This window comes from Triturus cristatus, chromosome 4_2 (genome assembly GCF_964204655.1).
Source record: "Triturus cristatus chromosome 4_2, aTriCri1.1, whole genome shotgun sequence".
Lineage (NCBI taxonomy): Eukaryota > Metazoa > Chordata > Amphibia > Caudata > Salamandridae > Triturus > Triturus cristatus.
In genome coordinates this window covers 393993791-394137969 of record NC_140586.1, presented here as the reverse complement: position 1 = coordinate 394137969, position 144179 = coordinate 393993791, and the positions used below count along the sequence as shown (strand labels likewise).

Here is a 144179-nt window from a genome sequence, read left to right as displayed (position 1 = left end):
AAAATCATTTTATAAGTGTCTGAAGTCCTGTACAAATAATGCAATGTTTAGGAGTAAACGTGTATAACATTTCCTTTTTCTTGAGGGTCTTTAGAAATGAACACAGACTTCCTTGACTGCTTGGCATTGGGTGACGTATTACTCTTGTCAGTTCACTAAAGAGTTCCTTTTATACTTGCCAATAGGTTCAGGCTGTTGTTTTATTTACTCTCACATATATGAAAGTGGTTCCAAGGTGCCTTGTTAATATATGGGGCGTCCCTAGACTAGGAAGTATTCTGAGACTATCCTATCTGTTGATAGATTATTTCTGTGCCTTGTCTAAAGACCTTTTGTTCTGTCCACCAATAGATATTTGCTGCTTTACAACCATTGCCAGAGGGGCGCGGATATCAGATCCACCTTGAGGAGTCAGCACCAGTCCAGCTTGAAGTCAAAGTGAAGGTAACCAGCACAGGCAATACTGGCAACCAGGACCTCAGTGAAGGTAGAAGGCCGGAAGCATTGTGATGAGAGTACCCCTGCTACTATCTTGGGCGAAAGACGGGGTCACAAATCAGAAAGGAGAAATCGTGGATCAAGCTTTTGATGCCCAGCCGAGAGTCACAGACCAACCAGGAAGGCGAGAAAGTTTTTGCTTGAGGTAACCATCTTTGAAACAAGGGTTGCTTCAGAGATCCTAGCATCAGGCCTCTGAATCCTGGTCCTAAAGTGGCTGTAAAGTTTTCACCTTTGTTGGCCAAGATCTATGGCCCCAACGAAAGAGCAGTGTGCCAGCAGAGCAATACAGGAGTTAGGGAAGGACTTGAGTTCAGGGTACAGGTGCTGTGTCTCTGGTGCCTGTTAGATTGAAATGAAGAAAACTGGTGCACTGCCTGAGACACTGGACAGGATCGCTGAGCGCATTTGCCCTGGTGGGTGATTGCTCTATCCTGAAAGAAGAAACTTTTCCCTTGAAACTAGGCCATGATTCCTGAGTTGCGAGTTGTGCAGCTCCACCGTGGGAACAACAAGAGCCTGCCTGTGAGGCTCAAATGGACACAGGGAGAAGACTCCCCTCTGGTTGGTTGTACAGCGGCTTTAATTTCCCAAGGACTTCTTTTTCTTTTTGTTGAAAATGTACCCCATTGATCGTCCCATTTTTAAGGAGGAGCAACCCTTTGCAGATCTTCGTCCTAATTCTCATGGTCCTGTGTAGTTCTCCTGGTCCTCTGGATCCAGGATCATTTTTGTAAATAATATGTCTGACTGCTTTAATGTTTGTATTGGGTATAATGATAGATACTCTAGCCCTCATAAAGGAAACACTGGAAAAGTCTAGCGAAAATGTTTTTGAAGTTGAAATTGATGGTAACTGAAATGCATAGGAGCCTTGAAAATGTTTTTACTGGATGGTTCTAGGATTTGCTTAGGACTAGAAAGCTAATAATTCTGTTTCTGATAATAGTAATTACTCTCTCCTGCTATCTGTATGACCCAATTCTCTGTTCCCTTTGTACTTCTGTTTATACCTCATACATACCCGCTTAACAATATTTAGAAAGAGAAATGCCCACCTAGCAATGAATTAGGATATTTATGAAAAATATATATATATAATTATTAAAAATTAATATGCATATTTTTCATTTTTCCTACTGGATTATGGGAGATGTCTTCAGCTAACGCTAAAAGGGTCGTCTGTCGTAAATTGTCTGCGATTAAATTAGTGTTAGCAGAATCCATCTGGTATTTAGAGGCTATCCTGTACATTTTGTGGAATCCATTTTGTATTTCTTGCAGCCATTTTGTCTTCCCTTGTGCTCTGTTTAAAGGACTGGCTATACTTAGACTGTGCTACCCTGCACATGCGCAGGAATATCTAACTGTCCATGCATCTGTTTTTAGTCTGTAACTATCAGGTTGTTTCCACCAGAGTCAGCAACTGCTAGCTCCTCCTTTACTGTTGACGTTGCATTTCTGTATGACCATCTATGTATGTAACTCTTCTCATGTATGCTTGCACCGCCCTTTTCCTGAGCCCCTGTGTGGGTATAAAAGACCCATGGTTCTTCTACTCTGTGTGCTACCTTCATTCAGCACCACAGGGTGCTGGGTGAATGTGGTTCCACCTCCTGAGGTTTAATAAACTATGTATTTTCTATTTCAGTTTCTGTGCCAACTTCTTTCTAATAGTCTGAGGACTCTGTGCAGAGAAGGGTGAACCCCTTGCACTGGTAGGCCTAGCTGAGGCCTATTTTCTACATGATCACTGATTATTAGCCTTTTTTATACTACTTTTAAAAGCTTTCTGCTGGGGACATTGAATTATGGCCATTTTTCCTGTGGCCAACAGAAATTTCTATTCATTTTGCCTTTTTTCATATATATACTTTTGAAAAGTCTTTGCAGCCAAAAAACTTTATCACATATATCACATTTATTAGGTGACAGTTAAGCGTGACTCACAGGACAAGCAGAAGACAGCAACTGTCATTTACAAATTCCCTCACATTTCAGGTTCCACCGTGACAACGGTGTCCAAGGTGATGCCTGTCCTCGGTATTGTGCTGCGGCAACAAATGATGACCGAAATGTTGAATGAATCAAACATTCACCTCTAGACAAGAGAGCTTGGTTAAATCCATCGTTGTTTTGCTCACTATGCCACCCCAGTTTGGACCCAGCCATATGCAAATCAGTTTTGTCCCTGTTACTGATGGGAACTATCCAGCCTGAACTGCCAAGGCGGGTCCTCCCTGGACTAGAACCAAGCATCCTGGAACCAGTTTCGCGGTAACACCCATCATCAGCCTGCAAGGCACCCACATTTGGGAATACCCATCCCACTTAGGTTGAAAAGTGCTGCAACAACAAATGATTGACGGAATACTGAATGAATCAAATGTTCACCCTCAGTCAAGAGATCTGGGGTTAATCCATTGTTCTTTTGCTTACCGTGCCACCCCAATTTAGACTTAGCCATATGCAAATCAGTCTTGACTCTGCTCCTCATGGGAGCAGTCCAGCACGTACTGCTAAGAGAGGTCATCCCTGGACCAGAAACAAGCATCATGGGACAGGTTTCGGAGTATCACCCTTCATCAGCCAGGATAGCTTATTTCCAGTGGCACAATGAGCCTAGGACCCACGTCTTGGCATATCCGGTACACTTAGGGCAAGAAAGTAAAAGTCACACAAATGATGGACGGAATGTGGAACAGATCAAACATTCACCCCTAGTCAAGAGATGTGGATTAAATCAGTTGCTCTTTTGCTCAATACGCCATCCCAGCTTGGACCCAGCCATATTCAAATCAGTCTTGACCCTGCTCCTCGTGGTAACAGTCCAGCCCGAACTGCCAAGCTGGGCAGTCCCTGGACTAGAAACAAGCATCCTGGGACCAGTTTAGGAGTATCACTACTACTAGCTTGAATCCAGTGGCACAGCGAGCAATCGGCCCACGTTGGGCATGCCCATCCCACTTAGGGCGAAAAGTGCTGCATCAACAAATGATGGACCGAATGTTGAATGAATCAAACATTCACTCCCAATCGAGAGATCTTGGTTAAATCCATTGTTCTTTTGCTCACTATGCCACTCCAGTTTGGAGCCAGCCATATGCACATAAGTCTTGACCCTCCTTTCACACAACTCTGCTTCTCCTGCTTCAACTTGTCAACAAGCAACTTTTAATCACACAACTAAGGCCTAACCAATGTGGTGGTAGCTAACCTTCCTTTTAACAAAGGAAATGGTGCCACATTGGGGGTGGCCCATAATAGATTCCTGAGCTCCTTTTTTCATTCCAACCTATTTGTCACTGACAATTGAATGTTCTCCTTTATATTTCTGTTACAATGCTCAACTAGACAGACCAGTTGCTACCAGGATGATATAAAGAGGATGTGACATGTTGTATGCCGCAATGTGCCAAAATATTCTGGAATTCTCTTGATATAAATGGCAACCCATTATTAGTGACTAGTTTAGGTGGGGCACCCTCACTCAAGAAAACCATCTATAAACACTCTGCCACTTCTTCGGTATTGGCCATTTTCACAAACTGTACCTCAGGCCATCTAGTAGCAGAGTCTACGAGCAAAAGGCCATACCTATTCTGCTTATCCAGAACATACATGGGTCCTGTGATATCCAAACATAATTTCAACCAAGGCTTCTCAAGCACTGGGGTGGCCTCCTCCTGGCTTGGAAAGGTGAGTTGTGTCTTGTCACTAACCGCACAAGTCAGACAATCCCTCACATAGTGTTTGACATTTTGGTCCATCATGGTGCCACCAAAATATCTTCCTGATCCTTCTTTTCATAGCTCCCATACCTACGTGCCCCTCATGGGCTAACGTCAACACTTCATTCTGCATGGCGCGTGGAACCACAAGTAGATCCATCCTTTTTATCACACCAACTTTCATACTTACTCAGGGAAAACATGTTCAAATGTATTAACATCTTCTCCCATGCCCTCATCTGACCATTTTTTGCTCAACATGCCTGCCACCTGTTGCATAGCTTTATTCTCCCACACAGCTGTCTTCCACTCCTCCTCTAACATACATTGATACAGTGACCCATGCAATGCAGAAACCACAAAAAAAATCTTTCTTCTAATGCTTCCTCTGTCTCATCACTTTTAAGTGGTAATCTGGGCAAACAGTTCGTAAATAAAAGATTTGCAACCAGAATATACTCCAAATGAAATTGAAACTCAAAAATTCTGCAATGCCACTTTGTGATGCGAAGAGCAGCCCTACTGGCACTCAAAGTGGTAAACACATCCATTAAAGGTCTGTGCTCCATGCAAATAACAAACTCTGTTCCCCATTAATATTTTCTGAAATGGTCTACACCTTACCAGCACGCCAGAGCTTCACGTTCACTGACTGAGTATCTAGATTCTGCACCCTGCAAAGCTAGAGAAGCAAAGGCTATGACTTCATCTCTACCCGATCTTATTAATAAAAGAACTGCCACAAACCCTTCTGGCTGGCATCTGTTACCACTACAGAAGAGTCAGGCATATTAAACGGCTGCAGCAAAATGGCATTTGCTAACTTATTCTTAATGGTATCAAACAAATAATTGGGAAGAAAACATGCATAAAGCTCTAGCATTCCAAAAAGAAAGAGCTCAACTAATCTTTGTTTCGCGGCTCAGGAAATTCTTTGATTGCTGTCACCAAGCTCTCCTTATGTTCTACCCCTTGGAATGACAACTTGAATCCAAAATAATCCATTGAATTGACTGCAAACCTACATTTTATAGACTTCAAATTGACCCCCTTTTCAGTCAAAATAGTTAACACTCGGCCTAACATTTTGTTGTGACATTTTAAATCCCTACCATACACCATAATATCATCCTAAAAACCCTTCACATCTGCCACCCCCTTGAACATGATTTCCACCACTCTCTAAAAACTGCAGAGGCTGATGCCAAACCAAAAAGCATCCTTTTGAACCTAAATGCACCAGAAGATGTGACAAATGATGTAAGATGCTGACTTTCCTTGTGCAAGGTAATCTGATGATATACAGATGACATATCAAGTCTAGTAAAAACCTTTGCCCCCTTGAGAGACCCAACATTTCTGTGATGTTCGACAGCGGATGACTATCCACCCATATTCTTTCATTCAGATCTCTCAAATCTATGCACATTCTCAAGCTTCCATTTCTCTTTCTGACTAGAACCATAGGTGACAACCACTCTGAACTCTCAATAGGTTCAACTTTGCCTTGATCACTTAATAATTTCAACTTCTGTTCCATATCTTCCCTCATGGCAAAAGAAACACTTCTGAGCTTGTGAACTACTGGCTTCACCCCTTCTTTCAAAATTATGCAATGGGAAAAACCCTTAATCTTACCCAGTTTCTCACTGAAAACTTAAATGAAAGACTTTTCACAAACATACCTCTCTGATGACTACACATCCTTGTACTTAACCTTAAACAAAACGTGTTCCTAATTATGATGGTCTAAAATGATCCCTAAACTCCTTTGTTCCAACCATCCCAATAAGTATGACACATCCTTTGCTATATAAACTGTGGCAGGGGTACCACGTCCTTAAAAGCTTAGCTTACAATCAAACTCACCTAACATCTCTACTGGTTTACCACCAAATCCTATAGGTTGGATTCAGGACGTTCTTAATTGCTTGGTATTCCACTCATCTTGACCAGTCAACCAGAATCTGTCATCAAAGTGACAGGAACACCATCAATGTCCACATGACAAACTGGTCTCTTGACGAAATTGGAGTCTATTTTCAGGACACTGTTATATTCTAAACCTTCGGCTAATTAATTTAAAATCATCATAACCAGATTCTCCCCTTCACTGTCTGAACTTGAATTAGTTTCAGTTACATTGTTAACTGATACCATTTTCCTAGGTTAGCCTTTCCCAAATATAGGTTTTGGTTGCAAACTTTCGCAAAGTTTACATTTGGCACCAATTTTATCGACTGCCAGACACGTGGTGGCATTTCCTAAATGATTTCTTCTGCCACACCTATAACACTCTAACACCTTTTGTTTGGTGTCCATTTTCCTATCCTTCTTCTTTGCCTTCATTCCAGACTTCAGAGCCATTGACCCTGCTTTCTAATGCCATTTGATCTATGAAGTTTGCCGTAGTTTCTACACTTTTGGCTATTTCAGGTGGTTTATCTAAATCCAAATTCTCTACAGTCAACAATTTCTCCTGAATGATAAACATTTGTCCCGCCAGTCACAGGGTTCTAGACCAATTGTCACCAGTAAAAAGTCTTCGCAGCCGGTACAGTTTATTACAAACATCATATTTATGAAGTGACAGTTAAGCGTGACTGAACAGGACAAGCAGCAGACAGTAACTGCCATATAGAAATTCCCTCACGTTCCAGGTTCCACCTTAATAACGGTGTCCAAAGTGGTGCCTTCTTTAGGTTCTGAGCACAGAACCTAACAACTTTCTGTTAAAAGTTTGCACCAATGGGAAGATATAGATGTCTGTAGACCAAGGATATCATCATATTTATTTATTTTAATCAATTTTTGCCAGCTTGCCCCCTGCCACCTGCAGGGTTCCAATGGATCCTAGAGAGACACCAGATATTCTGTTCCCATTTTGTAGATCATTTTCTATATGTTCAGTGAACATATTTGACCTCCTGCACCATGAGTGTTATTTTTTTAATTCAATAAGTCAATTATTTACAGACTTCCTGACTTCCTGTAGAAATGTCAAAGTCCCTAGAGAAACAACACTTGCTTATTTCCCATTTTGAAAAAAATTGTCTATGTTTTTTTCCACATTGATTGGACCCTCAAAGCAATGATTAATATTATATATAACTAATTTAATCATTAACTTTAAAATCTTTATTGGGTTTGTAAATATTACATAACATATAAGCACAGTAAAACATCAATAAAAACAACAATTATTACCAACTGTGTATAAGTAATTGATTCAGACCGTCAAAGTGCTAGAGGCATTTCCTTTCACAGATTGCATTTGAAACATAATACACTAATGAATGACAAATTTCAGTGGTTCAAAAGCAGAAAAGCCAGGTGGTGATAATTAAAATTCTTAAGTACAAGAATATGTTTTAAAAAGAAGTAACATGAAATATACACCACATGCAAAACGCATGGTTGACTGTCTGGATCTATGTCACAAGGGCAGTAGGGAAGCTCTTCACTCCAACAACCCATTATGGTAAAGGCTACCAAATAGTGAATCATTTTTAGCCTAAAACCTATCAATATAAAATGGTGGTGAACGTATGAAGGCAAGCAAAGGTACCCTTGAACCTCTTTCCAGGCATCAAGTCTCAAATAGTTCTTAACTGTAGTCTTTATGTCATTGCTATTGTTCATAATCATCTGTTTGAGTTCTTTCCTAGAATGGTATAAAATTGATCCAGAATTCTTAAAAGTAACAGAAGTGTTAAACATATAATTTGTATTTATGTAAACAAACCAAGTAATCTTTAAAATATGATCAATGGCAAGACAATCTTTAATGATGGCCTTGGAAAAGGTTGTTTCAGTTTGGAACTGGATAGAGTGCCATATGAGCAAGGGTTACAAGGGATTGTGTGAGTGTTACTGTGTTAGGCTGCATTGATATAGGCCAAGGCTTGGGCTAGGGTAAGGTTTGACTGTGAATTGGTTAGGTGATTAATGGATAGTTGAAGACACCCAAAGAAACTTATGAAGGAGGTGAGGGAGAAAACTGTGTATGGCGGGAACACGAGTTATAGTTATCTTAGGGCACAAGTTAAAGTTTCTTCAAATAAGTTTAACTATAACTGTTCAATTTTCTATGGCACTGTGCGAAAAGTGTTTACACTTGTCTAGGCATAGTACTTTGTACTGAAAGGATACCCTTCCCATACAAAACCTATGCTAGACTCAGGCACGCACCCTAGCACTAAGGCACTTTGGTGTGTGCCTGAACTGAAATCAATGCTGGCACTAGGGAGAGGGGTGGAGGGAGTAATGTATCTGTTGATAGCAACACAGCACAGCCTCTTTGGGTGGGTCTGTGAGTCAGTGAGTGAATCTCTGAGTAGGTCTGTGAATAGGTGTAAGAGAGTATGAGTATTTCTGTAAGTGGGTACATGAGTGTCTGAGAGGGTATATAAGTGGGTGTACAAGTCTGAGTGGGTCTGTGAGAGGGTGCACGAGTGTCTACTGGCTAATTACTAAGTGTTACCTCCTTGTACATATTCTACAATACAGCTGTGTAATGGAGCACAAGGAAATGTGGTTGTTCCTTATGCGTCTTTACCCAGAAATGTGTGATAAAATGAATCTTCCTATAGAGAAAACATCAAGAGGTCCATGAGGATGGCGGGCGGACTTCCGTCTGCCCAACACCCTAGCGGTGCTGGGACCGGCCACCAGTGGTGCGGGGGTCCCGCACCGGTGATTAGGATGCCACCGCCATTGTGGCATCCTCCATTCCCAGCATTGTGGCAGGTTGGGCTCACAGCACCACCCGCCACAATGCTGGGAATACACTGCGTGCACTGTCATGCACAAGGTGACAGGCACCGCGAGGTGCCTGCCACCATGTCCATGACAATGCAGGGGGGTACCATAGGTACCCCCCATGTACACCCTTCACCCCCCAATACCCTGGGGGCCTGCAAAGGGCCGCCAGAGGAGAATTCAAAATGCCTTTCCATGGCGGCAACGCCGCCACGGAAAGGCTGGTGTCCGCCCCATGCTAATATGGATGGCGGTGTTTAGCAGACACCGCCACCATATTAAACCCTTGTCGACCGGGCGGGAAAGCGGCGGACGGTCTTCCTGTTTGCCGTGGTACTCCCGCCATACTAATATGGCGGGGGGTAAATGGGTGGTGGGTGGGGAAGGATGTAGGGCAGATCTCCTCCGCCATGCGGGCAGTGGCGATCCACCCTACATCCTAATGGGCCCCTAAGAGTGCAAAGAAGTACATTTCAATCAAACAATTCAATTAACTATATGAAGTAAGTGCTTTTTTGTTTGGTGGAGATGTCCTCATATTCCTCAGCATCAAAAACGTGTTACCAAAACCGGCAGGAAAAGCGCAGGGGGCGGGGGGGATTTTGACAAGCTGCTCATCATCCTGACTAAAGACAGCAAGACCATTGCATACTACTAAAGTGGACAGGGCCAAACAGTTGAAGATTCCAGTGATTTTGCACATTTGTATACTCGTACTCATTCAAAGGGAGTACCATGGACTCTACTCTCACCAGGAAAGGACAGGAAAAAACCCACTCATCACCATCACAACTCATGTGCTCCAATAGATCAATGATGCATTCACCACCACAAAGCAATTCAGATCATCTTTCAATGTGGAACTGCTGAGAAACCACACTTGCTTTGCCTTTACTAAGCCCAGGAGGTCAGAATTAAAGAAGTGGAGCTTCAATTGGGGCAGATGCTATGTTTCTGCATGTAAGTGTTTCTCATTGAGGTTTAATTTCTGTATAAATTAGGCAGATCCTCATCCCAGCTCCCCTGCGACAGTTCTCCTGTCCAGCTTCCCTGCAGTCAGCTAGCCTCTGCTGCCTGTCCACCTTCTGCCCTCTGTTTGTGCCTCCTTTGCTTGTTTCTTGCTCTGTTTTTGCCTTTTCTGCCTGTATTTCTGCCCGTTTTACCTTGTACTGCTATTTTTCTGCCTTATCTTTTGACTTTCCTGCTCATTTTTCTGCCTTCTGTTTTGCCTCTTTAGCTCATTTTCATTCCCTCCATTTTGCCTTTACTGCTCGTTTTTCAGCCCTCTGTTTTGACTTCTGCTTCTCTGTTTTCACTTACTTGCTCATTTTCCTGCCCCCTCTGTTTTGCCCTCTTCTGCTATGTTTTGCCTTCTCTGCTAGTTTTTCTGCCCTCTGTTTTACCTTTTCTGCCCTGTTTTGTGTTTTTGTGCTAATTTGTCTGCCCTCTGTTTTGCCTTCACTGCCTATTTTTCTGCCCTCTGTTTTGCCTTTTCTGCTTATTTTTTTTGCCCTCTGTTTTGCCTTCACTGCTTATTTTTCTGTCCTATACTTTACCTTTTCTGCTCGTTTTTTTCTGGCATCCGTTTTGCCTTTACTGCAAATATTTTTTGCCCTCTGTTTCGCTTTTTCTGCTTGTTTTTGTCTGCCCTCTGTTTTGCATTTTCTGCTTTTTTTCTGACCTCTGTTTTCCTTTTCTGCTTGTTTTTCTGCCCTCGGTTTTGCCTTTTCTTCTCTATCCTCAGTTAACGGATCGCCCCGGACCTCTTCATACACAAGTAAATTCACCTACGTACTTTTATTGGAAAAGTTTGTGAAGATTTATCAACCAGCGAAAAAGATATAGGCAAGTCAAAAAATGCTTTTCCCATGGAAACTAGGCTCTAACTTTTACTACCTACTGGTATTCATTGCAATGCATTTCAATGAGGACCATGTCCATGAGTCCTGTAATGGCTGCTACAACATGATGTCCATGTTGTGGCCAGGCAAATAAGAGGGGATCCCTTTGAAACTAGGTGCTTCATAACAATGGCAAAAACCCATTTGGTAAAGTCCACTGTTCTCCTAAAGAAAAGAAGAAAGAAAGAAACGCAGAAATTAAGAAATTAAGACACAAGAATTATGGAGAAAGCTTTACTCATTCATTGTTAATAGTGCAGCTGCTCAACATATTTCAGCTCCGGCATAGAGCTTTTGTCAAGACAACGCGTTTAACTCCTCATGGATAGGGATATACGACAGACACAATGGAAAGAATTTGTATTCATATATTCTTTTTAAACCATGTATTAGTGTTCATGTCCTAAATAATGTATATCTTACTGCAGTTGTCCAATTTATCAGTTGGGATCAAGTAGGAATGTTGAGATTGTTGTCTTAAAAAAAACTTAATTTACAACCCTTTTTAATAGTAAAGTTGGATTTTAAGTCATAGTCACGAAGTTCACTGGCAAAATATTGCCTATAAAATATCACAAAACCAAATTATTGTTATTTAAAAGTAACATTAATTTAATAAAAATAAAAAAAATTGAATATATATTTCAACAAATAACAAATTAACTTTCAAAAAATGTAAGACACATATATTAATATATATTTACATATATCCAGTTGAAAAAATATTATGAAATCAATCATTTTAATTTATGCTATGCTGTCAAAATGTTTTAAATAATGTAATAATATGTAATAATACAACAAGTAGGTATTAGCAAATATATATATATATATATATATATATATATATATATATATATATATATATATATATATATATATATATTACCTACTGGCGGTCGCCAGTAGGTAGTTATAGTTAGGACCCTGTTTCCATAGGAAATCCGCAACATTCTATTTGGAATAACTTTGGCGCCGGTCGACGAATCCTCGCGAAATTTTCAAAACTAATGGGGCGCTACGCTCCGCTCCTACCCTGAAAGTCTCGGGGGGATTCGTCAAGTGGGGGCTGAGAAAAAAGGGGGGTCCCAAAACGCGTTTTCCCCATGCATTTTTTTCCATAGGACCTTTAGTCCAAGGTACAGCCCGAATATTATATATTGTATATTGGGTATTAATATCAGAGGACTCCATTAGTACCAAACCAAAGCTCCAATACAAACCGTGTGGGAACAACAACGAGGAGCATGCGGCAGAAATGGAACTAATGTGGTCCTCTGATATTAATACCCAGGATTTGGAAGTGATCAATCTTTCAAAGAAAATTCTCACTGTAGCGGAACTGCAACGAGGTCTCAACTTTTGCCCCACAAAAACAATCGATTTGGCAGAAACAAGAATAGACCTTTATAAATTCATTCAAAAAATTAAATTCGCAAAGCTATTTGCAGAAAATCCCAAGATGGCAACATACAGCAAAAAGAATACAACTCCAGATATGGATTTGATAGCAAAGGATGCGGAACACTTTATCACCCTAATGGAACTAGAATACAGTCAAGAACATGCAACTGAGGAACTGAGGGTACACTGCACACAATTGGGAGCCGGATGCAGCCAAAAGAAACCTCAATCCAAGTTTTATCCGCAACTTACACAGGGAAATAAAATCGACCTATTCCATGAATGTGTGATAAAGGACCTATACCAACTGAACCACCCGAAGAAAAGGGACAATCTCTCTTTTGAAGAGCGTAGATCTTTACAAAGTCTGAGAAACGACGACATAATTGAAATAAAAATGGCAGACAAGGGAGGGAACATCATCATCCTCGACAAAGATGCATATATGCGGGAAGCATACTCGCAACTGAGGAACAGAGAATACTATGAAAAACTAAAATCAAATCCCACAAAACAATGGAAAGAGGAGTTGGACATCAAACTGAACCATTGGAAAGAACTAAATCTACTAGACGAGGATGAAGTAAAATATCTTAAAATGGAACATCCTAAAATGGCGACGATATACTTCTTACCGAAGATCCATAAAAACCCCACCAAACCACCAGGGAGACCGATAATATCGGCAAAAGGGGCACTACTGGAACCCATGGCCAATTTTTGGGATGTATTTCTGTTACCCTATGTCAAAAACTTAACATCATACTTACAAGACACAGGGGATCTATTGAGACACCTGCAGGACACACCCTGGCAAACAACATACAATCTAATCACCATGGATGTGGTATCGTTGTATTCCAACATTCGTAACGATATCGGCATGAGAGCATGTAAACATTTCCTACAGGAGAGAAACATCCAGTTTGCAGATCATAATAAAACGTTGTTGGAAATGATCAAGATCTGTTTGGAACACAACACATTCATGTTTGGGGAAGAGATCTACCGCCAGGTGAAAGGCACGGCGATGGGTTTTTCATTTAGTCCTAGCTATGCCTGCCTCACCATGGGACTGTGGGAAGAAACATGGGCCTGGAGGAGTGAAAATGATCAATATGTCAACAAAACCATAACATGGTTGAGATACATTGACAACTTGCTCATAATATGGGACGGAACCAAGGAAGAATTCGCTGAGTATTTTGAAATACTAAATAAATCTGAGTTCAATCTAAACTTCACATATGACATCAGTGATGAGCGGGTTGTATTTCTAGATACTGAGATTTATATTGCCAATGATACAGTTCATACCACCTTGCATCGTAAAGACACAGCTACGAATGCGGTGTTACATGCTGAAAGCTTTCACCAAACCAGCTTGATTAAAAACATCCCATATGGGGAATTCCTCAGAATTAAAAGAATATGCTCTCAAGAGGAAGAATGGAAACAACATCGCGGTCAAGCAATACAAAGATTCACCAAAAGAAAATACAACTCTAAAACCATCCATGAGGCACTGCAAGGATCACAAAATGTACCAAGAATTGATTTAATAAAAGAGAAATCAAACCATGAAAAAGAACAAGATAACAAAATAAGGCTCATAACAACATACAGCACAGAAAACCAACAACTGATGAAAATATTGCGCAAAAACTGGCATGTTCTACACATGGACCCCACGGTATCAAAAATAGTGGGGGATCATCCAAACATTACCTACAGATGAGCGAAAAACATACGGGATCAATTAGTTCACAGTCATTTTCAAGAACAAAAAAAGCCAGAGACTTGGTTGAAACCGAAGGTTTTTTTTAAATGCACTAGCTGCAAGGTATGTTCAATCGCTCAAAACAAGAAGGAAGTAATGATGACAAACAACCGGATGTGGAAAATTCAACAGCTGATTAACTGCAAAAGCCAGTACGCAATATACATAATTGAATGCCCATGTGCAATGAAGTATATAGGCAGCACCAAGTGCGAATTAAAAAAACGCATTTTAGAACATGTGCGGGCCACAATCAATACGGACAGAAGCAATGCCGTAGCAAAACACATGGAGAAGGAACATGGTGGAGACTGGAAAAAACTAAAATTTTATGCGTTGGAAACAGTGCCAATACACCCAAGAGGTGGTGACAGAGAAAGAACTCTTAGACAGAAGGAATCGCGGCACATTCTGAACTTTCGAACATTAATGCCGAATGGTCTAAACCAGGATGAGGAGCTCCATTATCATCTATGAACTGTTTGGGATAAAGAATCATAACCAAATAAAATAAAAAAGAACAATCATGCAATACTACTGTAGAGCTGAAACTAATAATGCCTCGTATATAGTATAGATAATTGTATAACTAACTTGCTAACACACATTTCCGAACAATCCATGGTAGAAGTGCTTGAGTTTTTGTATGGTAGAAGTTGAAATAATGCATACAAAAATTTTAAACTGACCACAAACTTCACGGTGTATAAATCCAAGATGGTAGGAGTGTTATAAACATATATTAGGAATGAGACTAATATGTAACTAATTTACGGTGAGGGAGAGGCCCACTGGAGGGCTGAATTGTACAAAGACCCTAACGAACGACAAAATTAATTGCCCACCAGAGGGCTTTATGAGGTTGTTTGAAAAATGGGAATTACAGTACAGTGATTTGAATGATAGCAACTAATTGTAAAATTGATAGGTTTGATTACCATATATAGATACATGATCTTTGTTAAAAACTATGGAAATGGTCAGATATAGGTACGATGCATTATGAGATTAACACGATAAAAAACACACAAAGACTACCATAACCATGATGCTTAGCAGCGCTTACAGGAAATGATGTAATGAGTATTGGGTGTGCTTTATAATTTGAAAAAAATGGCAGTTCCTGTGATCAGTCTCGTGAACAAGGTCTCAGTGGAGACCGAAACGCGTAGAGTTAACTGAACTGGCATGCTGAATATTATTCGGAATAAAAATCAAATTGCATCACTGCATAACTGCTTCCTGACTTGTGAGTGCGAGGGGCAACCCGGTGTGGGAAGAAGGATGATTGACAACGGCTTGGCACTGCCGTACCCCTGACGCACCGTCAACAGAGCGCCCACGAGCCGAAAAGTGGGCCACTTTGAAAGGATATATATATATATATATTATCTACTGGCAGTCGCCAGTAGATAGTTATAGTTAGGACCTATTTTCCATAGGAAATCCGCAACATTCTATTCCCAATAAGTCTGGCGCCGGTTGACGAATCTTCGTGAAATTTTCCAAGTTTCGTGGTGATTCGTCAAGCGGGGGCCGAGAAAAAAGGGGGGTCCCAAAACACGTTTTCCCCATGCAATTTCCCATAGTATCTGTTGTCACAGCTACAGCCCGAACCGCTGAACGGAATGACACCAAATTTGGCACAGAGGTAGTCCTCAGTTCAGATTCGTGCCTTTTGCATAAATGGTGTGAATCTGTTCAGTAGTTCCTGAGAAAATTAGGTTAAAAAAGTTAGTGATATCTATGGCCGGGGAGGATCCGCGTACCCTCCCCGAACCGAGCGCGCACCCTCCCGATCGCGCGCTGAATGCTAATTGGCTGTCGAGTAGGGGTGGGCGGAAGTGCCTTTCGCCAAATATCGCGAAACGGCACAAAATCTCCGCGATCACGTGATATTTCGCGTGATCGCGGAGATTAGTGCTTCCGGTTGGGGTTTCATTTTTGTTACAGGAGCATCGTGCCAGAATGATTCCTGCCCTGCATATTTACCCAAGAAGATGCCACCGTTTTGTGCAATACCTCTACTCGAGTACTTTCTACTGGCTAATCAGTAAGTGCTAACTTTGCCATGGCGCCGGCGGCCCTGGGGTCCCTCGAGTCAGCTGTCAATCATAGTGGGGGAAAGGGCGGGAAGACGTTGCCCACCGCTGGTGTGTGGGGTGGGGCTTCCATGCAGTTCACATGCCTCTTGTTTATAAAGGGCCAGAGACCGATCAGGGCAGCAGATGAGGAGGCAGAACCTCCTGGTGTCAGGAACTACAAGGGGATTGCGCTTGGGAAAGTCATGGCTGCACAGAGCTCCACCAAAGATCACAGGTAATTTTTGACGGTAGATATGGGGAGAAAAGCACACCTGCCCAGCCTCGACCTAGCTCCCGAATGTTTTGTGCTGATTAATGCGTTACTGAATTTGAGCTTCAACTCGGGCCCCTGCTTTATTTATATCTGAAAGGGCTTCCTGTTGAGGTTTAATTTTTGTGACAGGAAAGGAAGGACTCAAGGCGACAATTTCCATTCCCTCGCGGAAATTGCGACAATGAGAAATATTCTCGTTCCGCGCGCAACGCGAAAATGACGAATTGTCGCAATTTCCGCGAGCGGAACGGAAATTGTCGCCCACCCCTACATTCGAAAGCAGGAACTGTTGCCGACCATTTTCTGCCTCTGTAGAAGCGAGACTGAAGAAGCAAGGGGAATAAGTGTGTAAAACATAGAAAGGGGGCAGAGTGGAAATACTCTGACCCTCTAGAGGTGCTTAGGGGTCCCAGAAGGACCCCCTGGGACCCCCTTTTTAAAAAAAAAACAGCAAAATGCGCGCAGGGTGCGCGCATCCTAACGCGTTGGGTGCACGGATTGTCTTGCGTTGGGAGCGCGGATCCAAGGGAAAAAAATAAAAAAATTTGGGAGATAAAGATCAAGCTTAAGTGTTTTGTTCTTGAGTGGCTCTAAAAAGAGCTGTTGTGTTCATTGAGAGTTTTTGGTACTTATAAGTAAGTACCTATACAGAGTCTAAAGTTGTTGAGGAAGACTCTGTTTCCTTCATCAGTAAAGTCTACTCCATCTCTCCTATACATCTCTTGCATATGAAAGCGCAGATTGTTATTGTAAATGGACCCCATTCTATAGTCTCGGAGAAAAGCAGAAACAGATTTATTCACATGTTTCCTTGCTTTCTCAATTTGTGGACAAAAATGATCAGACCAGTTCCATTTCTGCCTTTGGCATATATTAGAATACACAAAGGCAGTTTTGGGGAAAAGTGAAATCAGTTCTGCAAAGGTGTCCTTCATAAGGATTTCCAGACCCACCCCAGTCAAAGTGCCTAGGTCATTGCCACCACAGTGCACTATTATGAGGTGAGGGTGTTGGATATGCATGAAGGATTTCATCAATGTCTACATTTGGCAAACCTAGGTCTTTGTGAATGCCTTTGTTTTCTGCATACCTTTGGCTCCAGAACATATAGCTGTGTCCCACAATCCACACTCTAAGCATCTTGAAAGGAGGTCTGGATGCACTCAGATTGTCTCTGTAAATGAAATGGCAGTTTGGAAAGTAAGATGTTTCTAAAATGGTGGCTAAGATGCAGTTTTGAAAAAAGACAAGAAATCATTGGTTGTTTGACAACCGTCTACACTGAAAGGTAGGGTGTATATTTCTTTTTTTTAAATGTATGATTCTTATTGGTTAACAAAAACTGATTGTAAGGAACATTATATATGATAAGCTGATATGTTGAAAAGTCAAGCACACTTTCTGTCTTGATTAGCAACATTGTGTGCTGAACTTGTGACCTGTGTGCTCAGTACAGTGTTCCATGACCTGTTTCTATGGTAACGGGCAGAAGGCAGATTGGGGGAAGGGTTCAAATTCATGTCATTTGGAAAGGGTTGAAATGTTTAACCAATAGAAATGTGTGTTTGCTTTTGAATTTATGTGGGAAGGAATGTGATTTGATGTTTACATGTATATGTGTGGAAAATGAGAGGGAAACGTTGCCATTCTTTGGTTCTGCTGACAGGTGCACAGTGCAGAGATTCTGTATAAGAAAATCTGGTGTGTGACTGATATCTGGTGTGTGACTGATATACTTCTTAATCTACATAACAACTTGAAAGGTGAGTTATTTAATTGTGAGGGGATGTATGTAGACTATTTTGATTTTAATCAGCCTAATGTATTTCTCCTGCTAAAGTGTAGGGAGTACTTTTTTTCTCTACAATCTTATTGACAGTGTGTGTGCATGTAGAAACCATTCTGTGATAAGCATTTGTGTTTTTCATGTGTTTTCAGACAGATAACTGTGCTGTTTTTATATTTTGGTAGAATTAGAAACCAGTCATTGTTTATGAATTTGTGAAATGAGTTATGTTTCCACACTAAAATGTAGTACTCCTTCTAGATTAAGAAATGTGTTTTGGTATAGTGCAAGGGATAGTGTTGTTTGTCTAGAATCACACAGTGAGTCTGTGTGCATTTGGGAACCATTGTGAGAGAAGCAGTTGGTAACATCGTGTATTTGCTGACAGATAACTGTTTTAAAACCTGTCTTATTGTCAAGTTTTAGTAGCATTAGAAGGCAGTTTTTGCTTATGCTTTGATTAAATGAGTCATGCTTTGACTCTAAAGTGCAGTTCTGAAATATGTAGTTTGTGTGCATTCCCCTTACCTCTTCCACTGTAGTGAATGAGTTTTGGTAAACTCCTAGGGATAGTGGTGCTTGTCTAGAATTACACTGTGAGTGTGTGTGCTTTTGGGAACCACTGTGAGAGAAGCATTTAGTAACATCATGTATTTCTGACAGATAACTCTTTTAAAATCTGTCATGTTGTCAAGTTTTAGTAGCATTAGAAGCCAGTCTTTGCTTATGCATTGATAAAATGAGTCATGCTTTGACACTAATGTGCTGTACTTTAATATGTAGATTGTGTGTAGTCTCCTTACCCCTTGCACAGTAGTGAATGAGTTTTGGTAAGCTGCTAGGGATAGTGTAGTTTGTCTAGAATCACACTGTGAGTCTGTGTGCATTTGGGAACCACTGTGATAGAAGCATTTGGTAACATCGTGTATTTGCTGACAGGTAACTGTTTTAAATCTGTCTTGTTGTCAAGTTTTAGTAGCATTAGAAGGCAGTTTTTGCTTATGCGTTGATTAAATGAGTTAGGCTTTGACACAAAAGTGCAGTCCTGAAATATGTAGATTGTGTGCAGTTCCCTTACCACTTCCACAGAAGTGAATGAGTTTTTGTAAACTGCTAGGGATAGTGGTTGTTGTCTAGAATCATACTGTGAGTCTGTGTGCATTTGGGAACCACTGTGAGAGAAGCATTTGGTAACATCGTGTATTTGTAGACAGATAACTGTTTTAAAACCTGTCATGTTGTTAAGTTTTAGTAGCATTAGAAGCCAGTCTTCGCTTATGCATTGATAAAATGAGTCATGCTTTGACACTAATGTGCTGTACTTTAATATGTAGATTTTGTGTAATCTCCTTACCCCTTGCGCAGTAGTGAATGAGTTTTGGTAAGCTGCTAGGGATAGTGTTGCTTGTCTAGAATCACACTGTGAGTCTGTGTGCATTTGGGAACCACTGTGAGAGAAGCATTTGGTAACATCATGTATTTGCTGAGAGATAACTGTTTTAAAACCTGTCTTGTTGTCAAGTTTTAGTAGCATTAGAAGGCAGATGTTGCTTATGGTTTGATTAAATGAGTCAGGCTTTGACACAAAAGTGCAGTCCTGAAATATGTAGATTGTGTGCAGTTCCCTTACCACTTCCACTGTAGTGAATGAGTTTTGGTAAACTCCTAGGGATAGTGGTGCTTGTCTATAATCACACTGAGTCTGTGTGCATTTGGGAACCATTGTGAGAGAAGCATTTGGTAACATCGCGTATTTGCTGACAGATAACACTTTTAAAACCTGTCATGTTGTCAAGTTTTAGTAGCATTAGAAGCCAGTCTTTGCTTATGCATTGATAAAATGAGTCAGGGTTTGACACTAGAGTGCAGTACCATGTACTATTCTATTCACTGTGCCAGAACTGAAAATTTAAAATTTTTACCCAGGCATTGTCCTAGCAGCAGTCAGATGATTTAGTCAGTTTCCAAGTACTCATGTTGTGAACCATACATTACCACATAGACTGCTTCAAATGTCTATGCAGTATGCATGCAGTCTTCTAACATACTATACACTTGTCTTTCACACCTTCAGTTCCATAGTCAGTATCCATACAGTCCAGCAAACATCCTGTCACTCCCTTTGCACTCCTCTAGTGACCCATTCAGTACCAAGTACTAATCCAGTCACTGTGCCAAAAGCCAACCACTTATAAATTCACCCAGGCACTCTCCTTGCTGTACTCTAATCATTCAGTCAGTACCCAAGTACTCATGCAGTGAGCCAGGCCTTAGCACATAGACTGCTTCAAACGCCTATTCACTATGCATGCAGACATCTAACCACCTACACAGTTGTTTTTCACACCTTCAATTCCCCAGTCAGTATTCATTCACTTCCAGCAAACACCCTGTCACTCCTTTTGTACTCCTCTAGTGACCCATTCAGCACCATGTATTAATCCATTCACTGTGCCAAAACCCAAACACTTATAAATTCACCAAGGCACTCTCCTTGAAGTACTCTAATCATTCAGTCAGTGCCCAAGTATTCATGCACTTAGCCAGGCCTTAGCACATGGACTGCTTCAAACGCCTATCCACTATGCATGCAGTCCTCTAACCACTTACATACTTGTTTTTCATACCTTCAGTTCCCCAGTCAGTATATATACACTCCAGCAAACACCCTGTCAGTTCCCTTGCACTTCTCTAGTGACCCATTCAGTACCATGTACTAATCCATTCTCTGCGCCAAAACCCAAACACTTATAAATTCACCAGGCACTCTCCAAGCAGTACTCTAATCATTCAGTCAGTACCCAAGTACTCATCCAGCGACTCAGGTCTTAGCACATGGACTGCTTCAAACCCCTATCCACTATGCATGCAGTCTTCTAACCACCTACACACTTGTCTTTCACACCTTCAATTCCCTAGTCACTTTCCATACAGTCCAGCAAACATCCTGTCACTCCCTTTGCACTCCTCTAGTGACCCATTCAGTACCAAGTACTAATCCATTCAGTGCGCCAAAAGCCAACCACTTATAAATTCACCCAGGCACTCTCCTTGCTGTACTCTAATCATTCAGTCAGTACCCAAGTACTCATGTAGTGAGCCAGGCCTTAGCACATGGACTGGTTCAAATGCCTATCCAGTATGCATGCAGTCCTCTAACCACCTACACAGTTGTCTTTCACACATTCAATTCCCCAGTCAGTATTCATACACTTCTAGCAAACATCCTGTTACTCACCCAGTGTGTCTCCTTATAGTACTGTATTTATTCAGTCAGTTATCATGTAGTCTTTTAGTGAGGTAGGCTTTAGGGGATGAACTTCTTCAAAGTAGTATGCACTATGCATGTAGTGTTTTAACCATCATCACACTTGTGGTTCAGGGCTATAGTTTCTTAGTCAGTTTTTAGATAACATGTGTTTGTACAGTAATGGAATAGTATAAATTTGAAAGTTATTAATATACATTTATTTGTGATTCTTTTTTACAGATACTGTTTTTCAACGTTAAAATAGAGAAATCATGCCAGAAATAAAAAGAAATAGAAAAGAACAGAGACAGGAGGATTATTTGAAGAAACATCAACCACAAGTATTGAATGTACAAGATAATGTGGCTAAAAGGAAAAAATCTTCTGATTAGATCACAAAGCAATTTATTAAAAATGTTTGTAGGAGCAAACAGAATGTAGATAATGCTGGAACTACTGAGAATTCTTCAAGTAAGAAAAAATTTTAAAATAAGAGGAAAAGTAAAAAAGCAAATGGTCAGTCAAAGGAGATAAAGTATGGTAAAAGAAGGCAAAATCAGTATAAGGAATTACACACCAAAAATATTTTACAAGAGAGGAGTGCATAATTTGCTGAAAGATGTGAAGAAATATAAAAAGAGAGCTTTATTTTATAAAAAGAAAAGCATATTGAAAACATTGTGGAAAAGGCTTTTGAAGTAAAAACGAAAATGTTTATTTTAGTATTAAACAGAATTCGATCACTAGATAAACCAATCCATGTAATGAAGGCCAAAAGTAGGAGGAAAAGAGTTATTAATAAAAAAAGTTTTGTGATGTTATTTTGGGAGAATGGAAACACAGTTCCAGTTCAGATCCTTTTTTTAACGAAGAGAGTTATTCACTGAGCGAAAAATTATTGTATGCAGTTGACACCAGTGGTAGAGGTTATGAGGTTAGCGACAGTTGTCCAATTGAGAAAGAGAAAATGGTTGAAAGAAATGCAGAAGAAGTGATAGCTGATGAAGTTTTAGGGAGACGTGCTAAAAACCCTGTGTACACTTGGGATTGCAGTAGTATTTGCAGTGTACGACAATTATGTAGATTCTTACGAGCCTATACTAAAAAAAGTGTAAAACAAAAGATTAAGCTGTTGCAAGGACTAGACCCTTGCAGAGTGAGAAAACATACTGGTTTGCAAGGTCATTCTCTGGCTTGTCTTTCTAGGAAAGTTTGTCAAAGTGTTTTTCACCATTTCAGAATGCTGGCAGTACATCATACTCAAATGCGGAAGTTAGTGAGAAGGTTGTATTATGCAAAAAGTCCAGCACTAAAGATAAGTGAGTTGAACAGTGCTCTTTTGCGTGGGTCAGTATCAGATGTGAAGCAGGTCTGTGATGATATTGAGTTTTGTTACTTTGGCCCTCAGCAAGAGAGTGAAGAAACTGACACATTAGTAGAACAAAATGTTGAAGACAATGTACAACCCGTAATTACAGAAGAATTTGAGGATGAAATCACAAAGTTTAAGGTAATTTCAGGTGAAAGACCAAGGTGCCGATTCCGATCCGTTAAAAAATATTTCCGTACGACTCCTATCCGTATTTTTTTCCGTACGAATCGTACAAGTCACGTCCGACCCGTGAAGTACGATTCGTACGGGAAAAAGTACATACGGATCAGCCCGCTCCATACGAATCGTAGCGGGAAAAGTTGTACGAGACGTACCCGGACACTTTTCTATACGATTCGTAAAAAGACAGTCCGAGCGTAAAAGTACGATCCGGACAGGCTATCCGATTTACGAATCGTACGGAAAATGACCCGTACACGGAGAATGACTCTACCCGCTACGAAGTGAAGTTTGTACGACTCGTAGCCCGGGAAAAGTTGTTCCCGGGGTAATTGTCGTACAGGCCCCCCCATATGTATGCACCATACCCCCACCCCCGTATGTACGCACCGTACCACCAGCGCGTACGCGCTGGAGGTACGGTGCATACATACGGGGGTGGGGGTACGGTGCGTACATACGGGGGATGCTGGGGGTACGGTGTGTACATACGGGGGTGGTGGGGGTACGGTGCGTACATACGGGGGTGGTGGGGGTACAGTGCATACATACGGTGGTGGGGGGGCCTGTATGACTCGTACTCCTGGGGAATCATCTGTTACGGCTGTTTTTGGCTCCTGCAAAAAAAGAGCCGCACGGAGTGCCGTACGGACGGATCGTGCTTGCTGGGCCGTAAAACGCTGCTTACATACGTACGGACGGCGTGTACAGGCTGTTCCGGATCTGATTCGTAGTTTTTTTTTACCTGTACAGTCTTTTGTACGATTCATACGGAAATAGGCTTTCTGTACGAATCGTACTTCCTAGGTTGTACGGACAGTTTACCTGGTACGAGTCGTACGGAGAAAATGCTCCGTACGACGATTCGTAGGGCCTTTTTACCAGATCGGAATCGGCACCCAAATGTTTCTTGTATTTGTTGTCGGCGAAGTCACTATAAAAATCAGAGTAGGGGTGTCAATCTGTATTTAAAAAGTGAAATAGAAGATAATGATAAGTGGATAGAATTTGCAACTTATTTGGTGGTACAGGATTGTTTTGATTTGGGATGTGAGCAGCGTATTTGCAAATATTGTTATAACAAATTAGATGAGAATAAAATGCCTGCTAGAGCTGTTCATAATAATCTAGAGTTGGTTGCTATTCCTCCAGAGCTGATAGATTTAAATACGTATGAGTCTATTCTCATACAATGTGTTCACCCGTTTCAGGCTATGGTTCGTATGGAGCCAAAAACAGGTAAATTACCTCCAACAAAGTTGCAAAGAGGATTGAAAAGAAGAGTTGTGTATTTACCGTTAGATTTAAGGAAAAATATTGAAACTATTGGTGTAGACCATGCAGAAAATGAGCCACTAGTCATTCTAGTTAATGGTGTTCCTACTAAGAATAAGAAAATTTGGCAAGAGTTAGTGGATGTTAGAAAAGTGCAAAAGGCATCATTGTATCTGTTAAAAAATAATGAGTACTATAGAAATGTGTTTGTAGGAGAAGAAGAAATAGATTTAGCAGAAGATACTGAAACATTAAGTGGACAAATAGAAAAAGTGGACATGTCCAGATGTGAAGAAATCTATGAACATTACAGTGTACATCCACTTCATTCCAAAGAGGTGATGGGGAATACAATTGAGTTGTTTCAAATGAAAAAAGCAACAGGAAGTCCCATGAGTGTATGGGAAGAGAGCTTGGAAGCTCGTTGTTTCCCGCAGTTGTTTCCAACAGGAAAAGGTGGACGATATGATGAACGTCCTGTGCAGATTCCTAAAACTGGAATGCATCTTCAAAATGTAACTGCAAAGGATTTTATGGATAAAGTGCATCAGAGAGATGATCATTTAGAATCTCAGTTGATTAATCTGATGGCATGTCAGCGTGTGACTAATGAATATTGGTACCGTCGACATGGAGAGCTGAAATGTATGCTGCGGAACTTGGGAACTCCTACATGGTTTGTTACACTAAACTGTGCTGAGTATGCTTGGGATGATTTACTTGAATTTCTTCGAGAGGCAAATTCCAATATAAAAAATATTGAATACCAGGCACCTGGAGAATTGTGCTCGTTGGATCCTGTCAATGTATGCAGATATTTCAATCATAGATTTGAAGCTATGATGTCTTTCATCTGCAATAAAAAGAATCCTCCTCTTGGAGAAGTTGTGGATTTCTTTTGGAGAAAAGAGTATCAAGCAAGAGGTGCTCCTCACATACATATGTTGTTATGGATCAAGGACGCCCCCATATTTGGAACAGATTCAGATGCTAGTGTTTTGTCTTTCATTGAAGATTATGCTACATGTGCTCTTCCCAATAGCAGAGAAGATAAAAACTTACAACAACAAGTCTTACGATTTCAAAGCCACAGGTGTGGAAAATACTGTCGACGAAAGTACAAGTCAAAGGATAAGTTCTATACCAAATGTCATTTTGGATTTCCACGTCCTGTATTATCCAAAGAAAGAGTGAACAGTTTTATGTCAGCTATGCGACATACCATCACAAGAAAGTCTCCGAAAAACACCTACAACTTAAGAAGAAACGAAGAATCGAAATACATAAATGACTACAATCCAGTTATTTTATCCATGTGGAACGCTAACATGGATATTCAGTATGTTGCGGACAATTCCATTGCTGTTGCTCGATATGTAACGTCTTACATTACTAAATCAGAAAAGACTGAATTAAAAGAAATATGGGAAGAGATTTCTCATGAGAAGACTCTAAGTAAGAAATTATACAGTTTCAGTTTGAAGATGTTATCGCATCGTGAAATTGGAGCATATAAATGTTCAGATCGGTTATCATCTGCAAGTCTATATTCCAAAAGTAGAAGAATCATTTGGGTGAGTCTAGGTCTTGCAGGAATGCGAAGTCGGGTACTGAAATCTGTTCAAGAAATTGAATATTTAGCAGAAAATGAACCAGAAAGTACAGATATTTTGAAAACGAATATGTTGGACACATACTACCCAAATAGAAGTCATCATCTTGAGAACATGTGTCTCTATGAAGTGCTGCAAAACTACACTTTTAAACGGAATACTACAGAGAACATCAACGATGGAAAATATGGAGTGATTGGTTCCGAAGGATGTCTGGTGAAACAAAGGAAAGGAAATTTAATTAATCACAGGAAACTGAGTTGCGACACTGCAGACAAAAGGGAATTTTACTATTTAGCCCTTTTGCAAATGTTCAAACCATGGCGTTCAGAACTGGAATTACTTGGAGATTTTCCCAGCTATGAAGATTCATTTAATGCTCATAAAGATAGCATACAATGCAGTGCTTTCGCAAATTATGTCAAAATGTTGATTGATGAAATTGATCAAGAAGCTACAATTGCAGCTGAGATTGCTAGAGACAGTTCTCAAGACAGTCAAAGTTCTGCTGCACTGAGTCAAGATCCACTAGGACAACCAATAGTTGAAAATGAAGCAGTGATTGCAATGAATGAGGTGGAAACAGCAATGTATCAAGCTCAAGAAGATGCAATACAGTTAGGAAACTTGGAAGAACAACTAAATGTTGAACAGAAACAAATATATCAGCAAGTGAAAGAGCAGATTGACCATGGATTACTTCATGAAAAGAGAGGGTGCTCATGTACATCATTTCAACCTATCCAAATGTATGTGAGTGGTCTAGCTGGAACAGGAAAAAGTTTCTTAATTAAAGTAATTACAAGTTATCTGCAGAAAACAACTGATTCACATTTGTCTTGTGTTGTCACTGCTCCAACTGGGTTGCCAGCACATAACATTAAAGGAATTACTTTACATCGTTTACTAATGCTGCCAGTAGAGCATGAGAACAAATTGGAATACCACAAGCTATCTGGAGAAGCTTGTTGTGAAGTTTCAAGAGTTCTGAAGAAAATGAAACTTCTCATTATTGATGAGGTGAGCATGGTCTCAAACTTGATGCTTGCCTTTGTGCATTTAAGAATGCAGCAAATTCTTAAAACAGAGTATGACGTGTTATTTGGAGGAAAACATGTCATAGTTTTGGGAGATCTACTGCAACTGACTCCGGTAAAAGGACAACCGGTATTTAAAACACTTGCCCATGAAGATACCAGAAAGTCTCTTGGCAGTGTTGGTAATGTGAACATTTGGAGTAATTTTGAATACAAAGAACTGACAACAAATATGCGACAGGCAAATGATGCTGAATATGGAAGTATTCTTCAAGATATAAGAATTGGAATTCTTTCAAAACAAGGCAAACAAGCTTTGGAGAGTCGATTACTTTGCAATGTCTTTCCAAATGAAAATGCAGTTCCTGCAAAAATGTACGTGGATATTGCTAAAAATAAGTCAGTATTTTGCTTAATGCTAACACTGCGCGAGTGTTCCATATTCAACGAAGAATTATTGAAACTGGAAAATGAAGAAATTGTAAAAATGGAAGCCATCGATAAAATACTGCATGAAGGAATCACTATTATTTTGACGGGAAAGTTGAGATCAAAACTGGATTGTTTAGAAGAAAAAAATATCTGAAACTGCTGGTTTAGAAAAGACACTATATGCGTGTGTAAACTGTTGGGTAATTTTAAGGCGTAATTTGGATGTAGAGAAAGGTTTAGTTAATGGTGCAATGGGTAAAGAGGTGGATTTTGTGAATTATCAGAAAATAGTTAAAGAAATTGGTCGTTGTTCAGTTCGTTTTTTGCTTGTTAAAGATTTATATGTCCGTAGGAAGCAATTTCCATTTTCTCTGGCATATGCAGTGACTATTCATAAATCTCAAGGATTAAGTGTAGACAGTGCATTGGTGAACATTGGATCTACTGTATTTAAAGAGGGTATGGCATATGTTGCTTTGTCGTGAGTCAGAACATTATCTGGTTTGTTTTTGATTGATTTTGATTAGACAAAGGTTACTGCAGATGCAAACTGTGCAAAAGAGTATAATAGGTTAAGAAGGGTGTATGCTCCAAATTTAGGTCAATATCCTGTATTTGAAAAGCTTGTGGTTGGTCGAAAAAGAAGGTTAGAGAATATCTGTTCTGAAGGTGTCAAGAAGGGAAAAGAACAAGATAATGTTGTGATTGCAGGTAAAAAGAAATTGGAGACTGTTGAAGAGATTGTTGGTTATCAGTTTGAAAATAGTTCTGGTGTCAACTGCTATGCTAATGTAGTGGTCAATGTTGTTTTTTATCTGGAAGGTTTGCAAGAACAAATTATGCAGAATCGGGAAAAAAGATTTTGTTCTCTGTTGCATTCTGTTCATGAAAAATTGACAACAGATAGAAGTAAAATACAATCTGTTTCAGATGTTCGTAGTCTTTTGGATGTGTGTTCTGGTTCTGCACAATTTACACAAAATATCCAACAAGATGCTCAGGAATTTTTAATGTATATGCTTACCATTTTTGAAAATGAAGGTGTAGAAATAGAAAATATTTTTGGCCTTTTTTACAAATGGGAACATTATTGTGAAAATTGCATGTATACATGTAGCACCAATGTAGACACTGAGAGATTTCTGTATTTAACATTACCAGACTGTAAATCAGTGTCTTTCAATAAATTAGTTAAAGGTGCAATTCAAAACATGGAGTGTAGACAATGTAAATCAGAAATGTTATCCACATTATTCTTAACAAAATATGGAAAATACATAATTTTAATGATGCAACGTTGTACAGCTGACGGAAGAAAATTGGATACTTTAATAAAGCAATTTGTAGCAGCACAACTATCAATATCAGGAAGGACTTTTGTAGCAATTGCAATAATTTTCCATGATGGTCCTTCCACCACATCTGGACATTACACTGCCTATCTAAAATGTGAGAAAGGCTGGACACTTTGTAATGATTCCCAGTTGGTTTTTAAACAACGTTTGCCTAGGGAATTACAAAATTCCTACCTAATATTTTTAAAGTCAAAGTTTTAGGAAGATAATTCACTCACTGAGGAATTTATTAATATAATTTAATAGGACTACCATTGGACAATTTACATGAAGAAGGAGTGCAAAAATACCATTTGGCCTCAAGGAAAGGTATATTTTTGAATTATGGACTTTTTGGTGGTCATTGATTCAGTGAATATTTTAATGCGGCAATATTTACAGTTTTTATAAGTTAAAGTTATAAAATTTAATTTTGTAAGCTGTAAGCATTTCATATATGTGTGATTTGTATTTTCTGGTATTTTACTGAGAATAGCATGTTGGTTTTTTTTTAACAATCTTTCTGATTGTTTTTTTTGCCCGCTGTTAATTGATGAGTACGATTGAAATCACTATTTCTAGTGAAATTCAATATATTCTCAGAAAAGCAAAAAAGGCAAACAAATTACTTTGTGGAAATTATGCTGTGTTGTAAAAAATGTATTATTACATGTTATAATTTTTTTTTCTTTCACAGACCCAAATTTTAAAATAAGCAATTTATATGAATTTAGATTGCAATGAAAATCTGAAAAAAATGTATACCATTTTTTATTCCTATTACTGTGAAGGTAAGTTTAACTAAGTCTCAATATGCAGAATGAGGAGGTCTGCTAGAAGCTACAAAGTTGAAACATGTTTCTAAAAACAATCTGTTTATACCTATGTAGTTTTGAAATCTGACCATAATCAGATATCATGTGACCTGCAAAGAAAGAGATTTGAGGGGTTCATAATATTTCCCATTGTATCTATTGAAGGACCGCAATCATTTCAATCATTCTTCTTTGAACATCTTTGCAGACAAAACTCTGTGCTTACCTTCTATCATTCGCGAGGAATTTCAAAACCGGAAATATGTCACTTTTTGTAACATAGTTATTGCGCAAGACACTCTTTCATATTTACAAAGAGAGGAAAAGGCACTCTGTGAACTTTTTATACTCCATGTAAATACAACCTCATTATGCACACCACTTTGCGTTGAAAGGGTGTTCTATAAGTGTTGTTGTGCATGATTGCACTGAATACTCATAGAACAAGACACATGTCTAGATTTATCAGAAATCATAAATCTCGATATGTGTGTGAATGCTGCACCTTTCTAAAATTGGTGTAGGAAAGCACAACAAGGAGAATTGTTTTCATTTCTCCACATTTTTATATCTTCAATGCATGCTGAAATGTTCAGCATACATTGAAGGAGAAAAATGCATTTTCTCATTGTTTTTGTGCAGGAAGGTGTGTCTTCCTGCAGAAAAACAAACAACACATGCACAGATATCCTTGCACTATGGTGCAAGGGTGCCTGTGTCACCACATGGCTGCAGTTTAAGCAGCCATGCAGAGAGAAGCATAGATTTGCAACATATTTATGTACATATGTTGCATCCCTGTGCTTCGGAAGTACTACAGCACACTGCAGTTAAAGAGGTTACTGTGTGATGCTGCAGCACTTCCTCATAGTTCTGCACTTATACATTCACCATACTTTACTAATGCATTCATTCAGTCAATTACATACTACACATACATTCATCTAAACTTTCACACACTAACAAAGAAATTTAGCTCCTTTTTTAAACCAGGAAACTTAGTTCTTAGAAGAACTTTTTTTTTTCTTCCTTCTTCTTTTATATTTTTTGGAGGGTTTTCTGAACAATTTTTAAATTTTGGGGTTTTTCTGCAAAAAAAACAAAAAAAAAAACAGGAGGAACCAAACAATGAACTACAGGGAACAAACACAAAAAAAAAATAGCAATTGTGACTTTCTTGGCGGTGGCAGATCAGATTAATCGACTGCTCACCGTAACACAAAGTCGCATTGCACTTAGTGCAGAGCACTTTTAAAAATTGAAATTGAGGACGGATGTCCAAATTTTGGGCTGATGGATGCACTCTTGAAGTGCTCAGCTGCGATGAGGTGGAAGGCGCAGGAGCAGGAGTGTCTCTCATCCATCGGCATTCTTCTCATGCAAGATTGTTCGGATGAAGGGTCCTCAGGTGCTTCATCATACTTGCCGTGCCGCGCGAGTATTTCTTGTTAGGATCCCCTCGCGACAACACTCTTTTGCAAATCTTGCACGTGACCAAGGCAGCATTGGTCTTCGTTTGCACCTCGGGAAAAGTAAAACATTTCCTCACCACAGATGAAAAACGTGGTGTGCGTGGTGTCTCCTCCAAAAATTCATCCTCAGATGTATGAGGAGATGCAGGTGATGCCTGCTGCCCTGAAGCCATTTTTGGTTGAAAAAAAATAGAGCTAAGTGAAATCTTAGTCCCAAAAATCTTCTTCTCTGCAAAGAGATGCTCCTCCAAAGAAGGTCAAAGAAGAATGATTGAATTGGGTGGGGTCTTTCAATAGTTAGAACAGGAAGTGTAATTAACCAATCAAATCTCTTTTTGTGCAGGTCACATGGGATCCATGCACCCTGCGCTTATGCATCATGCACCTAGCGCGCATCCGCGAAATTGAATAAAAAAAAAAAATAGGATTAGATGTAAAAATATATTACTTTTAAGACTAGTTTAGAGTTTGTCTTCAATTAATATTCACATGAAATACATATATATGTTTTTTTAAATGTTAACTATTTCGCAGGATCCGTGCACCTACCGCGTCATAGACGCAGATGACGCATCGCGGAAGTGCGTAAACATCGCGTTACGTACATCGAACGTGTCGCGTATAGGCTGGGAGTCGCGTACTGGTCGCATTGCGATCGCACACTAAACACGTACCCAACGCATACCATGCGCGGATGCTATCGCGTAGGGTTCAAGAACGGTGCGCATAGGGTGCGCGGATCCAAAAAACATGGAAAAAAAATATAAAATAAAGTTTTGAACATATAGTTAAAAAAATATTTTTAAAAATATAAAAAAATATGTTTGAAAAACCCAATAAAAACAAATAATATTTTTTAATTGTTAAAAGAATTAATTGAAAAAATAAGTTTAAAAAATGGTGATAAAAAAGAATTGAAAAAAAACATAATTAATGAAATTGACACACTGAATTTGAAAAATATAGAAATCCAATGAAAATCATTAAACATGAGATCTTTAGAGATAAGTTATAGATAGGAATTAGCATTTAAAAAACCTTTGAAATTCACTGAAAAAAACAGAGGTTTCAGGGGCGTTATAGTTAGGAATTGGCATTTAAAAAACCTTAGAAATTCCCTGAAAAAACCATAGGTTTCAGGGGCGTTATAGTTAGCTGGACATTTCCCTCGTATAAAACCCTAGAAATTTCCCTGTTATAGTTAGTTCAGCTAACAATAACTCGCGCCCCCACAATGCACTGCTGATGACGTCACATATTACATCACTCATGACATGGTCAGTGACATCACTCATGACATCACTGATGACATCTCAAATGACATCACTGATGACATCACTGATGACGTCATCCACGTGATAAATTAGTGCATCTTCTCACACCCTAATATAACCTTTGATACACCGGCTCAAAATTTCAGACGGCCATTTTGAAAACCATAGATACTCCAATACCAATAACTACATACCCACTCATTGACTCTTAGGTCTACATACATCTCCACTCACTCACCTGTACAGTCACTCATACTTACAGTCACTCCGTACAAGACTATCATATGCATTTATACACTTATATAGACACTCACACACCGCCAATCATCCATTGAGGTACTGACACACCTAGACAGTCATACAAATAATTAAACACAGTCCAATTTACTCACCTATACAGTTAAACACACTCAAGTTCACTTACTCATAAAAATACTAACAAATTCTGACGCTCTTATACAATTACTAATACAAGCACACACTCATCCATAGAGCCACTCCCGCAATCACACACTCTCACATATAGATAGTTATATACTCTTACACACAGCTACACTGCATTTCACATATGTAGTTACTGACACATGTGCAACTGAGAAATCCATTCAATCACTAACACACATACATACACTCACCCGACCATACAGTCCATCACAGTTGCACTCTTAAAACCATGCACCCATAGAATCACCCACTCACACATCTATGCACAGAGTTACACACACCCTACCCACACAAACACTCAGGCACCCATACAGATACTCAGACAACCAATCAATAACCCATATAGATACTCATATAGCTATTCACAAAACCATGCAGCCACTTATACACCAACACACAGACACATACATACATTCACACAGTTTAGTCACTAGTCTGCAGTAAGATACATTTAATGACTCACTTATAGAGTCAGTTAGGCACCTAGAAAATCATCCATTCACACACTTGTACACCCACTCATTCTTCAACAGGCCTTTCCCTATATATATTAAACATATTAAAACTGCACAGAAACACACACTCACTGGATGACGTCATCAGTGATGTCATCAGTGATGTCATTTGAGATGTCATCAGTGATGATATCAGTGATGTCACTGACCATGTCATGAGTAATGTAATATGTGACGTCATCAGCAGTGCATTGCGGGGGCGTGAGTTATAGTTAGCTGAACTAACTATAACAGGGGAATTTCTAAGGTTTTTTACGAGGGAAATGTCCAGCTAACTATAACGCCCCTGAAACCTATGGTTTTTTCAGTGAATATATATATATATATATATATGTGTATATATATATATATTCACTGAAAAAAACATAGGTTTCAGGGCTGTTATAGTTAGCTGGACATTTCACTCGTACAAAACCAGTGAAATTCCTCCGTCATAGTTAGTTCTGCTAACTATAACTCGCGCTCCCGCAATCCACTGCTGATGATGTCACATATTACATCATTTATGACATGGTAAGTGACATCACTGACGACATCTCAAACGACATCACTGATGACATCATCCACGTGACAATCAGATACACCTCATCATACACTAGTATAACCTTTCATCACTCACTGTAAAATAGAGAGTACCATATTTGAATCCATTGTTGCTTTTAAAATTAAATGTTTTAAGAGTTACCACTTTATTCCAATCAAGATGGCTTCAGGTGTGCCATACGTTTGTCATAAGTAGGACTGTTAGCGCTCTAGTTGTTCTTTAGAACACTCTGGGAATCTGCAGTAGAACACAAAGGAATCAACTGACAGTCTCTGCCCTTGTTGGATGTACATGTTTTCCTGAGAAAGATAATGTAAATTTACAGAAAATATGCTCTCAGTTTAGCTTATACATCACCTCCAAACCTCTGTGGGAAAAGCATGAGAAAATAGTTTTCTCTGAAACATGATTCATGATATCCCAGCAGAAGGCTTTTTCACATGGTAAAATCACCTTAGAACACACCACAATTCCTAAAATGAGTATGGTACCATCAACAAATGATTTATAATGTAACTAAAGTCTTGAAACCTTCTATTAACTGCAATTCTTTTTAATGAGGTGCTATTATGTATATTGGTCTCAAGATGACTGCCAACACTTATTGGATGACGTGCTGACAGCCAATCAGATCTCATGATGAGATGTGTGGTTAGGCTCCGCCTTGATACATATATATTTTTTCCTTTAATATCTAAAAAACTACTGAACAGATTTACACCATTTAACAAAAAGGCACGAGTCTGAAACAAGGGCTACCTCTTTGCCAAATCTGGTGTAATTCCATTTAGCAGTTAGGGCTGTAGCTGCGACTAAAGATTGCTATGTAAAATTGCATGGGGAAAACACGTTTTGGGACCCCCCTTTTTTCTCGGCCTCCGCTTGACGAATCACCCCCAAACTTTCAGGATAGGACCGGACAGTCCAGTGACTGTGTATTTCTGTAAAGTTTAAATATGTTTAATATATATAGGGAAAGGCGTATTGAAGAATGAGTGGGTGTATAAGTGTCTGAATGGATGATTTGGTAGGTTCGTGAGTGACTCTATAAGTGAGTGATTAAACATATCTTACTGAATGCATGGGTTAGTGACTAAACTGTGTGAATGTCTGCATCCGTCTGTCTGTTGGTGTGTAAGCGGAAGCATCGGTTTGTGAATAACTACATGAGTGTATATATGAGTTATTGATTTGTTGTCTGAGTATGTGTATGGGTGCCTGAGTGTTTGTGTGGGTGGGGTGTGTGTGACTCTGTGCATAGATGTGTGAGTGGATGATTCACTGGGTGCATGGTTTCAAGACTGCATCTGTGATGGACTGTATGGGTGGGTGAGTGTGTGTATGGGTGTGTTAGTGAGTGAGTGAATGTATATCTCAGTGGTACATGTGCGAGTAATTACATATGTGAAAGGTAGTATATATGTGTGTTAGAGTATTTAAATGGCTATAAGTGAGAGCGTGTGATTGTGAAAGTGGCTGTATGGATGAGTGTGTGCTTTTATCAGTGATTGTATAAGAGCATTAGAATGTGCTAGTATTTGTATGAGTAAGTGATCTGGTGTGTGTATAACTGTATAGGTGAGTAAATGGGAGTGTGATTAATTATTTGCATGAGTGACTAGGTGTGTGAGTACCTCTATCGATGAGTGGCAGTGTGTGAGTGTCTATATAGGTGTATGAGTGCATATGATAGTCCTGTACTGAGAGACCGTAAGTATGAGTGACTGTACGGGCAAGTGAGTGGATGTGTGTGTAGACCTAAGAATCAGTGAGCGGGTATGTAGTTATTGATGTTGGAGTGTCTATGGTTTTGAGAATGGCAGTGTGTAATTTAGAGTGGGTGTAACAAATGTTATATTAGGGTGTGATAAGATGCATGAAATTATCACATGGGTGATGTCATCAGTAATGTCATCAGTGATGTCATTTGAGATGTCATCAGTGATGTCATCAGTGATGTCACTGACCATGTCATGAGTGATGTAATATGTGACGTCATCAGCAGTGCATTGCAGGGGTGTGCGTTATAGTTAGCTGAACTAACTATAACGGGGGAGTTTCACTGGTTTTGTACGAGTGAAATGTCCAACTAACTATAACTCCACTGAAACCTATGTTTTTTTCTGTGAATTTCTAAGGTTTTTTAAATGCTAATTTCTAACTACAACGTGCCTGAAACCTATGGTTTTTTCAGTGAATTTCTAAGGTTTTTTAAATGCTAGTTTCTAACAATGCCTACAGAAGTATGACATGTGAAGAAAGAAGAAAAAACGCAAAGAAATAAGCAAAAGAAATGTAGAAAGAAACAACAGAAGTCCACAAAGACGAAGAAAAATGCAGGAAGAAGCTAGACATGTGCAGAAAGAACAAACAGAGGAGCAGAAAGAGGCCTTGTTGCAAAATAATCCTGTGCCCACAACTTTTTCAGACGGGTACTGGTGGTAACTGACTCTGACTAACCAGGCCTAGAGCCAGTGCTATGCTATAAGACACTTAGAATACAGTGAAAACACCTACATACACTAGGGAACACTATGTGTTGGGGTACCCCTGTGATTAGCATGACCTCCTCTGTAAGTCCCTAGTACATAATAGGGCAGGGGGATTAAAACTACCTCTTAAAACGCACCACGGGGTGCGTTTGCACAGTGTTGAAGGAAGGGGGGCCTGAGGTGACATGTGTGCAAACACGCCCTGTGGCCATTTTAAGTTGGGAGATTAAGTCCCCTTGAATCCTGAGGGTCCCTGGGGTGCAAATAGCCCACTAAGTACCTCCAGTAGGTGCCACAGAGCTGCGTTGCACAGAGGTGTAAAAAGGGCGTGGCCTGGACCACCTCTCTGCAACGCAGGACTGTGGCGCTTACTGGAGGTACCTGGTGGCCTAGCTGGCCCCCAGGAGCCCTCAAAGTTAAAGGGGACTTAATTCCCCAACTTAAAATGCACCACAGTGCGTGTTTGCACACGTCACCTCTGGCCCCACCCCCTCCCATTACCACTGTGCAAAGGCGCCCTGTGGAACGTTTTAAGTTGGGGGATTAAGTCCACTTGAATCCTGAGAGTTCCTGGGTCCAACTAGCCCACCAGGTACCTCCAGTAAGCACCACAAAGCTGCGTTGCAGAGAGGTAGTCCAAGGCCATGCCCCATTTTGCACCTCTCTGCAATGCAACTCTGTGGCACTTACTGGGCGTACCTGGTGGGTTAGTTGGCCCCCAGGGACCCTCAGGATTCAAGGGGACTTAATTCCCCAACTTAAAACGCACCACAGGGTGCGTTTGCACACTTGTGACATCAGGCCACACCGCCTCCCTGCACCACTGCGCAAACGCACCCCCTGATGCATTGTAAATTGGGGGATTAAGTCCCCTTGACTCCTGAGGGTCCCTGGGGGCCAACTAGCCCACCACTTACCTCCAGTAAGCGCCACAGAGCTATGTTGCAGAGTGGTGTAAAAAGGGGCAAGGCATGGGCCACCTCTCTGCAACGCAGCGCAGTGGTGCTTACTGGAGGTAAGTGGTGGATTAGTTGGCCCCCAGGGACCCTCAGGATTGAAGAGGAATTAATTCCCCAACTTAAAACATGCCACAGGGTGTGTTTGCACACATGTCACCTCAGGCCCTGCCCCCTTCCTTCACCACTGAACAAAAACACACCCGTGGCGCGTTTTGAGTTGGGGGATAAAGTCCCCTTGAATCCTGTCGGTCCCTGGGATCCAACTAGCTCACCAGGTACCTCCAGTAAGCGCCACAGAGCTGTGTTGCAGAGAGGTGTAAAAAGGGGCGTGGCCTCTGAACAACTCGCTGTAACACAGCTCCCTGGCGCATACTGGAGGTACCTGGTAGGCTAGTTGGCCTCCAGGGATCCTCAGTATTCAAGGGGAATTAATTCTCCAACTTACAACTCAACAGGGGGTGCATTTGCACATCTGCATGTTAGCAGCTCCCCATGTGCGAAAGCAATGCCGGCTCCTGCAGGACACGGGGAGCCAGCAGGGAGCATTGGGGCTTCCCCCACGGTCCCCAAAGGAGAGGGCCAGCCCCTGGGGATGGGGTCCCCGGGCCTAGGAGTGGCCCGGGAGAGGGGGCCACGCGGCTCCCCTCTCCTGTGCATTTTTAAAATAAAAAAGCAAAGGACAGGCCCGGGGCAATATTTAGCCTGAGGAGGGTGGCCTCGTGGCCCCCCTCCAAAAAGAAACAAACAAAAAAAGCAATAGCCAGGCCCCGGGACCAGATGTGGCCCAGGAGGGGGGCCACGTGGCCCCCCTCCCAAAGAAAAATATTAATAAATAAATAAAGCCCGGCCCCGGGGATGGGGTCCCCGGGGCCAATAGAGGCCTTAGGAGGGGGCCATGCAGTCCCCCTCTATAATAATAAAAAAAATTAGCCATGCCGCGGGGGATGGGGTCCCCGGGGCCGGAATTGGCTGAGGCACAAGATGGCTGCCAACACCTCGTGGTGGCACGAGTTATAGTTAGCTGAACTAACTATAACAGGGGAATTTCTATGGTTTTGTACAAGTGAAATATCCAACTAACTATAACGTCCCTGAAACCTATGGTTTTTTCAGTGAATTTCTAAGGTTTTTTAAATGCTAATTTCTAACTATAACGTGCCTGAAACCTGTGTTTTTTTCAGTGAATTTCAAAGGTTTTTTAAATGCTAATTTCTAAATATGCCTACAAAGTTAGGACATGTGAAGAAAGAGGAAGAAAAGCGCAGCAAAAAGCAAGACAAATGAGGAAAGAGGCAAAAGAAGTCCAGAAAGATTAAGAAAATTGCAGGAAGAAGCAAGAGATGTGCAGAAAGAACCAACAGAGGAGCAGAAAGTCCTCCTGTGCCCCCAACTTTTTAGTGACGGGTACTGGTGGTAACCGACTCTGACTAACCAGGACCGGAGCCAGTGCTATGCTAAAAGACACTTAGAATACAGTGAAAACACCTACATAGACTAGGGAATGCTATGCATTTGGATACCCCTGTAATGAGCATGACCTCCTCTGTATTTGCCATGAGTAAGTGACTGGATCATTGCATGAGTACATGGGTAGTGACTGGATGATTAGAGTGCTGCAAGGACAGTGCATGGTGATTTTATGACTGCTTCGGTTTTGGCGGTGTGATTGGATAAATACATGATGCTGGATGGGTGATTGGAGGAGTGCATGGGTAATGACAGAGGGATTTCTGGAGTGCATGAGTACAACCTGGGTAATTGGAGGAGTGAATCAGTACTGTGCAGGTGGTTAGAGGTCTGCATGGGTAGTGCACAGAGGATTGTAAAAGTGCATGTGGAAGTGCCTGAGTCACTCCATGAATACATGGGTACTGACTGGAAGATTAGAGTACTGCAAGGAGAGTGCATGATGAATTTATAAGTGCCTGGGTTTTGGCGGAGTGATTGGATAAGTACATGGTGCTCGCTGAATGATTGGAGGAGTGCATGGGTAATGACAGGGCAATGGCTGGACTGCATAGGTACTGCTCAGTGTATTGTAGCAATGCATGAGTTAGTGCATGGGTCATTGCAAGAGTGCATGGGTAGTGACTGAATGATTAGAGTGCTGCAAGGAGAGTGCATGGTGAATTAATAAGTGCTTGGGTTTTGGTGGAATGATTGCATAAGTACACACATGTCACATCAGGCCCGCCCCCTCCCTTCATCACTGTGCAAACGCGCCCCCTGGCGGGTTTTAATTTGGGGAATGAATTCCCTTTGAATCCTGAGGGTCCCTGGGGGCCAACTAGCCCACCATGTACCTCCAGTAAGCGCCACAGAGCTGCATTACAGAGAGGTGGTCTGAGGCCATGCCCCTTTTTACACCTCTCTGCAATGCAACTCTGTGGCACTTACTGGACATACCTGGTGGGCTAGTTGGCCCCCAGGGACCCTCAGGATTGAAGGGGACTTAATTCCCCAACTTAAAACGCACCACAGGGCGCATTTGCACACTTGTCACATCAGTCCATGCCCCCTACCTGCACCACTGTGCATACGACACAGAGCTGCGTTGCAGAGTGGTGTAAAAAGGGGGAGGGGCCTTGGACCACCTCTTTGCAAGGCAGCTCCCTGGTGCTTACTAGAGGTACCTGGTGGGCTGGTGAGCGTTGTAAATTGGGGGATTAATTCCCCTTGAGTCCTGACTCCTGAGGGTCCCTGGGGGCCAACTAGCCCACCAGGTGCCTCCAGTATGCGCCAGGGAGCTTCGTTGCAGAGAGGTCTTCAGAGGCCACACCCTTTTTTACACCTCTCTGCAATGCAGGTCCCCACTGCCCCCATGGTCCCGCCGGCTCCCCGCCTCCTGCGGGAGCCGGCATTGCTTTTCCACATGGGGAGCTGCTAATATGCAGCTCCCCATGTGAAAAATCAATGTGGTTTGGATTTTTGAAACCTGCTTTCGCTTACAAAATCCAAAACGGCTCCCGCCCTGTCATAGCAAACAGCAGTGTCCAGGGAGTGGGCACCCCGGGACACTGCAGGAGCCCGGCCCTGGGGGGTGGCGGTCCCCAGGGCCATGGAGGGCCTCAGGGGCTGGCTGCGCGGCCCTCCTCCCAACGTGTTTAAAGCCCCAGGGAGGTGGTGGTCCCCGGGGCTCGGGGGCCTGTAATGGTCCCCCGAATTTACATGCTTAGTGCCCCAGGGAGGTGGCGGTCCCCAAGGTGTGTGGGGGGGCTTGAGCCCCCCCACATGTCTATTTATTTATTTTTTTAGACCCGGGATTGCAGGGGGGATTGGGGCCCCCCACACATATTTTTCAGTGCCCCCCACAAATAATTAATCAAAGCCCTGGGGAGGTGGCAGTCTCTGGGGCAGTGTGGGGGGATTGGGGCCCCCCACAAATTTTTTTCAGTGCCCCCGGGTCCTGACCCACCCCTGGGCTTCAATACAACGAAGCGCGGGAGCCCGCGCTTTGTTTTTTTATTTTCTCGGCCGGATTCGTGCACCCAGTGCAAATTTGGCTGATTTGTTGTAAAAAAATGCTTTTTTGGCCCTGAGGGTCCTTGTGGTACCCCCTGAGCAGGCCTAGGGGGTCAGGGTGTTTCTACCCTGCCCTTTTTTCTTTTTTTTCACCTTAGTTTTACTGTTTTCTTGTGATTCGGTTCTACCGAGTCACAAGATGGCTGCCAACACTTCCTGTTTAGGAGTGTTGACTGCCAATTAGAATAAAGTTCGTGGTCGGGAGGGTTCGCAGATCCACCGCGGCCATAGATTTTACAAAGGTCGCTTACTGAGCCAAGAAGTATATTTATGCTAAATTTGGGGTAATTCCGTTCAGTAGTTTTGGCTGTAGCCTTGCCCAAAGTTTCCTATGGGAAATTGATTTTTGACTCTTATTTTTTGAATTTCTCAGCAACTACTGACCGGATTTACACCATTTAAAAAATGGTCACTTTCTGAACCAAGCTCTACCTTTTTGCCAAATTTGGTGTAATTCCGTTCAGCAATTCAGGCTGTAGCGCGTCCTAAAGTTTCCAATGAAAATTAACATGGTGAAAAAACGTTTTGGGAACCCCCTTTTTTCTCAGCCCCTGCTTGACAAATCACCCCCAAACTTTCAGGATAGGAGCTGACCTGGATAGACTTTTTTGGGGGAGAATTTCGCAAAGATTTGTCAAACGATTCCAAAGTTATTAGCAAATCAATAAATGATTTTCCTATGGAAACTAGGTTCTAACTATAACTACCTAACTACCACCAGTAGGTAATATATATATATATATATATATTCACTGAAAAAACCATAGGTTTCACACATGTTATAGTTAGCTGGAAATTTTACTGATAAAAAACCAATGAAATTCCCCCGTTATAGTTACTGTAGGCAACTATAACTCACGCGACCGTAATCCTCTGCTGATGCTAATACTGTATTTAGACACTTATTTGCCCATGTCTTCTTCCATTAAATTTTAGCTATACATATATTACAATTTTTTTTTTTTCATAAAGACACATATGTCATCAGCAGAGGATTACGGTCGCGTGAGTTATAGTTGCCTACAGTAACTATAACGGGGGAATTTCATTGTTTTTTTATCAGTAAAATTTCCAGCTAACTATAACATGTGTGAAACCTATGGTTTTTTCAGTGAATTAGCAAGGTTTTTTAAATGCTAATTCCTAACTATAACGTGTGTGAAACCTATGGTTTTTTCAGTGAATTTGTACGGTTTTTTAAATGCTAAGTTACTTTACGCCATTCGTGGCGTGCGCACCCACTTAACGCAGTTCGTTCCGTGCGCGCACGGTGCGCGCACAGTGAGCACGTGGTGCGCTTCGCGCACCGCGCGCCCACTTTACGCAGTTAGTGCCGTACACGCAAGGTGGGCACGTTACGCACCGTGCGCACATGGAGGACATATTATGCGCTTCCTTGTGATAGGTAATCTGTTAAATTTAATTTGTAAGTGATGACAATATTATGCCATGCACAGAGAGTGTGTTTTTTTTTTTTTTTTTTTAATATTTTTTAGCGTAAGCGCACGGTACGCGTACGGTAAGCGTAATCGGCGAAATTTTCAAAAAATAAAAATTTACCGTTTTTGGCCTTGGGGGATCTTTGAGGACTCAACTAACATGGCTATGTGCATGGGCGCTGTCTAAACAGCCCCTTTATATGTTTTTTGCCTTTGTTTACAGCCCCTCCCTCACAGTGCGAGAGAGAAAATGGCGGCCGCCGCTTCCTGGTTTCGACCGATTCGAATGTTTACTTAGATGTAACAGCCAATCAGAATCGCGCTCGCGCACGTCACCGTACGCGTACGGTAAGCTTACGGTAAGCGTACCGTAAGCTGGCTCAGATATATATATTGATTTAAAGGCTATTTTCTCAGAATCTACTGAACAGATTTACACCAAACCTACAAAAGGCACTTCCTTGACCTGAGGACTACCTCTCTGCCAAATTTCTAGTAATTCTGTTCAGCCGTTCGGGCTGTAGCCCTGTCTAAAGGTCCTATGGAAAAATGCATGGGAAAAACGCGTTTTGGGACCCCCCTTTTATCTCAGCCCCCACTTGACGAATCCCCCCGAGACTTTCAGGGTAGGAGCGTAGCGTAGCTCCCCACCTATTTTGAGAAATTTGCGAGGATTCGTCGACCGGCGCCAAAGTTATTCAAAATAGAATGTTGCGGATTTCCTATGGAAACAGGGTCCTAACTATAACTAGGTAGGTAATAAATATAAATATATATATATATATATATATATATATATATATATATATATATATATATATATCAACACAGTTCTCTCCTCACGGAAAGAAGGTGAGCTGCACTCGTAATTTGCCGGATTTCCAATTTAATTCAATACTAGTAAAAACAGCATGGCAGTCCTAACGCGTTTCAGTCTAACATAGACCTTTATCAAAGGTAAGCCTGCACCTCACATGCCGCTTGTCCCCACATCCAAATGTCCGCTTTTATAAGTACAACCTCCGGTGGCTCATTTTTCTATTGCATTCTGGGGCATGTGGTTCCAACCGGCAGTTTCTTTATGATTCCCTCCAGTGGGCGGTGCTTATTTTGCTGGTTACATGGATCACTCTGCTTGATTAGTTATTCCCAGTTATCCACATTCATTACCCCGCATCCGAGCCCAATTTTCAAGGCTGGAACAGGTCCAATACCGAAGCCGGTCTTCGGCGGCACCTCATTGCCCTGATATGTTTTCACGGGCAACAAAACCGGTCCAGGGTGGGCAATGGTGGCGCTCTTGTTGGTGGTGCGTCGCTCCTCGGCAGGACCAAGCCGAAAACACATCAACACAGTTCTCCCCTCACGGAAAGAAGGTGAGCCGCACTCGTAATTTGCCGGATATCTAATTTAATTCAATACTAGTAAAAACAGCATGGCAGTCCTAACGTGTTTCAGTCTAACATAGACCTTTATCAAAGGTAAGCCTGCACCTCACATGCCGCTTGTCCCCACATCCAAATGTCCGCTTTTATAATTACAAACTCCGGTGGCTCATTTTTCTATTGCATTCTGGGGCATGTGGTTCCAACCGGCAGTCTCTTTATGATTCCCTCCAGTGGGCGGTGCTTATTATATATATATATATATATATATATATATATATATATATATATATTATCTTCTGGCGGTCGCCAGTAGATAGTTATAGTTAGGACCGTGTTTCCATAGGGAATCTCAAAATTCTATTTTGAATAACTTTGACACAGGTTGACGAATCCTCGCAAAATTTTGAAAGACTAATGGGGTGCTCCGCTCAGCTCCTACCCGGAAAGTCTCGGGGGGATTCGTCAAGCGGGTGCCGAGAAAAAAGGGGGGTCCCAAAACGCGTTTTCCCCATGCATTTTCCCATAGGACCTTTAGTCAAAGGTACAGCCCGAACGGCTGAACAGAATTACTTGAAATTTGGCAAAGAGGTAGTCCTCAGGTCAGGGATGTGCCTTTTGCATATATGGAGTCAATCTGTTCAGTAGTTCCTGAGAAAATTGCAGTTAAAGTACATAAATATCTATAGCCGCGCACCCTAACGTGCGCAAGCGTAATTCTGATTGGTGGTTACATGTCAGTCAACGTTCGAATCGGTCGAAATCAGGAAGTGTCGGCCGCCATTTTGTTTGTTTTGAGTGCGAGCGTGAAAAAGGAAGGTGGCGAACGTGAAAAGGGGGCAGGGTAGAGAGTTCCTGACCCCCTAGCCTTTGTCAGGAGGTCCCTGAAGGACCCCGAAGGCAGAAATAAACATTTTAATTTTTGTTTTTTAAATCGCGAAGTGCGCGCACCGTGCGCGCACCGTGCACGCACGGTGAAAAACCATACAAAAAAAATAATAATTTTAATAAGTAGTTTATTGTAAAATAAATATATAAAAAATATAATAATAAATACATAACTTTGCATTTAAAAAAACGTACAAATTCACTGAAAAAACCATAGGTTTCACACACGTTATAGTTAGGAATTAGCATTTAAAAAACCTTGCAAATTCACTTAAAAAACCATAGGTTTCACACATGTTATAGTTAGGTGGACATTTCACTCGTAAAAAACCAATGAAATTCCCCCGTTATAGTTAGTTCAGATAACTATAACTCGCACGACCGCCACTCTATCAAAAGGATGATGTCATCAGTGATGTCATGAGTGATGCCACTGACCATGTCATGAGTGATGTAATATGTGACGTCATGAGCAGTGGATTGCGGGCGCGCAAGTTATAGTTATCTGAACTAACTATAACGGGGGAATTTCATTGGTTTTTTACGAGTGAAATGTCCACCTAACTATAACATGTGTGAAACTTATGGTTTTTTAAGTGAATATGTATATATATATATACACCAAGGTGTATTGAAGAATGAGTGGCTTTCTGAGTGTCTGAATGGATGATTTAGTGGGTGTTTGACTGACTGTATAAGTGAGTGATTAAACATGTCTTAGTGAATGCATGGGTGCATGACTAATCTGTGTGAATTTCTGTATCAGTCTGTCACTTGGTGTGTAAGTGGCTACATCGGTTGGTGAGTAGTTGCTGAGTGTCTATATGGGTTAATGATTGGTTGTCTGAGTTCCTGTATGGGCACCTGAGTGTCTGTATGGGTGGGTGTGTGGATGTGTGAGTAGATGATTCACTGGGTGTATGGGTTAATGAAGACATCTGCTAGGGGCTGTATGGATGAGTGAGTGTGCGTATGAATTTGAAGTTGAAAGGGTTTTGTAAAGCGCTCTATTACCAAGCGGTTTCTTGGCATATGGCTGTGTTGGTGAGTAAATGGATGACTCAGTGGTATATGTGTGAGTAACTAGGTAAAGCAATAAATGTGAGTGTTGGAGTATAAAAGTGACTATATGTGAGAGTGAGTGATTGTGAGAATGGCTGTATGGATGAGTGTGTGCTTGTGTCAGTGATTGTAAAAGAGAGTAAGTATGTGTTACTATCTGTATGAATAAGTGAGGTGGTTTGTGAATAACTGTATAAGTGAGTAAATGGCAGTGTGATCGAATCTTTTGGTGACTGACTAGGTGTGTGAGTAACTCTGTGGGTGAGTGATGGTGTGTGAGTGTCTGTATGGGTGTATGAGTGCATATATCAGTGGCTGCATTTGTGAGTGACTGCATGTATAAGCAACTGTATGAGTGATGGGTGTGTGTGTAGACCTATGAATCAGTGAGTGGGTATGTACAAAAAAGAATTGGTGTGTGTATGGTTTAAAACATGGTAGTGTGTATTTCAGAGTGGGTGTATGAAAGGTTATATTAGGGTGTGAGAAGGTGCATCAGATATTAAGTGGATGATGTCATTAGTGATGTCGTTTGAGATGTCATCAGTGATGTCATCAGTGATGTCACTGACCATGTCATGAGTGATGTAATAGGTGACATTGTCAGCAGTGCATTTTGGCAGGCGTGAGTTATAGTCAGCTCAGCTAACTATAATGCCTGAATTTCTCTGGATTTGTATGAGTAAAATGTCAGCCTAACTATAACGTTCCTGAAACCTATGTTTTTTTTGTGTGAAAATCATAGGGTCCGATTCACAAACGTAATCTGGGACAAAATCCTAACTTTATAACTTTCGATATTCACAAAGGGCTTTTAGGAGTAGTAAAGTTAGGATTTTGTATTAGTTAAACTTTAGTTTTGGTCTTAAGTTTAACTTAAGTAAAACTTGAGTTTAACTGAGACAAAATCCTAACTTTGCTACTCCTAAATGCCCTTTGTGAATATCAAAAGTCGTAAAGTTAGGATTTTGTCTCAGATTACTTTTGTGAATCGGGCTCATAGATTTTTTAAATGCTAATTCCTAACTATGACCTGCTTTTTTCAGTGAATTTCTAAGGTTTTTTAAATGCTAATTCCTAACTATAACGTCCTTGAAACCTTAGTTTTTTTCTGCAAATATATATATGTATATATATAAATTATATATATATATTCTATACATACATATACATATGTAATAAATATTTTTTAAATGTATTCCATTTTTTTCAATTACAATTTTATAAACATTTGACAAATATACTTAAATATATATATATATACTAAAAACTTGGGGTCACTCATGAAATAGTAAGTACCAAATCGGACAAAGGGGACAACATTGTTATCTGGCCTCAGAAAGATTACAAAGTAGAAGCTCAAAGGCATCTCGAGGACCTTGTTATGAAAAAGTAGATATGAAAAAATATAACACAGCCAAAAACAATTTAAAAAGCGAATTTGTTACAATGGAAGAGAGATGGATGTATATCGGCGGAGGAATATACTTTCCTACATGTTGAACATCATATATTTCCCAGGCTGTACTTCCCTAAAGTCCACAAACAAGCTACCCCAGTCCCTGGCAGACCAATTATTGCAGCCATTGGAAGCATAGGGGAACATGTTACGCAATATGTGGACTTTTTTCTACAAGCCTTGGTAAAACAACTACCTACTTTTATAAAGGACATCGGGGATCTATTGAATAAACTAACGGATATACAATGGGCGGAGGATTTGCTGTTTATTACGTTAGACATCGAATCCCTTTATACGAGCATTGAGCACGAAAACAGGCCTGAATGCCTTAACTCATTTTCTGGGTAAAAGACCATCGGACTTTTATATCCACAATAAGATGCTTTTAAATTTAACAACATGGTGTCTTTTTAACAACTACTTTCTGTTTGGTAACAAAGTGTACCTTTAAAAGAGGGGCGTGGTGATGGGGGCCTGCTTCTCCCCCAGCTATGCATGTTTGCATGTTGGCTGGTGGGAGGAACAGGTCCTGAGGCACACATTTCATTCTGATTACTGTAAACATGTAGTGCAATGGTGGCGCTATTTTGACGATGTTTTTATCATATGGAGGGGAAATGAGAATATATATATATATATATATATATATATATATATATATATATATATATATATTCACTGAAAAAACCATAGGTTTCACACACGTTATAGTTAGCGGACATTTCACTCATAAAAAACCAATGAAATTCCCCCAATATAGTTAGTGCAGGCAACTATAACTCACGCGACCGCAATCCTCTGCTGATGACATATGTGTCTTTATGAAAAAAAAATATTTGCGATATATGTATAGCTAAAATTTAATGGAAGAAGACATGGGCAAATAAGTGTCTAAATACAGTATTAGCATCAGCAGAGGATTGCGGTCGCGTGAGTTATAGTTGCCTGCACTAACTATAACGGGGGAATTTCATTGGATTTTTATGAGTGAAATGTCCGCTAACTATAACGTGTGTGAAACCTATGGTTTTTTCAGTGAATTTGCAAGGTTTTTTAGATGCTAATTCCTAACTATAACGTGTGTGAAACCTATGGTTTTTTCAGTGAATTTGTACGGTTTTTTAAATGCTAAGTTACTTTACGCTGTTCGTGGCATGCGCGCCCACTTCACGCAGTTTGTTCCGTGCGCACACGGTGCGCTTCGCGCACCGCGCGCCCACTTTACGCAGTTAGTGCCGTGCACGCACGGTGGGCACGCGGTGCGCTATGCGCACCGCGTGCCCACGTTACGCTGGATGGGCCATGTACGCACGATGGGCTTCGCGCGCCGTCCGCACACGGAGGACATATTATGCGCTTCGTTGGGAAAGGTTATCTATTAAATGTTCAATACCTAAATAAGCCATGCTCAATAGGTGCCCTGCGGGCACCTTTTGCACACGGGGGGGGGGGAAATTGAGGATATATATTTTTTTTTAATTATTTTTTACCGTACCGTACGGTAAGCGCAATCGGCGTTTAAAAAAAAAAAAAAAATGAATTTTTGCCCTTGGGGGTTCTTTTGGGACACCCTAACCAAGGCTAGGTGGTTAGGAGCTGTCTAGCCTGCCCCTTTTCCTGATATCCAACTTTGTTTTTCCTCCCCCCCTCAGAGTGCGAGAGAGAAAATGGCGGCCGCCATTTCCTGGTTTCGACCGATTCGAATGTTTACTAAGATCTAACAGCCAATCAGAATCACGCTCGCGCACGGCACCGTACGCGTACGGTAAGCTTACCGTAAGCGCACGGTAAGCGCACGGTAAGCTGCCACATATATATATATTGATTTAAATGCTATTTTCTCAGAAACTACTGAACAGATTTACACCAGACCTACAAAAGGCACTTCCTTGACCTGTAGACTACCTCTCTGCCAAATTTCAAGTAACTCTGTTCAGCCGTTCGGGCTGTAGCTGTGTCTAAAGGTCCTATGGAAAAATGCATGGGGAAAACGCGTTTTGGGACCCCCCTTTTTTCTCAGCCCCCGCTTGACGAATCCCCCCGAGACTTTCAGGGTAGGAGCGGAGCGTAGCGCCCCATTAGTTTTGAAAATTTCGCGAGGATTCGTCGACCGGCGCCAAAGTTATTCCAAATAGAATGTTGCGGTTTTCCTATGGAAACAGGGTCCTAACTATAACTATCTACTGGCGACCGCCAGTAGATAATATACATATATATATATATATATATATATATATATATATATATATATATATATATATATATATATGTATATATATATATATATATATATATATATATATATATATATATATATATATTACCTACTGGCGATAGCCAGTAGGTAGTTATAGTTAGGACCTATTATCCATAGGAAACCTGCAACATTCTATTTGGAATAACTTTGGCACCGGTTAACATATCCTCACAAAATTTTCAAAACTCGTGTCCCGCTCCAGTCGGCTCCTTTCCTGGACGTCTTGGGGTGATTCGTCAAGTGGGGGCCAAGAAAAAAGGGGGGTCCCAAAACGTGTTTTCCCAATGCAATTTTCCATAGGGACTTTTAGTCGCAGTTACAGCCCGAACTGCTGAACGGAATTACACCAAATTTGGCAAAAAGGTAGCCCTTGGTTCAGAGTCATGCCAGGCTTTTTTGTTAAATGGTGTAAATCCGTTCAGTAGGTCCTGAGAAAATCAAAAGTAAAATCACATATTTATCTGGGCGGAGCCTAACCACACATCTCATCGTGAGATCTGATTGGCTGTCAGCACTTCATCCAAGAAGTGTTGGCAGCCATCTTGGGACCAATATACATGATAGCACCTCATTAAAAAGCATTGCAGTTAATAGAAGATTTTAGGACTTTAGTTACATTATAAATCATTTTTTGATGGTACCATACTCATTTGAGGAATTGTGGTGTGTTCTAAGGTAATTTTACCATGTGAAAAATCCTTCTGCTGGGATATCATGAATCATGTTTGAGAGATAATTATTTTCTCATGCTTTTCCCACAGAGGTTTGGAAGGTGATCTATAAGCTAAACTGAGAGCATATTTTCTGTAAATTCACATTATCTTTCTCAGTCATGTGAGAATGAAGTCTGACATTCTCAGTAAAACATGTACATCCAACAAGGGCAGAGACTGTAAGTTGATTCCTTTGTGTTCTACTTCAGCTTCCCAGAGTGTTCTAAAGAACAACTAGAGCGCTAACAGTCCTACTTATGACAAACGTATGGCACACCTGAAGCCATCTTGATTGGAATAAAGTGGTAACTCTTAAAACATTTAATTTAAAAAGGAACAAAATAAGGGGGTTCATTTTGCCATAGGAAGTTTGATTAGTGCTGTAGAAAGAAAAATTAGGGCACATTTTGACTTCTCAAATCCTCTTCTATTTTATTAAAAAATTCTGAGATGCAGACTGAAACATGCACGTTGATTACCAGCAGCAGATTCCCTGGTGAGCAGTAGCTTTACTACAGTGATCTAATGAGCAACTAGGGTGCTAACATTCAGAATTTATGGCAAATGTGTGACACATCTGAATGCCTTCTTGATGGAACCAAAGTAAACAAGCATTGGAAATGGAATAGGTCTCGCCCTCGTTTAAGTTAAAGCAATTCTTTTTGTAATTAGGTAGCTTTTTAGCTTTGCTTTTATTAGTGTTTTTCAAACTTTCATGTACATAACATGCATATGTATGCATATATGTATATGTATATGGATGCATGCATTTATATTTGTATTTATATAGATATGCAGATTATATATATGTTTACATATGTATGTATTTATATACACATACATATATATAAATGCATATGCATATATATGCATATATATATATGTGCATATGTGTGCGTGTAGAGAGAGGTAGAGAGAGGTAGAGAGGTAGAGGTGTAGAGGTAGAGCGGTAGAGGTAGAGCGGTAGAGGTAGAGAGGTAGAGGTAGAGAGGTAGAGAGTAGTAGAGAGAGAGGTAGAGAGAAGAGAGTGAGTAATAGAGAGTAGAGAGTGAGTAGTAGAGAGTAGTAGAGAATAGTAGAGAGAGTAACGGAGAGTGAGTAGTAGAGAGTAGTAGAGTGAGTAGTAGAGAGTGAGTGGTAGAGAGTTGTGGAGAGTGAGTAGTAGAGAGTGAGTAGTAGAGAGTAGTAGAGAGTAGTAGAGAGTGAGTAGTAGAGTGAGTAGTAGAGAGTAGTAGAGAGTGAGTAGTAGAGAGTAGTAGAGAGTGAGTAGTAGAGGGTGAGTAGTAGAGAGTAGTAGAGAGTGAGTAGTAGAGAGTGAGTAGCAGAGAGAGAGAGTAGTGGAGAGTGAGTAGTAGAATGAGTAGTAGAGAGTAGTAGAGAGAGAGTAGTAGAGAGTGAGTAGTAGAGTGAGTAGTAGAGTGAGTAGTAGAGAGTGAGTAGTAGAGAGTAGTAGGGAGCAGTAGAGAGTAGTAGAAAGAGAGTAGTATAGAGTGAGTAGTAGAGAGTGGTAGAGAGGGAGTAGTAGAGAAAGAGTAGTAGAGAGTGAGTAGTAGAGAGTGAGTAGTAGAGAGTTAGTAGAGAGTGAGTAGTAGAGACTAGTGGAGTAGTAGAGAGTGAGTAGTAGAGAGTAGTAGAGAGTGAGTAGTAAAGTGAGTAGTAGAGAGTAGTAGAGAGTGAGTAGTAGAGTGAGTAGTAGAGAGTAGTAGAGAGCAAGTAGTAGAGAGTGTGTAGTAGAGAGTGAGTAGTAGAGAGAAGTAGAGAGTGAGTAGTAGAGAGAGTAGTAGAGAGTGAGAAGTAGAGAGAGTAGTAGAGAGTAGTAGAGCAGTAGAGAGTGAGTAGTAGAGTGAGGAGTAAAGAGTAGCTGAGAGCGAGTAGTAGAGAGTGAGTTGAAGAGAATAGTAGAGAGTGAGTGGTAGAGAGTGAGTAATAGAGAGTGAGTAGTAGAGAGAGAGTAGTAGAGAGTAGTAGAGTAGTAGAGAGTGAGTAGTAGAGCATGAGTTGTAGAGAGTAGTGGAGTAGTAGAGAGTGAGTAGTAGAGAGTAGTAGAGAGTGAGTAGTAGAGAGTAGTAGAGAGTGAGTAGTAGAGAGCAAGTAGTAGAGAGTGTGTAGTAGAGAGTGAGTAGTAGAGAGTAGTAGAGAGTGAGTAGTAGAGCATGAGTAGTAGAGAGTAGTGGAGTAGTAGAGAGTGAGTAGTAGAGAGTAGTAGAGAGTGAGTAGTAGAGAGTGAGTAGTAGAGAGCAAGTAGTAGAGAGTGTGCAGTAGAGATTGAGTAGTAGAGAGTGAGTAGTAGAGAGAGTAGTAGAGAGTGAAAAGTAGAGAGAATAGTAGAGAGTAGTAAAGCAGTAGAGAGTGAGTAGTAGAGTGAGTAATAAAGAGTAGTTCAGAGCGAGTAGTAGAGAGTGAGTAGTGGAGAGTGAGAAGTAGAGAGTAGTAGAGAGCGAGTAGTAGAGAGTGAGTAGTAGAGTGAAGAGTAGAGAGTGAGTAGTAGAGAATGAGTAGTAGAGAGAGAGTAGTAGAGAGTGAGTAGTAGAGAGTAGTAAAGTGAGTAGTCTAGAGTGAGTAGGAGAGATAGAGTAGTAGAGAGTGAGCAGTAGAGTAGTAGAGAGTGAGTGGTAGAGAGTAGTAGTGAATAGTAGAGTGCGTAGTAGAGAGTAGTAGAGAGTAGTAGAGAGCGAGTAGTAGAGAGCGAGTAGTAGAGAGCGAGTAGTAGAGAGTGATTAGTAGAGAGTGAATAGTAGAGAGTGAGTAGTAGAGAGAGAGTAGTAGAGAGTGAGTAGTAGAGAGTAGTAGAGAGTGAGTAGTAGAGAGTAGTAGAGAGTGAGGTGTAGAGAGCAGTAGAGAGTGAGTAGTAGAGAGAGTAGTAGAGAGTAATAAAGTAGTAGAGAGTGAGTAGTAGAGAGTGAGTAGTAGAGAGAGTAGTAGAGAGTGAGTAGTAGAGAGTAGTAGAGAGCGAGTAGTAGAGAGCGAGTAGAAGAGAGTGATTAGTAGAGAGTGAATAGTAGAGAGTGAGTAGTAGAGAGAGAGTAGTAGAGAGTGAGTAGTAGAGAGTAGTAGAGAGTGAGTAGTAGAGAGTAGTAGAGAGTGAGGAGTAGAGAGCAGTAGAGAGTGAGTAGTAGAGAGAGTAGTAGAGAGTGAGAAGTAGAGAGAGTAGTAGAGAGTAGTAAAGTAGTAGAGAGTGAGTAGTAGAGTGAGTAATAAAGAGTAGTTCAGAGCGAGTAGTAGAGAGTGTGTAGTGGAGAGTGAGCAGTAGAGAGTAGTAGAGAGCGAGTAGTAGAGAGTGAGTAGTAGAGTGAAGAGTAGAGAGTGAGTGGTAGAGAATGAGTAGTAGAGAGAGAGTAGTAGAGAGTGAGTAGTAGAGAGTAGTAAAGTGAGTAGTCTAGAGTGAGTAGGAGAGAGAGAGTAGTAGAGAGTGAGCAGTAGAGTAGTAGAGAGTGAGTGGTAGAGAGTAGTAGTGAGTAGTAGAGTGAGTAGTAGAGAGTAGTAGAGAGTGAGTAGTAGAAAGAGTAGTAGAGAGTAATAAAGTAGTAGAGAGTGAGTAGTAAAGAGCGAGTAGTAGAGAGCGAGTAGTAGAGAGTGAGTAGTAGAGAGTGAATAGTAGAGAGTGAGTAGTAGAGAGAGAGTAGCAGAGAGTGAGTAGTAGAGAGTAGTAGAGAGTGAGTAGTAGAGAGTAGTGGAAAATGAGGAGTAGAGAGTAGTAGAGTGAGTAGTAGAGAGTGAGTAGTAGAGAGAGAGTAGTAGAAAGTAGTAGAGAGTGAGTAGTAGAGTAGTAGAGAGTGAGTGGTAAAGAGTAGTAGAGAGTAGTTGAGTGAGTAGTAAAGAGTAGTAGAGAGTGAGTAGTAGAGAGTGAGTAGTAGAGAGAGTAGTAGAGAGTAGTAGACAGTAAGTAGTAGAGAGTGAGTAGTAGAGAGTAGTAGAGAGTGAGTAGTAGAGACTAGTAGAAAGTGAGTAGTAGAGAGTGAGTAGTCGAGAGTAGTAGAGAAGTGGAGAGTGAGTAGTAGAGAGAGAGTAGTAGAGAGTGAGTAGTAGGGAAGCAGAGAGTAGTCAGTCAGTGTCAGTCAGTGTCAGTCAGTGTCAGTCAGTCAGTGTCAGTCAGCAAGTGTCAGTGTCAGTCAGTCAGTGCCAGTCAGTCAGTGTCAGTCAATCAGTGCCAGTCAGTGTCAGTCAATCAGTGTCAGTCAGTGTCAGTCAGTCAGTGTCAGTCAATCAGTGTCAGTCATTGTCAGTCAGTCAGTGTCAGTCAATCTGTGTCAGTCAGTGTCAGTGTCAGTCAGTGTCAGTGTCAGTTAATCAGTGTCAGTTAGTGTCAGTCAGTGTCAGTCAGTCAATTCTCTGGCTTTAAAGCAGTTCTGTTGACCTGGTTCTCTCCCTCTAAAGCAGCTCTGCTGACCTGGTTTCTCTAGCTCTACAGCATCTCTGCTGACCTGGTTCTCGGCCTCTAGAGCGGCTCTCCTGACCTGGGTCTCTGGCTCCAGAGCAGCTCTGCTGACCTGGGTCTCTGGTTCTAGAGCAGCTCTGCTGACCTGCTTCTTAGGCTCTAGAGCAGCTCTGCTGACCTGGTTCTTTGGCTCTACAACAGCTCTTCTGACCTGGTTTCTCTGGCTCTACAGCAGCTTTGCTGACCTGGTTCTCTGCACTCACAATGCACGCACCCGACTTCGTGAAAGTTTATTATAAGTACAAATATATTATTTTTATGGATATCTTAGATAATCTCTTGCCCTAATATAAATATTAAAGACACATACATATCATTTTGGAACATCATTTTTTTGCGGGAGTCGCGCGCCCCAGCACGTATATGACGTCACGCGGGACCCACCACTGCGCAAGTATCTCGTACCGTAATGCGCATGTGTTGCAAATGGGTGGGAGCAGGAGTCGCGGACTGGTCGCATACCAATCGCGCACATCACGTAATATTAAATGTATATGATGTAATTGAAAAACACAGAGCCGTCACACACCGTACGCGGATCCTTCATGACTTTTCTAAAATGGTGGCTAGAATCCGCGCACCCACCGTGATGTGTACATTTTAAGTACGCAACTTTGAAAAAAAGTTGGAATTTTTTTTAAAGAAAATAATATAAATATATTTTAAAAAATTTGAAAACAAGTTTTTATATTTTTTGTAATTTTTTTTGCAATTTTCAAAAAAATATATAATGTTATTTAATGAATAAAATATTTATAAATAAACAGTTAAAAAACTGTAGAAAATCAGCACAAGAAATAGGGATAACTGCTATCATACTTAAAAATTAGCATTTAAAAAACCTTTGAAATTCACTGAAAAAAACCATAGGTTTCAGAGATGTTATAGTTAGAAATTAGCATTTAAAAAACCTTAGAAATTCACAGAAAAAAACCATAGGTTTCATGGGTGTTATAGTTAGCTGGCCATTTAACTCATACAAAACCATAGAAATTCCTCCATTATAGTTAGTTCTGCTAACTATAACTCGCGCGCCCGCAATGCACTGCTGACGATGTCACAAATTGCATCACTCATGACATGGTCAGTGACATCTCTGATGACATCACTGATGACATCACTGATGACATCATCCACTTGACAATCTGACACACCTCATCATACACTAGTATAACCTTTCATCACTCACTGTAAAATACAGAGTACCATATTTGAAACCATTGACACACCAATACCAGTTACTACATACCCACTCACTGATTCCTAAGTCTACACACAGAACTACCCATTCAACAACAGAATCATTTATACATGCAGTCACTAATTAATAGAACACTATCAAATGCACTTATACACATATATAGACATTAACACATCAGCAGTCATCTTAGTCGGTTATGCAGTCATACTACTCACTCATGAAAAAAATTAATCACACTTACATTTACTCACTTACACAATTATCAAACAACACCTCATTTATTCAAACACATAGTAACTCATAGTTAATATGTTAAAAAATCACGATTACAATTATACACTCATTCATATAGTTACTCTCACAATCACTGACTCTTACACATACTTATTTATATACACCAACTCTCACATACAATGCCTTTTTTTTTTTTCTTTGTTGAAGATGTACAACTAAAATATATATTCGCTCACCAACACACAAATAAATACTCAGTCACCCTAACAACTGTTTCCACATGCACTCTTAAACCTATACACCTAGTCAATCAACCATTCACACATCTATGCATAGAGTTACATACACCCCATCCAACCACACACACACTCAGTGTCCCATACAAATACTCACCCAACTAATCAATAACTAATATACACACTCATGTAGTTAGTGACCAACTGATGCAGCATGTTATACAACAACAGAGACAGTGATGCACACATTCACATAGTTTAGTTACTAATCCATGTATTAAGTGAGACACTTTTAATTGCTCACTTAAACAGACAGTCAGACAGCTACTAAATCCTCCATCCAGACAGTTATATATCCACTCAATCTTCAATACAGATTGGTATATATGTAATACATATTTAAATTTCAAACTAAACCACATTCACTGGATGATGTCATCAGTGATGTCATCAGTGATGTCATTTGAGATGGGTTTTTTCTGTGAATATATATATATATATATATATATATATATACATATATATATATATATATATATATATATATATATATATATATATATATATATATATATATATATATATAAACTGTCAGTTTCCGGCATGCATCCTGAACATCAGTGGTGCTGCTGTAATGGTCTTACCGCCGTCAGTGCCTCTAAATCTTCAACTCCGTCACCAAGTAGTGAGTATACTAATGGGTTTCGACTGTTACAGCAGCCTTCACCAATATATATATGTGTATATATATATATAACTCGCGTGCCTGCAATCCACTGCTGATGTCACATATTACATCATTCATGACATGGTCAGTGACATCACTGATATCATCTCAAATAACATCTCAAATGTCATCACTGATGACATCACTGATGACATCATTCAGTAGATGTAATATGTGACGTCCTCAGCAGTGGATTGCGGGCGTGCGAGTTATAGTTAGTAATATTTTAATATATAAAAGAAACATAGAAATATATGTATAACTGTGTTTTATATGTCTAGCAGCTTCAGACAGACTGCATTTCAAGCAGACACTTAAAATTATGTGGCATATTTCAACTGTACCTTTTCACAGACTCATACAAAGTACCATAGTCACTAATTCATCTACCAATGTACACATATTAGTATGCACAAACTATTTCAATCATCATTTCACCACAATAATACAAACTACAATACAGATCTGTACGTTTTGTAACATATTTCAAACATCACACTTCATCAAATCTAAAAATATCACTACAAACAGTAAAGCACTACTACATAATACATAACACACCTTACAAATTTGTAACTCACCTTTCAAATAATATTGCAGAATATGAAATATCAGAAACTCATTAAAGATTTTCTTTAGCACACAATAAATGTAATGCGCTGCTCTCAACAACGTAAAACCAGTAATGGCAAACATTCCCTCTCTTTCTGCACACAAATAAATGTAAGTAACAAATCACATTGCTTCCTTCTATTGGTTAGACATGTTAACCCTTTTTAACTGTCTTCTAAAAGTACCCAAACAGGTTCTGTAATTTTCTGGATTTGCGACTCCATCGAGGTGCCGCAGTGTAGCGTCGCGATGGAACCGTGAACCCTTAGAGGAGTTCAAAAACCTATTTCTAATAATACTAGTATTTCTATTTAACAACACACTACTTCTACACATATTATTGTCTTAGAAAAACTTAATTTTGTAACATGTCTAGGCCTGGGCTAAAATTCCGTTCCGCTCGCGGAAATTGCGATAATTTGACATTTTCGCGTTCCTCGGAGAGCGCGACAATGTCAAACTTTCCGCAATCCGCATTTTACCGGAAATTAATTGCTTGCTCGCGCTGTAAAATAATACATTCTTGCGTGCGCGCGATCGCCTTACCTGAATCCCCGCGTTCGCCGACAAGTTTTCCCGATCCGGTCGCGTTCTCCACGAGATGTTGGATTGTTGCCATTTGCGCTGTCTCGCGTCAGTTTGCGCCCGCAGTAATGTCATTCGTCACGCGATCACGTCTTTCTTCTCGCGATCATGCACCGCGAGACAAGTGAAAACAAGATGGCCGCGTCTGCGATCAACCGCATGGGTAAGTTGGCGAGCGGCGACCACGCAGAAAATACCGCGAACGGGCGGGAAAAAAATTCCGCATCTTCGCGATATTTCTGCGTGTTTGCGGAGATTTTTAACATTTTCGCGATAATTTGCAAAAGTGAATTTCGCAAATTCCGCCCACCCCTAAACATGTCACTTATATATAAGTTACCATTTCACAATTATATCCACAGTTAGGTTTCAACCACTCCCCATTCTGCTTAAACCCAGATTCCATAGTAACAGTTTCTGCAACATTCAACTGTACTAGCAGGTCACAAGTTCACCATATCTTCAAGTTCAGCACAGTAGCTTACAAATGCAAACAGCAGGTGTGGATGACTTTTGCAAAATATTATCTTGTCCTATCTACTGTACCTTTCAAACATTTTTTAATAACCAATAAACACACGCTTCTTTAGGAAAGTAACATGCATCCTATTTTTGAGTGCACAATGTTAATGAACAGCCAATCACTTATCGGCTTTTTCAAAAAACAGTATCTACTCCACCATTTAAGATACCTCTCATTCTACCAACCGACTACCTCAGCTATAGACATCTCTTCATTCCTTCCAGACATCCCTTCAAGATGCTTAAAGTAGGGATTGTCAGGCACAGCTATGTTTTGTGGTGCATAAAGTATGCAAAACACAGTCATATTGAAAAAGACCTAGGTTTGCAAAATTTGGATATTAAATGGATTGCACAGAGAGGATTAATGTGGGACCAATTGATGCCTTTGGTTAAAACCTTTCTGCATCTCCAACCCCCTAAACTCATGATTGTGCACTGTGGTGGCAATTACCTTGTCACATTGACCAGGGTAGGTCTGGAAATCCAAATGAAGGATACCTTTGCACAATTGATGTTGCTTTTGCCTCAAACTGTCTTCGTATACTCTAATATATGCCAATGACAGAAATGGAAGTGGTCAAATCAATTCAGTCCACAGAATGCGAAAGCTAGGAAGAATGTCAATAAAGCTGATTACGCTTACCTCAGAGAACATAGGATGGACTCCATCTATAACAACAATGTATTTTTTGATATGGATGACATCTACAGAAGTGATGGAGTTCATTTCACAGATGAAGGGAACAGAGTGTTTCTCAACAATCCTAAGTTGTGCTTCCGCACTTACATGTTGCTTGAACAAAGTCATAATGAAAACAAGGGCTCTTTTTAGAGCCACCCTATAACCCAACAGTGAATCTTATTTTTTTTTTAACATACATACTCTTTTGAATTATTTGTGGATTCGCGAACCCATTGCGAATCCACAAAACAATGACACAAATTCAATGTACTACAACACAATACACTTTTCAAGTTTAACTTTCCTTTTTTCTTTTTTTATGTTATTACTAACTCTTTCAAATGTAATGTGATTATTAACTTCCACCTCACTAATTCTCTAATTCTCTATAAAAAAAAGTTCACAAATACAACACTACCTTCTGAATTATTTACTATTAAATTATTTATTTAAGGTAGAGCCACAAATCCACTGCAATGTTATACTGGGGGGGAGGCGCGCTGAGAGCCGCGATGGGGTCACCACTCCTGTCACAAGAGAAAAAAAAATGAATGCCCCCTGGTGCCATTACCCGTTGTCGACCCGTTGTCGGCCCCGGGGACCCCATCACCCGGGGCATGGGCAATATTGTTTTTTACAATTTAAAACAGAGTTGGATCCCATTCCCCAGGACATGGCCTCACTTTGGGGACTGAAGAGGTAGCCCCAATGCCCTCAATTTCCCTGCTGCCTCCACGCCTCCTGCTAGAGCTTGCATTGATTTTGTGCAAAGGGAACTGATGACACGCAGCTCCCTTTGTCCAAAAGCAAATCTGCTTCGGTTCATGGATGCAAGAGCAGTTTTCCTGCTCTCGCTTCCATCAAGAGAAGCAGAAGTTTGCTGTGGCATGGTGGGAGCAGTGCTACCACCATGCAATAGCAAACGGCAATGTCCCGGGGTGGACACCCTGCTTTTACATAATTAGTGCCCTGGGGAGGTGGTGGTCCCGAGGGCAGTGTGAGGGACAGTAGCCTCCCCACACTCAAATTTAAAAAATGAAGCCCCGGGATGGTGGCAGCGGGGGTCACGAAGGTCCCCTCCATTTAAATTCTAAATCCCCATGGAGGTGGCAGTCCTCGAGGATTGAGGGGGCCGCCAGGCCCCCCACCCATAAATATTCAATGCCCCGGGGAGGTGGTGGTCCCTGGGACAGCATGGGGGCAGGACCCCCCACACTTTTTCCTACAAATAAGCCCCATGGAGGTGGCGGTCCCCGCATCACATTTTTGAAACGCCCCCAGGACCTGGCCCACCCAGGGGCTTAATTAAACAAAGCGCGGAAGACCGCGCTTCAGTTTTAAAAACATTTTCTGCAGGATTTGCATACCCTACGTGACTCCCGCCAAAAATTACACCCAATTGTTTTTTGGGCCCCCTTGAGCAGGCCTAGTAGGTCAGGGTGTTTCTACCCTGCCCCCTTTTCTTAAACCTTTTTTCTTGTGACTCGGTTCAACCGACAGGGACCCCGAGGGCTAAAAAAGCATTTTTTGTTATTTACATAGGGACTGCGAATCCCACTGACATTTAAAAAAAAAAAAGTGTGGTGTCCTGCACTTCGTTTTCTAGAAGCCCCGGCACCTCCCTGGGGCATGATATTTTGTGGGGGGCTCTTCTCCTGTGCTGCCCTGGGGACTGCCACCTTCCTGGGCATTTGTATAATATGGGTGGGGGCCTTGAGGGCCCCCCAAGCCCCAGGGACCGCCACCTCCCGGGGCTGTATAACATTAAAAGTAGTGTGGGGGAGGGTTGCCCCTTCCCCACAGTGCACTGGGGACCACCACCTCCCCGGAGGCTTTGAGAAAATAAAATACGGGAGTCTGTAGCAGGCCCCAGGGACCACCAACTCCCTTGGGCTTTTTATCAGTTGAGAGGGGGTCACACGTCCCCCTCCTGGAGCCCTCCTTGGCCCTGGGGACCACCACCCCCCGGGGCCGGCTGCAGCAATGTCCCGGGGTGCCCACCCCGGGACATTGCAGTTTGCTACGGCAGAGTAGGAGCAATGCTTCCACCCTGTCATAGCAAACACTGCTTTGCTTTGTGGAAGCAAGAGCAGGAAACCTGATTTTGCTTCCACGAAGCAAAGCAGAATTGCTTTTGGGCAAAGGGAGCTGCATATCAGCAGTTCCCTTTGTCCAAAAGCAATGCCGGCTCCCGCAGGAGGCGGGGAGCTGGCAGGGACCGTGGGGGCATTGGGGCTCCCCGCGCGGTCCCCAAAAAAAAGGCCATGCCGTGGGGGATGGGGTCCTCGGGGCAGAAAATGGCCAATGAGGGGGGCCACACGGCCCCCTACCACAATATAAAAAAGAGGCAAAGACCCGGAGGATGGGGTCCCCCAAGCCAAAATGGGCCCCTCATATAAATGTATTTTATTAAAAAATTAATAAAAGTAGTTATGGCTGGGGTATGTGGGCCTCGGGCCAAAATTAGTCATGGGAGAGGGGCAGCACAGCCCCCTCCCTCTTTTAAAAAAAAAAAAAAAAAATTAAAAATGTCTCAGGCTCTGGGGGATGGGGTCCCCAGGGCCCAATAAATAATTAAGGGGAGGGGGGCCACACAGCAAACCTTCCAAAAAGAAAAGAAAAAGAGAAGCGAGGACCTGCCCCCTCCCTGCACCACCTCCTGGCACTTTCTGGGTTGGGGTGATGTTATCAGTGATGTCACTGACCATGTCATGAGTGATGTAATATGTGATGTCATCAGCAGTACATTGCGGGGGCGCAAGTTATAGTTAGCTCAACTAACTATAACGCCCACATTTCTCTAGTTTTGTATGAGTGAAATGTCCAACTAACTATAACGTCCCTGAAACCGGTGTTTTTTTCAGTGAATTTCAAACGTTTTTTAATGGTAATTCCTAACTATAACGTCCCTGAACCTTTGTTTTTTTCAGTGAATATATATATTCATTGAAAAAACCACAGGTTTCAGGAAAGTTATAGTTAGTTGGACATTTCACTTATACAAAGCCAGAGAAATGTGGCCGTTATAGTTAGTAAAGCTGTAATGTTGAAGTATTTCATACAAACAAAGCTCTTCCAAATGTGGACTCCTTTTAGGATAGTATGCATCCAACATATTAGTTTTAAGAATTTCTTTACTGTCCGGATCATTCTCTGTTAAGTATTGAATTTCTTCTAATGTTTTCAACACTCTATTTCGTGTGCAGTCAAGACCTAAACTTACCAAATAATGATTGCACGTGACTTTCAATATAAAATAGAAGAGCACAAACGATCCAAACATTCGAAGGATCCAATTTCTCTGTGGGAAAGCATTTTCAAGCTTAAGCTGTACAATTTTTTCCTAAGGCCCTTCTCTTGTGAAATTTCTTCCCACATTTCTTTCATCTCTGTTTTTTCTGATTTCGGTATATATGACGTAACATAGCGTGCAACTGCGATTGAGTTATCTGCAACATATTGAATGTCCATGTTTGCATTCCACACTTTCAAAGTAACTGGATTGTAGTCATTAATATACTTCGACTGTTCTATTCTTTAGTAAGTTGTACGTATTCTTTGGCGATTTCCGAGTTATTGTGTGTCTCACAGCAGACATAAAAGAATTTACTCTTCTTTTAGAAATTACTGGACGTGGGAATCCAATCCAATAAATGGTATAACATTTTCCTTTAGACTTGTATTTTTATTGACAATACTTTCCACAACGGTTACTCTGGAAACTAAAAAATGTGTTGTCTCAAGCTTTTTTCTCCTCCTTCTCTTGGAATCTCACACGTAATATACTGTTCAATGAAAGACAATACTTTTTCATCAGTATCCGTTCCAGATTTCGGAGCATTCTTAATCCATAATAGCATTTGTATATGTGGAGCACCTCTTCACCCAAAAAAAATCAATATCTTCTCCAAGAGGACAATTTTTTTCATTGCAGATAAAAGACATTATAGCTTGAAACCTTGATTAAAATACCTGCAGACATTTACAGGATCCAATAAACACAGGTGTCTTGATTTCAATATTCTTGATATTGGAATTTGCTTCTCATAGAAATTCAAGTAAATCTTGCCATGCATACTCCGCACAGCTAAGTGTTACAAACCATGTTGGTGTACCTAAGTTTCTAAACATACACTTAAGTTCACATGACAACAAAACCAATACTCATTTGTTCCATGTTGACATGCCATCAAATTAATTAACTGTGCTTCTAAATTTTGAACTTTGTCCATTAATTCTTTAGCTGAAACAAGTGATTGATGAACTCCTGTTTTAAGTATGTGGTCCACTGCATATGAAAGAGAAGACAAATCACTTTCAAACAAAAGGTGAAATATATATGGAATGCACAGTCGAAATCTAGGATCTTTAGAGTATAATCTCGTTGAGCAATATTCTGAAGCTGTAATCAAGGCAGGTCGCTTATCAAATCGTCCACCTTGTCCAGTATGGAACAGCTGTGGAAAGCAACAAGCTTCTAATTTTTTCTCCCATACACTCATTGGAGTTCCCTTTTCTTTTTTCATTTGAAATAACTCAATGCTGTTTCCTATTACTTCTTTTGAATGTAGAGGACACATTGTATAATGTTCATAAATCTCTTCACTCCTTGACATGTCCACTTTCTCTATTTGACCACTTAAAATTTCTGATTCATCTTCAAAACGTATTACCTCGTCATCAACATTTACATTTTTATAAAAAATATTGATCTGTACAAGATTTAAGATCTTAGCTCAAGAAGTGTCCTTCCTTACTAACAATGACCCTCGTACCCTTTATTTCTACACGCTTCCGAAGATCCATAAGGGGACGACACCACCACCGGGATGTCCCATTGTATCCAGCATCTACTCCCGGCTGGAACCACTCAGCAAGTATTGGTATTTCTATCTAAGTCCTTTTGTGAAAAAAACACCCACATACCTCAGAGACACTATGGAGGTCTTGAACTTGATTGAAAACTTTGCAGAGCCAGCATCCATCAACTATCTCGTGACTCTAAACATAGAGGCACTTTATACGAACATCCCTCAGGACTCGACACTTGAAGTCCTAGAGAACGCCCTACAGAATTTTGACCCATGGCCATATGAAACTCCCATCACGTTCATTTGTGATTGTGCCTCCCTAGCTCTCAAAGATACTTTTTTTTCCTTCCAGAGACAACAAACCATCAAATTCAAGGCACCAGTATGGGAAGCACCGTCGCGCTGTGTCTGGCATGTTTATACATGGCTGCATTTGAGGCGAAATTCATATTGACAGAGAATAATCCACACAAGAGTAATATCCTTATGTGGTGTTGTTACATAAACAATATCATCATGTTCTGGCAAGGGAATGATGAACAGTGTGGTACTTTCTTTGAATGGATCAATACCGTTGATCCCTTTCTGAAATTCACTGGCACAAGGTCACAGGAAATCATTCCGTTCCTAGACCTCCTTATATCACTACCGGATGGCGTGCTCAAAACCACCAATTACAGACTCACTGAGTTTGAGTCACAGGCGGAGATACTATCAGACAACTATCAGAACAACACTACCCTAAGAAGATCATTTGAGAGGCCATTAGAGAGCAAGGAACAACCATGGGGAGGCCCTCTTAGAGGTCAGAGAGAAATCTGAATCAGAAACATTTGTCACTACTTTTACACCACGTGCGAATAAGATCAAAAAAATTATCAAAAGACACTGGAAGATCCTTGAGACAGGCAGTTTCAGCCCTGGCCAGCCCCCACTGTTTGCATTTAAACGCACACAAAATCTCAGAGACATCCTGGTCCATACCCGACCAAAACCCACAACACAAAGACAAACCACATTGTGGTCCCTACCTCCAGTAGAGGGACACTTCCCATGTGGGACATGCGCAGTATGACCTCAATCCTCAGTATCCTAACAGATTGACCTTGGACTAGATAGACCGTGGCTTCAGAAACGCCATACTAACTGTAACACAAAACATTGTATATACCTCATCACATGCCCTTGTTCAATGAGGTATGTGGGTAATGACTACCCGCCCTGTCAAGACTCGCATTGGGGAACACAAAAGCACAATTTGATGAAGAAAAACTAACACTAGACTTCAGAACCATTGCCTAGAGCAAAATCACTCCCCTGACAGTCTTTGTTGGACCATAATTGAATCCAACCCCAACTGGGCCACACAAACATTATTTAGACAAAAACAACAGTGGGTTTTCCATTTAAAAAACAATAGGGATGGTTTGAATGATGATATACCATGGGTAGAACTAGACTGACAACACTAATTCTATCTAGAGTTAACATGGTCACCTGCCTATAGATCTTTTTATACAGAATGTGGGTTAGGTCCAGGTTTTTGTCACACCTTCCTGATATTATTTCCTACCAGCAGAAGAATCTATTATATGTTCTGCTATAACCATCCATAACTTGACTTCTGCTAATATCAGGTATAGTACATGTACCTGCAACCTGCGCAGAATTAGATATCTCCTTTGCCAATAGTTATTAATACGAGGGTCCGAACTTTATTTTTTAAGCAGTGCCATCAACATTAAGAACAATTGTCTATTTCCGTTTTCTAACATGGCGCATCAAAGTAAGACAAATTGATACATCCTGTTTTCAAGAAGAAACGCACGAATAGGCTTACTATGTATATAGTCCATGTATTACTCTACGGTAATACTATAACCAGTTGGTTATGCCTTGCCCGCTTACTAATTTAGGAACACATTGAATTTTGCCACTTATATATGGCGTAACTTAAAAACCCTGCATACATATAGCTTTACTCAGGTGTATTAACACCATTCCATCATGGCCGCTTCAGTCACCTGGATTCTCTCCCAGCGCTAATTATGTCAGGGGACACGCCCACTTCACCACGACCTGGTCCCGGAAACTAGCTGACTATAACTAGGAAACGGCTTCCCTCAACAGTTACCGGCAATCCTGATCGGAAGGGCAGGTTCAGAGACGGTCACAAGAAAGGGATACAGTAAGTAGGCTCCAGCTGCTCCAGCCCAGGTATATTTACCATGCTTGACGACTATGGGCTAATGGAGTAATTTTCTCTCCCCGCCTGTTTAGCTCTGGTCTCCTTTCTCACCAGCAGCACTCGTCAGCGTGGCCAACCCTTACTGACAGAAGGGTAGGCATTTCTCTTTCTTACTACCACACAGCGTCTCTGCATTCTGTACCATATGCATAACTATTACCAATTTCTCATGTCTCCGCGAATTGTTTTGATTACTCTATAATCAATCTGATTTATCCGCCATAAGTATGTGCATAACACTGACTGTCTGTGTAGTCGTTATGGGGCTAGTGAGACAATACCACACTGAGTTTGAGGCTTAATCATCATCGTCTAAATGCTGCCTATAATTGCCATTGTTTCTATTTTCACGTTTTTACCTTTGCCATGTTGCCCACATGTCCATGAATTATACTTGCTTATCTACCATTGCAATAAGCAGAGTAACAAACATTACCAAGTCTGGGCTAGCTCTACGGCGGGAAAACAGTTTATGTGATTCTGCCTTAATACTAGACATTGGAGCTAGTCGCATTGTACTTGCAGAAACGTTTCTTGTGGTAGAGATGAATAACCACAAAACTTGAATCCATATTTGGTTGATGATACTGTACCCTTTTTTTGTTTTGTACTGTGTCCTTTCTCTGTTTTCTTCTTTTGTATGTCTCCAGCAGGTTGGGATCACGAGAATATGAATAACACATATCTCCTAGCGCTAAGACGCATGTTGACCTTTATATAGGTATGGTGGTAGTACAGGGTGTCTTTTCCTGACTGCCACGGTTTTACATCACCTTTCTCACGGTCCTGACGAAGCGCACAGAGGATCCATTAGGGACCAGCCATATGCGTGAAACATGTTGACCCCACTTCACTTTCACGGACTGAGAGCAGCGGGAGCATACTTATCCCCCCTACATATTTGTTCGACGAACGCCTTATAAAATTCGCAGGTGAAGCCGTCTGGCCCTGGAGCTTAACCATTCGGGAATGATTTGATCATTTCAGTAACTTCTTCTACTGTTACCGGCTGTGAAAGATATTCTCTCTGCATGTCGAATAGCCATGCTTTCGCCACATCTTCCAGATAAGCCAAAATTTCAGTGGGTGTGGCAGTAGCACGTGAGGCATATAGGTCACCATACATTTCCATGAATGCATGTAATATATTCTGTGTGTCGTATTGAGGCGTACCGTTATCATCCTTTATGTAAAGGACCGTTTGTGGTGTAAAGCCAGAACAGATTTTAGTCGCTAAAACACAACCTGGTCTGCCCTCTTCGCCGTACGATCGTGCAGTTTAGCGTTTCGTTAGATATTAAAGTTCATCATCTGCAAATGTCTGATATTCCGTCATGACTTTTCTAATATCACCTAATATAGTCGCGCTGTGCGTGCGTTTGTATTCACGCTACAGTGCACTTAATGTGGCCTCCTGTTTGGTGAGTTGGTTACGTATATCTTTTAATATTCCCGCGTTAGTGCTGATACAGATACCCCATATGGTGGCTTTAAAAGCTTCCCACAGTAAGCTGGGGTCGTCAGTAGATGGCTGATTTAACGTAAAATAGTCAGTGATGGCCTTGCTAATGGTGTCAATGTACACCAAGTCTAGTAGTGCTTTTGCATTGAATCTCCACACTTACGGTGGAGGTGTGTAGTTGGGGAGGTCTATAGTCAATAGCACTGGATTATGATCAGAGAGGGTGTTGGGCAAGTGGCGTATATTTCGTGTCCAAGATGCTATTTCCTTCGTCCCTAGCCAGTTGTCAATACGGGACCAACTGTTATGGATCACATGTATGTGTGGCCTCCATGAGCTGAGGATAACGCATCCTTCAAATATCAACCAGGTTAGTTTCGGACATAATATCCCACATCACTCCCACTGCCCACTTGTGAGGCTCCTTGGAGACACCCGATCTGTCCAAGCTGTCATTTAAAGAGAGGTTCAAATCACCACCCCACAGCAGATCCATTTCAGGTAATTCGTTAATTTTACGCCAGATTAATTTATAAAAGTCAGGATCATCCACATTCGGGCCGTAAGTATTTATAAAAGCCACTTGCTGCCCTCTAATATGCCCTGTTATAATAACATATTGACCTAAGTCATCCGTAATAGTGCTATCTAAATGGAATTGCTTCCCTTTCTTTACTAAAATTAACACGCCTCTAGAGTATGAAGAGTATGAGGAACTCAGCACTGTTTCCGCCCATCTGTTCCCAATATTACTCTTATGTGTAGGGGCGTGGTGAGATTCCTGGAGGAGGGCAATTCTGTCTAAATAAGCAAATCCCTGGCGTATCTTTTTCGGGTTATTAAGCTCTCTGACGTTCCATGTCAACAAGTTAAGTTGCGCTGGTTGTAATCTATCTATATTTGTTGGTGTAAGCTATACCTATGATATATTTCTTTCCTCTGCCTTCATTGTGTGCATCTGTTGTAGTTATTAGATACATGGTGATAATAAACATACTAGTATTGATCTGGATGTCCGCAATGCAGTTCAAATACAGCAATCTGCAAAACAATCCCCAATTACATCCACCCCTCCCCCTCACACTTTGGCATCCCAACCACGCCAAAGACATACCCATAACAGAAATGTCAACATAACTAAACCTGTAGTGGGGAGCACCTGCCTGGGGGGATCTGCCAAGTATGCGCAACTCCATCCATCTAGGTGGATGTAGTCGGGTATTACGTTAAGAGTGCAGGTGCATAGCCCAAACTAGGGATTGAGCCCGATGCATCATGTACATCTCCCATTCAGTCTTATCTGTTATATAGGGTAACTTACAGTTCTGTGCCCACAAACATCACGAATCGACCTAATTAGTTACTTCCATCAGGGAACAGGGGAATTCGCCATATCAATCCGTAGGACAAATGACCATCTAGGTCAACTTTGCTACATATATGAAGCCGCAACATTGCTATTCCTACACAAAGCCACCTGTTATTAGTACCTCAAAATAGACAACATTATATCCCAGCATATGATTACCAAACACATCTGAAGGACAGCAGCCACAGTGATCAGTCAAGGCTGTCAGTATACCCAGCATCTATGTCTTCTTCCTGAAATATGTTAATATATGCACAGTCTATACATGACCGCCAGTGGAGATCAGCGCACTCTCTGCCTCAACATCTAGGCCGAGATGCATATGCCTCCAACTACAGGGTGTGGTACAGAGATGTTCACCTACATCCCAGAGTCAACAGCGGCAGCATTCAATCTTCAGAGTATTGTACCAATATTGTTATAAAACATGAGACATGCTGCCACATGGTAGATGTCAGAGTCTTTGATCTACTCCACTGTCTCCATCCACCGGCGGTGGACTTAGTCCAAGAAGAGCAATAGAATTGGTCGTGTTTTATTCAGAATCTTGGTCCTGCTCAGTGCGTTTCTGCTCTTTTCGTTTAGTGATTATCTTTTATGAAGTCCTGTGCTGCTTTTGGTGTCCGAAGTACCGTTGCTTGCCCATCATATGTTACCCGCAGTCTAGCTGGGTACAACATTGCATATTCGATACCCAGTTCTCGAAGTTTCGTTTTTGCAGGGTTAAAGTCTTTGCGTGCAGTCTGCACCATCATTGTAAAATCTGTGTAAAAGGCCAGGTTGTTGCCTTGGTAGGTTATGTGTTGCTTTTCCCTAGCCATCCTCTGGATTGTGCCACGGGGGAACGCCCGGTAGAGGTCTGGGGGCAAATGATCTATGTGCACATTCTATAATTAGTACCATAGAAAAGTTGTTGGCACCGAATATATCACGCAGCATGACCTCCACATACGTTTCCTTCCTTCCCGTCTTCTTACTCTTGGGAACTGCAATTCTAACATTGTTGCGGCGCGATATTGCCTCCAAATCCTCGGCCTTGTTCTTTATGACCACTAGGATCTTCTCCATATCTGTGCATTTGCGGGTCATAGTATGTGATTCATCTACCACTGCTGTTATGCGATCTTCAGTCGCATCCAGGCGTTCACCTTGTTTATCCAATTTCGCAGACATGATATCTACTCTTTGGGTGAGCGAGTCTAGTTTTCCATTTATATCCTGTAGACTTTGCTGTATAGCTTGGAGGACGTTCTTCATGGCCTTACCCGTCGTGCGCTCCGCCTCCAATTCTGTATCTGAATGTGCAGTTGCACCTTTAGGGTTGCGCTTGGTCTCAAAAGTTGGCTTCGGCTGCTGCCTATCTGGTTTGCCGAGTGAGGCTGTGAAGTGGGGGAATAGACGGTATCAGCTGGCGGCGTATAGGTAGTTTTTAGGGCGGGATCCTGGCACACTGCAGATCAGCCCCACCACAGCGTTGCTGGATTATATCCGAATCCAATTACATATGCAGCAGTTGGGCTCTTTAACAGTGGCTGGTCGTTAAGAGGTAGTGTAGTAGATTAATCCACGAATACCCACAGCTGTTACAAGTAAGGGCCCCTCAGCAGGTTTGCATCACCAGCTAGCGACGCTTCCAGAGATATGGCAGGGAGAGTGTGTCTCGCATCAGTGTGCTGGAGAAACCCCGGTTCTGACCGTGATCTATTCCCCCTTTCCGGTACTGCAGGCTCTGTTTTTGGGGGATCCACAACAATATCTGCAATGAGCCCGGTCAATGCGCCACCTAGGGCTCCAGGTGAAGGGACTTACGAGGTACGATGTCCGTTAGTCTCCAGTGTCGCCATCTACCGGAGGGGATGTCTACTGCAAATAGCACACTTCTTCTAGATATACTACTTATTTTGAAAAATAAACTTTAATAGCTTACCAGTTGTAAACAATTTACCAGAATCACTAAATCATTTCCTATCATGTCTTTAACCTCATCGGCATCTTGCATCTCACTACTCAGCAACTATTAACAATGTTCGGCCTCCCAAACGCAAACCAGAAACCCTTTCCATATCACAGTTCAAAGTCTCACCATATTACTCAAAGGATTCAAACATCTCCTATGCCTTTTCCTAGTGGCATCATACTTAAAAGAAACATACAACTAGATCTATACCTGTGTTTTATAGGTATCAGATATTCGAACACATAACTCGTGTAAAAATAGATGTTGAAGCATAGACATACCTCAGCAACGTTAAACTGTTAAGACACTTCATCGAGAATGTAAATTGGAGTGATATGTAAGTTGCAACTGTGTGCAGTTTTTTTCTATACCATAGAACTACATTACGACTGTATCTCTGCTCCTCACATGTCCCCAGAAGACCAATGAGGATCATCGCAGATAGGCCTCTGTTATCTTTCTTTTGCAAACAAGGGAACAGGAACAATTACATACCGGGAGGAAACAGGAAAGGAAAGAAGGGCTCAAGGGATATGTCATTCCAGTCTCTCAATCTGCTGCCCCCTGTGATGTACGCAGGTTCAGCACAAGCAAGAAGCTTGACAATACCTTAACTTATATTCATGTGTGCTTCACAAGTATGCACAAACCAATATTCGAAGTGTGCAAACAACATTTCATTTTTTGCATCTCACTGAAGTTAATAAACCATGTCCATGTTAAAGCCCCACCCACACAGTATTTTCCCACAAGCTTTAATCTGCAGAAGGCCATTTCTTGTATATTACCCCGGTGCATTTTAGACTTCCATTCATCCCTGTACTTAAGACACAAGACCACGTAACATTTGCAACATCACACACTGCAATCATTTACCACTGAAACCAATTGCAACTTTCTGTGCACTGCACAGATACCACCAACAAGCCAGTGAAAGTCTAACTGCTATTTTTTCATGGTACACAGGCCTCTGTTACCTTCCTTTTAGAAACAACAGGAGACAAACCATTAGACAGCGGGAGGAAGGAAGGGGAGGCAATCAAGGGATGTGTCATTCCCAGTCTCTCGATCTGCCGCCCCTGTGATGTACACAGGTTCAGCACGAGCAGGAAACTTGACAATACCTTAACTTATATTCACGTGTGCTTTACAAATGTCCACAAACCAATGCACGAAGTGTGCAAACAACATTTCATTTTTTGCATCTCACTGAAGTTACTAAAGCATGCCCATGTTAAAGCCCCCCCACAGTATTTTACCACAAGCTTCCATCTGCAGAACGCCATTTCTTGTACATTACCCTGGCGCATTTTAGCCCTCAATTCATCCATGTACCTTAGACACAAGACCATGTAACCTTTGCAAAATCACACACTGCACTCATTTATCACTGAAACAAATTGCAACTTTCTCTGTGCGCTACAGATGCCACCAACAAGCCAGTGAAAGTCTAAGTGCTATTTTTCGGGGTACACAGGCCTCTGTTAGCTTCCTCTAACAAACGATGGGACAAGAACCATCAGAGAGCAGGAGGAAGGAGGCAGAGGGGTCAAGGGACGTGTCATTCCCAGCCTGTTGATCTGCCGCTCCTGTGATGTACACAGGCTCAGCACGAGGAGGAAGCTTGACAATATCTTAACTTATATTCACATGCTTTACAAGAGTGCATTAACAAATGCACTAAGTGTACAAAGAACATTTCATTTTTTTCATCCCACTGAAGTTACTAAAGCATGTCCATCTTAAAGCCCCCCCCCTATTTTCCTACAAGCTTCAATCTGCAGAAGGCTATTTCTTCTACATTATTCCAACCAATTTTGGACCCCAATTCATCTCTGTACCAGTAGCGGATCGCGGAGGGAGTACTGCGGGTGATGGGGCAGGGCAGAGGAAGGGCAATGAGGGGGGTAGTAGAGTCTGACATACCACGAACAGGAATAAGGTAAGTAATTAAATAAATAAAACAATTTACCTTGCCGCACTGCAGCGCCTAGTTGGTGATGCACAACACGCAAGGTAAGTTGTTTTATTTATTTAATTACTTACGTTACTCCTGTCCATTGTATGCCGCAGGCTACTACCCCCCCTCCTTGCACCTCTGCCACCCCGCAGCAGTCCCTCAGCGAGCTGCTACTCCCCTGTACCTTAGACAAAAGACCATGTAACCTTTGCAACATCACACACTGCACTCGTATACCACTCAAACTGATTGCAACTTTCTGTGCGCTGCACAGATGCCACCATCAAGCCAATCAACATCTAAGTGCTATTTCTCAGGTTACATGGGCCTCTCTTATGTTCCTTTTACAAACGACGGGACACAAACCATTAAAAAATGGGAGAAAAGATAGCGGCAGAGGGGGTCAACAGACGTATCATTACCAAACTCTTGATCTGCCGGACCTTTAATATAAACAGATTCATCAGCACAGGCAGAGACCCTGACAATTCCCTCCATTTCTCTTCACGTGTACTTCACCAGTGTGAACAAATTCGTACATAAAATATGCTCTGAACATTTCCATTTCTTTTTTATCACTCACACATTCATAAAACATATCTCTAGTAAAGAAACGCCCCCACTTCCCCCACCACCTGTATTTTCCGACAAGGCACACTGAGCAAACATTTATATTTCTCTTACATTCACCGGGCCCATTTTCAATGTTAATTCAACCCTGTACCTAACTTGCAACACCATGCACATCTTTCAACATAAGAGACCGCATTCCTCATTTCACAAAAATACTTAAATATATACGGTGCTCTTCAACAATACCTTCCCAAACACTCATATGAAGTACCATAATCACTAATCCCTTTACCACCATGTATTTCACCTCATCTGTCTTTTGATTCTTCACTACTCACCAACTACTAACAGTCTTCACTCTATCCAAATGCAAAGCAAAACACTTTTCATATCACAGTTGACAGTGTCACCATATCAATGAAAGCATGCATACATGGAGCTGTATCTTTTCCTAGTAGCACATACTTAAAAGAAACATACAAATAGATCTATACCACTGTTATATAGTTATCTAATCTTCCGATGCATAACACGTGTAAAAATACATATAGAAAGGAACGTATCATTCTTAATCTCTCGATCTACCGGGCTTCTAATATCTGCACAATCTGCACGGCCAGCGACTGTCACAGTTGCTTACACTTTTATACAAATATAGCTCACCAGTGTGAAAAGTCAGAGCCCAACTTCTGCATGCAACATTTTTTATTTTTTATTTCACTCACGTTAATAAAACATCCCTCTTTTAACCCCCTCTCCACTTTTTTCCACAAGAAACAACTTGCAAACGTACTACAATTTCTTTATAGTGCCGAAATTCATTTTCCAATGCAAATGAACCCTTTACCTCACTTTCAAAACCATATACTCCTTTAAACATGACAAACTACACTTCATCCTGTAAAACTCCTAAATATATAAGGGTACTTGTTCAGCAACTACTCACACTCTATGCACATTCTGTAAAATATGTGAAACAGCACACTTCACTAATGCTATGTTATTTACCCCAAAAGACTTTTTCAGACTTACAAATATCGTCTCAAACAGTCAGCCACTACTACACAATATATAACACACCTTATTAATTTGTAACTCACCTCTGTAGTTGGTATGCCGATTTCCAATTTCACAAACGAATGCAATATTTTCTTTCTCAGACAATAAATGTAATTCTAGACTCTCTTCAAGAATAGAACCAATAATGGCACATTTTTCTTCTCTTTTCACACATAAATATATGTACGTAACAAATCAAAATCCTTCCATAATTATTTCAAATTGCAAAACACATTTCTATTGGTTACTCATATTAACACTCTCTAACTTTCTTCTAAAACGCCCCCAACTGGTTCTCTTCTTTTGTGGATTGGACACTCCCCCACACTGCCGCATCGCCATACACCCCCAAACCCTTACAACAATTTAGAAGCCTATTTCTAATAATACTACTGCAAATTTAAAAGACCACACTTCTTCTAGACATACTACTTATTTTGAAAAATAAACTTTAATAGCTTACCAGTTGTAATTAATTTAGCATTTCATATTTTAATACCACAGTCATTTCTACTGCTCCACCAATCACCTTTTCGCCAATTTCCATACCAACTGTTTCTGTAACATCCAACGGAAGACTGCAGGTCACGAGTTCACCAACTTTCATCCCAACAGTTTCTGCAACATTCCATACCCCGTGCTGGTCATAAGTTCACCAAACTTCATCCTAACAGTTTCTGGAACATTCAAAGCCACATGCAGGTCATAAGCTCACCATACTTCATCCTAACAGTTTCTGGAAACATTCAACAGCACCTGCAGGTCACAAGTTCACCATTTTATTAAGTTCAGAACAGTACCTTCCAAATGCAAGTAGCAGGTGTGGTTGTGCTCCAGACATATGTTTGTATCCTATATAGTGTAAGTTTCAAACATTCTGAAACATACTTTCTCATGAAACTAACAAGCACCCTACTTTCACTACACAATGTTCTTCACCACCCAATCAGTTGTCGTTTTCTACCCAAAAAAAGCTTCTTCTCCACCTTTCAACGTATCTCTCTTTCTACCAACGGACTACAAGAGCTACAGACATCTTTTGATACCTTCCAGCCATACCTTCAAAACGCTAGTATGGATCATAGGACACAGCTATGTTTTCTGGTGCAAAAGGTATGCTGAATACAGATGTATTGACAAAGACCTAGTTTTACAAAATGTGGACATTAAGGGGTCGATTCCGATTCGTACGGGAAAAATACATACGGATCGACCCGATCCGTACGAATCAGATCGGGAAAAGTTGTACGAGACGGACCCGGACACTTTTCCATACGAATCGTAAAAATACAGTCCGACCGTACAAGTACGATCCGGACCGGCTTTCCGATTTACGAATCGTATGGAAAACGTCCCGTACACGGGGAATGACATTACCCGCTATGAAGCAAACTTTGTACGACTCGTATCGTATCGTAAAGTTGTTCCCGGGGTACGAGTCATACAGGGGTACGAGTCGTACAGTCGTACAGGGGTACGAGTCGTACAGGGGTAAGAGTCGTACAGGGGTATAAGTCATACATACTAGTCGTACAAGGGTACGAGTCGTACATACGAGTTGTACAGGGGTAAGAGTCGTACATACGAGTCATACATACTAGTCGTACAGGGGTACAAGTGTACAGGGGTACAAGTCGTACAGGGGTACAAGTCGTACAAACGAGTCGTACAGGGGTACGAGCCGTACAGGGGTACCAGTCGTACATACGAGTCGTACAGGGGTATGAGTCGTATAGGGGTACGAGTCGTACAGTCGTATAGGGGTACTAGTCGTACATACGAGTCGTACAGGGGTATGATTCGTATAGGGGTACGAGTCGTACAGTCGTATAGGGGTACTAGTCGTACATACGAGTCGTACAGGGGTATGAGTCGTACAGGGGTACAAGTCGTACATACTAGTCGTACAGGGGTACGAGTCGTACACACGATTCGTACAGGTGTAAGAGTCGTACATACGAGTCGTACATACTAGTCGTACAGGGGTACGAGTGTACAGGGGTACGAGTCGTACATACTAGTCGTACAGGGGTACGAGTTGTACAGGCCCCCATGCATATGTACGCACCTTACAACAACATGTATGTACGCACCGTACATATGCAATGTTGGGATACGCACCTACATACACAACACATGGGGGTGTATGCCTGTACGACTCGTACCCCTGTACGGCTCATACCCCTGTACGACTCGTACCCCTGTACGACTCATATGTACGACTCGTACCCCTGTACGACTCGTACCCCTGTACGCCCTGAACGACTCGGACTCATACCCCTTTTACAACTCTTATGTATGGCTCATACCCCTGTATGACTCCTACCCCTGGGAACGTGTCGGAGTAGGACTGGTACCATGGAGAACATCGCGTATGACCTTTTACGGCTGTTTTTGGCACCTGTAAGAAAAGAGCCGTACGGAGTGCTGTAGGGACGAATCGTACTTGCTGGGACATCGCGTACAGGCTTTTCCGGATCCGAATCGGTTTTTTTTACCCGTACGGTCTTTTGTACGATTCGTACGGAAAGAGGCTTTCTGTACGAATCGTACTTCCTAGGTTGTAAGGAAAGTTTACCGGGTACGAGTCGTACGGAGAAAATGCTCCGTACAAGGATTCGTACAGTCTTTTTCCAGGATTGGAATCGGCCCCTAAATGGTTTGCCCGGAGAGGATTAAAGTGGCACCAATTGTTGCCTTTGGTTAAAACCTATTTGAATCAACCCCCAGACGTCATGATTGTGCACTGTGGTGGCAATGACCTAGGCACATTGACTGGGGTAGGTCTAGAAATGCTCATAAAGGATACATTTGGACAATTAATGTTGCTTTTACCTCAAACGGTCTTTGTATACTCCAATATATGCCAAAGACAGAAGTGGAAATGGTCAAATAAATTCTGTCCTCAGATTGAGAAAGCTAGGAAGAATGTAAATAAAGCTGTGTTTGCATACCTTAGAGATCATAGAATGGGGTCCATCTACAACAACAACATACATTTTGATATGGATGACATCTACAGGAGTGATGGAAAACAATTCACAGATTAGGGAAACAGAGTTTTTCTCAATAACCTGAAGCTGTGCATCCGCACTTACATGTAGCTCCAACAAACTCACAATTAACACAAGGGCTCTTTTTAGAGCGACCCTATAACTCAGTAACACAGGCTGCCGTGCTGCGGGGGGCCCCCAGTCTCCAGGGGGCACCCTCAGGACAGTGCTCTGGCCAGAGAGCTCCTGATTTAATCAGGAGAGAGCCCCTCCACCTACCTTGCAGGAGGGCCCCCTCAAGTTTTGTTACATCACCTCACTCGGACTTTAAACCAAAATCAAATTTCCTCCTTTCGCTTCCATCAAGCAAAGCAGAAGTTTGCTATCACAGAGCCGGAACTCTGTGTAGATTCCTGCCTTGCCATTGCAAACAACAATGTCCATGAGTTACGCACCACGGGTCATTGTCGAAACCGGCCCTCGAGATTGTGATACCCAGGGCCACGGAAAGCTCCTCAAGGGAAATTGGACGATGCTCCTCCATCCAATTTACAGCCCACGATATCCTACTCCCCGGGGCCAGCAGTTTGCAACAGACCACGCATTTTAATTCACAAATGCCCAAAGAAGTAGTGCCCCCCAGGACAAGGTGGGGAAGCTTCACCCCTCCACACATAAATTTTACATATACTTCCATACATGTGCTGCTCCTCAGAGCGGAGGGGGAGGGAAGACTTGTACCCCCTTCCCCCATATCGTTATATTTGCTCCAAGGAAGTGTTGCTCCCCGTGACAGATGTAAACCCTGCATCATAACTAAACATTGCTCCTGGGAACTATGCACCCGGTGGCTTAATTAAACGAAGCACTCAACACTTCCTTTTTCAATTTTCTGCTGCCATTTCCAGTCCCTACGCAAATCTCACTGAAAGCATATAAACATGTTTTTTTACGTTCCGACTCCCTGTGACACCCTCTCAGCACCCTAGAAAGTTCACAGTGTTACTACCCTACCCTCTTCTACTTTTTTTTTCCTTTTCCCCCTAATCGTTTCAACCGAGTCACAAAATGGCTGCCAAGACTTCCTGCTTTGAAGTGTTCACAGCCAATGAGAGGTAACCTAATATCGATATCTTTACATTTTTAAATATCTCAAAAACTACTAAACGGATTTACACCATTTAAACAAAAGCATGCTTTCTGGACCAAGAGCTATCTCTCTGCCAAATTTGGTGTAATACCTTTCACCAGTTCGGGCTGTAGCCGTGTCTAAAGTTTCCTATGGAAATTAACATGTAGAAAATGCGTTTTGGGACCCCCCTTTTTTCTCGCCCCCCCTCCATGAATCACCCCAAGCTTTCAGGACAGGAGTTGACCTGAATGAACAATTAGTTTTGAAAAGTTTGTGAAGATTAGTCAAATGGCGCCAAATTTTTGAGCAAAACAATAAATGTTTTTTCCTATGGAAACTAGGTTCTAACTATAATTACCTAGTGGCTACTGGCGACCGCCAGTAGGTAATATATATATATATAAAAACATATATACATAACATACCACTGAAATAGGAATGTCACCATAACACACTGAGCACAGCCTACACTAATGACCATTCTGAGAGAACTACCATTCCATAGGCACTACACCTTAAAGCGCAGTTTATCACAGAATAGTCACCACATTATTTACACTGTATCACATCCAGATACACACTACTGGAGCGATGTAACCATTATTGACACAATTCATCACATCGGAAACACACTAGAAACTGATTTTACTGCATTAAATTTATAATATGTGATAATTACATTTAATTATGTCGCAATGAATTAATTGTACATCATTGTTGTGTTTACATGTAACATTTGACGAATTTTGTGAACCATCTAAACCTCAGTCTTTTCCCTCTGTTAACTGTGCATGCTGGTTCATGCAGATTCTGACCACTTCCTGGATTCAGGAACTGTTCATGTGACCAAGACCCCAAGAGAGGTCGAAACGCGTCTTTTTTACCATCTAAACGATTACAAATCAGCTTTTCCCCGCCGAAGCGTTGTTGTGGGGAATTTTCTGTTGGATATATATATATATATATATATATATATATATATATATATATATATATATAAAAACTAAGACGCACCAATCCTGCGTCTATGAAGGAAAGAACTCACAAGGGGGCCGATTCCAATCCTGATAAAAGGCCATACAAATCGTCGTACGGAGCGTTTTCTCCGTAAGACTCGTACCCGGTAAACTTTCCGTACAACCTAGGAAGTACGATTCGTACAAAAAGCCTATTTCCGTACGAATCATACAAAAGACCGTACGGGTCAAAAAAACCTATGAATCTGATCCGGAACAGCCTGTATGCGAAGTCCGTACGTATTTAAGCAGCGTTTTACTGGCCAGCAAGTACGATTCGTCCCTACGTCAGTCCGTACGGCTCTTTTTTTACGGGAGCCAATAACAGCCGTAAAAGCTGAGTCCCCAGGGGTACGAGTCGTACAGGCATACACCCCCGTGCGTTGTGTATGTACGCACCGTACCCCCAGCGCATATGTACGCAACGTATCCCCAGCGCGTATGTACGGTGCGTACCCCCAGTGCGAATGTACGGTGCGTACCCCCAGTGCGAATGTACGGTGCGTACCCCCAGTGCGAATGTACGTGCATACATATGCGCTGGGGGTATGCACTGTACATACACAATGCACGGGGGTGTATGCCTGTACGACTCGCATCCCGGGAACAGCTTTTCCCGGGATACGAGTCGTACAAACTTCGCTTTGTAGCCTGTAAAGTAATTTCCCGTGTACGGGACGTTTTCCGTACAAATCGTACATAGGAAAGCCGGTCCGGATCATACTTGTACGCTCGAACTGTATTTTTACGATTCATACGGAAAAGTGTCCTGGTCCGTCTCGTACCACTTTTCCCGATATGATTCGTACAGATCGGCCTGATCCGTATGTATTTTTCCCGTACAAATCATACTTCACGGGTCGGACGTGACTTGTACGATTCGTACTGATAAAAATACGGATACGAGTCGTACGGGTGAAAAAAAATACAGGATGGGAATCGACCCCAAGGTATCCGGTGTACAAAGTGCTTTATTCTGCAGACCCCCTCCCCTGAAAAAAATAAAAATAAATAAACATAAAAATAACAAAACAAAATATATATATATACCAATAACATAAAATATTTGAAAATAAACCAGTTTAAATACAAATAATATGTATACAAAATAAATTTCTTAACAATTTTATAACTATATTTCACACATTAAAAACATTAATAATGATAAATATTATAATTTCAAACAAACAAAAAAAACATAATATAAAGTGCAGCAGTATAAAAGAAATTATATAACTTTAAATTTAATATATATATTATTCCCACTACAATTTATACAAGAATAAGCAAATTCTTCTACTAATGATATATAAACTTCACTACTCCCACTTCCTGCAACGCAATGGTAGGACAACTGTTACATCAAACAGGGGTAACATTTATTATTCCCACACCTGTCAACAGTAGGGAAAGTGTTGGATTGCGGAGGGGTAAAATTTACAAATCTCACTCCACTCTGTGCACAAGTTTTTGATTGCAGAGGTGTAAAATGTACTATTCCCACTACAATGAGTGCAACACTAGGGAAAGTTTTGGATCGGAGGGGTAAAATGTACTATTGCCACTCTAGTCAGTGCATTACAAACATACAGATTCTTTTCAACATGATAAACTAATTGCAGAAACATAGTCAACAAATAAAAGTATAAATATGTAAATAAAATATATTTTATATGAAAAATGTAGCAAAATAAATACATATGACAATGTTGAATAAATATCATAAATAACTACAAATATCCTTATAATTAAAATAAAAAAATGCAAATAAATGATTTTATTTAAAAATTATTTAACAAAATGTTTTGATGAAATAAATTTATTTTAGTTACTTCGCACCCTATACCCCGAAATAACTCACAAACCACACCTAAATCTTACCTTTAAAAAACAAATTATTTACACTATTAGCATAAATATTAATCAATACATTAATTATCATTAGGTAATAATTAATTATAACTTAATTATTATTAACTTATTTCCCACAATATACCCCTACAAAACACAGAACACACTTCTACAATTTAAATAAAAATGTAGTTGCATAATTAGCATAATTATTTAGCTATCAAATAATTATCGTTATTAATTACAATTTAAAAATGAATGATCCATTAAATAATTAACAGTAATTAACAGTAATTATGAACTGTTCAGAATTAATTTACTTTCCACTCTGTATGCCTATAAACCCCACAACCTACAATTAAAAACAAAGGATTTACACAGTAACATAATTATCACTTAAATAAATAAGATTAATTAACAACTAATTATTAAATAACTAAATTTCAATTACTTCCCAACCCGTTCCCCTATAAACACCACAACCCACGCCTAAAATTTTAATTAATAAATATATTAATTCCACTATTAACATAATTAATTACCAATTAAATGAATAATAATAATTGAAAATGAATTGATAATTTATTATAAATCAATTACTTCCCACCCTGTACCCTATAACCCCACAACCTGCTAAGGTACTAAAAATCACTAAAATAACTATATTAAATTTCATAACTGCTAAAAATTTGACAACTATAATGCAAACATAAACAATAATTCAACACATAATTCACATCATATACATTTAAAATAAATACTAAAATACATAATAATAATTACAAAATGATATAAACAACTATATTTTTGTAAACGATTTTAAAGACTTTGATATTTTAAAAATCAAAATATTACTTATTGTTAGAACCGGGATTTCCTAGTTGAGGTAGGTACCTTAGGCCAAGTACGGACCCTCATTTCCACGTCAGGGAAAGGAAGGACACCTTCTCAGATAGTCCCCGCTCACTGCCTCGGTAGCTTGGCGTGAGCAGCAAGGCTTATCTTCAAGGCAAATGTGTAAAGTATTTGCATCCACGCTCTCAGTGACCTAATGATGACACCACAAAAGAACTCCACACGAGTTCCATAGAAAAACAAGTATATGTTTATATAAAAAGATATACGATGAGATCACACGATAAAAAAACATAATATGCGTATTTGTGATATTCCTTCTGAACAGTTATTAGGCCAGCCAGACCTTATAGGTTCTGGTGATATTAATGAGCAATTCTAGATGATCAAATGCAGTCCTAATGCAATGCTATGCAGTTCGTAATGCAAGAATAAAGCACTTCGCAATGTAAAAATAATGCGGTTTGTTATACAACAATCAATCAGTTTGTAATGCCAAAATAATACTATGCGTAACGCAACAATCAGGCAGTTCGTTATGCAAACTAATGCAAGGCGTAATGCAACAATCAGGTAGTTCACTATGCAAAAATAATGCAATGCTTAATGCAACAATCAAGCAGAAACTGATTTTACTGCATTAAATTTATAATATGTGATAATTACATTTAATTATGTCGCAATGAATTGATTGTACATCATTGTTGTGTTTACATGTAACATTTGACGAATTTTGTGAACCATCTTAACCTCAGTCTTTTCCCTCTGTTAACTGTGCATGCTGGTTCATGCAGATTCTGACCACTTCCTGGATTCAGGAACTGTTCATGTGACCAAGACCCCAAGAGAGGTCGAAACGCGTCTTTTTTACCATCTAAACGATTACAAATCAGCTTTTCCCCGCCGAAGCGTTGTTGTGGGGAATTTTCTGTTGGATATATATATATATATATATATATATATATAAAAAACTAAGACGCACCAATCCTGCGTCTATGAAGGAAAGAACTCACAAGGGGGCCGATTCCAATCCTGATAAAAGGCCATACAAATCGTCGTACGGAGCGTTTTCTCCGTAAGACTCGTACCCGGTAAACTTTCCGTACAACCTAGGAAGTACGATTCGTACAAAAAGCCTATTTCTGTACGAATCATACAAAAGACCGTACGGGTCAAAAAAACCTATGAATCTGATCCGGAACAGCCTGTATGCGAAGTCCGTACGTATTTAAGCAGCGTTTTACTGGCCAGCAAGTACGATTCGTCCCTACGTCAGTCCGTACGGCTCTTTTTTTACGGGAGCCAATAACAGCCGTAAAAGCTGAGTCCCCAGGGGTACGAGTCGTACAGGCATACACCCCCGTGCGTTGTGTATGTACGCACCGTACCCCCAGCACATATGTACGCAACGTATCCCCAGCGCGTATGTACGGTGCGTACCCCCAGTGCGAATGTACGGTGCGTACCCCCAGTGCGAATGTACGGTGCGTACCCCCAGTGCGAATGTACGTGCATACATATGCGCTGGGGGTATGCACTGTACATACACAACGCACGGGGGTGTATGCCTGTACGACTCGCATCCCGGGAACAGCTTTTCCCGGGATACGAGTCGTACAAACTTCGCTTTGTAGCCTGTAAAGTAATTTCCCGTGTACGGGACGTTTTCCGTACAAATCGTACATAGGAAAGCCGGTCCGGATCATACTTGTACGCTCGAACTGTATTTTTACGATTCATACGGAAAAGTGTCCTGGTCCGTCTCGTACCACTTTTCCCGATATGATTCGTACAGATCGGCCTGATCCGTATGTATTTTTCCCGTACAAATCATACTTCACGGGTCGGACGTGACTTGTACGATTCGTACTGATAAAAATACGGATACGAGTCGTACGGGTGAAAAAAAATACAGGATGGGAATCGACCCCAAGGTATCCGGTGTACAAAGTGCTTTATTCTGCAGACCCCCTCCCCTGAAAAAAATAAAAATAAATAAACATAAAAATAACAAAACAAAATATATATATATACCAATAACATAAAATATTTGAAAATAAACCAGTTTAAATACAAATAATATGTATACAAAATAAATTTCTTAACAATTTTATAACTATATTTCACACATTAAAAACATTAATAATGATAAATATTATAATTTCAAACAAACAAAAAAAACATAATATAAAGTGCAGCAGTATAAAAGAAATTATATAACTTTAAATTTAATATATATATTATTCCCACTACAATTTATACAAGAATAAGCAAATTCTTCTACTAATGATATATAAACTTCACTACTCCCACTTCCTGCAACGCAATGGTAGGACAACTGTTACATCAAACAGGGGTAACATTTATTATTCCCACACCTGTCAACAGTAGGGAAAGTGTTGGATTGCGGAGGGGTAAAATTTACAAATCTCACTCCACTCTGTGCACAAGTTTTTGATTGTAGAGGTGTAAAATGTACTATTCCCACTACAATGAGTGCAACACTAGGGAAAGTTTTGGATCGGAGGGGTAAAATGTACTATTGCCACTCTAGTCAGTGCATTACAAACATACAGATTCTTTTCAACATGATAAACTAAGTGCAGAAACATAGTCAACAAATAAAAGTATAAATATGTAAATAAAATATATTTTATATGAAAAATGTAGCAAAATAAATACATATGACAATGTTGAATAAATATCATAAATAACTACAAATATCCTTATAATTAAAATAAAAAAATGCAAATAAATGATTTTATTTAAAAATTATTTAACAAAATGTTTTGATGAAATAAATTTATTTTAGTTACTTCGCACCCTATACCCCGAAATAACTCACAAACCACACCTAAATCTTACCTTTAAAAAACAAATTATTTACACTATTAGCATAAATATTAATCAATACATTAATTATCATTAGTTAATAATTAATTATAACTTAATTATTATTAACTTATTTCCCACAATATACCCCTACAAAACACAGAACACACTTCTACAATTTAAATAAAAATGTAGTTGCATAATTAGCATAATTATTTAGCTATCAAATAATTATCGTTATTAATTACAATTTAAAAATGAATGATCCATTAAATAATTAACAGTAATTAACAGTAATTATGAACTGTTCAGAATTAATTTACTTTCCACTCTGTATGCCTATAAACCCCACAACCTACAATTAAAAACAAAGGATTTACACAGTAACATAATTATCACTTAAATAAATAAGATTAATTAACAACTAATTATTAAATAACTAAATTTCAATTACTTCCCAACCCGTTCCCCTATAAACACCACAACCCACGCCTAAAATTTTAATTAATAAATATATTAATTCCACTATTAACATAATTAATTACCAATTAAATGAATAATAATAATTGAAAATGAATTGATAATTTATTATAAATCAATTACTTCCCACCCTGTACCCTATAACCCCACAACCTGCTAAGGTACTAAAAATCACTAAAATAACTATATTAAATTTCATAACTGCTAAAAATTTGACAACTATAATGCAAACATAAACAATAATTCAACACATAATTCACATCATATACATTTAAAATAAATACTAAAATACATAATAATAATTACAAAATGATATAAACAACTATATTTTTGTAAACGATTTTAAAGACTTTGATATTTTAAAAATCAAAATATTACTTATTGTTAGAACCGGGATTTCCTAGTTGAGGTAGGTACCTTAGGCCAAGTACGGACCCTCATTTCCACGTCAGGGAAAGGAAGGACACCTTCTCAGATAGTCCCCGCTCACTGCCTCGGTAGCTTGGCGTGAGCAGCAAGGCTTATCTTCAAGGCAAATGTGTAAAGTATTTGCATCCACGCTCTCAGTGACCTAATGATGACACCACAAAAGAACTCCACACGAGTTCCATAGAAAAACAAGTATATGTTTATATAAAAAGATATACGATGAGATCACACGATAAAAAAACATAATATGCGTATTTGTGATATTCCTTCTGGACAGTTATTAGGCCAGCCAGACCTTATAGGTTCTGGTGATATTAATGAGCAATTCTAGATGATCAAATGCAGTCCTAATGCAATGCTATGCAGTTCGTAATGCAAGAATAAAGCACTTCGCAATGTAAAAATAATGCGGTTTGTTATACAACAATCAATCAGTTTGTAATGCCAAAATAATACTATGCGTAACGCAACAATCAGGCAGTTCGTTATGCAAACTAATGCAAGGCGTAATGCAACAATCAGGTAGTTCGCTATGCAAAAATAATGCAATGCTTAATGCAACAATCAAGCAGAAACTGATTTTACTGCATTAAATTTATAATATGTGATAATTACATTTAATTATGTCGCAATGAATTAATTGTACATCATTGTTGTGTTTACATGTAACATTTGACGAATTTTGTGAACCATCTAAACCTCAGTCTTTTCCCTCTGTTAACTGTGCATGCTGGTTCATGCAGATTCTGACCACTTCCTGGATTCAGGAACTGTTCATGTGACCAAGACCCCAAGAGAGGTCGAAACGCGTCTTTTTTACCATCTAAACGATTACAAATCAGCTTTTCCCCGCCGAAGCGTTGTTGTGGGGAATTTTCTGTTGGATATATATATATATATATATATATATAAAAAACTAAGACGCACCAATCCTGCGTCTATGAAGGAAAGAACTCACAAGGGGGCCGATTCCAATCCTGATAAAAGGCCATACAAATCGTCGTACGGAGCGTTTTCTCCGTAAGACTCGTACCCGGTAAACTTTCCGTACAACCTAGGAAGTACGATTCGTACAAAAAGCCAATTTCCGTACGAATCATACAAAAGACCGTACGGGTCAAAAAAACCTATGAATCTGATCCGGAACAGCCTGTATGCGAAGTCCGTACGTATTTAAGCAGCGTTTTACTGGCCAGCAAGTACGATTCGTCCCTACGTCAGTCCGTACGGCTCTTTTTTTACGGGAGCCAATAACAGCCGTAAAAGCTGAGTCCCCAGGGGTACGAGTCGTACAGGCATACACCCCCGTGCGTTGTGTATGTACGCACCGTACCCCCAGCGCATATGTACGCAACGTATCCCCAGCGCGTATGTACGGTGCGTACCCCCAGTGCGAATGTACGGTGCGTACCCCCAGTGCGAATGTACGGTGCGTACCCCCAGTGCGAATGTACGTGCATACATATGCGCTGGGGGTATACACTGTACATACACAACGCACGGGGGTGTATGCCTGTACGACTCGCATCCCGGGAACAGCTTTTCCCGGGATACGAGTCGTACAAACTTCGCTTTGTAGCCTGTAAAGTAATTTCCCGTGTACGGGACGTTTTCCGTACAAATCGTACATAGGAAAGCCGGTCCGGATCATACTTGTACGCTCGAACTGTATTTTTACGATTCATACGGAAAAGTGTCCTGGTCCGTCTCGTACCACTTTTCCCGATATGATTCGTACAGATCGGCCTGATCCGTATGTATTTTTCCCGTACAAATCATACTTCACGGGTCGGACGTGACTTGTACGATTCGTACTGATAAAAATACGGATACGAGTCGTACGGGTGAAAAAAAATACAGGATGGGAATCGACCCCAAGGTATCCGGTGTACAAAGTGCTTTATTCTGCAGACCCCCTCCCCTGAAAAAAATAAAAATAAATAAACATAAAAATAACAAAACAAAATATATATATATACCAATGACATAAAATATTTGAAAATAAACCAGTTTAAATACAAATAATATGTATACAAAATAAATTTCTTAACAATTTTATAACTATATTTCACACATTAAAAACATTAATAATGATAAATATTATAATTTCAAACAAACAAAAAAAACATAATATAAAGTGCAGCAGTATAAAAGAAATTATATAACTTTAAATTAAATATATATTATTCCCACTACAATTTATACAAGAATAAGCAAATTCTTCTACTAATGATATATAAACTTCACTACTCCCACTTCCTGCAACGCAATGGTAGGACAACTGTTACATCAAACAGGGGTAACATTTATTATTCCCACACCTGTCAACAGTAGGGAAAGTGTTGGATTGCGGAGGGGTAAAATTTACAAATCTCACTCCACTCTGTGCACAAGTTTTTGATTGCAGAGGTGTAAAATGTACTATTCCCACTACAATGAGTGCAACACTAGGGAAAGTTTTGGATCGGAGGGGTAAAATGTACTATTGCCACTCTAGTCAGTGCATTACAAACATACAGATTCTTTTCAACATGATAAACTAATTGCAGAAACATAGTCAACAAATAAAAGTATAAATATGTAAATAAAATATATTTTATATGAAAAATGTAGCAAAATAAATACATATGACAATGTTGAATAAATATCATAAATAACTACAAATATCCTTATAATTAAAATAAAAAAATGCAAATAAATGATTTTATTTAAAAATTATTTAACAAAATGTTTTGATGAAATAAATTTATTTTAGTTACTTCGCACCCTATACCCCGAAATAACTCACAAACCACACCTAAATCTTACCTTTAAAAAACTAATTATTTACACTATTAGCATAAATATTAATCAATACATTAATTATCATTAGTTAATAATTAATTATAACTTAATTATTATTAACTTATTTCCCACAATATACCCCTACAAAACACAGAACACACTTCTACAATTTAAATAAAAATGTAGTTGCATAATTAGCATAATTATTTAGCTATCAAATAATTATCGTTATTAATTACAATTTAAAAATGAATGATCCATTAAATAATTAACAGTAATTAACAGTAATTATGAACTGTTCAGAATTAATTTACTTTCCACTCTGTATGCCTATAAACCCCACAACCTACAATTAAAAACAAAGGATTTACACAGTAACATAATTATCACTTAAATAAATAAGATTAATTAACAACTAATTATTAAATAACTAAATTTCAATTACTTCCCAACCCGTTCCCCTATAAACACCACAACCCACGCCTAAAATTTTAATTAATAAATATATTAATTCCACTATTAACATAATTAATTACCAATTAAATGAATAATAATAATTGAAAATGAATTGATAATTTATTATAAATCAATTACTTCCCACCCTGTACCCTATAACCCCACAACCTGCTAAGGTACTAAAAATCACTAAAATAACTATATTAAATTTCATAACTGCTAAAAATTTGACAACTATAATGCAAACATAAACAATAATTCAACACATAATTCACATCATATACATTTAAAATAAATACTAAAATACATAATAATAATTACAAAATGATATAAACAACTATATTTTTGTAAACGATTTTAAAGACTTTGATATTTTAAAAATCAAAATATTACTTATTGTTAGAACCGGGATTTCCTAGTTGAGGTAGGTACCTTAGGCCAAGTACGGACCCTCATTTCCACGTCAGGGAAAGGAAGGACACCTTCTCAGATAGTCCCCGCTCACTGCCTCGGTAGCTTGGCGTGAGCAGCAAGGCTTATCTTCAAGGCAAATGTGTAAAGTATTTGCATCCACGCTCTCAGTGACCTAATGATGACACCACAAAAGAACTCCACACGAGTTCCATAGAAAAACAAGTATATGTTTATATAAAAAGATATACGATGAGATCACACGATAAAAAAACATAATATGCGTATTTGTGATATTCCTTCTGGACAGTTATTAGGCCAGCCAGACCTTATAGGTTCTGGTGATATTAATGATCAATTCTAGATGATCAAATGCAGTCCTAATGCAATGCTATGCAGTTCGTAATGCAAGAATAAAGCACTTCGCAATGTAAAAATAATGCGGTTTGTTATACAACAATCAATCAGTTTGTAATGCCAAAATAATACTATGCGTAACGCAACAATCAGGCAGTTCGTTATGCAAACTAATGCAAGGCGTAATGCAACAATCAGGTAGTTCGCTATGCAAAAATAATGCAATGCTTAATGCAACAATCAAGCAGTTCGTAATGCAGAAATAATGCAATGCGTAATACACTCCATCACTGATCACGGTGCTTTAGACGGTCTCTCCGCCACTCGTACTGACTCACGGTCAGCTTCCGCCAACATATGCCCCCAACACGGGTATGGTGTAAACCAAAGTGCAGCTCCGCACTCCGGCCCCCGTACTGCCACTCCTTGGCCAGTACGGTCCGCGTTACGAGCTGAAACAGAGGCTCACGCTGCAAGAATGCACCCCGCCCCAGGCAGCGACACACGTTACCTGGAGGGGTGTGACCTCGCTCTCCTCTCCCGTTCTCGCGACTTGGGCCTCCGATGCGACTTTGTGGATTCTGGGCAGTGGTGATAACAAAGATCTCAGGCCTCAACAGGGCACATGCACAAAGCGTCACTGAGGCTCACTTGCGCTTCGGGTGTGCATGGTCACAGGGCAATCCTCACGAAGGTCTCAGACTGCACGAAGCACGTGCACACAGGCGTCGCTGAGACTCACTTGAGTTCCAGGTGCACACGATCACAGGGCAATCCTCACGAAGGTCTCAGGCTGCACGAAACACACACACACAGCGTCGCTGACACTCACTTTGACTCCTGGTGCCCACAATCACAGGGCAATTTTTACGAAGGTCTCAGGCTGCAAAAAGCACAAGCACACAGCGTCGCTGAGATACACTTGAACTTCAGGTGTGCACGGTCACAGGGCAATCCTCACGAAGGTCTCAGGCTGCACAAAGCACATGCACACAGCGTAGCTGAGACTCACTTGGACTCCAGGTGCACATGATCACAGGACAATCCTCACGAAGGGCTCAGGCTGCACCAAGCACATGCACACAGCGTAGCTAAGACTCACTTGGACTCCAGGTGCACATGATCACAGGGGAATCCTCACGAACGGCTCAGGCTGCAAAAAGCACACGCACACAGTGTCACTGAGACTCGCTTGGACTCCAGGTGCCCACAATCACAGGGCAATTCTTACGAAGGTCTCAGGCTGAACAAAGCACACGCACACAGCATCGCTGAGACACTTCTGGAAACTTTTGTGTTCCTGAGTTTCCACAACAGGGAGCCATCCCTACTCGGTCCCTTGGGGTTAAGTTACTTCAGGACACAGCACAGCAAAGCCCTTTCAAGCAGAGGGACACAGCACACAGCAAAACCCCTTTAGTCTCTCCTTGGTTAAAGCAGCAAACTGCAGGCCAGCCCCAGAACACACAGCAAGGGTCAGTCCTTTCCTTCAGTCTCTTCAGCTGTTTCTTACTTGGCAGAGGTTTCTCTTGACCATGAAGTAGTTTTAATCCTTTACAGTCTTGAACAGTTCCATTCCAATTCCATTCCAATTCCATTCCAAATTCCAGGGGTTTCAGCTCTCACAGTTATACCCCTAAACGTCTTTGAAGTCTTTTGTGTTCAGGGGGGCACTGACCCCTGTCCAAACCCGTTCTGGGTGTCTCCCTGCCAGTGACACCTTCTTCCTTTGATAGTGGGGGTCTGGATCCCTCAGCAGGAGATGGAGCCACTGTTTTATGGTAGCAACCCAGGCCTCTTCACCTCCAGGGGCTACTCCTCCCCCTACACTCCAGATGCAGGTCAGCCTGTTGCTGTCTCACCTCCTCCCCTGGGTCAAGACATTCCCCAGAACCTATCACATTCAAATCCAGACAGTCAATCCACAACCAGGCAGAGACACAGGGACACTAAACTTCACCTCTCCATCTTAAGCCTTTGGGAAGATAGGCTAGAAACATATTACTCAGCCTTCCCCATTCTGTCCTATGGCAAGATGGCTTTTTAACAGTGAAAAACGAAATGGAGAGTATTTCACTGTTAGGACATGGTACACAACTCAGTACATGTCCTACCTTTCACATACACTGCACCCTGCCCAGAGGGGTACCCTGGATCTACCATAGGGGTGTCTGATGTACATAGAAAGAGTAAGGCCTGGCAAGTGGGGCACTTGTCAGGACAACATGGCAGTTTAACAAACTGCACGCAGGCACTGGCAGGCCTGAGTTCTCTCTTTAAGGCTACTTGGGTAGGTGGCACAATTAGTGCTGCAGGCCAACAAGTAACATTTGCATTACCAGCCCTGGCACACATAGTGCACTTTACTAGGAACTTTACTAGGAAGGCAAACATACCAATCAAGAACAACCAATTACCATTACACTTTAAACAGGGAGCACTTGCACTTTGACACTGATCAGCAGTGGAAAAGTGCAGACGATATTTCCATATCAGTATATTTTGTTGACAATATTTTGGTCTGACGATATTTTAACTTCAATATTTTGTCTGAATACCGTTGTCAAGATGCCACTTTTAGAAAAATGCTAAACCAAAGGGGATGGTGGACGGAGTGTTGAACATTGCAAGCACTCACCCCCAGTCAACTGATCTGGGTTTAATCCATCATCATTCTTTAGCTCACTCCACCACTCCAGTTCAGACATGGCCATATGCAAATCAGTCTGACCCTGTGCCTCATGGGAACAGTCCAGCCCGAACTGCCAATCCATGTCTTCCCTGGACTGGAAACAAGCATCCTGGGACCGGTTTCTGGCTAATCAGCCGTCATCAGCCAGGCTAGCTTGAATCCAGTGGCAAAGTGAGCAAGGGATCCACATCTGGGCATACCACTTAGGGCAAACAAAGCAAAACCAAAGTGGATGATGGACGGAGCACTCACCCCAGTCAACTGATCTGGGTTTAATCTGTCCATCAATTGTGTGTTTTTTACTTTTAGAAAAATGGAAAGTCCTTGTTCCAAACATTTGGTGCCTGCAGTCTGTATCCTTGGTCACATGACTAGGTGCAGCTGGCAGTTGATCTTTGTGTATTACTCCCACACAGTTAGACAAAGGGGGAATAGATTTTGGCAGTAGACGTAATCTCTGACTTCATAGGGGCTGCCGAGCTGTCCCTTACCACACTTGTACATTACAAAGACGCTGCCTGAGCACAGGCACACAGAGTTTCAAGTAAGTTTGATGTGCCCTCAGACAAGCTGGGGTCAGGGCAAGGAGGCAGGAAGCCTACTTCAAAGCTAACACCAGGATTAAATATTGGCTCTCAGATCCAAACGTTCAGTACACTCTGTGTATACTCCCGAGGAAGGGTGCCCCGCTGCACTGCTGCTTTGGGCCTACCCTGCTGGCTGAGAAGGAAGATTGTACCTGCACGCTTCATCCCAGGCTGAAGGGACGCCAAGGGTCAGGTGACAGACCTCCTGTTCTGAGTTCCAGGGGCATAGCAAGCTCCAGAGGCCTCTCTTCATCTGCCATGGTGCCCTACTTCCATAACCTGCAACTGGATCTGACAGAGCCCTGCTGGCATCTGCTTGAGTGATTTCCTGGGGCATCAGTTGTGTTCCCACTCCAAAGAAAGGAGAAACCCTGATGTTTTGGGCTCTTCTCAACCATGAAAGGGCCTGTTTATGCCAAGATCTTGCCACCTAGGCCGTCCTCCAATGCAAAACTCTGATGAACCTGACTCTACACGTTACAGTGGCTGCCAGCGCAAAGCTCCAGCAACAGCTGTCTATGAAATCCTACAGGACTGTTGTACTACAGCGACGACTGTGAGCGACGCTGGGCCTGCTTTTCATGCTACACACGACAACCATCCACAATACTCTCCCTTCTCCTTGCGGCCACCTTCACAAAAGACTGGACTTTTTGCACGGATCTCTAGAAGGTAATATTTTCAGCATGACTAATCTGGTTCCTTTATTTGGCCCATGCTCCATCACAGTCGGTCTGAACTTGTGAGTTTCGCCCAGTCTCGCATGACCAGATAACTGCGAATGGCGCTTTGTGCTTTTAGGCACTATACTTAACTTAAATCTTTGAAATAGCCTATCTCTGGTTCTACTGATTATACTATTGTCATTTTGGTGTCAAATAATTCATTAGATTTGACACCATTTTGCTAAATTGGGGCGACATTTTTCTTGAGTTGTGTTTTACCTTATTACTGCATATATTCTTTAGACTTTACCTCTATGTTACACCTGACTGCTTTGTGCCAATTTACCAGAGGGTTGAGCACTGGTTATTTTGGGGTCTGCTTGTATTTCACCCTCAAAATAATTTTAGTTGCTGCTTGAGTACGGTTCCATCCCCCTCAACTAGTAACCCAATTTTATACAGCTATAATGAGACAAATGATAAAGGGCACCTTTTTGGGTGTCCCTCACTTTTTCAGATTGGCATTATAACTCTCTGCACTTTGACACTTAGGCTCTAATTATGATGTGAGTCGGACGAGCATCTGACCGACATTGTAGAGGAAACAGGACCACCCATCAAGGAGTTGGTGGTTCTGCTTCCATTATTATTCACGGCAGTCAGAAAATGTATATTTTCTATTGCGACTTGTGCTCTGGGCTGTAAAAAAGCCTCAATAGAAAACATACACTTTTAAAACATCCATGTACCATGTGGCAGGCACCATGCGGTTTCTGCACCTCGAGGGATGGATGTTTGGTACCCCCAGGCCTCATAGCAGAGGTCGCAGGGGGACGTGGGCACAGCTAGGGGGCCCCAAAGGCTCTTTCTGACAGCCGACAGTTTGTCAGAAACGGACATCATAATCCCAATGGCATTGCCTGATCAGTCACCACCACCATTTAGGGATTATCTGTCCAACCAATGCTCCGACGGGTTCTCCAATCCTGTCGTAGGCGTTGGTCTTTCCCCCATCCTGCAGTGATCTGACCAACCTCACCAAAATGAAGAGGTCGGACGGCTGCTTCCAATGTCGGACGGATCACTACCGACAGTCTATCGGCGACGATCCACCCAACATCATAATTAGGGCCTTAGTGTCACAAAATGTGTATTCTTTCCCATTTAAAGACAGGGCATGTTGACTCCATTCCAAGTTAGCACCAATGGAATAGAAGTTAAATGTCATATGTAGACTGCAGTGTACGTTTACATCTTTCACTTGTATCAAGTCAACTAACCTGGAATCCTGTACTCTTGAAGAAGTCATGTGAAAACGTCTGTCCTCTACTCCCTCTTGACATCTGTGCAGCAAATGTGTGGAGATGTTAATGATTGCCTCGTGATGGAAAGAGGAAACAGATGTGATACAGTCGCCAGCCTCTTGCTTTATAGAATCGAATGCCACGTGTTTCACTGCTGATGTATCTCTTGAAAAATGCCTTTAAGTCGACAAGAGTTAGGTGTCTAATATTACCCTACAGAGTGGTCATAAAATGGCATATCCGAACAGGATGTATTTCCTTGGTTCAAAATAGAAATTGCTCAGCAATTCTCATAAATCATGTCAATAAGAACTACCTGTTGTGTAGTTGTCTGTTAATAATGATGTATCTGAATGGGTTTAGATTTGGATCATTGAACAATTTTGGTCCTTTAGTCACCATTTCTTCTGATTGTGTTGATTGGTTTGACTGGGTATTAAAATCAATATGTGGTCAAGATGTGTTTGACTGGTTCTTAACAAATGATAAGCCATTGAGTTACAATGAGTATCAGAGCACCTTAGTGACACAAATCAGAATGCAGATGCAAGAGCTCCTATTAATTTAGTAATAAGGTTTCTAAAGTACTCCCTTGTGCTACAGTTCAACCTTTATCCTAGTTTAATCCATGCCAGGTTAATGAAAACATGCATGCTAAAGTAACCAACCTTGTTTATGCGGTTTCTAATCACTGTAATTGTTTTGCTCTGCTGTGTGCCTTCACTGAAGTGCTGTTTATTGCATTAGGGGACATTAAGAAGATAACATCTGATGACTGGAGAGCGGCAGAAAGGAATTCTTGAAGTCTTGAAATGAAGCCATGTGGTGTTGTGCATTCTATTTCTCATTTAGGGCCTCATGTAGGTAGCCAAATACCGGTCGGTAACGGCCGATATTCGGTAAATATGCCGTTACCGACCGGTATTCAGACAAGTGAGATGTAGGAGTCCAAAAACCACTTTTCGGTAAATATGAGGCGGTAAATACCGATTCATATTTACCGAATTCCAAAATACCGAATCAGAGTTACCGAATACATAATTAACGATTCGGTAAACATGAAGTGGTAAATATGAAGTGGTAAAAATTAAAATGACATGTAGGAGCACTCGGTAATTAAGAAATCCAGGAAAATCGGTAAATAAGAGTCGGTAATTAACACGGATTGAAAGCAGGTGGTAACCATCAACAGTGCAGATAAGCAATCCCAAAATGCAACAGCGTGGACAACATGGCCGCTATGTACGTCATTGCAAGGCGCCTACGTCTACAGGCAGCAGGACTGAGGGTGTGGCGACGGGAGGAACAAATCTACAGACAGCGCATCACACTATTCCAGCTGACTGATGCAGAGATACATGAGAGGTACAGGCTACACCCCGAAACCATCATGGACTTAATCAGGGACCTACACCCACTCCTGGACCATCCAATAAGAAGGGCGCACGCCATACCCCCACATGTGCAGGTGCCCTGCAGCCTACATCTGTTGGCATCCGGCAGTTATCAGGTGGTGATAGCTGCGGTGGGTGGGGTATCCCAGAGTTGCCTGTCACGTTCCTTCAGGAATTTCTTCCCCCATTTCATTGGCTGCATTGATGGTACACACATCCCACTCTGTCCACCAGCTGACACAGAGCACATCTACAGGATCAGGAAGTCCACCCACTCCATCAATGTGCATACCGAATGGAATGATTTTGTGAATGGTCCTGTGGGTGGCAGAACCAAAAGGTGGGCGTATGCTATTTCCAACGAAGTCTGCAAGTTGTCGCACAGTGAGGCGGCTTCCAGATTGAGAGCCATTGACCAAGCAAACATGGAGAAGGCTTAAGCCGTTATAGATAATAGCTTTAGCACTCTCTCCTCTAGGATTCATACATGAGACAATAGGCACATGCAAGTACACGGCACATGCAATGTACAAGCCCAGATTTTTGCGTGCGTACTACGAGGTATCCCAGTGACTGTGATTACGCCTTCTTTCACTGTGCTTGCAAACGGTATATATTTAATTTTGAATAATGGAGCTTGCTGCGGGATGTGAGTGGGAATCCCGTACATAACTGTCTCGCATAAAGTTGTCTGCTGCAATACTGTTCTTTTTCCACCCCCGCATGTGCGGCTGGATGTTTCCATCTGGCCTTCGATTCCAACCTTGAAAGCAGAGTTCAACAAGTTGAGCAGAATAGAGCGCTATTGTCCCACAAAGAGGTGCCTTTGACTTCCTCTCGTTAAACATTTGTCCTTCACGTTGCTAATACGCGCACTGAGGTACAGGCGCCTCTGAATACTGACCTCCCCCTGCATTTCGGCTCTTTGATCCAAACTATTTTCAATGCCTCGTCCACGACCGCCCTGGCTCATTTTTAGAAACATGTGGCCTCGGGTCTCGTGACCTCCTTCCAAACTATTTTTTGGTGTAATTCCGGCATTTGTTCATTCACTTTTCTCGAGCATCTTTGGAGGTGTCCCGCTGCTCCTGGCGCTAGTGGCAGGTGTGCTGCTTCTCCGTTTCATACTCCGGAATGGCTGCTCCTTCTGTGCCACACGAGCACCTGTCCCGTCTGCATCTTCTTCGTGATAGGATGCTTGACTACTATGGTACTTTGCCATTGGCGACTTTGAGCCTGGCTTATGGTTTATCCTTCAGGTATTCCTACTTCACCTGCGTACAACCTGTATTTCACTGCCTGGATTGTCCCTTCGAATGGCCTCTGGATTTGTGCTTGACCAACATGGTGTCTCCGGTGCCGGATTTCGATCGACTGATGAGGCCCTTAGTGTCTCACGAGTTGTCCTGTTCTGGTGTCCGGATCATGGCGTGTGGTGCGGCGCATGGTATCCTGGGTAATTGGGACATCTCAGCGGCAGCCTACGACTTCTTGTCTATGAGCTATTTGGAGGAACATTCCGGGTGCCCTCTGATTGTGCTAGAGGCTCCGTTGGTTGGAGAACACGTATGTTCCTTTTCTTTACTTAATTGGATGGCTGAGACTTTCAGTGGCCCTGCAAACGATTTTTTGTTGGAAGCCGTGGCCACATATGCTGCCTATACATTCATGGATTAACTGGATTGTCGTCCATTGCGCCTGTGCTACTGGACAGCACCCTGGCGCAACATTTATTTCGTTTATTTCTCTTATTTCTCTTCCTGATGGTCGGTTTGAGTTTTTAACTATACTTGCATTGTGTTTTTTGGAATATTATGCTGCTATTAATTGGACTTTAGGACTTTGGCGCTGCATTGGTTACGCCTTGTTCTGCTCTGACGAAACTGAACTCTGCGTTCTCTCTTTTCTTGCCTATTACATCTTGCTTCGCTCAAGGGGGCGTGTAGTGAGTTCTCCCTGAATCCGTACATACATTGTTCAGTTAGCATAACCACGTTGAATGTTATGTAGCCATCTTTTTGTCTTTGCACACGACACTGCGTTTACATGTTCTTTCTTGAATAAACTGCTGACTCGAGACTTCCTTCAGACGAGTGCAATCTGTTGTTACCATCCCAAGCTCTGCGCAGCGACCTTGGTCTGTACATGCTGCGCCACACAGTCTGGAATTTTACACAATGCATGTTTTCCAGTCTAGGTTGTTCGACCCACTATTTAGCCATGACACACGCGCAGCTGCAAATACCTGCAAGTTGGTGCTTTTCATATCACAGACGTCATGTTTATTATTCAGACCGAAGACGAGCCTTCCTGCGAGAAGGCTCCTGATGCTCCTGTGATGTGATTTCACTAAGCTGATTTTTGAGGTATGGGGTCCCCTATTGAGGCCTAAGAGACCTTCTATTGTAGCATTATTATGATATTTGCTACTTAGTTAAGGGAAGGTGGTAGTATCCTCGGTATTTACCGATTCGGTAAATACCACCTTGGTATTTACCGATTCGGTGAATTCCGATTCGTGATTACCGAATGTTACCGAATCGGTAACTGTTACCGAATTTTTACCTACATATAACTTACCGATTCTAATTTACCGATTCGGTACGGCTCGGTATTTAAGAACCGGTAAAATTTATTTTCCTACATGAGGCCCTAATTCTTCACTGCATTTACAATTCTTATTGTTCCCTCTATTACATGTTGGAGGTTAGAACCGAGCATTTTATTAGTTCTATGACCTATGTCAGAGTAGTTCCATCTCTGTGCGTATTTGTTATGTTTGACAGTTGGTGAGGATATCCTGGGCTCTAAGGACTGTTTTACTTTGTGTTCAATAAACTTTAAGAGAAGACTTCCCATTTGTACTTGTCCAATCTTTACAATTGGCAACAAGCTTGGGATCATTCCTTTCATCTCAAATTCTACATGGAGATTCATCTTTACATTTCTCCTTTATCGAGGGCCCAGGGTTTCTTGTCGGATATCAGATCTGATTTTATCTTAATATAAATAAGAGGTCAGTTTCCTTGTTTTTGTGCGCGTCACCTCTTGCGCTGCATTCGCTCGAGCTTTTCCTTGCTTGCGGCTATTTGTGTTCCGGCTTTGACGCTCTCCATTATTGCACACATAATCATCATTGTCTAAGTGCCCCTCCTGCTGTGCTATCAAGCTTCTCCGTTCATACACTCGCACTAATACAGCTTCATGTTCAAGATTCGTGAACTCCAAGATTTTACACAGTGACTCACCTGTCTCATCGCATGTTGATTGCTTCACCTCACGCAGAATTATTACTTACGCCACTTGAAGTTTTCTTTCTCCACGTCGTCAACAGACACTGCAGCTTTCTGACAACTTCCGGAGCACTTTTTTCTATTGAGTTCTACTGTGATTGCTTGCACTGGTTTACACCGACTTCCTGTTTCACAGCACTCCGTGTGGGCATCCTATGTTACTGCATTTTTATTTTTTGTTTACTTTTTTTTTTATTATTCAGAGCAATGCATGTTCTGTTGATATTGGAGTGTATTTAAGGCTATCTGCTATTTACTGATTTATTTATTCCAGATTCATTATGCAAACTGTTACTTCTCCTAGTCCATTTTTACAAGATCCAGGTGAACCTCCCATGAAATGGAGGTTATGGTACAGATCTTTTAATGCATATCTGGGTGCCATTGATGGTTTAAAGTTTAAACCGGATAGAAAATGCAGTCTTTTGTATTATTACTTAGGTGTGGAGGGACAAAATGTGTTTGACCATTTACCGCAGTACACGGGCTGTGATGGAGGAGATGTTAATGAATTTCAAATAGCGGTAAAGCAATTAAGCATTTACTTTGAGAGCAAAATCAATATAGTAGTTCATAGACACAAATTTTTCACATGTGTTCAAGCTCCCAATGAATCAATTGATTCGTATGTACCGGCTCTGAAAATGTTGGCTGGTTATTGTGATTTTGAGAATTTTGCATCTCAACTTATTAGAGACCAAATTGTTTGTAGATGTCATTCGAAGAAAATTCAACAAAAACATTTGTCTTGCAAAAATCCATCATTAGATGAAGCTATTGATATAGCGAAAAGTATTGAAAGTTCACAACTTGACGCTATAAAATTAGAGAATCCTACACACTCTACTGGTATAGCTGTTGTTAATTTGGCCACCAAATCAAATTTTAACAACTCTAAAGGTGCAAGCTCTTCTAACGTTACCCTCAGAGGTGGTAGGAGCACCGTTTCTGCACGAAGCATGCCTAGAATACAATGTTTTAGATGCGAATCACCTTCTCATGTTTCTAATTTTAAGAAATGTCCTGCAGTTGTACAAGAATGTTTTAAGTGTAAACAAATTGGACATTTTGGCAAAGTTTGCAGAGGTGGCAAGCGATTTCCTATAAGGTATGTTCAAGAGTGCACTATGCAAGATGATCAAGCCATTGTTGAAAAGAAAGTTGAAGAACTTATGTTATGTGTTGAATGTGTTGAAATCAACAACGTTCAGTCCAGTGAAAAGAGAAGTGATCCTTTGGTACATATAGAAATTGATGGCTGTGGTAAACCACTACTTATTGATTCAGGTGCCAGAAGTACTATTATTTCTATCAACAAATACTAAGAGTTTTGGTCCCATAAGCTTTTATTACCTCCTGATGTCATCACTACTGCGTTTGAAGGGAGCAGAATTGAATTTAGTGGGTTTTTTTGGGCTAATATCAAATTTGAAAGCAAAACTATACATGGCAAGGTGTATGTAGCTATAAAGGTATTAATGTATTGGGTTGGTGGCATCGAGCTGAGTTTGGTATGATCATCAAACCTGGACAGAAAAATCCTGTCTCTTTGATCAATGCTGTAGAATTTCAGGTACCTTGGAAAACTAAGTTTGTTGACAAGTTTCATGACAAAATTGGGTGTATTAAGAATTGTTCTCATTGTCTTAAAGTCAAAGAAGATGTGGTTTGTGTGGATTTATGGTTCCCTCAATAACGCAATTTGGGTTATGAGTTTTCCTCCTCCACGACTTATTTCTGAGTTGGTGAATCCAAGTGGTTTTCTAAATTTGACTTAAGAGCGGCTTACCATTAGGTTATCTTAAATGAGCAGTCTCGCCATCTGACTGCTTTCGTTACTCCTGATGGCACATTTCAATTTTGCCGCATCCCATTTGGATTGGCCTCTGTGGCCTCCGTTTTTCAAAAAGTGATGACTTCCATGTTCAAGGACATATCTAATGTTGTTATCTTTCAAGATGATATTCTTGTGCACACTGTTTGATTCAAAGATCATAATATGGTTACTGAACAAGTTCTCACTATTTTACAAAAGAATGGTATCACTTTAAGGGATGACAAATGTATTTTTACGGTCAATGAGATCGAATATTTAGGCCACATCCTTTCACATGAAGGTGTTAAACCTAAACCCAGCATTGTTGACGGTATTGTCAATGCTCCTCATCCCACCAATAAGGAACAGCTCAAGTCTTTCATGGGTTTGTGTGAGTTTTATGCAAAACTATTCTAGTTTGACTGAATGTTTCAGAGGTTTGCTCAAAAAGAATGCTGATTTTGTTTGGAATGCTACTTGTCAGGAGCATTTTCAAATAATTAAAGATAGCATTTTGTCTGCTCCTGCACTTCAGGCATATGCTTAAGGTCGCGATACCTATATTACTGTTGATGCCAGTTCATACGGCATGGGTGCTGTTCTGTCTCAAATGGTGGGTCTCAAAGAAGTTACAATTGCTTTTGCTTCAAGAAGGATGAAAGACGTTGAACTTAGATATTCTGTTATGGAAAAAGAGATGCTTGCTTGTGTGTGGGGGATTGAGAAGTTCAAATCCTACTTATGGGGAAGGAAGTTCTTTTTAAGAATTGATCACAAGCCTTTGGTAGATATATTATCGGGCAACAAAATCAAGAATTCCACTGCCAGATTGTCTTGTTTGTCCACCAATTTGCTTGAGTTAAGTTTTTCTGTATTCCATATTGCTGGAGGTAAGAATTTTAAAGCAGAGTTCTTGTCTAGACTTCCTGTAGATGATCATGTTGAACAATCCAAAGTACTGGAGGAAGTTGAAGAATGCATTATTGTCAGTGTGGAGGACACTGTAATTTCTGCCAACATGAGTTAGCGGTTGGATGCATTAAAATCAGATGTTGTACTGAAACAGGTAATGGAATTGATTGTTACAGGATGGCCAAAAGAAAAATCCATTGATGTGAATTTATAGCCATATTGCAAAATAGCCGATGAACTTTCAATTGAGAATAATTTACTGGTCAGGGGTGGGAGGTTAATTCCTCCAAAATGTTTTAGACTCACAATTCTTGAAACCGCTCATTTAGGTAATTTAGGTATGACTGCCACTAAGCGAAAAAATTCGCAATGTCTTTTGGTGGCCCAGCATTGATTGAGAGGTAGAGGTTTTAGTCAGAGAATGTGTACAATGCTCTTATAGTGACAAACATCTCACTACAGTTTCCCCTGTGCCTAGTCCTGTTTCATGTCCGGACAAAGTATGGCAAAGAGTAGCCATTGATTTTCTTGGGCCTTTTCATTTGTTACCTAATAATATGAAATATTTTAATGTGTTGTTGGATCATCTCTCCAGATGGGTGGAAGTTAGGGATGTGTCTGAGCCTAACACTCAGTCTGTTATTCGTTTTCTGCAAGATGTTTTTAGTAGAGAAGGCACACCTGAAGAATTGTTATCTGATAATGGTGTTCAATTTACATCAACTAGCATGCAGGAATTTTTAGCTAAAACGGGTGTGAAACATATGCGTACCCCGCTTTATCATCCTCAGGCCAATGGAAAGGTTGAAAGATTCAACCGTGTTCTGGTTGAGCGTATCCAGAGTGCTGTTAAGTCCAGAATGGATTGCGAAACTGCGGTAAGAGATGTTGTTTGGGAGTATAGGACCACACCTCATTCAATCTCTGGTTCCGTTCCATTTGAGTTGATGGGAGGCAGGAAAGTAAGTTCTACTTTGAATCCCTTTTGGAAAAACAAAGTTTTGGGTGATAGTTGCAATGTTTTAGAAGAGTCTTGTAGAGCAAAGTCTGGAGCGATCTATTTAATCGCAAAAGATGTGAAAAAGTCTCTGATTAATGCAAAAGAAGAAGGTCTGTAACTTTTTCTGTTGGTAAATGGGTACATGTCAAAGAGGGATGTATGTCGTTACAACGCACACTTTTACAACGCATGCACTTACAACGCATTTTTTACAACGCACAATCCATTACAACGCATGACATTACAACGCATGACACTACAACGCATTTTTAAAAACTACCTTTACAACGCATTCCATTACAACGCATACTACCATTACAACGCATACCATTACAACGCATAATATTAAATTGCATTTCAGGTAAGTATTAGATAGTATAGGGGTAAAAATTACTTTTCTAACTCCAGGGGGTGCAACAGTAGGGTAAGTGTTGGATAGCATAGGGGTAAAAATTACTATTCTAACTCCAGGGGGTGCAACAGTACGGAAAGTGTTGGATAGTATAGGGGTTAAATTTACTATTCTAACTCCAGGGGGTGCAACAGTAGGGTAAGTGTTGGATAGTATAGGGGTTAAAATTACTATTCTAACTCCAGGGGGTGCAACAGTAGAGTAAGTGTTGGATAGTATAGGGGTAAAAATTACTATTCTAACTCCAGGGGGTGCAACAGTAGGGTAAGTGTTGGATAGTATAGGGGTAAAAATTACTATTCTAACTCCAGGGGGTGCAACAGTAGGGTAAGTGTTGGATAGTATAGGGGTAAAAATTACTATTCTAACTCCAGGGGGTGCAACAGTAGAGTAAGTGTTGGATAGTATAGGGGTAAAAATTACTATTCTAACTCCAGGGGGTGCAACAGTAGGGTAAGTGTTGGATAGTATAGGGGTAAAAATTACTATTCTAACTCCAGGGGGTGCAACAGTAGGGTAAGTGTTGGATAGTATAGGGGTAAAAATTACTATTCTAACTCCAGGGGGTGCAACAGTAGGGTAAGTGTTGGATAGTATAGGGGTAAACATTACTATTCTAACTCCAGGGGGTGCAACAGTAGGGTAAGTGTTGGATAGTATAGGGGTAAAAATTACTATTCTAACTCCAGGGGGTGCAACAGTAGGGTAAGTGTTGGATACTATAGGGGTAAAAATTACTATTCTAACTCCAGGGGGTGCAACAGTAGGGTAAGTGTTGGATAGTGTAGTGTAATAATATGCGTTGTAATGGTATGCGTTGTAATGGTAGTATGCGTTGTAATGGAATGCGTTGTAAAGGTAGTTTTTAAAAATGCGTTGTAGTGTCATGCGTTGTAATGTCATGCGTTGTAATGGATTGTGCGTTGTAAAAAATGCGTTGTAAGTGTAGTGCGTTGTAAAAGTTGCGTTGTAAAGGTTGTTCCCCGTCAAAGAGCCTCTGTTGTTGCAACAGGGATCTTCAAAATACAGGCATCCTGTTTGTATTGATGAAATTAAAGGCCATGCTGTGAGATTGAGTAATGGACAGTGGTGGAACATTTCTCGCTTGGCCATATCCATGAGTAAGGGTGGGCGGAATTTGCAAAAGTGCCTTTCGCAAAATATCTCGAAACGACAAAAAATCTCTGCGATCACGCGAAATTTCACGTGATCACAGAGATTTTGTGCTGAATAATGCGTTACTGAATTTGACCTTCAACTTGGGCACCTGCTTTATTTATATCTGTAAGACTTACAGATATAAATGAAGCAGGTGCCCGAGTTGAAGGTCAAATGCTATAAGTGCTTCCTGTTGGGGTTTAATTTTTTTGTGACTGGAGCATCGTGCCAGAATGAATCCTGCCCTGCATATTTATCCAAGAAGATGCCACTGTTTTGTGCAATACCTCTACTCAACTGGAGTACTTTCTACTGGCTAATCAGTAAGTGCTACCTCGTTGGGTAAATGTATAGTGCTTTTCCTACACTACAGCTGCGTAAAGGGCCAGTTGTCTCCAGCGACCATGTGTGTCTGTAACTTTGCCACCGCACCGATGGGCGCCGGGGTCCCTTGAGTGAGCTGTCCATCATAGTGGGGAAAGAGCGGGAAGATGTTGCACACTGCCAGTGTGTGGGGCGGGGCTTCTATGCAGTTCACATGCCTCTTGTTTATAAAGGGTCAGAGACCGACCAGAGCAGCAGATGAGGGGACAGAACCTCCTGGTGTCAGGAACTACACGGGGATTGAGCTCGAGAAACCCATGGATGCACAGGCCTCCATCAATGATTACAACAAATTGCCGACGGTAGATATGGGGAGAAATCACACCTGCCTAGCCTCCACTGTGTGCTGATTAATGCGTTGCTGAAAGTGACCTTCAACTCGGGCACCTGCTTTATTTCTATCTGTAAGACTTACAGATATATTATAAAAAAAAGCAGGGGCTCGAGTTGAAGGTCAAATAGTGTGCTTCCTGTTGGGGTTTAATTTTTGTGACAGGAGCATCGTGCCAGAATGAATCCTGCCCTGCATATTTATTCAAGAAGATGCCACCGTTTTGTGCAATACCTCTACTCAACTGTGGGGGGGCGACAATTTCCATTCCCTCGCAGATCACGGAGGTTTCGACATTTTCGCGTTCCGCGCGGAACGCGAAAATGTCGAATTTTCACAATTTCACGCGAGCGGAACGGAAATTGTCGCCCACCCTTATCCACGAGTCATTTTCCTACCAATACAAAAAAAGTACACACTGTGTATCTGCCAATAGTTCGGCGGAGTGTTAGAACAAAAGTGTTACCCAAGAAATGTAACGATTTTATCACTGTGTAGTATAATATATATGTATTTTTTTTTAAGAAGAGGAGATATGTGGTGTTGTGCATTCTATTTCTCATTTATTCTTCACTGCATTTATATTTCTTATTGTTCCCTCTATTCATGTTGGAGTTTAGAACCTAGCATCTTATTGGTTCTATGACCTATGTCATATTAGTTCCATCTCTGTTCGTATTTGTTATGTTTGACAGTTGCTGAGGATATCCTGGGCCCTCAGGACTGTTTTACTTCGTGTTCAATAAACTTCAAGAGAAGACTTCCCATTTGTACTTGTCCAATCTTTACAAGCCATGACATTGTTAGCTCAGTGGAAAGGAGCGAAGTGCAACAGATAACACACTTCCGGGAAGGTCTCAATAAGGCAAGTGGTTTGATGTGGCACTGGGTATTGTTTTAAATAATCTAAAACCAAAACGGCTACTTGGCTATCTCAAGAACCTGTTATTTTATGGTAGTCACAGAATAGGCTGCTCCATGGCACAAGATGATATGGGGTGACTGAGGTTTGAGCAAAGATATGGCTGGGCATGGAATTGTAGGGATTATTCACTATGAAGAAACTAGGATTTTTAGACCACCGGAAGGTTCAGGGCCTGCAGGCCATGACAGCACACTTCAAAAGTCCCCCTCGGAGAAGGGGTTATGTTAAAAGGTAGGGGCAGTTGCAGTCGATAACCTTTCAAGTATTGCCTGGCGGTAATCGCCTCTTATACCATTCGAAAATTAACCAACAAAGAGGCAGGCGCCGGAGACTGGAAGGCAGGAAAACAAAGTTTTATTCCGTCGGAGTAGAACACATCAGATCAGACAGCAAGGTATCGTCACGAGGTGCTCTAACCACATCTCTGAGGCCTGGCCTCTTATACACAGGTTTATGACTTTATTGCGGGTTTATCATACATGGCACATTCTTGAGATCGCTTTGATACATGAAAGAACATCCTCAGAATCCCCACTTCAAGCTCGTTCCTACACATATCTACAGTGGAAGTCCCCACCCCACCCACAGTAGGAGATGGCTATCACACAGCTGGACATTCCGCCAATTCCCGGGGGTGTGTGCGACTGGTCGGGTCTCAGGGGTTGGGGGGCCTTGATCTACTGTAATCCCTTTGATGTGGGGTGTTTCCCTTACAGTAGGGGCAATAAACTGCATCCGCAGGGCTAGGTGCTGGCCTGGGATCGGTTCGGACAATCGGGCGCAGAGGAAGGGGGTTATCAAAGAGATGTATGACCATGTATGGGATGTCGGTCAGGCGTGGGATGTGGTTCCATGGCAGGGTCGCGCAGAAGGAGAGGGTTTATGGCCCGTGTATGAGAGAGCGGGGGTGGCCGGCACGCGGGGGGATGTTCGCAGCGCCAGAGGGACGCGTTGGCGATCGGCAATGAGCAGGGAGAGAGACCAGGATGCCTAAAATGGCTGCCGTGCGTTTTTCTGTGTGTCGCGCTGGGGAGAGACAAGATGGCACAGATACTGTTCAGTTACGAGCTACATTTCCACAGTCCTCCCTTTTAACATATCTCGCCAGCTTGTTTAGTTCGGATCTATCCCCATAATGCCACGCACCTCTATGTCGTACAGAGCTTTCATTCTCTCTGCTTCGAAGTTCAGAGTCTTAGGGCAGATGCAGTTTATGAAAAGTGAACATAAGGGTGGCAAACACTGAATCCCCAGGCAACATCCACATAGGATCACAATTGGTATTAGGATAAACGTAAACAACCTCCACCCCCAACTTTTAATAGTGTCCCAAAACCAACTCCCAAGCGACCATCCTTCTTGCTCCTGATGAACCTCTGCGGAAAGTCTGTGGAGGTGTTCAATCGCCTTGTAGACTGAGGGTGAGTTATCCGGTACGTAGGTACAACAGCTGGACCCAATGATGCGGCATGCTCCTCCACGATCGGCCAGAACTACGTCTAGAACGAGGCGGTTCTGAAGAGCTACCAGGCGGACGGCCTGAAGCTCAGCGGTGTTGTTGGTGAGGATGCCGGCTGTAATGTTCATTGTGGTTTCGACTGCCTGGGTCAGGTGCCGGATGGCACGGCTGTTTGCCATTGGACCCCACAGTGGAACAAGTCCATTTACTGCATCCATGAACTGTGCTCCAGTGGAGTCGGCTTGTACAATGTCCTTTGCACGTTTCTGCCGGTGATGGCTTGCTGAAGCCACATATGTTGGAGGAAGGATAAAAGTGATGTAGCAGGTGCCTCCCCACCCTTTCGGAAGCCAGGTGTAGGCCTTAGTACCACAGACGAAGTACATATTTGGGGAGGTAACAAAGGAGGGTGGGTCAACTGAGTCCAATGTTCGGGTGATGAGACAGGAACTGTGGCCCACCAGCTGCGTTCCCAGACCTTCGATGCACACAAGACCTGTGATGTTGATGACGGATAGGGCCACTGTTAGGGTGGCGGCCGTTCGTTTCCGGAGGTAAGAGAAGGTGGGTCTGGCTGGGTTGTTAAACACCTGCATTTCGACTCGCTCTTTGGCAGGGATGTCCATATGAAAGGAAGTGTTTGATCTCAGAGGACAGAAGGGAGCAGAAGTTTTTCCAGTTCTGTTCAGCCAGAACCCATGGTAGAAGTGTGACATAGTTTTGTCGGAAGTGGCATTGTCCTTGTAGCTTTCTTGCAGGAGGATTAGCCAAGCGAGGCAAGAGCCATGGACAGAGAAGGGCGAAGGGATGAAAGGGATAGAATGTCCAGTGGCATGTGGCAGCAATCCACAGATCCAGCAGTTGGTTGCATTGGCGGCAAGATTGTGTTGGTGGAGCAACTGTACAAAAGAGTTATTCCAGAACTCCTTACGCCTTTCTCGGAGTTGGGGTGAAAGTGAGATCAGATGGTGTTCTTTCATGGTGGTAGGTTGGACAGTGGTCAACAATGTCTCATGAGCGGGTGCACTCTCTTCCACGATCCAGAAGGTGATCATGAGGAGAAGGCAAAAGAGTAGGGTAATAAAAAGCGCGATAGTCTTTGAGCTGTGCATTTTGTCAGTCTTTGGGTTTTTGTAGTGGATATTCGGACGTCCGATTGCTTCCATCATCTTCATGTCGGGCGCTTCCATCACCTTCAAGGGACTCGGTAGCGGGCAGAAACACAGACTTTGTCTAATTTCTCTTCTGGAGGCCTCTGAGGTGATTAGGCTACCGGTTCGAGATTTCAACTTAGTTCGTGGTCTGCTTAGCCGAAGTTCCCTCCTTTCGTCGCAGGTTATACCCTTCTTTGGACGGCACAGTGGGATCGGGATATTTCATTAATTCAAGTGTCTTTGTGTCCGGGTAGCAGCTCAGGGATGGTCGGCCTTCGTCCAGGAGTTCTTCTTGGCCGGCGATGTTGTCGGTTGTCGTGAGGGTCGGTGATACCTTTTTGCAATGATGTGCGTGCAGCCAATTGCGCTTCCCCTCCACTCGAAGAGCTGTTCGGGTGGTGATCAGGACTTGCAGGGGGCCCGTCCACCGGGGCTCCAGACTCCTTGCACGCTGGAAATTACGCACTAGGACGAAATCTCCGGGTTGGATATCGTGCCCGGGGCCCCTGGAAGCATCGGGAATGGCTTGCAGCACCTGCTGGTGGATAACAGACAACGTTTTAGTTAGGTTGTACAAATAGTCAGACATGAGGACGTCCGGGACGTCGTGAATGGATGTTGGTTTTGGTGCGGTCCAAAGGTTCATGGGCCGCCCGAAGACGACCTCGTAGGGGGTTAAGTGGTGTTTTGTGGGAGTGGAACGCATTGATAGCTATATTAGCGGGAGAGCGTCTGGCCATTTCAGTCCTGTGGTGGCAACTATTTTGGCTATTTTGAGCTTCAGTGTGGCATTATGTCGCTCAACCAAGCCTGCAGATTGGGGATGGAAGACCGCATGGAACTTCTGTTTTACACCCAACCCTTTTAAGATGAGTTGGATAACTTCGGCTACAAAGTGTGGGCCGTTGTCGCTCCACAAAATTCGACAAAGGCCTTAACGGGGGAAGAATTCTTTCAGCAATACCTTAGCGGTAGTCATAGCAGTGTTGTCGTGGGTCGGGTAAGCTTCTACCCACTTGCTGAAAGCACACACAACGACAAGTAAGTACTTCAAGCTTTGGCACCTTTCTAACTGGATGTAGTCCATCTGTAGGACCTCAAAGGGATGATTAGGAACCCCAAACCCTCCCCGGGGTACAGCAGTTCCTTTACCAGGGTTGTGTTGGAGGCATACCAGGCATTGTTGGACCAGACGTTTGGCTGAGTCTGGGATCTTGTCGTTGTGCCAAACCTTGGAGATGAGTTCGATCATGGGGGCAGACCCTATGTGCGCGGGGGAGTGTGTCATGGTTAGCATGGGAATCAGGAATGAGTCAGGTAGCAACCATTTGTTCGTGTCTTTAGTTCGCCAGCAACCGTCATCGTCCTTCAATCCCACCCGTGCCCATTCAGTCAATTCGTGTGGTGAGCTGGCTAATTGGATGTCCCTAATCGTTTCCCTAGCACCCTTCCATTTCTCAGTTTGTGACCTGGTCACGTACATGCATGTTGTTGACCTATTCTCGGCTGTGGTTCGGGCAGTGACGTCAGCCAGCGCATTTCCCTGTCCTATAATGTCCGTTACCTTTTTGTGTGCCTGGCATTTGATCACAGCTAGCCGTGTGGGGAGGAGGACTGCTTCGGTCAGAGCGGAGACTAGATCTCCGTGTAGGATGGGTGTGCCATGGGAAGTCAGGAATCCCCTCTCCTTCCATAGGAGCCCAAAGTGGTGAACCACCCCGAAGGCATACTGGCTGTCGGTGTAAATGTTTGCGGTTGTCCCCGCTGCTAGGATGCATGCTCGTGTGAGAGCAATCAGTTCAGCCGCCTGTGCGGATCGCTGTGTGATGCGGGCTGTCTCAACAACTGTTCGGGCCGTGGTAACTGCATAGGCGGCTGAGGTGGTGCCATCGGGGAGCTTGATGCATGAGCCATCTACCCACAGTTCTCCGTCAGGATCTGGGAAGGCAGTATCTCAGAGGTCAACCCTACTCTTGGTCTGTTCGTCAGTGAGGGTCACACAGTCATGTATAGGGGACGCATTGGGGTCAGTGTCAGGGAGAGGTAGCAGAGTAGCTGGATTCAGAGTGGTGCATTGTTTCAGTGTGATGTGGGGTGCAAGCAGAGTCAGTTCATAACCAGTCAGTCGTGCGCTAGTCAGGTGTTGAGTCTTGGTCTGGTTCAGGAGGGTGTCAACCGCATGGGGTACTAATACAGTGAGGGGGTTCGAGAGCACGATCCCCTCACTTTACCGGATAGAGACAGTAGCGGCGGCTACTGCTCGAAGGCAGGCGGGCAAAGCTCTGGCTACAGGGTCAAGAGTGGCAGAGAAGTAGGCACAAGGGCGTTGTTTAGGACCTATGGACTGGGTTAGGACAGACAACGCGCATCCCTCCCTTTCGTGGGTGTAGAGGGAGAAAGGTTTAGTGTAGTCTGGGGTTCCTAGGACTGGTGCTGAACAAAGGGCATTTCGCAATTCTTTGAAGGAAGACTGGCATTCGGGTGTCCAGGGGAGGGGGAAGGGGGCGTCTTTAGCTAGCAAGGAAAGCAGAGGTTTTACAATAAGGCTGAAGTTTGGTAACCACTGTCGACAGAAGGAGGTGAGGCCGACCAGAGACCGCACTTGATTCTGAGTTTTGGGGACAGGGGTTTCTAAGATGGTCTGAATTCGGTCAGGTGTAAGTTTCCTCCCGTCTTTGGATAGGAGGTGGCCTAGGTATGTCACTTGGGGTTGGCAGAATTGTAACTTCTTCCTGGAGACCTTGTGACTGTTCTCCGCAAGGAAGTGGAGGAGGTGAATGGTGGCTGTGACTGCAAGTGGAGTGGTGTCGGCCGCCAAAAGAATATCATCAACGTACTGTATTAACACCACTCCATCTGGTAGTTGGACTGCATCTAGTTGTCTCTTGAGGGCTTGGCTATAAATGCTGGGGCTCTCAGTGTAGCCTTGGGGTGCCCTACAGAATCTGTACGAACGGGCTTTTAAGGTGAAGCCGAACAGGTAGCGGCTGTCTGGGTGGATGGGGATGGAAAAGAATGCGTTCTTGAGATCAATAATGGTAAAGGTGGTGGCAGTGGACGGAATTAGGGTGAGGATGGTGGTGATGTCCGAGACCACGGGGTACTGAGGTATGACTACTTTGTTAACCTCTCGCAAGTCAACAATGAAGCGGTATGCTTTCTCATCTCCCTCACCTTGCCTCTTTACAATGGGTAGGATAGGGCTGTTGCAAACATTACTGACTACTTCTTCTACCACTCCCGCATCGACTAGGGACTGGATGATTTCCACCAATGCCTTCTCGCCTTCGGGCGATATCCGATACTGTGGAAGTTTTGGGAGCACCGCGTCCGGTCGGACAGTTATGTGTACGGGGTCGATCACCATGCGTCCTACGTCCGAGTCGGTTTTTGCCCACAGGTGTGAGGGTAACGTGTCGAGTAGGGACAAGTCAGCATTGGTTATGGAGAACATACGTCGTGTGAGGCAAGACCTGAACAGATCCGGGTTATCGTGCAGGATGACTCGCACTCCGTCTGGGGAACATCTGATGGTAGCTCGGAAATGTTTTAGCAAATCAAGTCCCATGATAGCATCGGGGGTGTTGGAGGAGAGCAGGAATGTCGTGTCAGTGGTGTTATCTTCTAAGTCAAAGGAGATTGGTGCTGACAAGGGGTTAGTGGAGGGCGTCCCATCGAAGCCTATTGAGGTTACGTGTGAGCCAGACAAGGGTGCCCTAGGAATCAGTCGTTTAGATAACGCACTACGTGTCGCCCCAGTATCTACCAGAAATGGAGACTTTGTGCCCAGGACCTTAGCAGTGACGTAAGGACCTTGCTGGTCAACACGGAGTTCGACTGGATCCCTCCCTTGCCTCTGGCGGTCCTATGCAAAGTCATGGGTGTTTTCGTAGTCGGACTGCTGGCACTGGTTCTGTCGGAGGCGATCAAAGGTGTTTGGTCTGCCTGGCCTGTCGTTGGTGGTGTCGTTCGTGTACCCTCGTCCCTGTCCTCTACTTCTGGGGTCATATGCTATGTCTCTGGTGTCTCTATTTTTGTTCATCTCCAGAAGGACCGGGCACTGGGATTTCCAGTGTCCGAACCCTCTACAGAACGCACATTGGTTCCCGTCTAAGTCTCTTCCTCCAGTGTAAGGTGTAGATGTATGGTCTCTAGGGGGTAGCTTTCTAGGGGCGGTTGGTTGGTAATTTCCTTTAGGGGGCTCCCTTCCTATGGTCACCCCTTGCAACTGTGCTATCATTACCCTCTCCTTCAGTTCCTTTTTCTTTTTCTCGGACGCCCTATCGTTCTCATTCTTTTGATGTTCGTAGTATTGGGCCATCTGGAGGATAGCAGCGGGTTTGGAGGCTGCCCAACTACTCTCGCTGGTCTGTAGCTTCTGGGAGACTTCTTGTGACAGACCCTTCACATAATTCTGGACAAAGAGGTGATGTCCGGTTGCAGTGGTCATGTCCTGGCCACTATAATCGGAAAACACTGTCTCGAATCGAGAGAAGTATTCAGACACATCCTCCTGGGGTTTCTGGCGACAAGCCGTCACTATTGACCAGTCTACCTTTCTTTCTGGGATTAGAGTCTTCAATTTCTGTACGATCTTGTCTGGGAGTTCCAATATGGCTTTTAGGGGTTTTTGTCGAGGTTCTCGCTGCTTATCTATGGTATCGAGTTGTACCCAGGTATATCCGAACGGCTCAGCGTGGTCGACTTTCCGGATTTGCTTCCACACATCAGCCGGCAGACATAACCCGAAGAACAAATCGATATCCGCTAAGGTCATTATGGTTGAACCTAAGGCCGTACCTAGTTCGGTGTAGAAGGCCGTCGGGTTCTTTCTTAAGTCGGGTAGGGTTTTCCTAAAGGTCAAGATGTCTTGTCGGTCCCATGGCTGGTAAACCCAGTTATATACAACCCTCCCCTTCGCATCCTGGTGGTTGATGTCGTCGTGTGTTCCCTGACCTCGTGGGGGGACCCAGTAGGGGGCGGCTTCTTTGATGGGCATCATGGTATCAGCCTTCCCTGTCTGGGGTTCAGTCGCTATGGGGTTCTCTGCTTTGGTTGTCTGTCTGTGTTCTCTAAGATGCCGGAAGACTTCGAGTGTACGAGTGAAGAGGTTCGTCACATCGCCCTCTCCTCCCTCCCCAATGTCTACCTTCCTATACAAGGTCGCTAAGCCTTCGGGACCTCTATCTTGGTACCTATCCTCATAGGCATTCAGGGTGTGATAACAAAGTCGTACGACAAAGTGCCGTCTGCGGTTGTCAGCATACAAGTTATACATGTCTGTTACATATTCCTCACTTTCTTTTCGTTCTACTAATGTCCTTACTACCTTATCGATTCCGGCTTGTTCATCCTTTGTTAGTCGATTCATTCTGGCGGAATCTTTCTTTCTCATCTCAGGGTCATCTAACGTTATTGCTAACGTTGTGTTCAGTACGAGAGGCTCGGCCGGCGCGGAGGCCGTGAGGACCGAGGCCCTGGTACTGCTTTCACTTGCGTTTGGGGGTTGCGGGTGCTGTACTACAGGTTGGGAGGGGGCGTATGGAGGGGGCATGTAGATGATCGGGGGACCTAATAGCAATTCGTCATTCGCTCGTTGCTTGGAAGGTAACTCAGGGTAGAGCGTAGAGGAGGTCGTAACAGGGCACTGGCCTGATGTTTCAGACTCTTGTTTTAGTTTAGCTTCCTTTCTCTCCTTTATCTCTTCCTCTAACTTTCTAGCGGCAAGGTGAGCTGCCTTTCGTAATTCCCTTTCTGCTTTTACTTCTTCCCTCTTTTTCCATTGCGTTGCTTCTTTGCGCTACATGCCGATACTGTCAAGCATAGTAGGCGTAGTTTTATTACTCCGTAGAGCTATTTCTAATGCTTCTATTTTATGATCATCGAAGGATCCCATCAGTGGCCACTGACTCTCGGGGTCCCTTTTTGTATATTTATGCCATAGTTTGCTATAAGCTACGGCGACTAGTCCATATTTAGTGAACATGTCCTTATTAGGGGTGCCTTCCAGTGGAGCCGGATGGTTCACCTCTAATAAGCGGTCCGGGCAGAACCAACTACCAATCAGTGGGGAAAAGACAGGCATGACGGGTTACAACGGGGACAAAAGTCTGCACTACCTATCTTTTCACTGCTTGCAAAGACTAGACAGAATATCTCTGTTCCACGTTATTTGTAAGCAGAGAATACCTCCAAAGAACCAATATCGAACAACCAGTGTTCGGACAATCAATCAGTGGGGAGATAAAAATAGGCACGACGGGTTACAATGGGGACAAAAGTCTGCGTTACCTACCCTTCACTATTTGCAAAGACTAGACAGAATATTTCTATTCTACGTTATTTGCAAACAGAGAATATCTCAAAGAGCACTATTCTTCAAAACAATCAATGTTCGGACAATCAATCAGTGGGGAGATAAAAATAGGCACGACGGGTTACAATGGGGACAAAAGTCTGTGTTACCTACCCTTCACTATCTGCAAAGGAAGAGAGAGTATTTCTACTCCTCCCCGTTTGTAGACAGCGAATATCTCAAAGAGAACAATCAATAAGCAATACTAGTATTTTCAATCAATCAATCAATCGTTTCGCAATTTGTCGTGTTTCACGACCTTACCCGGACCGCATGGACAGTTTCTCGTCTTCCGCCTCCAGCGCCCGATCGTCCTCTACTCTCCGTATTTGCCGCGGCACTCCTGATGGTTCCCAGTCAGGACCGTAGATCACTCGAGAGAGGTCGGTTCGGACCAGTGAAGTTCGGATGATCGTCTGCCAGACGAGGGTCTATCGGGCAGGAGCTCTTTCCGATCGTTGCAGTCGTTCACTCTGTCGTCGGGACCTCTCCCACTGGATCCACGTGTCGCTGATGGGCCCCACGCTTGGGACGCCAATTGTTAAAAGGTAGGGGCAGTTGCAGTCGATAACCTTTCAAGTATTGCCCGGCGGTAATCGCCTCTTATACCATTCGAAAATTAACCAACAAAGAGGCAGGCGCCGGAGACTGGAAGGCAGGAAAACAAAGTTTTATTCCGTCGGAGTAGAACACATCAGATCAGACAGCAAGGTATCGTCAAAAGGTGCTCTAACCACATCTCTGAGGCCTGGCTTCTTATACACAGGTTTATGACTTTATTGCGGGTTTATCATACATGGCACATTCTTGAGATCGCTTTGATACATGAAAGAACATCCTCAGAATCCCCACTTCAAGCACGTTCCCACACATATCTACAGTGGAAGTCCCCACCCCACCCACAGTAGGAGATGGCTATCACACAGCTGGACATTCCGCCAATTCCCGGGGGTGTGTGCGACTGGTCGGGTCTCAGGGGGTGGGGGGGCCTTGATCTACTGTAATCCCTTTGATGTGGGGTGTTTCCCTTACAGTAGGGGCAATAAACTGCATCCGCAGGGCTAGGTGATGGCCTGGGATCGGTTCGGACAATCGGGCGCAGAGGAAGGGGGTTATCAAAGAGATGTATGACCATGTATGGGATGTCGGTCAGGCATGGGATGTGGTTCCATGGCAGGGTCAGGCAGAAGGAGAGGGTTTATGGCACGTGTATGAGAGAGCGGGGGTGGCCGGCGCGCAGGGGGATGTTCGCAGCGCCAGAGGGACGCGTTGGCGATCGGCAATGAGCAGGGAGAGAGACCAGGATGCCTAAAATGGCTGCCGTGCGTTTTTCTGTGTGTCGCGCTGGGGAGAGACAAGATGGCGCAGATACTGTTCAGTTACGAGCTACATTTCCACAGTTAGATACATGTTGTGCATTAAAGTAGGCCTGGGGATTGCACAAGTCCTTTCAGTTCCTAAGAACATTCTTGAGCATAGTCTATTTAGACCTTGAGATAGCACAGTTGGCTGCAATTCCTCACTGAGGTCAAAACTGCTTTCACCTTCTGTTCATCAGGATCCTTCACTTGAGCTGGAGGTGAAGCTGTGCATGCCTAGGACTATTGATGTACAGTTGAATAAGGGAGATGAGAACACTGTATTCACTGGTAGGGTGCGGGTTAAATCAAGCCCCCAGCAAATGATTCTTCTTGACTCAGTTGATCATTTGAACTATGGTAATGCTATGTGATGAGTCTGCACTAACTTTGTTTCTGCAGATTTCTTATAAGTATCCTCTGCATCTTGTAAAATGTACTGCAAAGGTGATAATGACCCTCAAGGCACCCTTGCACTGCATAATGTGCTTTAAGAACTATCTTTTTTGGATTCAAACTTGTTTGAAAAAAAGTGGAAGCATCAGTGTCAGACTTGGGGACATTATTATATGCAAAGTCCCCCAATCAAAGTGTTTCTTCAACTAAGAATAATCAATGGAGATAAACTATTTTTTTAAGAATATGTCAATCAACACTTTGGGTATTGGAAGGTTCCTGAGTGGTGCAAAGTTTGTCATCTTGGTCAAATGGTCACGACTACAAGGACTGTCGTAACCTAACTCTTTGGTAAATTTGTAATGAAATCCCTGGCAGCTGTGTGCCACTGCTTTGGTGGTATTGGCATAGGTTAGAGCAAACCTGAAGGGAAGGCAAGGCCTATTTCTTTCTTTCTGGTAGCAAACAATTCAATTATGGATGACTGTATGCACCTTTTTCCTCCATCAGATGTCCTCTAAGAATGAGGAATGGCATCAATAGAGGGCTCATTGCCTAAACACCAAGGTAGAGAGAAATAAAGTGTGACCTCTATAGAAAAGGCCATCGACTATTGTATAGTTTGGATCTTTGATCCAGAAATATAGACCTTTCTTCTGGGTTTCCTCTAGAATGTAACCAAAAAGGTTCTCTGCATTCAGTGACAATACCTGGATCTTCCTTCAAGATAGTTGAAGGTACTGTGGACCAAAGTGGACTGATTTGGGGAGCTGTGTCAGGACAAAGGATCTGCCTTGGTTCTTGAACAGAAGCTACAGTGCCTGAAAGAACTAGGCAGACCAAAGGATTTCCAGATTTCCATGATTGATATAAATGCTTATGGTGCAATGGGCCCCTAATAAGTAATGCCTTCATTCTTGGAACATGTTCTCAAAAGCTAAGATTTCTTGATCTGCGATGGTATCCTTCTGTTCAGTGGGCAAATTTTCTTGAATCACAGACTGTAGAAATCCAGTGACAATTAACACCTCTGATTCCATTCTGGGAGGTGCCAGTCTAAACTATGTCTGCTAACATAGGATCAGAGTGAAGTAAACTTGGCTTCCTGAGTCCATAGGAACTTCTCTTTTTTACGCTGATCATCTGTAGGGGATACCCACTCAGAGAAGCACAGAATTAATCACCAGTAGACATTTTCAAAGACAAGGAAGCTCTGTATTTCTTTGACACAGGTACTGGTTGGCCATGTCTGTATTGAAACAACATTTCTGCTGTTCATTTGAATTTCTGAGGAAGAAATGAAGAATAACATTAACTCCACTGAGATGGTATCGAAAATGCATGTTGTCCAATTTGGCATGAAATTAATCATCTAAAGGTGATAAAAAAAGAAAAAAACAACAGCAGAGTAACAGAGCCCAAGCAGCATAAATTGGGAGTCATAGAAACCACATTTCAAAGAAAACCTGATTCCCTGCTCTTGGACCATAGCAAGAGGATGTGTCCCATGATAATTCAGTTTATTACAAATGATTGCCTGTCAGACCAGCAGTACAGGAATGTGCAGTTGGAGGGAGTGGATCTTACCTGTTACTTTATCAAGGACACAAAAATCACTGGAAGTCCTAACCTCCCAAATCATTTTAGGAACAGAGGAGATTACATTAGTGGTTCTGAATGTCAGCTGAACCCATTGTGTCGGAGATTATCCAGATTGGTCTTAATATGTACTGTTTCATGTTCAGTGAGGGTGTAGATTCTATTGCAGGTGAGGACTGAACTATACTGAAAGTCAATGTAACAAACCAAAACTCCTGGGTAGGGGTAAAGTACTAGTTTATCTTTATTGAACCTGTCTGCAAAATCTCTGATGTTGTGACAGAAGCCCATGGATGTAATTGACCATGAATATGGCAGTATGTGGCTAAGGTAGAATCAACTTATAATGCTTCTTGCAACAAGTCTTGATGAGGTATGGAGAGTCTAGAATTACCTTCCAAATTTGCCTGTAATGGTCACTTTGCCACAGAATTCTCAGAAAGGTACCAAACACAAGGGCATTAATGAGGTCAAACACTCTTTTTTTAATGTACTCATTTTCACAATTCATAAGTAAAGCCGCAGTCTGCAAAGTGACTGACACAGCTGAGAATTTGTGGCATAAATAGCTCTTATTAGGTTGGTATTTTCCTTCTTCATTACTTGGAGATTAAGGTTATTAGTAAATTTAAGATCAAGAAGTCACCATGTCACCTGATTCATACAGTATTTGATTATGAAGACTTCATTGTATGGACAAGTAGATCACTGGCATCACCAAGTGTTGAGGAATTTGTTCAGTAACATTTTTAATGTAATTGAGGGCATGGTAGATAGTGCATTTCATTAGGCAGTCTCCATTATTGAAGCGTGTCTCAATTTGTTTGGAATTCCCTTATTAATATCTTGCAGTTTCATTGCTTCTTTCGATGTTATAGACATAGTTGGATGCTTTGTTGTGAAATGTTTGGCTTTCCCACAATATAAATTTAGGGCCTGATTTGGAGTTCGGCTGAGTTACTCCATCCGAAATTTAACGGATATCCCGTTTTTATTACATGTGCATTATATCCAATGACACTTGTAATACAGTGGTTGGGATAACCGTCACATTTGTGACAAAGAAAACTGTTCACTGAACTCTAAATCAGACACATCATCATAACCAATATCTCTTGTCTTTCTATTCCCTAGACAATGGTCTCAACCTCCCAGATTTATATAGGTTCCGGGGTATCCATGCCTTAAGGCCTGTTCTCATTTTTCATTTCATACTACTATAACTATTGTCTCCCTTTTGTTCTATTAACTTTTCCATTCCCTCAGTTTGTGATCTAATTTGATGACTATATAATTAAGATCTTTATAAGTTTCAGAAGGATCGACCAGCAGCACCAAAATTAAAGAATGTTTTCTTTTCTTCTGACCATTTGTAATCTGTGACCAATAATTCATTTCCAAAGCTTGCATATAATTGTGTTTGGAATACAACTTCTTATGGTCTGTTTGAAGGGTACATTGATGGGTCGTCCCCTTTCATTAGCGTAATACACCATATTGCTGATTCTGCACCAAACAGGACAGAAGGGCCACTTTAGAGGAATCATTAAGAAAAACTGAAAGCCCACATATCAACTGTAGATTGCACTGGTTTATAAACACATATTTTGACCTGTTGTCATGACACCTCTCAGAGGGAGCAAAGTGTAATCAGAGGAGTAGTAACCAGTGTCAGAGCAACTAGTTTTGGGGGAAACTGCTGGGGGTGCTGGTTAGGATCAATGAGTACATGCTTTCTGTCTGCTGCCTTCTCAGGTTGGGGTCAAAACAAGTTTGGCCCAAGATTTGATGCAAATGATGGACCACATTTGTTCAACCAACTGTGCCACATTACTGGTACAGATGAATAGGTAAAAAACTATGGGGTGAAAGAACACAATGAGATCTAGCAAGTATCCAAAGACCAATTTAGCAGCCTATGAAATGAGAGAGCACAGTGATGCAAACCAGGGTCACATGCTAAATATCTTATGAAGACACACAAGTAAATTGCTGGCTGCAAGGCTCACATGTCAGTAGTCAGTGGCACTGAATGCATTCTTTCTAAAGTTTAAAAAATAAATACATTCTACCCTTGTAATACAGAAATCCTGGGAAATGTTTCAGAATTGATACCAGAAATAGGATATTGAGGCATAAGTAAAATACTAATACAAATATTTCTATGCAAACTTCTTAAACTACAAAGATTTGGGTCGGGCACTTCATATGCCAGCCACCACACTTCTGACTTTAATCAGCAACCCAACTCTGAACATTGCGGTTCTTCTTGTTTTATTGACTAAAAGTGCTTTCTTCAGACACTATTTGCTGAGAAAGCTCCAATCACCCATACCTCTCACAACTTTCAAGAAATAATTATAGCGTTGTTGTTATCTCATTAAGACAGAGTCATGTACAGTTATCCATCCTTCTTAATTCCATGCATACACCTTACATGTTTGGATTCTAATGGTAAGTATTCAAACCACATCACCCCTACCCTAAATGTACTAAAATAAATGTAGACTCTATAACTCGTAAGGCTCTTTACTCTGCACTATAGACTTACCTGAAGAAAACTATGCATCATAGAGTGAAAGGGGACATGGCTATAAGCAAATAAATAACACTTCCTGTTAGAAATCCCCAAATGAAGAAAGAGAAAGACCATAAACGAGGCATTCACTTACTTAACCCAAGACTGTGAAGCCAAATACAAGAAAAGTTGAGGCTCAACCAAAAATTGTTCTCCTTCAGAAAGGACCTGAAAACTGTTTCTGTTCATGTCACATCATTTGGATGAGGCTTGTAACTCCCCAGTTTACTACTACTTATATATACCCTTTTTAATATTGGCTATCTAGGGTGTGACCTGACTGCCTAACTCCCTAACTCTTTTTTGAGAAGATATAACATTTGTTCTTTTGGTCTAAAATGCAATAGTTAAAGGAAGCATCCTCATATATTTCATGTTAAGGAAAAAGAATAGACCAATTTAAATGATACAGTGATGGGCCACAATCATTAGAAGAATTTGTAATCCGGTGATAGGTCATTATTCTCTTCCCTATTGGGTAAAACAACTTCTCAATTGTTACACCGCTTGTAGTGTACTCAAGTATTTTCCCCTGTTTACATTGCTTCCTCCAACTTATACTGGATAACTTGTCAGAAGAAAGGGTTGTTCTACCACCATAGATGTCTATGCTCATATAGTCACTGATATTTGTCACTGGTCTAGGGGTTCCCATGCTTGAGAAAGCCTCCTAAGGTATTAATTGGAGGGAAAGGAAGGTATTTCAAAACTATGTGGAAAAGCAGTAGATTTATAGTCTTTTCTACTTGCTAACCATGTAAAGATTGACAAACATGTTCCACTACAATGAAGCAAACATGGTGGAATTATGAGTGCCCTTCACGCATTTATATGCAGAGAAATCATTCTTTGTGCATAGCACACACTCCTTTACACGTTTTAAATATGCTGGTGTAACAATACATATATACTGAAGGATCCTAAGTGTAGCAGTCACAATGTTCACTTTATTCTCCTTTATTCTTTTCAAACAAATGTGAAACATTAAACACATTATTCCTCTCTATGTCCTGCTTTCTTGTTCTGCTCCTTTCTCACATTCCGTCTCTCTCACTTTCTCACACAATCTCTTTCTCTCTAAATCCCTTTCTCTTATATATTCTTGCCTGTGATTTAGCATTTTTGAATGGATTTTATGTTTATTCCATAACTCCATTTGTTTCTGTGGAGGTCATTGCAGTACCAGTGGCTGACCAAGTGTGGTGCTAGGCTTGCAACTTTTTTTTGTAGTAAGTAGTAAAAGTAAAAGTAGTTGTAAAAGTAGAGGTACTAACTTGCATTCTTATTTTGTGACTAGGCAAAAGCAGTAAACTTACTCAGCAGTGTAAATTACCTCAAATGTATGCTTTATCCATGTGAATCAGGCCAGATGTGTTTCACAAAGGTCATAACTTTTTCCAAGCCTCAAGTGTTCTAGTATTCAACCAAGTACCGAGTCTCTACAGTCCGGAAACCATGTTTGGGCATGAATTGCCAGGATACTGTTCTCCTTTTTGATAGTCAGAACCTGCTTCCTATCAATTATGTGCACTGCTGTTGCAACATTTTTCTAGCACTTTATGATTTACTTGTTTAACAATGAGTGGTCATGAATAAAAAAGTCTAGCGCAAATCAACAACGTTCAGTCCAGTGAAAAGATAAGTGATCCTTTGGTACATATATAAATTGATGGCTGTGGTAGACCACTACTTATTGATTCAGGTGCCAGAAGTACTATTATTTCTATCAACAAATACAAAGAGTTTTGGTCCCATAAGGTTTTATTACCTCCTGATGTCATCACCACTGCGTTTGAAGGGAGCAGAATTGAATTGAGTGGGTTTTTCTGGGCTAATATCAAATTTGAAAGCAAAACTATACATGGCAAGGTGTATGTAGCTTTTAAAGGTATTAATGTATTGGGTTGGTGGCATCAAGCTGAGTTTGGTATGATCATCAAACCTGGACAGAAAAATCCTGTCTCTTTGATCAATGCTGTAGAATTTCAGGTACCTTGGAAAACTAAGTTTGTTGACAAGTTTCATGACAAAATTGGGTGTATTAAGAATTGTTCTCATTGTATTAAAGTCAAAGAAGATGTGGTCCCGGTTAAACACAAATTACGCAATGTACCTCATAGTATCAGAAATTAATTATCTGTTATGTTATCCTGATTGCAAAAAGATGGAATCATTAAGAAAGTGGATGCCACATATGGTTGTCTCCCATTGCTCTCGCCAAAAAGAAGTCTGGAAAATTGAGTCTTTGTGTGGATTTATGGTCCCTCAATAACGCAATTTGGGTAGAGAGTTTTCCTCTTCCACGAATTGATGACCTTATTTCTGAGTTGGTGAATCCAAGTGGTTTTCTAAATTTGACTTAAGAGCGGCTTACCATCAGGTTATCTTAAATGAGCAGTCTCGCCATCTGACTGCTTTCGTTACTCCTGATGGCACATTTCAATTTTGCTGCATCCCATTTGGATTGGCTTCTGCGGCCTCTGTTTTTCAAAAAGTGATGACTTCCATGTTCAAGGACATATCTAATGTTGTTATCTTTCAAGATGATATTCTTGTGCACACTGTTTGACTCAAAGATCATAATATGGTTACTGAACAAGTTCTCACTATTTTACAAAAGAATGGTATCACTTTAAGGGATGACAAATGTATTTCTGCGGTAAATGAAATCGAATATTTAGGCCACATCCTTTCACATGAAGGTGTTAAACCTAAACCCAGCATTGTTGACGGTATTGTCAATGCTCCTCATCCCACCAATAAGGAACAGCTCAAGTCTTTCATGGGTTTGTGTGAGTTTTATGCAAAACTATGCTAGTTTGAAAGATCATAATATGGTTACTGAACAAGTTCTCACTATTTTACAAAAGAATGGTATCACTTTAAGGGATGACAAATGTATTTCTGCGGTAAATGAAATCGAATATTTAGGCCACATCCTTTCACATGAAGGTGTTAAACCTAAACCCAGCATTGTTGACGGTATTGTCAATGCTCCTCATCCCACCAATAAGGAACAGCTCAAGTCTTTCATGGGTTTGTGTGAGTTTTATGCAAAACTATGCTAGTTTGACTGAATGTTTCAGAGGTTTGCTCAAAAAGAATGCTGATTTTGTTTGGACTGCTACTTGTCAGGAGCATTTTCAAATAATTAAAGATAGCATTTTGTCTGCTCCTGCACTTCAGGCATATGTTTAAGGTCGCGATACCTATATTACTGTTGATGCCAGTTCATACGGCATGGGTGCTGTTCTGTCTCAAATAGTGAGTCTCAAAGAAGTTACAATTGCTTTTGCTTCAAGAAGAATGAAAGACGTTGAACTTAGATATTCTGTTATGGAAAAAGAGATGCTTGCTTGTGTGTGGGGGATTGAGAAGTTCAAATCCTACTTATGGGGAAGGAAGTTCTTTTTAAGAATTGATCACAAGCCTTTGGTAGATATATTATCGGGCAACAAAATCAAGAATTCCACTGCCAGATGGTCTTGTTTGTCCACCAATTTGCTTGAGTTAAGTTTTTCTGTATTCCATATTGCTGAAGGTAAGAATTTTAAAGCAGAGTTCTTGTCTAGACTTCCTGTAGATGATCATGTTGAACAATCCAAAGTACTGGAGGAAGTTGAAGAATGCATTATTGCTAGTGTGGAGGACACTGTAATTTCTGCCAACATGAGTGAGCGGTTGGATGCATTAAAATCAGATGTTGTACTGAAACAGGTAATGGAATTGATTGTTACAGGATGCCCAAAAGAAAAATCCATTGATGTAAATTTATAGCCATATTGCAAAATAGCCGATGAACTTTCAATTGAGAATAATTTACTGGTCAGGGGTGGGAGGTTAATTCCTCCAAAATGTTTTAGACTCACAATTCTTGAAACCGCTCATTTAGGTCATTTAGGTATGACTGCCACTAAGCGAAAAAATTCGCAATGTCTTTTGGTGGCCCAGCATTGATTGAGAGGTAGAGGTTTTAGTCAGAGAATGTGTACAATGCTCTTATAGTGACAAACATCTCACTACGGTTTCCCCTGTGCCTAGTCCTGTTTCATGTCCGGACAAAGTATGGCAAAGAGTAGCCATTGATTTTCTTGGGCCTTTTCATTTGTTACCTAATAATATGAAATATTTTATTGTGTTGTTGGATCATCTCTCCAGATGGGTGGAAGTTAGGGATGTGTCTGAGCCTAACACTCAGTCTGTTATTCGTTTTCTGCAAGATGTTTTTAGTAGAGAAGGCACACCTGAAGAATTGTTATCTGATAATGGTGTTCAATTTACATCAACTAGCATGCAGGAATTTTTAGCTAAAACGGGTGTGAAACATTTGCGTACCCCGCTTTATCATCCTCAGGCCAATGGAAAGGTTGAAAGATTCAACCGTGTACTGGTTGGGTGTATCCAGAGTGCTGTTAAGTCCAGAATGGATTGTGAAGCTGTGGTAAGAGATGTTGTTTGGGAGTATAGGACCACACCTCATTCAATCTCTGGTTCCGTTCCATTTGAGTGGATGAGAGGCAGGAAAGTAAGTTCTACTTTGAATCCCTTTTAGAAAAACAAAGTTTTGGGTGATAGTTGCAATGTTTTAGAAGAGTCTTGTAGAGCGAAGTCTGGAGCGATCTATTTAATCGCAAAAGACGTGAAAAAGTCTCTGATTGATGCAAAAGAAGAAGGTCTGTAACTTTTTCTGTTGGTGAATGGGTACATGTCAAAGAGCCTCTGTTGTTGCAAAAGGGATCTTCAAAATACAGGGATCCTGTTTGTATTGATGAAATTAAAGGCCATGCTGTGAGATTGAGTAATGGACAGTGGTGGAACATGTCTCGCTTGGCCAAATCCATGAGTAAGGGTGGGCGGAATTTGCAAAAGTGCCTTTCGCAAAATATCACGAAATGACAAAAAATCTCCGCGATCACGTGAAATTTCACGTGATCACAGAGATTTTGTGCTGAATAATGCGTTACTGAATTTGACCTTCAACTCGGGCACCTGCTTTATTTATATCTGTATGACTTACAGATATAAATGAAGCAGGTGCCCGAGTTGAAGGTCAAATGCTATAAGTGCTTCCTGTTGGGGTTTAATTTGTTTGTGACAGGAGCATTTGTGCCAGAATGAATCCTGCCCTGCATATTTATCCAAGAAGATGCCACCGTTTTGTGCAATACCTCTACTCAACTGGAGTACTTTCTACTGGCTAATCAGTAAGTGCTACCTCGTTGGGTAAATGTATAGTGCTTTTCCTACACTACAGCTGCGTAAAGGGCCAGTTGTCTCCAGCGACCATGTGTGTCTGTAACTTTGCCACCGCACCGATGGGCGCCGGGGTCCCTCGAGTGAGCTGTCCATCATAGTGGGGAAAGAGTGGGAAGATGTTGCACACCGCCAGTGTGCGGGGCGGGGCTTCTATGCAGTTCACATGCCTCTTGTTTATAAAGGGTCAGAGACCGACCAGAGCAACAGATGAGGGGACAGAACCTCCTGGTGTCAGGAACTACACGGGGATTGAGCTCGAGAAACCCATGGATGCACAGACCTCCATCAATGATTACAACAAATTGCCGACGGTAGATATGGGGAGAAATCACACCTGCCTAGCCTCCACTGTGTGCTGATTAATGCGTTGCTGAAAGTGACCTTCAACTCGGGCACCTGTTTTATTTATATCTGTAAGACTTACAGATATATTATTAACCCCTTCCCCGCTCATGACGGAACCGTTCCGTCATGAGCCACGGTTGCCGTGTGCTCATGACGGAACGGTCCCGTCATGCCACGACCGTTGGCAGCCGCTCCGCCCACGCGGCGCTGTTTCCCCGCCTGTGCGGGGGGACAACGCAACTGGGCGGAGTCATGACGGAACCGTTCCGTCATGAGCACAGCTCAACCGTGGCTCATGACGGAGCGGCTCCGTCATGAGCACAGCGCCACCGCGCTGCCCCCCCGCACCCCCCAGCGCCGCGGCGGAATTCCCGCCGCGGCGAAGGGGTTAAAAAAAGCAGGTGCCCGATTTGAAGGTCAAATAGTGTGCTTCCTGTTGGGGTTTAATTTTTCTGACAGGAGCATCGTGCCAGAATGAATCCTGCCCTGCATATCTATTCGAGAAGATGCCACCGTTTTGTGCAATACCTCTACTCAACTGCGGGGTTGGCGACAATTTCCATTCCCTCGCGGATCACGGAGGTTTCGACATTTTCGCGTTCCGCGCGGAACGCGAAAATGTTGAATTTTCACAGTTTCCGGGAGCGGAACGGAAATTGTCGCCCACCCTTATCCACGAGTCATTTTCCTACCAATACAAAAAAAGTACACACTGTGTATCTGCCATTAGTTCGGCGGAGTGTTAGAACAAAAGTGTTACCCAAGAAATGTAACGATTTTATCACTGTGAGGTATAATATATATTATTTGTTTTTTAGAAGAGGAGATATGTGGTGTTGTGCATTCTATTTCTCATTTATTCTTCACTGCATTTATATTTCTTATTGTTCCCTCTATTACATGTTGGAGGTTAGAACCTAGCATTTTATTAGTTCTATGACCTATGTCATATTAGTTCCATCTCTGTTCGTATTTGTTATGTTTGACAGTTGCTGAGGATATCCTGGGCCCTCAGGACTGTTTTACTTCGTGTTCAATAAACTTCAAGAGAAGACTTCCCATTTGTACTTGTCCAATCTTTACAAGCCATGACATTGTTAGCTTGGTGGAAAGGAGCGGAGTGCAACAGATAACACACTTCCGGGAAGGTCTCAATAGGGCAAGTGGTTTGATGTGGCACTGGGTATTGTTTAAAATCATCTACAACCAAAACGGCTACTTGGCTATCTCAAGAACCTGTTATTTTATGGGAGTCACAGAATAGGCTGCTCCTTGGCACAAGATGATATGGGGTGACTGAGGTTTGAGCAAAGATATGGCTGGGCATGGAATTGTAGGGATTATTCACTATGAAGAAACTGGGATTTTTAGACCACCGGAAGGTTTAGGGCCTGCAGGCCATGACAGCACACTTCAAAAGTTCCCCTCGGAGAAGGGGTTGGATACATGTTGTGCATTAAAGTAGGCCTGGGGATTGCACAAGTCCTTTCAGTTCCTAAGAACATTCTTGAGCATAGTCTGTTTAGACCTTGAGATAACACAGTTGGCTGCAATTCCTCACTGAGGTCAAAACTGCTTTCACCTTCTGTTCATCAGGATCCTTAACTTGAGCTGGAGGTGAAAGCTGTGCATGCCTAGGACTATTGATGTACAGTTGAATTATGGAGATGAGAACACTGTATTCACTGGTAGGGTGCGGGTTAAATCCAGCCCCCAGCAAATGATTCTTCTTGACTCAGTTGATCATTTGAACTATGGTAATGCTATGTGATGAGTCTGCACTAACTTTGTTTCTGCAGATTTCTTATACGTATCCTCTGCATCTTGTAAAATGTACTGCAAAGGTGATGATAATGACCCTCAAGGCACCCTGCACTGCATAATGTGCTTTAAGTACTATTTTTTTTGGATTCAAACTTGTTTGAAAAAAAGTGGAAGCATCAGTGTCAGACTTTGGGACATTATTATATGTCCCCCAATCAAAGTGTTTCTTAAACTAAGAATAATCAATGGAGATAAACTATTTTTTTAAGAATATGTCAATCAACACTTTGGCTATTGGAAGGTTCCTGAGTGGTGCAAAGTTTGTCATCTTGGTCAAATGGTCACGACTACAAGGACTGTCGTAACCTAACTCTTTGGTAAATTTGTAATAAAATCCCTGGCAGCTGTGTGCCACTGCTTTGGTGGTAGTGGCATAGGTTAGAGCAAACCTGAAGGGAAGGCAAGGCCTCTTTCTTTCTTTCTGGTAGAAAACAATTCAATTATGGATGACTGTATGCACCTTTTTCCCCCATCAGATGTCCTCTAAGAATGAGGAATGGCATCAATAGAGGGCTCATTGTCTAAACACCAAGGTAGAGAGAGATAAAGTGTGACCTCTATAGAAAAGGCCATCGACTATTGTATAGTTGGATCTTTGACCCAGAAATATAGACCTTTCTTCTGGGTTTCCTCTAGAATGTAACCAAAAAGGTTCTCTGCATTCAGTGACTATACCTGGATCTTCCTTCAAGATAGTTGAAGGTGCTGTGTGACCGAAGTGGACTGATTTGGGGAGCTGTGTCAGGACAAAGGATCTGCCTTGGTTCTTGAACAGAAGCTACAGTGCCTGCAAGACCTAGGCAGACCAAAGGATTTCCAGATTTGCATGATTGATATAAATGCTTATGGTGCAATGGGCCCCTAATAAGTAATGCCTTCATTCTTGGAACATGTTCTCATCTTGATCTGCGATGGTATCATTCTGTTCATTGGGCAAATTTTCTTGAATCACAGACTGTAGAAATCCAGTGAAAATTAACACCTCTGATTCCATTCTGGGAGGTGCCAGTCTAAACTATGTCTGCTAACATAGGATCAGAGTGAAGTAAACTTGGCTTCCTGAGTCCATAGGAACTTCTCTTTTTTACACTGATCATCTGTAGGGGATACCCATTCAGAGAAGCACAGTATTAATCACCAGGACGCATTTTCAAAGACAAGGAAGCTCTGTATTTCTTTGACACAGGTACAGGTTGGCCAAGTCTGTATTGAAACAACATTTCTGCTGTTCATTTGGATTTCTGAGGAAGAAATGAAGAATAACATTAACTCCACTGAGATGGTATCGAAAATGCATTTTGTCCAATTTGGCATGAAATTAATCATCTAAAGGTGATAAAAAAAGAAAAAAACAACAGCAGAGTAACAGAGCCCAAGCAGCATAAAATGGGAGTCATAGAGACCACATTTCAAAGAAAACCTGATTCCCTGCTCTTGGACCATAGCAAGAGGATGTGCCCCATGATAACTCAGTTTATTACAAATGGTTGCCTTTCAGACCAGCAGTACAGGAATGTGCAGTTGGAGGGAGTGGATCTTTCCTGTTACTTTATTAAGGACACAAAAATCACTGGAAGTCCTAACCCCCCAAATCGTTTTAGGAACAGAGGAGATTACATTAGTGGTTCTGAATGTCAGCTGAACCCATTGTGTAGGAGATTATCCAGATTGGTCTTAATATGTACTGTTTCATGTTCAGTGAGGGTGCAGATTCTATTGCAGGTGAGGACTGAACTATACTGAAAGTCAATGTAACAAACAAAACTCCTGGGTAGGGGTAAAGTACTAGTTTATCTTTATTGAACCTGTCTACAAAATCTCTGATGTTGTGACAGAAGCCCATGGATGTAATTGACCATGAATATGGCAGTATGTGGCTAAGGTAGAATCAACTTATAATGCTTCTTGCAACAAGTCTTGATGAAGTATGGAGAGTCTAGAATTACCTTCCAAATTTGCCTGTAATGGTCACTTTGCCACAGAATTCCCAGAAAGGTACCAAACACAAGGGCATTAATGAGGTCAAACACTCTTTTTTTAATGTACTCATTTTCACAATTCATAAGTAAAGCCTCAGTCTGCATAGTGACTGACACAGCTGAGAATTTGTGGCATAAATAGCTCTTTTTAGGTTGGTATTTTCCTTCTTCATTACTTGGAGATCAAGGTTATTAGTAAATTTAAGATCAAGAAGTCACCATGTCACCTGATTCATACAGTATTTGATTATGAAGACTTCATTGTATGGACAAGTAGATCACTGGCATCACCAAGTGTTGAGGAATTTGTTCAGTAACATTTTTAATGTAATTGAGGCCATGGTAGATAGTGCATTTCATTAGGCAGTCTCCATTATTGAAGCGTGTCTCAATTTGTTTGGAATTCCCTCATTAATGTCTTGCATTTTCATTGCTTCTTTCGATGTTATAGACATAGTTGGATGCTCTGTTGTGAAATGTCTGGCTTTCCCACAATATAAATTTAGGGCCGGATTTGGAGTTCGGCTGAGTTACTCCATCCGAAATTTAACGGATATCCCGTTTTTATTACATGTGCATTATATCCAATGACACTTGTAATACAGTGGTTGGGATAACCATCACAATTTGTGACAAAGAAACCTGTTCACTAAACTCTAAATCAGACACATCATCATAACCAATATCTCTTGTCTTTCTATTCCCTAGACAATGGTCTCAACCTCCCAGATTTATATAGGTTCCGGGGTATCCATGCCTTAAGGCCTGTTGTCATTTTTCATTTCATACTACTATAACTATTGTCTCCCTTTTGTTCTATTAACTTTTCCATTCCCCCAGTTTGTTATCTAATTTGATGACTATATAATTAAGATCTTTAAAAGTTTTTCGAAGGATCGACCAGCAGCACCAAAATTAAAGAATGTTTTCTTTTCTTCTGACCATTTGTAATCTGTGACCAATAATTCATTTCCAAAGCTTGCATATAATTGTGTTTGGAATACAACTTCTTATGGTCTGTTTGAAGGGTACATTGATGGGTCATCCCCTTTCATTAGCGTAATACACCATATTGCTGATTCTGCACCAAACAGGACAGAAGGGCCACTTTAGAGGAATCATTAAGAAAAACTGAAAGCCCACATATCAACTGTAGATTGCACTGGTTTATAAACACATATTTTGAACTGTTGTCATGACACCTCTCAGAGGGAGCAAAGTGTAATCAGAGGAGTAGTAACCAGTGTCAGAGCAACTAGTTTTGGGGGAAACTGCTGGGGGTGCTGGTTAGGATCAATGAGTACATGTTTTCTGTCTGCTGCCTTCTCAGGTTGGGGTCAAAACAAGTTTGGCCCAAGATTTGATGCAAATGATGGACCACATGTGTGCAACCAACTGTGCCGCATTACTGGTACAGATGAATAGGTGAAAAACTATGGGGTTAAAGAAGACAATGAGATCTAGCAAGTATCCAAAGACCAGTTTAGCAGCCTATGAAATGAGAGAGCACACTGATGCAAACCAGGGTCACATGCTAAATATCTTATGAAGACGCACAAGTAAATTGCTGGCTGCAAGGCTCACCTGTCAGCAGTCAGTGGCACTGAATGCATTCTTTCTAAAGTTTAAAAAATAAATACATTCTACCCTTGTAATACAGAAATCCTGGGAAATGTTTCAGAATTCATACCAGAAATAGGATATTGAGGCATAAGTAAAACACTAATATAAATATTTCTATGCAAACTTCTTAAACTACAAAGATTTGGGTCGGGAACTTCATATGCCAGCCACCACACTTCTGACTTTAATCAGCAACCCAACTCTGAACATTGTGGTTCATCTTGTTTTATTGACTAAAAGTGCTTTCTTCAGACACTATTTGCTGAGAAAACTCCAATCACCCATACCTCTCACAACTTATAGCGGTGTTGTTATCTCATTAAGACAGAGTCATGTACAGTTATCCAGGCTTCTTAATTCCATGCATGCACCTTACATGTTTGGATTCTAATGGTAAGTATTCAAACCACATCACCCCTACCCTAAATGTACTAAAATAAAGGTAGCCTCTATAACTCGTAAGGCTCTTTACTCTGCACTATAGACTTACCTGAAGAAAACTGTGCATCATAGAGTGAAAGGGGACATGGCTATAAACATTTTAATCATTCAGTGGTGGGAAACTTCCTAAATGAAACCATGTCCGAATTAGGCCTCATAATATTAAATACCCCAAATTCTTTGAACGGCCAGTTGGAACCAACCTATTTGGGAAGGGGCTGTGAGTCGACAATTGATTATATATTGGCTACAGCCTCATTAGTAAATAAGGTTGGAAATTTTAGGACTCTTATAAATACACTAAGTGATCATGCTGCCCTGACTATAATCCTATCCTTGGATCAAGGTCAGTTTTCGCTCTCGTCTATAAATTCCATTCTTACCCAGCACGAAATATACCTCAAAAAAATAAATGGTTACACCCTAGGCTGGGGTAAGATAGACCCCGTAGACCTAACAAAAAGGGTGGTCCGTGCGACATACGAGGCAGTAGTAAAATGCCTAGATACCAACACGGGAGACCAGGAGGTTTTGGATAACTTCGGGGAAATCCTAGATAAGATAAAGGAACACTTAACTAAAAAGTGTAAAAGTAATGGGAGGAGAAAAAGAGGGTGGTTTGACCACAGTTGCTCTATAGCACATAAAAAATTAAAGCAAGCCCTTTCAAAAATCCCTAGAGATCAGGATGAGATTAGGAGGCTAAGAAGAACCTATACCTCAGCTTGCAGGGTCAGGAAACAAGAATTGAAACAAACATTATGGGATCAACTTCATGAGAGTTCCCTGACTAGAAATACTGATGCCTTCTGGAAACTGCTCAGGGCGCCATTCTTGCAGGATAATAGCAACCATCCAATGATAGATGTGGCAATTGATGGCCCAACGTGGGTAAACCACTTCTCAAGAATCTTTACAAAAACTCCAGAAGTGGAATCCACAGAAGACAATATTTTTAATACCCAGCCCAACTCCTTTCCAATTCTAATAGATATTACACTAACTGAAATTTCCAATGCAGTTAAAGCAAGCAAAAGTGGGAAAGCCCCTGGCCCGGATGGCGTGCGGATTTTTTTAAATCTAATCTAGAACTGTGGACTCCCATCCTAAAAAGGGTATTTGACGCAGTAATAAGGTGTGGTCTGATCAAATCCTGGACACAATCAATTATGGTCCCAGTCTTTAAGAAGGGAGACAGGGAGGATGTCTTCTGCTATCGTCCAATCTCGCTCCTGGACTCTCTGGGGAAGGTACTGGGCAGAGCTGGGTGGACGATGACGGGGTCCTCTCTGATATCCAGTTTGGCTTCAGGGAGGGCTTTGAGACAATAGAGCAGGCCCTAAATCTATCCCTAATTATGGGGAAATATGTCTCTGCAAAGCGGGGTAGATTGTATATGGTTTACGTTGACCTGTCCGCAGCTTTTGACTGTGTTTCTCACTCAAAGTTATGGATAGTTCTTAGTAAAATGGGCGTGGACCAGATTCTGATATCTTTTCTTCGTGAATTATACATGAAGGCCACTGCCAGGGTACGATTTGGAGTTCGGGGAGAACTCTCGAACTCATTCGCTGTAGAGCGTGGTGTAAGGCAGGGTTGTGTCCTGGCCCCCTTCCTCTTCTCGCTATACACTAATGGTCTTGAGATGGAGATGTTAGAGGGGGCTCAGGACCTCCCACGAGTTGGAGAACGCTCAATACCAGCACTCTTATATGCGGATGACGCTGTGATACTTGCACGTACCCCTCTAGAATTACAAAAAGCAACGGAAAGGTATGCAAGTTTCATGGCCAAATTAGATCTTCGAATAAACATTAAAAAAACGTTCGTCATGGTGGCGGGGCAAGGCAGAAAAAGTGGGAATAGTATCTACTTAGACAAGGAAAGGTTAGAATTTACGGACCAATACTCATATCTTGGAGTAATGATGGACGCGAAGCTAAACTGGAAACCAGCCATAGAGGCCCGTAAACACCATCTTTTCAGGGCAAATGCTGCCCTAGTAAAATTCTCACAAAAATTGGGCAAGAGACCACCTGTAGAGCTTCTTCGAATCTACAAAGCGAAGTGTCTTTCAACAGCACTGTACGGAGCAGGCCTTTGGGGTCATAAAAATACTGGCTCCCTTCAGGTGGCAGAAAATAACTTTTTGAGATTTATTCTGGCGGTTCCAAAACGAGTTTCCACCTATGCTTCTCATACAGAATTGGGCATTTCTCACATCGAGGACCTTGCAAAAATTGAACCACTCCTATTGTGGTATCGCGTCTGGACTTCGACTAAAAATACCTTCACAAAGAAGTTACTGGTAGATTGCATGTCATTAGACCACGTGGGGAAGATTGAGTGGCTGATGTAGATAAAACATTTCTTAATAGATCTAGGATTGGGCAAATACTATCTGACACCAGAACTTATTTCTGAAATACCTAAGAAGGAATTAAAATTAAGGGCACTATCCCATGTCGAAGAATCACGTATGTGCTCAGAGGTTCAGAAACCTTCGGTTCGCCACTCCATGCTAGTGATGACAACTCTGGAGATTGAACCATACCTGACGTATGTTCAGTCACAGTTCGAGCGATTCCTATTGACCAGATTTAGGCTAAACATCTTCCATAGGATGGTAGCCTTTCCTATTAAAAATACGTGGGAGAAGTTTTTGCCGGTGTGCCCATGCGATGAAATAGCAGAGCAATCCACAATGCATACTATTTTGTTCTGCAAATATTACACCTCACATCGCAAACTTTGGTTAGTCCCCGTACTGAAACGGTCAGGTTTTAAGAAGTGCCGCCCAGCCATGTTATGGCTGCAATTCCTTGAATCTGAATTTGTCTCCCTATCTGTTAGTACTTTTCTTAAGTGTATCTTTTATCACAGAAAAAATCTTTGAGGATGTACAGCTGGTTATTTGAGGTTGAATGCCAGAATATATTTCTAAACTGTATTGATGATAATCTTTTATATGGAATTGGTTTTATAAGGTTTTCTTGTCTCTTCTCAAAACAGTGCAAAGAAAACCTATTACAACTATAGATTCTAAGATGGAGTATTGTAATCATAAGATACCATACGTTGTTTTGGGTATATCCCCCAAAGCATCCTAGTTTTGCAGTTGGGGGGTTATCTTTTTTTCCCATCTCAAAGATTCATAAACTTTATTATTTATGATTTTCTAAATTATAGCAACACTATTTAATGAACTCTTGTGTTCGTGGTTATTTACGTATATCCCATTATCTTATAAATATACAATCATAAAGGATCTTTGTTTTTTCACACTTTATAAGGTTACTACTTTGCACATATTTTATATGTTTGCTCTTATTAGAGCCTTTTAAAATTCTGGCTGTTCTTAACTGATATGATTTTTATTGTATAATTGTTGAAATGTAACATTGTATTTGCTTTTATGGTTTGTAACCAACTTACCGAATAAAGCTGATTTATTATTATTATAAACAAATAAATAACACTTCCTGTTAGAAATCCCCAAATGAAGAAAGAGAAAGACCATAAACGAGGCATTCACATACTTAACCCAAGACTGTGAAGCCAAATACAAGAAAAGTTGAGTCTCAACCAAAAATTGTTCTCCTTCAGAAATGACCTGAAAACTGTTTCTGTTCATGTTACATCATTTGGATGAGGCTTGTAACTCCCCAGTTTACTACTACTTATATATACCCTTTTTAATATTGGCTATCTAGGGTGTGACATGACTCCCTAACTCCCTAACTCTTTTTTGAGAAGATATTACATTTGTTCTTTTGGTCTAAAATGCAATAGTTAAAGGAAGCATCCTCATAAATTTCATGTTAAGGAAAATGAATAGACCAATTTAAATGATACAGTGATGGGCCACAATCATTAGAAGAATTTGTAATCCGGTGTTAGGTCATTATTCTCTTCCCTGTTGGGTAAAACAACTTCTCAATTGTTACACCGCTTGTAGTGTACTCAAGTATTTTCTCCTGTTTACATTGCTTCCTCCAACTTATACTAGAGGACTTGTCAGAAGAACGGGTTGTTCTACCACCTTAGATGTCTATGCTCATATAGTCACTGATATTTGTCACTGGTCTAGGGGTTCCTATGCTTGAGAAAGCCTCCTAAGGTATTAATTGGAGGGAAAGGAAGGTATTTCAAAACTATGTGGAAAAGCAGTAGATTTATAGTCTTTTCTACTTGCTAACCATGTAAAGATTGACAAACATGTTCCACTACAATGAAGCAAACATGGTGGAATTGTGAGTGCCATATTTAGAGAAATCATTATTTTTGCATAGCACACACTCCTTTACATGTTTTAAATATGCTGGTGAAACAATACATATATACTGAAGGATCCTAAGTGTAGCAGTCACAATGTTCACTGTATTCTTCTTTATTCTTTTCAAAAAAATGTGAAACATTAAACACATTATTCCTCTCTATCTCCTGCTTTCTTGTTCTGCTCTTTTCTCACATTCCGTCTCTCTCACTTTCTCACACAATCTCTTTCTCTCTAAATCCCTTTCTCTTATATATTCTTGCCTCTGATTTAGCATTTTTGAATGGATTTTATGTTTATTCCATAACTCCATTTTTTTCTGTGGAGGTCATTGCAGTACCAGTGGCTGACCAAGTGTGGTGCTAGGCTTGCTACTTTTTTTTGTAGTAAGTAGTAAAAGTAAAAGTAGTTGTAAAAGAAGAGGTACTAACTTGCACTCTTATTTTGTGACTAGGCAAAAGCAGTAAACTTACTCAGCAGTGTAAATTACCTCAAATGTATGCTTTATCCATGTGAATCAGGCCAGATGTGTTTCACAAAGGTCATAACTTTTTCCAAGCCTCAAGTGTTCTAGTAGTCAACCAAGTACCGAGTCTCTACAGTCCGGAAACCATGTTTGGGCATGAATTGCCAGGATACTGTTCTCCTTTTTGATAGTCAGAACCTGCTTCCTATCAATTATGTGCACTGCTGTTGCAACACTTTTTCTAGCACTTTATGATTTACTTGTTTAGGGCTTTGCAGTAATCTTTTAAAACTTGGTATTCTTATATCGAGATCTTTTAACATACTCATTAACAATGAGTGGTCATGAATAAAAAAGTCTAGCGCAGTAGTTTGAAGAAGAATTAAAGACCCTAGCAACGGCCACTCCAGAAGATGTCAGGTGGACCAGAATGTGATACAAACCCTTAATAAAAACAAGAGTGATCAAACAATCCAAAAAGCATAGAAATAATTTTGAATGATAACATATAAGAATAACTCTCAGGAATTATGTTGCAAAAACAGCTAAGGGTTAGGTTCCTAGACAGGACACAGAGGAAAATATTTCTTAAGAGTCATAGAAAATGCACTTTTCAGCAAAATTATCTTAGCCACTCACTACATAATGTCCTTCAGATGCAATATATCCTGCACAACAAAGGAAAACAGCGACAAAAGCAGCAATTAAGTATGAAAGAATCTTCATGGAAAAGAAAGCCAAGGAAAAAATCTTCATGGAAAAGAAAGCCAAGGAGGCAATCAAAATACTAACAAAGAGGAAAGCCCCAGGAAGAAGTATCATACCACCAGAGATGCTTAAACAATAACTGGAATGGTAGGCAAAACTTCTGACTGGAATTTTCATCAGCAATTGTGCCTCAGTGGCCTGCCAACCCGCATGGCTGAACACTATAATTATCCTCTTGGATTCCAAGTGCCCAAAGAATGATCCAAAATCTTAGAGACCTATTTGTCTCATTGTCTTAAACTGTAAACTATACTTTAAATTGATACTAATGGCTATTGAAGACTTGGCATTTCAAAGAAGGACACTCTACTGCAGATCAAGGTTTTGTATTCCTACACAATTTACATACAATGCAGCAAAAAAAATATCATACCACCAGAGGTCTTTAAACAATACTCAGAATGATAAGCACAAATTCTGACTGTACTTTTCTTCAAGAATTATGCCTCGGTGGCCTGCCCACCCTCATGACTGAACACCATAATAATCCTACGGTGTTAAAAGAGCCCAAAGAATAATCCAAAATATTACAGACCTATCAGTATCACTGATTTCAACTATAGACTACACTCTAAATCATAGGCACTCACAAATATTTTCTTGGGGATCATAAAGTAAAGTTTGGTTTGTACCCGACGGCTGCATCTATGTAGTGCCACGCCTCATCCCCAACTCACTCCCCCGTTTGCTTGTTTTGGGGTTTTTTAAAAGCTCATTAGCCCTGTTTCTAAAAGCACATTAGTGCAATACCAAAAAAGTGTGTGCCATGCAACTTTTATTTACTAATCCGTCTGGGATTTTTAAAGAAAAAGTAAAAAATGCTCACAACATTTTGTAGGTGCAAGCATCCATGTTATTGTGTGCCTACAAAATGATGCGACTGCCATGTCATAGTACCTTTTAAAAATTATTTTAGCCATTCTGCAAATACACTATGGATAAAAACTATTGCCATTGCCAATATCTCCCATAAATGAAACCTACTGGCTTTGTCGATGCTTGTTCAGTTAAGGTGCCTGTATTATCAAAATAGCACAAAACATACTCTTACAAAATTATTTTTTGTTTCTCGGCTTTATTTCTTCAGTCATTTCAGTTTGTTTTATGAGCAGGCCATCCCTGCTCATAAAACAAGCTTCGCTAACTGATGAAAGCAAGCCCAGAATTAAAAAACAATGTTGCTTGGCTAACACCAGAAACAAAGAAAACTGAACTTTCTCCACTGCAACTCTTACCAGTGGAGTCGGAGGAAGACCTGCGGAATGCAAGAGAAGGTGTGCCAGGCCTCCAGTGGCCCGCTGGCTGTACTTTGAGAACCACTGCTTTAAATTGATACTAAATACCTTGGAAGACTGGATAGCTGGCCAAAATATACTAAGTTTAATCCAATGTATGAAGAAAATCAGACTTTTTCTATTGAAAGAAAACTGACTACTTGGTGTGACATAAAACAACAATCTGGTAGTGCACCCTCTGATTTTCTTCAAACTTTGTCGATCTGCTTGGCAGTTTGCATCCTTTAACAGCGGATGCAGGAGCAGTCTTGTGCACACCAACTACAACTACATTACTAACTACACCTTATGGGAACATAGTACGGAGGTACGGCATTTGGAGTCTGCCGTTAATCCTTGTTTTCTTAATCCAATGTATCTTTAACTAAGGACTCTATTGTGGATCACGTTTTTGTGTTCTTACACAAATTACACACACTGCAGCAAAAAATGCCGTTATTTGTGTCTTTCTGTGATTTCACCTCATCTTTTGACTTAGCGTGAAGGTGTTGAGAATTTGGAGTAAGCTGGAGAATCTGGGCCTAGATCCAGCCCTATATGCCCTTGTGGACATGTATAGATATAAACCATCACAGGCGAGGCTCAATCAGAAAGGATTGTTTTGCAGCCAGTTTCACATCTCAATTGGAATCAAGCAAGACTGTCTATCTGCCCCTTTACTGTTTTGCTTTACACAAATGTCTTATACAGCAAAGTTTTACTCCTAAGTCTACTCCTAATGAACTCCATGGCCAGAGTGCACCCATGGGAAAATCCTGCCTAGCAATTGGAAACAAGATAAACTGACAAAATACAATGACAATGGGCCAGATGTATCAAAGGGTTTTGCCTATTCTGTGTCTATGGGGAAATGTGTTGATACATATGGCCCAATGTTCCTTAGGAAAAATTGATGTCAGGAAAAACTATTAACCAGTGAGGAACTAAAAGTAGAACAAGTAAATGCTGTAATTTGGTTGAGTTTGACCAGAACTATCAAACTAAAATGGGATACACTCATTAAAAAACATTGCGAAGTCAGAAGCCTCATTAAGGGACAGATGTACAAAGCTATACAGTGCTTGCAAACTTTGCGATTCACTAAATCACAGGGTTTGTGACATTTTAGTATTCACTAAACCCATTTTGCAATGTGGCTAATGAATCACAAATGGTTAAGGAAGGCATACCAATTACAATTTATATGGTGCATGTTTAGGGTGTCCCTTCCAAATTTCAATTTGGAATTCCTGATATGTTTTCAACTTCTCAAAATAGATGGTAACAAATCCACAAAAGTGAAGGTGTCCTTAGGAAACCCTTCCATTTTGTGAATAGAAAAAAAAAGTTTCTTTTAGAATGGGAAGTGGTCCAGGGAACCACTGCCAACTTTCAAACAACCTTTCTTAAAAAAAAAAGAAATTCTTAAATGCAGAACCTTTCCTTTAAGGAAAAAGGCAGCATTTAAAAGAAATACTTTATTTACTTATTTAGATGTGATTCCAGACATGGTAGTCTGCTGACCCCAGCAGCCTACCATCCTTTGGCTGGCTTTTAGTGGGAGTGAGTCACAATCTGTGGGGTACCTCATGCATATTAATGAAGTAGGTTGAAATGCGACCCACTCTGAATCCTTATTTATGGACCAGTCAATTAATACATAGGTCAGTTTGCAAAATAATGTAATACACACAGACATACTGGTCGTAATTTGTGACCAGCATTTTGTGACCACATTTACATGCATCTAGCCCTAAATGCCATTTTTAAGCTTGCCCGCTCACATGGAAATTGATTCTCACATCTCATTGACCTAGTATTTCACGTAAAGGTGGGAGGCCGCAAAGCTTTTGGAGTGGGACCATTGGACCTTGACAAAAGTTCGGCCAAGAAGGGCTCCAATTAAAGCATTTTTGGATGTCCTTTCTCATGCAGTCTGCTGGATTTCCATCCACGGTGCTGGGATATGACATTAACTACAGCTACATCTGGTTCAATATTGAATATCACCAGTAAAGTACTGGAGGGAACATGGAAGTCGGCAGGAAGCAATCTAGTAAAAAAAAGCCTGGAAAGAATATTTTCATTTGCATATCAAATTTAAATTTCCTCTATCCTGGAGATGGAAGAGTTATAGCCTGGCAGTACAATGAATTTCCACGAACAATGTCTAGACCAAATACCCCTAAGAGGAATGTATATGATTATTAAAAGTCAAGCTATCAAAAATGACATATAACAGGGCTTGCTGCCCTAGATATTTTTAAATTTGTGGGCCTGAAGAGTACCTTAATGGCAAAACCTGCAGTTATATTTGACAAGTTTAACAACTCCCAGATAGGGGAGACTGTTTGCAAAGTTGAGAAGAGGTGCTCTTCCACTGGGCTCCACTCTGCTCCACTTCATGTTGAAATACCCATGGTAAGAGGACTTTGAAGAAAAACAATCTAGAATGACATATCCATGGAAACGTTAGAGACAGAGATACTGTTCTTCCTCCTCAGTATCATCTTAGAGGCAATGACAAGAAAATGGAATAATCGTCACAGAAGTTGGAACACCAAAGATAATGCACTAGCAACCAAAATTAACAACTAAGGGGCCGACTCCGATCCGGGTCGGAAAGCACTCCGACCGAGTCCGATCCGGAGTGTTTTCCGACCGAGCCGGACCCCTGCAGTCCGACCGAGCGAGTATGATGCGCACGTATGCTGTCGGACTCGGTTCGGTCAGACTCCCACAGAAGTCAATGGGAGCCGGTCGTACGATGCGTACATGGGCTCCCATTGACTGAATGGGTACGTCGTGGAAATTCATTGTACTGCCAGGCTATAACTCTTCCATCTCCAGGATAGAGGAAATTTAAATTTGATATGCAAATGAAAATATTCTTTCCAGGCTTTTTTTTACTAGATTGCTTCCTGCCGACTTCCATGTTCCCTCCAGTGCACCCCCTACAGTGGGTACGCGTCGGTGCCACCCGCAGCGTACATGCCCCTGTGTCCGAGTCGTAGGGCTGCGAGTGTCAGGGGGTCCGACAAGGACCCCCAAAGTCTGACTCCGGGAGCTTTTGTGAGCAGGACACTCCGGCTCGCACAGGCTGTCCGACGCGTGCATCGTACTGGCTCGGTTGTAAATCGCATCCATTGCACGCCACGGTTAGCTTCCGACCGGGACGTACGGAGTGGTTCGGACCCGGAAACAACTCGGTCGGTGAATTTCATGTAGCTCGCATCGTACTTGCTCGCCCGTACAGCTGTACGAGTCGGCCGGAAAACACGCGTACGGCTCGTAGTTTTTCAGCCGAACCCGATTCGGTGCCCTTCCGACCGAGATCGGAATCAGCCCCTAAGTAGCACAAATGTATAAAAGTTCTTTTTAAGATATGAACTGACAAGTTTGCATATCCAAAGACAGATTTATGGTGTGGTCCACAGTGTTTATTTGGATATTTGTCAATATTGACTCTAGACTTTAAATACCTGTAAATATCTCTCTTTATAATGTTTGGTTATTGTTTCTTTTTTACTCACTATTTTTCTTTATTGATTTATGCAATTTGTTTTCATTTGCATGAAAGGAACTGATGCCGAAAGCACTGAAATAAAATATAAAAATGCAAATACCAGGGTAGAGTGCAAATAATGCTTCATAATGGGACTGAAGTTAATGTAAAGTTAATCTGATGTGTATTTTAATGAAGTTAGTTGTAGCACTATTTTGCCAAAAAGTGGCCTGTAGATAGCAAACAGGGTAATATCCCTATCTACTGGTGGAGTACCAGTACACCAAAATCTAAATTATTAGTCATTTACCTCCAGCTCTTGGTACCTTGATGATATCGTCAAGGTACATGTATGTGTAGCTAAAAGTATAATTACCTATAAATATATTCTAGGAGCTGATAATTTGGCATTATATGTTGGAT

General features: G+C 41.4%; 1 long non-coding RNA gene across 1 annotated transcript in view; it reads left to right on the top strand.

Moving 5' to 3' along the window:
* Positions 1 to 2143, top strand: part of LOC146833935 (uncharacterized) — a 6901-nt gene extending 4758 nt beyond the window's left edge. Inside the window, exon 2 of the long non-coding RNA XR_014960629.1 lies at positions 352 to 2143. This is a non-coding gene — a long non-coding RNA (uncharacterized LOC146833935). The remainder of the gene's footprint in view (positions 1 to 351) is intronic.
* The last annotated feature ends 142036 nt before the right edge of the window (positions 2144 to 144179 follow it).